A 140,577-nucleotide genomic window follows, 5' to 3' on the forward strand; every position below is an offset into this window, starting at 1 on the left:
AGGACAGAGCCTCCCTGAGACGCTCCAATGACCACACCGGGCGCTGTCAGTACACCTTCACCGTGGACAACCCTGCCGAGGCGAGCTGCCCCGGGGCCAGCGGAGGACCAGATATGGAGGGGGTGAAATCTCGTCTCACCCTGCTGGAGGCCCTGGTCAGCAGGCTGCTGGGGGGCAAGGGAGCAGGGGGAGAGGGTCCGGGGGCTGGGGGAGACAAGACCATCCAGGAAGCATACTCCCAGGCCATGAGAGATAAGAGCCAGCTGCAGGGGGACAAGGAGCAGCTGAACAGGCAGCTGCAGGGGCTCCAGAGGAGGGTGGACGAACTGAGTGCGGAGGCTGAGACACTGCGACAGAGACCCTGCCACAAGCACCAAGCCACTGGAGCAGGACTCCCACTTCACAAGCTCAACCAGAGACCAGCCAGCGGTGAGTCTCTACTGTCTCACATCATCACTTATAACCCACCCCTGAACTGTGTGAAAATGCATTATTATATATACTTTTAGAGAAAAGAGTTCCTAAAGGGTTCCTCAGCTGTCCCCATAGGAGCCCTTTTTGGTTCCTGATAGAACCATCTGTAGAAAGCATTCTACATGGAACCAAAAAGTGTTCTTCAAAAGGTTATCATATGGGGACAGCTGAAGAACCCTTTAAGTTTCTAGATAGCACCTTTTTTTCTAGGAGTGTATGTGAGTTAGGAACTGTGGATGGTGAGTGTTTGTTTATCTGATCTGGTCAAATTCAAAGTGTTATAATGTAAACTGAGTGGAGTACAGGTCAGGTTTCAGAATGCACTGCTTGGTTGCGTTAGCGGAATGGTATTTACCACACGGATGCTCCTTTTACAACTCTGTCACTTGTGCGTGTTGCATGTTGGTTTAAGTGTCTGTGATCCTTTGGGGAATGTAATAACTTAAATAGGGGGCTGCGCTGCATGTCAAATGACTGGAGCACATATCAAGATGCCTTCATGTTGTCAGTGTTTCATCTTTGAATGTGTTCAGGATTATTGATGCTGTATGTTTTGAGTTATTTATGACTTCAGCCACCAAATAAACCATTGAATAAAATGTTATTTCTCTCTCTCTCTTCCTCTCAGACTCTCTCTATCAGGAGATGAAGGCAGAGGTGACTGAGGTCCCAGCATCACGTCTCATTCAAGACGCTGGGCAGAACCACACAGGTCGTTTTTGGGATTGTTTTTGTTTTTTGGAACAAAACATTTAGAGTACAGATTATTGTATGGGACAATATACAAAAAAAATTGAGAAAGACATTTTTTATTGAGTAAATATATTTATTGGTTTCTTTTCATTGTGAAAAGAGATATGGAAAATGTAATGAATTGAATGTTATTTGTTGATGTAAAAATCAAAATGTACAGATTTTAAGGTTGGATTAGGGGTGGGGTCGACAGAAATTCTGGCAAAACAATGGGGTCCTGTAGAAAAAGTTTGAAAACTACTGCTCTAACTTGTATCTACCTCCCCCTGGTGGCTTCTTAAAGTCACTACACACCAACTACACTGAACAAAAATATAAATTTTATTTATTTATTTATTATTTTTTTATTTCACCTTTATTTAACCAGGTAGGCTAGTTGAGAACAAGTTCTCATTTGCAACTGCGACCTGGCCAAGATAAAGCATAGCAGTGTGAACAGACAACAACACAGAGTTACACATGGAGTAAACAATAAACAAGTCAATAACATGGTAGAAAAAAGAGAATCTATATACAATGTGTGCAAAAGGCATGAGGTAGGCAATAAATCGAATAATTACAATTTAGCAGATTAACACTGGAGTGATAAATCATCAGATGATCGTGTGCAAGAAGAGATACTGGTGTGCAAAAGAGCAGAAAAGTAAATAAATAAAAGCAGTATGGGGGTGAGGTAGGTAAATTGGGTGGGTAGTTTACAGATGGACTATGTACAGCTGCAGCGATCGGTTAGCTGCTCGGATAGCAGATTTTTAAAGTTGTTGAGGGAGATAAAAGTCTCCAACTTCAGAGATTTTTGCAATTCGTTCCAGTCGCAGGCAGCAGAGAACTGGAAGGAAAGGCGTCCAAATGAGGTTTTGGCTTTAGGGATGATCAGTGAGATACACCTGCTGGAGCGCGTGCTACGGGTGGGTGTAGCCATCGTGACCAGTGAACTGAGATAAGGTGGCACTTTACCTAGCATAGCCTTGTAGATGACCTGGAGCCAGTGGGTCTGACGACGAACATGTAGCGAGGGCCAGCCGACTAGGGCATACAGGTCGCAGTGGTGGGTCGTATAAGGTGCTTTAGTAACAAAACGGATGGCATTGTGATAAACTGCATCCAGTTTGCTGAGTAGAGTATTGGAAGCTATTTTGTAGATGACATCGCCGAAGTCGAAGATCGGTAGGATAGTCAGTTTTACTAGGGTAAGTTTGGCGGCGTGAGTGAAGGAGGCTTTGTTGCGGAATAGAAAGCCGACTCTAGATTTGATTTTGGATTCGAGATGTTTGATATGAGTCTGGAAGGAGAGTTTGCAGTCTAGCCAGACACCTAGGTACTTATAGATGTCCACATATTCTAGGTCGGAACCGTCCAGGGTGGTGATGCTAGTCGGGCGTGCGGGTGCAGGCAGCGAACGGTTGAAAAGCATGCATTTGGTTTTACTAGCGTTTAAGAGCAGTTGGAGGCCACGGAAGGAGTGTTGTATGGCATTGAAGCTCGTTTAGAGGTTAGATAGCACAGTGTCCAGGGAAGGGCCGGAAGTATACAGAATGGTGTCGTCTGCGTAGAGGTGGATCAGGGAATCGCCCGCAGCAAGAGCAACATCATTGATGTATACAGAGAAAAGAGTCGGCCCGAGAATTGAACCCTGTGGTACCCCCATAGAGACTGCCAGAGGACCGGACAACATGCCCTCCGATTTGACACACTGAACTCTGTCTGCAAAGTAGTTGGTGAACCAGGCAAGGCAGTCATTAGAAAAACCGAGGCAACATGCAACAATATCAAAGATTTTACTGTTACAGTTCATATGAGGAAATCAGTCTATTTAAATAAATGTATTAGGCCCTAATCTATGGATTTCACATGACTGGGAATACAGATATGCATCTGTTGGTCACAGATACAGTATCTTCAACAAATTGGGCCTCACAATGGGCCTCAGGATCTCATCACGGTATTTATGTGCATTCAAATAGCCATCGATAAAATGCAATTGTGTTCATTGTCCATAGCCTACCCATACCATAACCCCACCGCCACCATGGAACACTCTGTTCACAATGTTGACATCAACAAACCACTCGCCCGCCCACACAACACCATACACGTTTTCTACGGTTGTGAGGCCGGTCGGACATACTGCTAAATTCTCTAAAACTGCATGCTCCCTCAAAACTTGAGACATCTGTGGCATTGCGTTGTGTGACAAAACTGCACATTTTGGAGTGGCCTTTTATTGTCCCCAGCAAAAGGTGCACCTGTTTAATGATCATGCTGTTTAATCAGCTTCTTGATATGCCACACCGGTCAGGTGGATGGATTATCTTAGCAAATGATAAATGCTCACTAACAGGGATGTAAACAAATATGTGCACAAAATTTGAGAGAAATAAGCTTTTGTGAGTATGGAAAATTTCTGGGATCGTTTATTTCAGCTCATTAAACATGGGACTAACAGTTTACATGTTGTGCTTATATTTTTGTTTAGTGTATAATGTATATGCACGTCACCTCTAAAAACTAAAATAAATGAGAGATGACCATAAAGGTAGTGATCGTGATAATGAAATTTGAGAAAAATGTACTGTATATTTCACAAAGCACATATTCCAATTTACTTGACATAATTCCCTTGTGGAGACAAAGATTGAATTTAATGTAACTACCCTCTATCTGTGTCCAGGCTGTGGTGAGCTGGTGTCTGTGGGAGAGCCCGTCCTGCACCGAAAGGCTGACAGCATCACAGGGAAGTACGGGGTGTGGCTGCAGGACCCTGAGCCCATGGCCTCTCCATACGGAAACAAGACGGTGTGGCGCATCGACACAGTGGGCACGGACGTCCGCCAGCTTTTCGCCTATGAGGACATGGAGCAGTTTGCCAAGGGCTTCCCCATGAAGGTTATGGTGCTGCCAGAGCCCGTGGAGAGCACAGGGGCCACCCTGTACCGCGGCTCCCTCTACTACCAGCGCCGACGCAGCCGCACCCTGCTCCGCTACGACCTTGCCTACGAGAGCCTGGCGGCACGCCTGGACCTCCCCCACGCTGGCTTCCACGGCCAGCACCCCTACTCCTGGGGCGGCTACACAGACATTGACCTGGCGGTGGACGAGCAGGGCCTGTGGGCCATCTACAGCACCAGCAAGGCCAAGGGAGCCATCGTGGTGTCCCAGCTGGACTCTGAGAGCCTGGAGGTGAAGAGGAGCTGGGAGACCAACATCAGGAAGAACACAGTGGCTAACTCCTTCATGATCTGCGGTCGGCTCTACACGGTGGCCAGCTACACCGCCCCAGACACCACCGTCAACCACGTGTTCGACACGGCCACCGGCCAGGGCCGAGGCATGGCGGTGCCCTTTAAGAACCACTACCGCTACAACAGCATGGTGGACTACAACCACGCCCAGAGGAAGCTCTACGCCTGGGACAACTTCCACATGATCACCTACAATGTCAGCTTGGGGAGACCCAGCAGAAGCAGCCAATAAGAGGAGGCTGGGGATGATGGACTGGTGGGGCGTGAACTCATACGCTGTTACTAGAATATTATCAACCAACAACATTACTAACAGCTTTATAATCAGATCACAGCGAGGCCTGTTGCTACTCTGTCTACTACAATGCATTTTTTTCTACAAATGTAAATAAGTGAATGAATGAATGAATCTTACAATAAAATGAATGGCAGGAGATTCACTAAGGTGGAACTCCATGTAAACAGTCTGAGATATTGCTCTTCCTGTATTATATACGATGTATTTTACTTATTTTAATATAAAAATGTACTGTACTGTCCATGTTGAGTCTAAATTCAAGTTGTATCTTCACTATTGTGTATTATATGTGCTCCAATTACCATTTGTATGTCATTTGATCAATAAATATTAAAATGACAGATGTCCCTAAAGAGCTGATCAGTCTGCATTTGTTCAGTCCAGTGGCACGCCCCCCTCAGAGAGAGACACAGCTGCATGTGAGCTCTCACATTTTTCAACATGTTTTTTATAAAAGGATAGATTTGGAATTAGATAAACTTGGATTTTTCGGCAGGTACATATGCAGGATGATACCCTCCACAGCATTGCCTTCGCTCCAGATCAAAACTCCAAACTGACAACCTAATTTTGACCAAAATTAACGATAGAGATTACTGCTTCCAAGGTTTTTATTTTTCCAAGCTATACGGAGGGTGCTCTAGCAAACAAACAGCAGAGACCTGAGGACACCATCCAACCTGGAAATGAGTGAGTAGTGTTTGATCTGATGCTATTTTGAAAGCCAAGAATAAAAAGAAAAAATGGAAAAAATTAAACATAAAGTACATTACAATGATATATTTGACTTTCTGGGGACTGAATGCTGAGTTAAGGCTGTCAGGCTTGCAAGGACAGACCAGATACAACTTCAATTAGCACCAAGGTGTGAAGTAAAAGGTGCCGAGACCTTTGGGTCCAACAAGTGGCAGGAGTCTTTGAAGCGTCCTCTGAAGCCCCCTCCTGCTGTTCAGAGATCAGTCACTGGCATTTTCTACAAGAAATCTGCCTCCATAAATAAAAGCTTCTCCCGAGTGGGTGTGACACCTACTCCCATTGCCTGCTGCACTGCTGCTTGGATTCCACCTGCCGATCTGTTCATCGTCTGCCCTGGCCTGTCTCACCCTCTCTCCCAAGATTTTGCTTGCCTCCAGCACTCATGCACTGTTGGGGCGAGTGACTCTGAACTTACAATGGCTAGCCCCAAGTCGTTATATATATATTTTTTTTTCTTGTGCATTTTGCTACTTGCCTCATAACTCCTGCATACTTTGTTGACTACAAACTTTCTTTACCCAACCGTGGGACAGACTATGTTTGTTCCCACACTCGGGACTCTGACTCTCTATTGGTTACTCAGACTTTTGGCCTCCCGTCCTATTCTAACCACCTCTCGCCGGCATTGTATTCATGTTACCTGATGAAATTGCTACAATATGATCTTGTTGTCATCTGATGCACATTCAGATGTCATAAATCAGCACTGCAGAGCTCTCCCTGTCCTCTGCAGTGCCTTGATTGTATTACTGCTGATGATATCTGGAAATGTGCATGTACATTCTGGCCCATCTACTGTTGCTAGCCCTAATTCTGACTTGTGCTCTGATACCTGCTTCACTGATTTCTGCTCTCGTAAAAGCCTGGGTTTTCTGCACATTAACACTAGAAGCTTATTACCTAAAATGGATCAATTGAAAGTGTGGGTTCACAGCTCCAATCCAGATGTGTTGGTCATTACTGAGACGTGGTTAAGGAAGAGTGTTTTGAATACTGATGTTAACCTTTCTGGTTAAAACCTTTTTCGGCAAGACAGATCTTACAAAGGTGGGGGTGGCAATCTTCACCAAGGATCACATTCAGTGCTCGGTTGTCTCCACCAAGTCTGTCCCCAAACAATTTGATTTGCTGGTTTTAAGCATTAAACTTTCAAATAGCTCTTTGTTGACTGTTGCTAGGTGGTATCGTCCTCCATCAGCACCGGCCTGTACCCTACCTGCCCTTAGCGCTCTCCTGGCCCCTTACACTAAATCAGAATTTGTGCTGCTTGGGGACCTAAACTGGGACATGCTTAAACCACCTGACCAAGTCCTAAAGCAATGGGACTCCCTAAATCTTTCTCAGATTATTATGACTCTAAACACCCAGAAAAGGCTACTCTCCTCGATGTTATCCTCACAAATAATCCTGATAGGTATCAGTCTGATGTTTTCTGTAATGACCTTAGTGATCACTGTTTTACAGCCTGTGTTCGTAATGGCTGCTCAGTGAAACGACCTGTCCTGATTTGTCATAGACTCTTGCTAAAAACTTCAATGAGCAAGCCTTCCTTCTTGAACTGGCCTCCGTAAAATGGTATAGAATCAGCTTGATCCCCTCTGTCAAAGATGATTGGACCTTATTTTTTTATATTTTCAGTGGTATTGTTAACAAACAGGCCCCCATAAAGAAAATTAGAATTAAAAACAGGTTCAGCCCCTGGTTCGACCGTGATTGTCACATTCTGACCATAGTTCTTTTGATTTTCTTTGTTAGTTGGTCAAGGCGTGAGTTGGGTGGGTAATCTATGTTTTCTATTTCTGTGTTGGTTTTCTGTGTTTGGCCTGATATGGTTCTCAATCAGTGGCAGCTGTCAATCGTTGTCCCTGATTGGGAACCATATTTAGGTAGCCTGTTTTCTGTTGGGTTTTGTGGGTGGTTGTCTTCAGTCTTTGTGTGTCTGCACCAGATAGGACTGTTTCGGTTTTCACTTTGTTGGTTTTTTGTATTTTGAGTTGTTCACTTCATTAAATAAGATGAACAATTACCACGCTGCACATTGGTCCTCTGATCCTTCAAACTTCTCCTCCTCAGACAAGGAGGAAGACGACAGTCGTTACAGTGATCTTGCAGAGTTACTCCACCTCAAGAATTCCATTTGGCGAAAGGCTCAGCACACGCATACTGTCACGCCCTGGCCTTAGTTATCTTTGTTTTCTTTATTATTTTAGTTAGGCCAGGGTGTGACATGGGATGTTTGTGTGTTTTTGTCTAGTCGAGGGTGTTTGTAGTGTCTAGGGGGTTTTGGTAGAGTTTATGGGGTTGTGTTCAGTGTAGGTGTCTAGGTATGTCTATGGTTGCCTGAGTGGTTCTCAATCAGAGACAGCTGTCTATCGTTGTCTCTGATTGGGAGCCATATTTAAGGCAGCCATAGGCAGTAGACAGGTTGTGGGTAATTGTCTATGTCTAAACGTTAGTAGCGTGTGTCTGCACTTTTGTTTTGTAGCTTCTTTGTTGTTTTTGTTAGTTTGTAAAAGTGTTTCGTTTCGTGTTCATCTTCTCTCAATAAAAAGGAAGATGTATTCGTATCACGCTGCGCCTTGGTCCTCTCTTTCACCTCAAGACGATCGTGACACATACTCATGCTGACTGGCTATTGTTTAGGCAAATGAGAAATAAGTGCACTCAGGCAATCCGGAAGGCCAAAGTTAGTTACTTTAAAGAGCAGTTCTCTCTCTGTGGGTCTAACCCCAAGAAGTTCTGGAAAAAGGTTAAAGACCTGGAGAAAAAACCCTCACAGCTGCCCATGTCCCTTAAAGTTGATGATGTGGTTGTTACTGACAAGGAGCACATGGCTGAGCTCTTTAATCACCACTTCATTTAGTCAGGATTCCTATTTGACTCAGCCATGCCTCCTCGCCCATCCAATATTTCCTCATCTCTCACCCCTTCTAATGTGACTATCCCCGATGCTTCTCCCTCTTTTTCCCCTGCCCCGCTACAAAGTTTCTCCCTGCAGGCAGTCACTAAGTCTGAGGTGACTTAGTGACTTGACCCCAAAAACCCATCTGGGTCAGATGGTTTAGACTGTCTTCTTTAAGGTTGCTGCCCCTATCATCGCCAAGCCCATCTCCAACCTTTTAACCTGTCTCTCCTCTCTGGGGAGGTTCCCATTGCTTTGAAGGCAGCCACGGGTTCGTCCTTTATTTAAAGGGGGAGATCATCAAGCTGATCCTAACTGTTATAGACCTATTTCTATTTTTCCCTGTTAATCAAAAGTGGCCTTCTTGATGTCTATAGTATTCTTTTGGGTATGCAATCTGGTTTCCGCTCAGGTTATGGATGTGTCACTGCAACCTTAAAGGTCCTCAATGATGTCACCATTGCCCTTGGTTCTAAGCAATATTGTGCTGCTATTTTTATTGACTTGGCCAAAGCTTTTGATACGGTAGACCATTCCATTATTGTGGGCCGGGTAAGGATTATTGGTGTCTCTGATGGGTCTTTGGGCTGGTTTGCTAACTACCTCTCTCAAAGAGTGCAGTGTATAAAGTCAGAAAATCTTCTGTCTCAGCCACTGCCTGTCACCAAGGGAGTATACACGCACTTCTCAATTTACATCAACAACACAGCTCAGACAGTAGGAAGCTCTCTCATCCATTTATATGCAGATGATACAGTCTTATACTCAGCTGTGCCCTCCCTGGATTTTGTGTTAAATGCTCTACAACAAAGCTTTCTTAGTGTCCAACAAGCTTTCTCTACCCTTAACCTTGTTCTGAATACCTCCAAAACAAAGGTCATGTGGTTTGGTAAGAAGAATGCCCCACTTCCCACAGGTGTTTTTAGTTCCTCTGAGGGTTTAGAGCTTGAGGTAGTCACCTCATACAAGTACTTGGGAGTATGGCTAGACGGTGCACTGTCCTTCTCTCAGCACACATCAAAGCTGCAGGCTAAAGTTAAATCTAGACTTGGTTTCCTTTATCGTAATCGCTCCTCTTTCACCCCAGCTGCCAAACTAACCCTGGTTCAGATGACCATCCTACCCATGCTAGATTACGGTAACATAATTTATAGATCGGCAGGTAAGGGTGCTCTCAAGCGGCTAGATTTTCTTTACCATTCGGCCATCAGATTTGCCATCAATGGTCCTTATAGGACACATCACTGCACTCTATACTCCTTATCACTGTATACCTGTCGCAAGACCCACTGGTTGATGCTTATTTATAAAACCCTCTTAGGCCTCACTCCCCCCTATCTGAGATATCTACTGCAGCCCTGATCCTCCACATACAACACCCAGTCACATTCTGTTAAAGGTCCCCAAAGCACACACATCCCTGTGTCGCTCCTCTATTCAGTTCGCTGCAGCTAGCGACTGGAATGAGCTGCAACAAACACTCAAACTGGACAGTTTTATCTCAATCTCTTCATTCAAAGGCTCAATCATGGACACTCTTACTGACAGTTGTGGCTGCTTTGTGGGATGTATTGTTGTCTCTACCTTCTTGCCCTTTGTGCTGTTGTCTGTGCTCAATGTTTGTACCATGTTTTGTGCTGCTACCATGTTGTGTTGTCATGTGTTGCTGCCTTGCTATGTTGTTGTCTTAGGTCTCTCTTTATGTAGTGTTGTGTTGTCTCTGTTGTTGTGATGTGTGTTTTGTCCTATATTTCTTTTGCATTTATTTATTTATTTTAATCCCAGGCCCCCATCCCCGCAGGAGGCCTTTTACGTTTTGGGTAAGCCGTCATTGTAAATAAGAATTTGTTCTTAACTGGCTTGCTTAGTTAAATAAAGGTTCAATACAAAATAAATTAAAAAAATTCAATTACATTTGAACAATTTGCACTGAGGATTTTCATGACCACACATCCAATTCTAAAACTTGAGGATATAACTGCATGTTGAAAAAGCCACCCAAAGCCTTAACATGCACAGTGAACTACAGAATAAGCCACAGTACACAAAGAGCAAAGCATTTCAGGAGACGATGCAGGTTTGTTTTTAATCGGTCATGTGGTGCCATCTGCTGGCCAGTAGTTGACATGTCTAGTATTATTTCAATGAGTTCTAAGAAATTCGCTATGTAGCCTGGAATCTACATTGAGCCATATTCAGTGTGGATTCCAGGCTAACAGCTATGTGCCTATAGAATAGTCCGTAGGTCTATAGTTTAGGTGCTGATTACTTCATCAACCTAGCCTGGAATCGATGTGCTTCATCAACACATTGCCACTTCATCAACATAGCAACCGGAGCATTTGGACCGAGCTAGCTAGTCTCTAATTCTGACCTCCATAATGGCTTGAACCAAGTGTTATGTAAACTGTTAACCCCTAGGGACATTTCTGTTGAGGGGGGGGGGGGGGGGGGGTTCTACAGAATGTTGGTATGGGTGGGCAGGTGAGGGTAGGTATTGCTAGGGTGTTACCACCGTGTGTGTGTGGCAACACTGTAAGGAGACTAATAATGACACTCGGCAGCAGCAGGTTCTACAGAATGTTGGTATGGGTGGGCAGGTGAGGGTAGGTATTGCTAGGGTGTTACCACCGTGTGTGTGTGGCAACACTGAAAGGAGACTAATAATGACACTCGGCAGCAGCTGCTGTGCACACTAATGGAAACTTTGCTTGGGGTGGGTATGGTACCATTTCACCCCCACACAGACAGAAACATACACGACAATAGGGCAATACCACACTGTATATGGAATGGGTCTCTTAACCAGGAACCATGCATGAATTTTTATGTCTCATTCTCACTGTTTTAACAAAAGAATTTCACTTCCTCTCTGAAATAAACTTTGTTGTTCGATACTTCCCTTCGTTTTATCCTATTTCAGTGTGAAAGTCATAGGTTGGCAACGTCTTGACTGTGTCAGTGTCTAACACTGTCTGTCACTTACCAGTAGAAACTGTGACACACAATTAAAACAATATATCGTTAATTCTTGCAAACCCATCAAAAAATATGTATATTTTCAAACGACAATAGCTATGGGGCTATGTAAAGTAAATATACAGAAAAATAAATATACCGCTCCATAGAATCGGTGACAAAATGCACTATTAGGCTTTACATTTTCATACACTGTAACCGAATGCCACTTGGCAATTCGTAGAACAGATCGAAAAACTGTAAATGCATTGCGTACCACAACAAAAATATATAAGGAGAAAATTGTGGCGAGGGGGGGGGGCGTCACCACCAGCTGGGCCAGCAGGAAGTGGGCACACATGGCAGCCAGCGTGGCATGGCCAGATGGCTAACGGCTTGACTACACTAGCACACTGTAAATGGATACGTGCGGTTTAGGCCGCTCAGAGTAGCTCGCTTGTGAGTGTGCTGGAAGCATATGGCAGGCAGCATGTTCGATTTTGCGTCAAGAATTCATCATAGCAAGTTTGTATGAAGGTTTGGTTATTAAATGGGTAAATACTTTAATACATTCTCCTTTTCATGAATTTATTCACAGGTACATTTTAAGATGCTCTAAAACTCTCTGGTGACAAATAAACGTTTATTCCCTGTTTCCAATCGTCCACATGGCTGGGATAACCTATTCAAGTAAGTTAAGTAAATAACGTTACAATACGAAAATGTAAAAACAAACATGTATTATTAGCTAACTAGCTACAGTGCAGGCTAACTCAAATTAGCTACTAATCTAGCTAGCTAACGTTAGCTATCTAGCCAACGTATAGATATCTAAGTGAATTAAATATCACCCGCTAACGTTACCTAACTTCGTATTAGCTAGCTATCTTGATGTATTTATCACTGTAAAAAAAACACTCCAAATGCATTGGTAGGTAGGTAGGTAGCTAGCAGCCATGGAGAAGGGTGAAAGGATAGCAGCTCCAACTGTCAACGTGAGAGATTAGGCAATTCTGGATAGGGTATGGACTTTTGTAGTTCCAGTCCCAATGAGTGAGGACAGTGATAATAGTAACATAATATTCAGTGCAGTCTAATTTTAGTATAATGAAGTCTGTTTCTTGTGAGGTTTTCTGTGCTCAGATACAGAAGCCTGTCTGCAGATGAAGAGGTCCCAATGACGAGCAGTGGTTCTCAGTCCTGGTCCTGGGAACACAAAGGGGTGCACATTTCTGTTTCAGCCTTAGCACTACACAGCTAACTCAAATGATCAACTCCTCAAGCTTCAAGTGGTATTTATTTATTCATTTGTGATGCTATCCTTGATATGATCCTGCTATTGTCACATGCTACACATGCATCTATCTATCCAATGTTATCATGATTTGTTATGAGGGATATTATACTTTAGTAATCCACAATGACCTGGTGATGTGAAAGTCTAATAATGACATTATCTTCCATATTCCTACAGATACCTTGTAACATGGACATTATTTCAAAACGATTGCCTACATGTAACAGTATAACTTTAGACCGTCCCCTCGCCCGGCGCGAACCAGGGACCCTCTGCACACATCAACAACTGACACCCACGAAGCGTCGTTACCCATCGCTCTACAAAAGCCGCGGCCCTTGCAGAGCAAGGGGAAACCCTACTTCAAGTCTCAGAGCAAGTGACGTAACCGATTGAAACGCTATTAGCGCGTACCCGCTAACTAGCTAGCCATTTCACATCCGTTACACTCACCCCCCTTTCGACCTCCTCCTTTTCCGCAGCAACCAGTGATCCGGGTCAACAGCATCCATGTAACAGTATAACTTTAGACCGTCCCCTCGCCCGACAACGGGCGCGAACCAGGGACCCTCTGCACACATCAACAACGGTCGCCCACGAAGCATCGTTACCCATCGCTCCACAAAGGCCACGGCCCTTGCAGAGCAAGGGGAAACCCTACTTCAAGTCTCAGAGCAAGTGACATAACCGATTGAAACGCTATTAGCGCGTACCAGCTAACTAGCTAGCCATTTCACATCCGTTACATAGTTACCATGTAGGGCACTGCAAGGTTGGGTGACCAGGGCCATCTGGGACTGCCTCCTGGGGGAATTCAGGTGTGTGAAGGCTACCTGTGTCCTGCATAACATAATGGACAAGAGGACCAGGAGGGGATCTGCAACTCGCCGCCATAGGAGAAGTCTGCTGCTCTTCAGGATGTTTCAAGGATGAGGTCCAACAACGCAGCAAGAGGCGAGAGATCTTCACCTCCTACTTCTTCGAAGAGTGTGCTGTTCCCTGGCAACACCATAGACTACACTATGAACAAACAAAGGCTATTTTAAGAGCCATCCACATTGCAATAAGAGTATTCTTCGATTTACTTAGCTATGTCAACTGCAGTTATTCAATTCCCAGTTTCTCCCTTTAATTTCTACTTCTCAGGTGAGGGTGTGATGTCTGTACGAAAACAAAACGGGCTATTTTACGTCTCCCATATTGAAAACATGTAGAACAATTAGACGCCCTATAACCGACACATACACACTTATGTATCAATCTGATTCATGGGTTGTGCAGTAAGCAGGCTCAGGTGTATAACTGTGGCTCCTTCCACATTCAAAGAATAGGCAAGAGGGCCAACCATGGAGAATAGTAAGACGCTTCATTATTTCTTTAACTGCGCTATATTGTTTGTCCTCGTAAGTCTGCATGTTTTTCCAGCATACATTACTCTGCAGCCATTTAGTGTGGACACCAGGTGAGGCCACACACACAGTCCTGTTGAACACTGTCTCTTTAACTACCTTATTCTCTCTAACAGTCTCTCCTTCACTTCATCCATTTCTCCCTAAGTACTCTAGGTTATATCAGCATCTGAACTGGCTACATAGAGCATGATCAGAGGTGAGAGGTCACTTGGTCGAGTCAACAGGAAGTATTATTAAAGAGATGCTTTACATTGAAATACAGATAGAGATGTAGTAGTCCCAGAGTTAATGATCCAAGGTCAGTTTTGCATTTTCCCTCCCAATGATTAGGATGACTGTTAGAATATATATATATATTTTTTTTAAAGGCTTAAACATGCTACCTCCTGTCTCTTGTCTGCATGTATGTTTTGATGTGAGAGAATGCTAACCACCCGGTCCCATCACCACCTCACCTGCTCTTAAGATAACCAGCTTTGGGCTTCCAGTCGGCCTGATGGTTATGAGACACTATGTTATTGTGATGTACCGAGAGATTATTAGGGTAGCACTGTGATTCATTAATCGTATACTGTCTTCCCTGCTCCTCTGTTCTTACCTCTTTCCCTTTGTCTTTTACAGCTCTCTCGCTACCTCTTTCCTCCTGTTTTTATAATGCACAACAGATCTGCATTGAAGTACAGATTGAACTTGTATTTATAATATTACAATTATATTTATAATGCATGTATTATGTATTTATAACATTTGGATAATTAACTTCTTTCAATAAAGCATTTCACATTCTCTACTGGTTGAAATTAAGTCTCATTTGATGAAATAGTCCACGAAGAAGGTAAAGAACATGTTGGAGCGGTTCTGGGCGGGAGACCTCTGACAGTGGAACAAAGTATTTCCCAATCCGGACCAGACCCAGGTCCAGGAGTAGAGCTGATGATAAGGGGAGGGGGAAGAGAGAAACAGTGAGCAAGGAAGAGTTGTTCAGTCAACAGGATGTTTCAAGTGTCATGGTCAAATATTGGCCCATACAAGGTTCTAAAGAGTGTTAACAAGCAATTGATAGAAGGCCATCAATTGCCCATCCTGGGAACTCTTCCACTAGGAAAATATGACAAACCCTTAATAACTTTAATCAACAACCCAAATGCAGTGCTATGTAAACGCATTGATACCGTTATAATCGTGAACAGACGCTTCTGTATTTCCTTTGGCTCTGCAGAGGTGACACTGTCAGCAGGTTAAAGGCAGGGAACTTTCCATGGGCCCTGGTATTTGGCAAAGGCCCACCGCCATGCCAGCTACTACAGACCGTCTCGATGATGGAGCCACGATTAAAAGGGATACTGCTCTTTGCCTACCATAGAACGCAAAATGAATTGGCGGATATGAATGTAATATCAGACACTTTCGTGAATTGATTAACTGTTTGCCAATTATGCAGCTCTGTGTGACATTGTCCACACCATTAACCTAATGCAGCTTTAAAGGGTTGGTTTCACTGCGGCGTGAACAGTACAAGGTGCTGATGAACCAGGGCACGGATTGGCCAGTGATCACCAGCCTCACCAGGTGCAGAATTCTGCCACGGGAGGAGTCCTCAAAGACGCACACCTCTAGCCGCTTGGAGAGCCACAGGTTGCTGGCTAATAACTAGTATGTCCCCGGGGCTCGGCCCACCCAGTCTCTGGAGTGAGACTCTGGGCTAGAGCGTTCTAATCATCTGTAAAAGCACACTGGATAGGTATATAGAACATGCGAAAAAATGACCATAACAAGCGTTCTAATCACCTGTAAATGCGGACTGGACAGGTGTAAAGAACACGTGTAAAATGTACTATTGACACTTGAAAAAAGCAAGTGAAAAATAATAACGCGTCCAAGTCACCTGTAAACGCTTTTTATAAATAGTTTTTGTATTTTTATCACCTATAAACGAACACTGGACAAGTGAAAAAAATAACATTTGACACTTGAAAAATGATAATTATAAGTGGTTAAAACCTGTTCCGGGTTAGACGATTTGAACCTGCTGTCATCAGTATGCTGCTACTGGAGCGCGCGGGTCTTCATTGCGACCATGCCAGGACTACTGCTAGGAGATGAGTTTCCTAATTTTGAGGCCGAAACCACTAACGGCAAAATTAAATTCCACGATTTTTTGGGTGACTCGTAAGTAATTTTAAAGGCTGATATGTCATTAAATATGCCATCGATTGAAATCACGTGTTGGCATTTTGGAAGATACTACCTGAGATTCTTGTTTTCCGTTATATAATTGATGTTCTCTTTTCGATTTCACTATATCATTTGCATTCAATAAGGCACCTGTTTCTAAAGACATTAGCCCTGAATCATTCACTTGTAAAAATAAAGGTTTAGTATAGTTTGGCAAAGGTCGTAAGGTTGATTATACTGATAGCTGTCATGTCCTACTGTACTTTCAAACTGTTGGTGTGAATTTTAATCTGATACCTAACGTTATTGGGTATAGCGAGGATGCGTTGGCATCTATTTTTTTCGTAGATATAATAATAAACAGCTATTCTCCCCCTATTTGAATAATATTTAGACATGTATCTTTACTCATGGTCTGTGGTTTTATTTGATCTAGGCCAGTTGGTTGTGTCAGTCTAACTAGGTTGAGACGTCAGAAAAAAACTGCTTGCTTGCAGCTCAAATCATTTGTTCTCTAAACCCACTCAATGAAAACGCTGACAACACTGAAATGTCAGTTGCTGCAACAAGACAAGATCTCTGTGGGCACACTTAAGGCCGCCTATATTTTTATTCTTGGTTCTTTTCATGATCAAATAAATCTTTAGGCTGCTTGGCATAATCGGGTTTAATATCAACATGTTTTATTAAATTGTATTAAACATTTCATTATTTCTTACCCTGATCTATTAAACATTTCATTATTTCTTACCCTAAAAAAACAATAGTGCTCAAATAATGTATGCAATGCAAAGACAAACTGTATTAAAAATCCAGTATTTTACAATTGTCTCAACAAGCAGCCAGGGCCAGGCGTGTACTGATGCATAGAATGGAAGTGTTTTGAGTACAGCACCAAAATAGTAGGGTGGTTAAGCTGATAAATCGTTAACTTTTTGATAAAAGCACCACATTTGGCAGAAATGCAGATTTATGTACCCTGAAAATGTGATGGACAGAGGAAGATATGGAGAGATTAGTAGGGGCCTAGCATAGGAATGTCAGCCTTTCTGCCCCGCTGCTCCTGTGTTTCTGTTTTAGTGGAGCGGCTAAGCTGTAAAATTTGACTCAATCGTTCACTTTGTGATAAAAGCACCATATTTGGTACAGAGGTAGATTTAGGTACCTTGAAAAGATTTAGATATGGAGCCACCCCAGATTTGGCCCTTGGGGCTGTGGTTGCCATCTTACAAAATGCCCCACGACTGTAACATGAGTTTACAATTCAGAAGGACTGTTTGAGGTAAAGGCACCAAATTTGCCACAGAGCTAGATTTATGGACCCTGCAAAGATTTAGATATGGAGTCACCACAGATTTGGCCCCTGGGAGCTGTGGCAGCCATTTTGCTAAATTACTACAGACTGACCCACTATTTCACAAACGTTTAATCTACAGTGCATTCAGAAAGTATTCAGACCACTTTACTTTTTCCACATTTTGTTACTTTACAGCCTTATTCTAAAATGGATTAAATCGTTTTTTCCCCCCTCATCAATCTACACACAATACCCCATAATGACAAAGCAAAAGCAGGTTATTAGACATTTTTGCAAATGTATAAAAATAAACTGAAATATCACATTTACTGAAGTATTCAGATCCTTTACTCAGTACTTTGTTGTAGCACCTTTGGCAGCGATTACAGTCTCGATTATTCTTGGGTATGACGCTACAAGCTTGGCACACCTGTAATTGGGGAGTTTCTTCCATTCTTCTCTGCAGATCCTCTCAAGCCCTGTCAGGTTGGATGGAGAGCGTCGCTGCACAACTAAACTCGGCAAAAAAATAAACGTCCTCTCGCGGTCAACTGCGTTTATTTTCAGCAAACTTAACATGTGTAAATATTTGTATGAACATAACAAGATTCAACAACTGAGACATAAACTGAACAAGTTTCATAGACATGTGACTAACAGAAATGAAATAATGTGTCCCTGAACAAAGTGGGGGTCAAAAAACTAACAGTCAGTATCTGGTGTGGCCACCAGCTGCATTAAGTACTGCAGTGCATCTCCTCCTCATGGACTGCACCAGATTTGCCATTTCTTGATGTGAGATGTTACCCCACTCTTCCACCAAGGCACCTGCAAGTTCCCGGACATTTCTGGGGGGAATGGCCCTAGCCCTCACCCTCCGATCCAACAGGTCCCAGACGTGCTCAATGGGATTGAGATCCGGGCTCTTCGCTGGCCATTGCAGAACACTGACATTCCTTTCTTGCAGGAAATCATTCACAGAAAGAGCAGTATGTCTGGTGGCATTGTCATGCTGGAGGTCCATGTCAGGATGAGCCTGCAGGAAGGGTACCACATGAGGGAGGAGGATGTCTTCCCTGTAACGCACAGCATTGAGATTGCCTGCAATGACAACAAGCTCAGTCCGATGATGCTGTGACACACCGCCCCAGACCATGACGGACCCTCCACCTCCAAATCGATCCCGCTCCAGAGTACAGGTCTTAGTGTAACGCTCATTCCTTCGACGATAAACGCAAATCCGACCATCACTCCTAGTGAGACAAAACCGTGACTCGTCAGTGAAGAGCACTTTTTGCCAGTCCTATCTGGTCCAGCGACGGTGGGTTTGTGCCCATAGGCGACCTTGTTGCCGGTGATGTCTGGTGAGGACCTGCCTTACAACAGGCCTACAAGCCCTCAGTCCAGCCTCTCTCAGCCTATTGCAGACAGTCTGAGCACTGATGGAGGGATTGTGCTTTCCTGGTGTAACTCGGGCAGTTGTTGTTGCCATCCTGTACCTGTGTACTGGATGTACCGATCCTGTGCAGTTGTCGTTGCCATCCTGTACCTGTCCCGCAGGTGTGATGTTCGGATGTACCAATCCTGTGCAGGTGTTGTTACACGTGGTCTGCCACTGCGAGGACGATCAGCTGTCCATCCTGTCTCCCTGTAGCGTTGTCTTAGGCGTCTCACAGTACGGACATTGCAATTTATTGCCCTGGCCACATATGTAGTCCTCATGCCTCCTTGCAGCATGCCTAAGGCACGTTCACGCAGATGAGCAGGGTCCCTGGGCATCTTTCTTTTGGTGTTTTTCAGAGTCAGTAGAAAGGCTTCTTTAGTGTCCTAAGTTTTCATAACTGTGACCTTAATTGCCTACCGTCTGTAAGCTGTTAGTGTCTTAACGACCGTTCCACAGGGGCATGTTCATTAATTGTTTATGGTTCATTGAACAAGCATGGGAAACAGTGTTTAAACCCTTTACAATGAAGATCTGTGAAGTTATTTGGATTTATAGTTATAGTTTATATTCAGGTCTCTCCAGAGATGTTCAATCGGGTTGAAGTCCAGGCTCTGTCTGGGCCACTCTAGGACATTCAGAGACTCCTGCGTTGTCTTGGCTGTGTGCTTAGGGTTTTTGTCCTGTTGGGAGGTGAACCTTCGCCCCAGTCTGAGGTCCTGCGCCCTCTGGGGCAGGTTTTCATCAAGGATCTCTCTGTACTTTGCTCCGTATATCTTTCCCTCAATCCTGACTAGTCTCCCGGTCCCTGCAGCTGCAAAACATTCCCATAGCATGATTCTGCCACCACCATCCTCCAGATGCTTTGCATTCAGGCCAAAAAGTTCAATCTTGGTTTCATCAGACCAGAGAATCTTGTTTCTCATGGTCTGATAGTCCTTTAGGCAACTCTGAGCAGGCTGTCATGTTTCTTTTAATGAGGAGTGGCTTCCGTCTGGCCACTCTACCATAAAGGCCTGATTGGTGGAGTGCTGCAGAGATGGTTGTCCTTCTGGAAGATTCTCCCATTTCCACAGAGGAACTCTTGAGCGCTGTCATACAGACAATCAGGTTCTTGGTCACCTCTCTGACCCAGGCCCTTCTCCCCCGATTGCTCAGTTTGGCCGGACGGCCAGCTCTAGGAAGACTCTTGGTGGTTCCAAAGGCCATCATCCCAGCCTCTTCATTGTTGACGTTGAGACTGGTGTTTTGCGGGTACTATTTAAGGAAGCTGCCAGTTGAGGACTTGTGAGGAGTCTGTTTCTCAAACTAGACATTCTAATGTACTTGTCCTCTTGCTCAGTTGTGCACCGGGGCCTCCCACTCCTCTTTCTATGCTGCTTAGAGACAGTTTGCACTGTTCTGTGAAGGGAGTAGTACACAGCATTGTACGAGATCTTCAGTTTCTTGGCAATTTCTCGCATGGAATAGCCTTCATTTCTCAGAACAAGAATAGACTAACAAGTTTCAGAAGAAAGGTCTTTGTTTCTGAACATTTTGTGTCTGTAATCGAACCCACAAATGCTGATGCTCCAGATACTCAACTAGTCTAAAGAAGGCCAGTTTTATTGCTTCTTAAATCAGGACAACAGTTTTCTGCTGTGGTAACATAATTGCAAAAGGGTTTTCTAATGATCAATTAGTCTTTTAAAATGATAAACTTAGATTAGCTAGCACAACGTGCCATTGGAACACAGGAGTGATGGTTGCTGATATTGGGCCTCTGTACGCCTATGTAGATATTCCATAAAAACCAGCCATTTCCAGCTACAATAGTCATATACAACATTAACAATGTCTACACTGTATTTCTGATCAATTTGATGTTATTTTAATGGACAAAAAATGTGCTTTTCTTTCAAAACCAAGGACATATCTAAGTGACCCCAAAATTTTGAACGGTAGTGTATGTAAATAAGCTATTTCTGTTTTGTATTTTTAATAAATGTGAAAATATTTCCCCAAAAATGTTTTCGCTTTGTCATTATGCAGTATTGTGTGTAGATTGATGAGGGGGGAAATTTATTTAGTCAATTTTAGAAAAAGGCTGTAACATAACAAAATGTGGAAAAAGAGAAGTCGTCTGAATACTTTCCAAATGCACTGTATAAAAGTCATGGCTTATACTTCTTTGACTTTTGTAAAAGTCATGGCCTATACTTATTGGCCTGAATCGGTTTAAAATGTTTAACACAGTACAATATAATGAGTACATAGGGAAATACAGCAGTTATCTTTTGTAGGAAAAATAATATTTCTGAGACTGTGTATCGGAGGTGAGTTAGAACGCTCTATAGATGAGGTAGCCCTGCCTGCGACAATCAGCTTCGGTCCAGAACAGAATATTATTTTGGTCTACTGGTTAAGACGTTGGGTTCCTGAGAAAATGGCTACTAAAGCTACTTTGCAATGCAAGGAGCAAATACACTAACTTCAGCTGTACCTGGGAAAATATCCCCAACCATTCAGTTGGAATAGTTCACAATTGCTGTGGAAAACAAATCTCTCAAGCTGTAATATATTTATTTCAACCAATTTCATGATCAGAAGTATGACCCACTAGTTTTTCTACTTGCATTTGAATATGTTCTGCTATTTCAACAAAGTAAAGGCTATGCCACAGTTGGGTATGCCATGGACTTCTGGTGGTGACTGAGGCAGCATCGGGTAAATGTGTCCTTACTGCTCCCTAAGGGACCTCTAACAGTGAAGGGACCTCTAACAGTGATGGCTCCCTATCTAAATATTTTCAGGATATATAAATTGAACTGCCAAATTTGGTGTTTATCAACATCAACAAAAATGACTTAGTAACCACAATATTGTGTTACCAACAGTGGCCATTTTGTAAGATACCTGCCATGGCTCCCAGGGGCCAAATATGTGGTGGCTCCATATCTTAATCTTTTCAGAGTCAATAAATCTAGCACCGTGACTAATTTGTTGCCTTTTCGTCAAAGCAGTACTTCTGAATTGTAACATAGTGTTACAGTCGAGGGCCATTTTGAGAAAGGGCTGCCACGTCCCTCAGGACGCAAATATGTGGTGACTCCATATCTAAATCTTTACAAGGTACCTAAATCTACCTCTGTACCAAATGTGGTGCGTTTATCACAAAGTGAACGATTGAGTCATATTTTACAGCTTAGCTGCTCCACTAAAACAGAAACACAGGAGCAGGGAGACAGAAAGGCTGACATTCCTATGCTAGGCCCCTACTAATCTCTCCATCTCTCTGTATCTTCCTCTCTCTCCCTCTGTCCATCACTCCCCACCTCTCTCTGTAGCTGGGGTATCCTGTTCTCCCACCCCCGTGACTACACCCCTGTCTGCACCACAGAGCTGGCCCGAGCAGCCAAACTCAGCGGCGAGTTCAGCAGGCGCAACGTGAAGATGATCGCCCTGTCCATTGACAGTCTGGAGGATCACCGTGGCTGGACCAAGGTATAGGCTGTTCCCAAATGGCACCCTATTCCCTTTATAATGCACTACTTTTGACCAGGTCAAAAGGGAATAGGGTGCCATTTGGGACACCAAGTTTTGAGTGTGTAAAACAATGACCAGTGTTTAGTAATGGACGGCTGTGCTGTGGTCCTGTAGGACATCTTGGCCTACAACGATGAGGAGTCTGGCTGTGCGTTCCCCTTCCCCATCATAGCAGACAATCAGAGGGAGCTGGCAGTGGCCCTGGGCATGCTGGACCCAGATGAGAAGGACAAGGACGGCATGCCCCTCACTGCCCGCTGTGTGAGTGTCAAAACATGCATGCACACACACCTACACAGGTACAGACAAACAAAAGACACACACTCTCAGCCACATTTTCTCTCGCTTTCTTCCTGTCAGTATCTCTCTCTACCGTTTCTCAGTTTCCGGTAAGTCATTGCCCACCATGAGATCGTCCTCTTTCTGGTGCTCTATTTTCCATAAACATTACTTATTCATGCTGATGCAAACAGCCTACCTTCACTGGCTAGTATGAGTTAACTACCCCTCCCCCCAAGCCCTACCACCCCGTCTGGCAAAAACACTCACTACCTCAGCCCCTTGCTGCATGATGTAATCTTTTTATATGAATCAGTGAGGGTGATATCACTGCATGATGGCTGCCTGTTCGTGAACACAGCCCTTATCTGCTACACTCTCTCACTCTGTCACACACACACTTTCTCTCAAACAGTGTGACATGTTTTTATGTCTCAGGTTTTTGTGATTGGCCAAGACAAGAAGCTGAAGCTGTCCCTGCTCTACCCTGCCACAACGGGGCGTAACTTTGATGAGATCCTGAGAGTGGTCGACTCCCTGCAGCTCACAGCAAAGAACCGGGTGGCCACCCCTGCTGATTGGCAGGTCAGTCAGCCAATCCCTGTCAAGCTCTATAGCCTGACAGTAGAATTTGCAGCATCCTTCAGGAAGTATTATCAGTCAAATATAAATGGAAGCTTGAGTTACCCAATAGACAATCAGTTAACATCATCATTCATCACACAACTATTTTTTATTGTTCTCCAAACACTTAGCATCTATTGTCAGTCCAATATCAATTGGCATGCCACTTATGCCCATTTCTATTTTCTCTGCTAACTCCCCTTCTCATTCCCTCTCTCTGTCTAGCCTGGTGAGCGCGTGATGGTTCCTCCAAACATCCCTGAGGAGGAGGCAGCAGCCATGTTCCCTGCAGGGGTCTACACCAAAGAGCTACCTTCAGAAAGGAAGTACCTGCGCTACACACCTCAGCCATGAGGGGCAGCAGAGGATCACACCTATAGTCACACAGCCTCCCATACAACCACAGAGGGAGATGATGAGGACAATGAAAGGGATTGCCATTCTCCTTACGATGGTGGAGTGCTGATCATATCACAGATTGACTGGTAGCATTTTGCTGATAATATGGTGTCAGGACGTGTTCATGTTGCATTTGTTGTAGTACTCGCATGTTCAAAGACACATAGCTGACAACTCAATTTATTGAGTTGAATGTGCAGTTGTCAGGTTTAAGATGTATTAAATACTTTGGACAGGTGTGCTGCCTTACTTCTAATAGTGAAACGATTAATAAAATGCCTTCAACAGCAACACAGCCTTTAGTTTCACTTCAGTGTTACTTATTGCAGTCAATAAAGCAACCGTAACCCGACACCTACCAACCTTGTACGGAGGATCAGATCTCATGGTGTAACGGCTAAGGTGTTGGGTTCGAGTCCCGGTTGGGGCTAACCCTGAATTTGCTAAAATAAGTCTCAGCCCACCGCCACGAGAGACTATATGTGACATAGCTGGACAGAAATAAATCAAATACAGGTCTGGTTGGTGCAGGATGTTCTGCCATTGGGTCTGGACGTGAACCAGTCCTGTTAACTCAGCTGTGTGGGATTTGAGCATTCCTCTGTGTCACCAGGGCAACAGAGGAGATTATGGTCTTTGATCCTGTACAGCACAGGGAACAACACATTCCTCTACGGCCAATTTGGACAGCAGGAGACAGAGAGGTTAGAGATGAGATGTGATAAGAGGAGATCAGAGAAATAATGTTTCTGATAGAGAGATCAAAGAGAGGACATGAGATAGGGATTATTGATAGCAAATAGGCCTAGGTGTGAAAAAGTGACATTGGGCACAATTTCAAATTCTTATAAACTTGCATAATATTTCAAGATGACTGTTTTATTGCTTTTCACAGGCTGACTTTCTGTCAGTGCCTTTTGAACTCTTCAGTGTCCTGTGGATGGTACTGTAGGTCATATTAGATTTTCAGGCCAGGACTTCACATCTTAAAAACTGGAAAATTGCATTCATTTCCTACATCTTCCCCCATGCGTCAACACAAGATGGATAGTGTTACCACCATTTTGCATTTGATAAATCACGTTCGAGTTCAGACTCTTTTCTCCTAATAGGTATATTGGGTATCTGGGTCCAGCTGATTTTTGGAATCAAACTCATTTGGGGTGTCTGATATCATAGTCGTATCCACAGTCTCTACTTGATATTGCATTCAGTGTAATCCAACCTCGGTGTTGGGATTACTGTCTGCTATTTCAACAGGTTAGACAGTGGCACCTCTTGGTTCTCAGTCAGTCATTCATAAGGGCCATGTACTCCCTCTGGTGGACATGGAGGCGCAGGAACACAGAGTGCTTCTTCCTGTAAAAGCTAAGAGAGAGAACACAGTTCCTCTAGTCAGATACTAGAACATTATAAAAACATTATTAGAATGACATCATTAGAACAAAATTATAAACTGACCTGATAAAAAATATACTTTCATATATCAGTAGTGATGTTTCCAACATTAATGTTAATTCATCATTGCACCCAGCACATGCCTCCAGCACAACCCACAGATGTTTTACCAATGAAACCCAACACTGATGCAGGCCAGTCTCTCTTCTCACCTCCAGAGCTCGTGGTCAGGCTGAACAACTTTTCCCACTTTGGCCATTTTCTCCATCGCCTCCTAAAACATGCATTCATAAACCAAGCAGTGATCAATAAATCATACACATTGAGTTTTGATCTGGAGAGCTGAGGTCGAGAACAGCCCATGACCTGGTTTGAAAAGGGAAGGCTCAACTGTCTATGAAGTTTGTGACATACAGTACATAGGCAGTACAATTCTCCTTTCCTGGCCTTATAGTTATCCTTCTGTATAAGCTCTATAGTTCACACTGCCCTGTCATCCCTAGTCCGTCATCCCTAGCTCAAATCCTCAGACAGCAACAACTGCATGAGCAGTTATGACTCCAAAGGTGCGACCCAGTCCAAACAATAATGGGTGGGCCACTACCCGGTGTTCAGAGGTATGCTGCTGAATGCCACAGAGCAACACCCCCAGAGCCCTCTCTTTAGATAGCTATCTAGCCACCTCCATGTCATCTCACCAGACTTTGCACAAGTCTCCTCCTTGAGACACAGCAAGGGAATCTATGCATTTCTCCTTTACCTTAGTTTCTCTCCAGTAGATGGTAGTATGGAGTCAGGAATGAGCTGCTATGATGTTGAACTAAATATTCTACTGCTGTGTTTATTGTGTATGTGTGTGTTCTGCACTCACCAGTATGGAGCTATAATCATGGGAAGCACAGGCACCTAGGACTGCTGCTCCCACCAACACAGCCTCTGTCTGGGCAGGAAGCACCAAGGGCAACCCTGAGGAGACAACACGCAGTATTGTTACATCCCTTTATAAGCACTCTCTCAAGATATTTTACTAATAAGGAATTAATAGGGGTGTTTAACTCACTCTCTTCATAATGAGAAATATACATTTCTAAATAATCATTCAGAAGCTCAACTGAAATAATCTAGGTCAGTTTTCATGGGGTGTGTTTCTCAAGTTCAGGTTAGGTACAACTTCCCGTTTCACACGTTTTACAGCTGCTGGACACAAACTAGATCACCCTCCATCACCCACCTGTGGCATTGGCGTGAATCTGCACATAAAGAGGATTCTTACTCAACCCCCCACACAGGAAGAGGGTTGTGATGTCATGTCCTGCCTGTGTCATGGCCTCTAGGATATGCTGGGTGCCCAGCTGAAAGGAGAGAGGCAGGGGGGGATTGTTGCGATATAAAACCAATCAATTAATCTAATTAGTTTATAAAGCCCCTTTTACAACTTACAGGGAGGACGTACTCCTCTGGCTATCATAACCACACACAATCATTTAGGATAGGATAATCTAGGTACATATTTCAAGTAATGTGTGACATGTTTATATTAAATTGTAGTATTCAAGCTTTTTGGGGTTTCAGAAAAGCGCTATGGATTATTAGTTGTGAAACTCACAGCCAGTGCCTGTACAGTAGCAAGGTAAAGCAGGGCCAGGTCATCCAGGGTCTGGGACAATGGCAGCCCAACCACCTATACACACACAGAGCACCTTCAGTACCACTTAGAAAAGCTTTGTTGGGCATTCATAAAGGATTCATAAGATCTAAATAGATGCTTCACAAATCATTTATAAGCAAAGTCATACAGGTCTGTCATTTTGACACTTTGGCTTAAAAGCCTTCATTGGCTTTTATATCGTGTGATGACATTTGTTTCTGAATGATTTCTGAGCTCAGAGGGTCAGAGCCCTAGCCTGGTCCCAGATCGGTTTGTGCTGTCTTCAAATCAAATACCAATGAAATAAAAAGTATTTGTCAACGGGTGTAGTCTTTACCGTGAAATACTTGCTTACAAGCCCTTCCCAACGACGCAGTTTAAAAAAAAATATTATACAATTTTTTTTCACAAGAATGAAGCTATCTATATACAGGTATTACCAGTACCAGATCAATGTGTAGGGGTTCCAGGTATTACCAGTACCAGATCAATGTGTAGGGGTTCCAGGTATTACCAGTACCAGATCAATGTGTAGGGGTTCCAGGTATTACCAGTACCAGATCAATGTGTAGGGGTTCCAGGTATTACCAGTACCAGATCAATGTGTAGGGGTTCCAGGTATTACCAGTACCAGATCAATGTGTAGGGGTTCCAGGTATTACCAGTACCAGATCAATGTGTAGGGGTTCCAGGTATTACCAGTACCAGATCAATGTGTAGGGGTTCCAGGTATTACCAGTACCAGATCAATGTGTAGGGGTTCCGGGTATTTGAGGTAAATATGTACATAAAAGGCAGGGTGACTAGGCATCAGAATAGATAATAATAATAGTAAAAATAAAGACTAGAGTAGTGGCAGCATATGATGTGTGTGAAAGTGTGTATGTGTTGCCAACTCCTATTTTCATTGTCCTTGCCCAATGATGATAAGACTAGGCAAGATAGCATAAACAGATCTGGGAGCAGTATATCAGAGCCCTTAGCCAGAGGTGGTCTCTCCTCACCGCGCCCCTCAGAGTGGGGTCTGCCAGGGGGGAGCGGTTGCCATGAAAGTCTGGCCAGACGTGGAGGCTGGAGGCCAGCAGCTCTACGGGAGCCCCCAGGTCTTTAGCCATGGAGGACAGGTGTCTGTTCAGGTAACTGTAGATATGCTCCCCACTGCAGGGAAATATAGGTGATATGTTACACTTTTTGAAACCTACTTTGTATTATGTTGCTGATTGACAGTTCTTTGTGTAGAAAGGTGGTTTCTCATTGGGAATTTATTTTGTAAAGTGTATCAAGTAATTGACTTCAATAGTAAATCAATAATTTTCTCACAACAGAAGACGGCACAAAAATGTAAAAATGTTTACGAGCGAGAAAAACTGGTTTTCCCATTGCCCAAGAAGTTTGTCAATTGACATGCCAGGACAGGTGATAACAGACAGTTACACTGTGCTCTTAGTAGGTTAGTGTGTTCATATGGATTCTGATCATTCTGGGCCTACATATCTGGATAGAGTATGCGGTTCATATTAAGTGTGTATTCTGTACTATTCCATGTGAAATGTATGTTGTTGTTTCAATGGATATGATTTTGCTGTAAATAGCTGACCCTTTCACCGCCTGCTCCTGTAGCTGGGGGTAGGCTACATGACCTTTCACCACATGGTCAATCTGAGGTAGGAGAAAAAAAGATACATTATGGTTTTGTGGATCTGGTTTGAGCAACCCTAGTCATCGAGGCTTACTGTGTCAGACAGTTCTCAGTGTATAATGCATATGTAGCAGATTACTTCAGGTCACAGTTCACACATGGACAAAGTCACAATTACAGGGTTGAGGCAAAGCTGGTTTTCTTTCTCTCCTTCTGAGCAGGAGACTGAGACACCAGGTGTATGGGTTCTTGGGCCAATCGGTGACATGAATTGATCAATTAACTACTGGGTAGAGAAGAAAAAGCAGCAGTTCTGCAGGGCCATAGACCAGTAGTTGAATAGGCTTGGTCTAGTAGAGTAGAACCCAGGGGAGCAGAGCTGAACTGACCAGTCTTCCAGTAGCACTCTGTCCTCCCTCGTTGAGCCACAACTCAGGCACCATGCCGGACAGATACGGTCCCCACACACCCGGTACAAACAGGGGCCCCTGGCTGATCTGAACACATGGGGACAGAATAACACATAGAGGCTTCAACACAGCATCAGGCCCCCTCACCTCCCCCTACTAGAGCTAGATGTTAAAGCTCATGACACTAGACTCCAGCTGAAGGATTCAAGAGGTTGCAGCAGGTCAGGGTCTACCCCTCATGATTAGTCACCAGGAAGGACTACTGACGAATGGCATTGCAATACTATTCGCCATGCTAGATAAACATACTTGGCTAAGATGCAACCTGGGTTGTTGGTTGGATTCCTGCATGGGCCCCACATACTTAATATGTCTGTCACTGTCAATGTTCTGTAAGTCACTTTAGATCAAATTTGCTAAGTGGCACATATTATATTATATGACAACAAGAGCTGTTTAAGTCTAACCAACTCACCGCCATGTGACAGGAAGATGTTCCACAGATCATGGCCATGCGTGACGTGATTGGCTGGTCCTCACAGGGCAGGGAGAACCCCCTCACGTCTGCACCAATCACACCTGGAACCACAAAACACACCATATTCTCATTATTTACATGGTTAAAAATGTGGGTAGGTCATGTACCAAGAACATTTGTACAATTACATTTCTGTCAAGTACAGTATGTTGTGGAAAAAATGTATTTCTCATTCCCCTGCCTACTTGACATTTCCACTACGTTTTGACCTTTTGCAAAGTTCACTGAGAATACCCAAAACACATGTATAAAAATAAAATAAAAAAATGATTCTAAGTTGTTCCTGCCATAACCTGCCCGTTGGAAGCTGTGCACAAGGCTTCTACTTATTCTCTTTTTATCACTAAGAACACATTGGTTTGACAAGCAGAATAAAACATCCTTTATGATTCCAAAACATGGGTTTTATAATAGTCAATGGGGAGAACTGGGCCACAAAATGGAGGATTGTTAAATCAGTATCTTCACTCTTTGAAGTGGGTCTGTAACCTCCATGGTGGAATATAGTGTTGACATTTACTGCTGGGATAATGTTTGCCAAGCTGGTTCTAGTTTTAAATGTTGGAGGAGGTGGGGAAGAGGAGGCACACAGAGGTGAAGGAGCAGAGTGCATGTACATGTCTGACATGTACAAAAGTTTAGAACAGCACGGAGTGCTTTAAACTTTCACGTTTGACCCCATGCAATTGTAATCAGCAGAGGTCCCAGCAGGAGTCAAAAGTCGAAGTTCATGAGCAGTTTAACTGCCTAAACGAAACCAGATGACCATGGTCTGGTTAGGTGACTCATCCAGGTGATGATAATAAACTCAAACAAACTGAGCTGCTCATAAAAACATCTTCAGTTGTAATCTATATTTTTATTATATTCTCATCTATAAATTGTTAGCGGCTATATGAAGCACCAGTGGTATTCGCAAAAACTATTTTGTGACTACAAATAAAAAAACAGGAGGCCCTTGGAATGAGTGTCTACCTAGGCCTCCAGCGTGGGCATCGATGAGGGAGGCTCCCACTGCGGTGCCCGTGTCCAGCCCCAGTTCGGCTGCAGCTTCTTGGGTAAGGCCTTCTCCCACTGGGCTCCCTGGACAGCAGGTCACACTGCCTAGGTGGGTGTGGAGAAACACACATTGGCTGCAGAGAACAACCACAGGTAGGTACTCCCATTGAGAAACCAAAACCAACCAGTGCTGAGTTTGGTATTTCTTATTTATCTTTAATTTATCCAGGAAAACTCCCTTGATGTTGAAAACCGGTTCACTCTGCTCACCTATTTTGGAATGGTCGTTTTCCAGTAAGTCCTCCAAACCAATGGCTGTCCAGAAGCTGGTGTCCCATTTTTCTGTGGGGCAATAGGTCCACTTACAGACCACAGTACATAAGGACCTGAAGGATAAGGGAGAATCTGTCTGATACACACACTGGGACTGGTCAAGATACACAAACACGCACACACATAAACCCCTCCTACCCCTCTCTCCTTCTGTTCTAAAGCTTACCTGGCCAGAGAAGCTGTGGCTTTCCAGGACAGGAAGTCAGGGAGGTCCAGAAAGTGGGCAGCGTCCCTCCAGCATGTCGCTCTCAGGTTCTGACCAAAGAATTATGGGTAGGGGGGAAATTACATAAAAACAGGGCAATAAACCTCAGCACTAGCCAATCAGCGGTGTCCAACAATAAAACTGTCTGTTGACTTATAGTGGGTGACCTCTAACCTCTTTCAGCCAGAGCAGCTTGGGGGGCTGCATCTCCGGTGACATTACCCCTCCCACCCTGCTCAGGACCCTATGGCCAGTGCTGGTGATGCGTGCAGCCTGCTCTGCAGCGCGATGGTCCATCCACATCACCACGTTCCTCTCAGCCTCACCTACACACAGGGTAACAGAGAGGGGAGGAGACATTTTGACAAATACGTAGTTGAAACGTTGGACTCAATAACACTGTGAGCATTCAACAGTGTTAGAGTATTCTATCTATTTTTAATAATTCTCTCACTCACCATCCTGGTTGACAGCTACAGGCTGAAAGTTCTGGTCCAGGACCACTAGGGAACAGGTGGCATCAAAACCTACCCCTCTGACCTGATTCCTCTGCACTCCCTGGGTCACTTTCTGTCATAGGAATATGGTGTTGGTTACATGTTGATGTTTATGTTTTGTATTGCTGCTAAATATGAGAAAACATTGCAAAACTGCAAAAAGTATTCAAAAAGGTCTTAGAGTTAGACATCATACTAATCTACGCCAATAATCAAAGAAATTCCAAGAGAATACATTACTTTGCAGAGCACTTTAGTCACACCTGAACACAGTCTCTAACACCTACCCGGACTGTGCTACAGCACTTAGCCCAAATGTCAGTGGATGACTGGACATAATGGTCTGAGTGAGGTTTCCAGATGGTGACCATCTCCTCTGCAGTGGTCTTTACTTGGCCCTCCCTGGTGACTAGAGCAGCCCTCACACTGGCTGTCCCCACGTCCACCCCCACATAGTACCACTCTACAGAGTCCGACCCAGCCATGTAAAACACCTGCAGGACAGAGAGAGCGGAATCATTAAAAATAGATCACTGGTGAAGAAGGTTTTTATGACATGTCTAGGGATCTGTTTTTAGACATGCATATAGGTTATGGTCTAAAAGATTAAATCAAAACATACAAACCTATTGTGTTTCTCTAAAAAATATATATAAGAAATAGTCAAGGTATGTTACTTTCTAAATGTAATCCGTTACAGTTACATGTCCAAAATTGTAATCAGTAATGTAACTTTCGGATTACCCAAAATCAGTAACGTAATCTAATTACATTCCGTTACTTTTAGATTACTTTCCCCTTAAGAGGCATTAGAAGACAAAAATGTATGTTACCAATTGAACGACATCTATTGCAGGATAAATCAATGTTAAAGTTTACATAGCTGGCCATTTATGGACGTTAAATTTTACTTTATGGGTTGGTTATGTAGGCTTCTTCTAACCCATCGCTTTCTACTACATATAATAATACGATTAAATTATATCTTTACATTAAAAAACCAAAGTCTATCAGAATTCGAGTCATCCCAATAAATGTTATATCCCTTGATCTTCAAGAATAGGACTTGCACACTTAAACAGCATGGCTACCACAGCATTCTGCAGCGATATGCCATTCCATCTAGTTTGCGCTTAGTGGGACTATCAGTTGTTTTTCAACAGGACAATGACCAAACACACCTCCAAGCTGTGTAAGGGCTATTTGACCAAGAAGGAGAGTGATGGAGTGCTGCATCAGATGACCTGGCTTCCACAATCACCTTACCTCAACCCAATTGCGATGGTTTGTGATGAGTTGGACCGCAGAATGAAGGAAATGCAGCCAACAACTACTCTGCATATGTGGGAATTCCTTCAAGACTGTTGTAAAAGAATTCTAGGTGAAGCTGGTTGAGAGAATGCCAAGCGTGTTCAAAGCTGTCATCAAGGTAAAAGGTGGCTACTTTGAAGAATCTAAAATATATTTTGATTTGTTAACACTTTTTTGGTTACTACATGATTCCATATGCGTTATTTCATAGTCTTGATGGCTTCACTATTATTCTACAATGTAGAAAATTGTAAAAACAAAGAAAAACTCTTTAATGAGTAGTTGTGTCCAATCTTTTGACTGGTACTGTATATATATATATATATAACTTATGAGTCCAAAATTGGATGTAGCAAAGTACAGATTGCCCCTTAAGTCTATAAAAAGTGTGCGAGTTCGAGCACGTGTCCATTAGGCTTATGTTTTTTGTTTATCAGCATGAATTAGATTGAGCAATAAAAGCTCCATTTATATTCCATAGGCTGGGATCCCCACTATGCAGCTGTTGCATGAGCGCATTTTTCACAGTCTGTCCACTGGCTTCAAAAACGATGATTGATAGGCAGCTTAAACTTCTTGAATTGAACCATTATTGGGTTCAAATACACATTTAGATTTGTGAACAGCCATCCACAACAACCATAATCCGTAAGGCGCAAATAGCTAAATGAGCGAGCAGGATTCACATCAATGCACTGTGTAGATATCAATAATAAGTGGCATCCGTATCGCCGTAGACTACACCACTGCTGTCATCCTTCCCTGCAAGCGTTTATTCAAGTTGGATCATCTTTGGATGCCGACAGCAGTCGCACCATTGGAAGACATAACTTGGACTGTAGCCTACAAAAACCTATTCCTGCTCTTTTCCCGCGATCCATCAAACACATTTGGTGTGTCATCATAGTAGTCTCTGACTTCTGGTCAGACTCGCTCAACTGGAACAAATTAAAATTTTCGCCTTTTTTCAATGGTGTTTTGAATGTCATTGGAAAACAGAGAAGTGTCAGATTTTTTTTTCGCAAACATGCTTTCTGAATTTAAATGTAATCCTCGAAGTAATCCTCGTTTTTCAAAAGTATCTGTAACCCAATTACAATATTTTTGCTGGTAACGTAACGGATTATAGTTACCGTTTTTGTAATCCTTTACATGTAACGGATTACATGTAATTCGTTACTTCCCAACCCTGGAAATAGTGTACTACGCATAAAACAGTATAGATAGCTATTCACTAGCAACGGGATCATGTCGCTTTCCTGTTGATAGAGTGTGAAAGTACTAAAAGCATTGCACTATGCGTGAGTGATCGTTGAAGTGATACAATGTTGCTTTTACATTTTTTTGAATCAATTTGTTATATATAATTCCGGTCTCGGTTCAGTCTGCTACATTTGATAATTCATGGTGTAAAAAGCGACTCGCTAAACATTTGATTTAAACAGGGTCAACCCGACACGAAACTTTAACAACTTGCTCGATACATTACCTGACCTCCAAGATCACAATTTATGTCGATATCTTCCACGAAATCACTCTTTGATGATTAGCGAAATGTACTTTGATTTCCAACGGAACGCGTTAGTGTCCAAAAATGGTAAGTCGTTGTGGTCTCGCATAGCAGGCCAGGCAGCGGGGGATCTCTTTGGTTTGTTCAACTGAGAGTTTGTAACACTGGCAGCTCGTCATTGTACACACAAAAATCAGAATTTACACTAGCCCACTAAATCAGATTTACAATTTTAGTTTAATTTCTAAAGTGAGGATATCATGAAACCCCTATTTTATTAGAGAGGGAGAATAGATGAAGGAGAAGACAGAGAAACAGAGCAGCAGGACAGGAAGAAACAGATGGTCCTTAACAAACACTGTAGACATGTTTAACACACACACGGGTTAGTGAGTAATCTAACTTTCCTCTATTTATGATCAACGCATGCTAAGTGAACTCTCCACATTTTGGTCTGGGCAGAGCACAGACAGGAAGGTTGTTTTCATGTACTGAGGGTCCATCGCTACAACAAAGGACAGCTTGTAGCAGCTGGGCCGGGTTCTAAACTAAACTCTTGATTAGAAACCTCCATGCAGTGGAAGCAGCTGGCTGAGCCAGGGGAGGAATGTGGTGTTATCTAGAGGTTACCCATCAGGCCACTGGACAGGAAACAAGGACAGAGAAACAGGAAGTATGGCCGGGTCAGCGGTAGGTTGATAGGAAAATTCCCCGCTACAGTTATAAACACAGGTGCGTGCTGGGGGAAATGTGTAAACCTCTTTTATCTTCTATACGGAGCTGCTGCTGAGGGACTGCTGTGAAACTAGCCTCAAGTACTACTTGCTTCATAGAGAGAATGCATGAGTGTGTGAGAGAGAGAAAGAGAGAGCATGCGCACATGTTTTTGTTTTTTGGCCTGTGTTCATCTGGTGTGTCCCTGTGACTGTGTACATGCTTGTGGGATTGGAACGTTGTCATTGAACCCATTTGTTGTTAGTATCATTATTGTGACAGGAGGAACAGACTTTCCTAAATATTCCAATCTGGAATTCCAAGTGAAGGTGTCAAATACCTTCAAATGGTGGTGGTTGTTGTGCCGTCAAGGCAACCTGAGGGCAAGCATGTCACTTCAGGGTTAACCTCAGTTTGTGGCCTGTGGCTGAGGTCTGTCCACTTATTTATAGTCAGGGTTAAATAGAATGTGTTGAATATTGCAAGGAGTGAGCAGACAGAGTTAAAGCTCACGGCAAGGCCCGAGCAGAGACACAATACCAGCACTATCAGTCAGACAGTTTGCTTGAGACTGAGGAGCACCTCTTTGAAGCCCATTGAGCTCTACTGGAACTCATATTGCACATGAAAGTCATAAATATAATAAACCATAGACTACATCTATTTGGGGAAATATATAATGAAAAATAAAGTTACAGAGTTGGCTCCACTTTACATTCAGGAATGGTAATACCTAGGCTATGTAGTTGCATGGTAGTAACCGTGTAATTACAGTGTAGGAAGGAACACATTGTTGCTACAGTTGCTTATTTGTTATACCTATACTCTGTACTCTAAACACCCCTTAAAATGTGAGGCACAATGTTCTATTTGATATTCACTTGAACATCATCATTCCCCTTCATAACCAAGGCATAAAGTATCACCTGAAAAACAAAACAGACCCCCTGCCCACCATCACTCTGTCACACGCACCAGAAGTATATCACATTTCCATGCTTTCACCCACAAAGTCAAAGAGCAAAAGAAAGAAAGCAAATATTGTGAAAACTGATTTTAAAAGGTAATCTGGTCAACCTGACTGAGATTGGGTAACAAAATAAAGCGGGTAAGAAGATATTCAAAAACAAAACGTAATCCCAGAAGACAACGTTCCTTTTACTGCATTACCTAATCCCATCAGCCTTTGCGGGAGGCGGGAATATGGCTAGTTGTCAACGCAACGTGCATGTCATTAAAAAAGTAACGCCCATCACATCATCTCAAACCAATAGGAAGCCTGATACATGACATCATTGTTATTTTCAGTATAGCAGCAGCTTAGAAGTGGATAAAGTTCGTCTCCACGTTGGAAGTGGTAGAAACTACATTGTGTCGAGTCAGACACAATATCTGCTTAGAGAAGAAAAACCTTATTTCAATAGGCGAATCGAATATTTTTTAAATCCTAATTGAAACAAAGACGCCTATCGATTGAGGAAGTAAAGTTATTTTGTTTGTTTGATACTATTATTTTATAAAGTCTCAAGAAAAGTTTCCACATCGGACATCAGGAGTTGTCCTCCGAGTTGAAATTCGAAAACTACTTGTCCGAAGACTGTAAAAAGATTGGGGACATCAGATTGCAATTTATCACTCCATATTGTTTATTGTAATTTCGACCTTTGATGTTTGGATTTTTATTCCAGCAATTATATTCGCGATAAAGACCCGTCAATTGATGCCCACCAAGATGGAAGCTACATTATATGACGAATCTGTAAATGGTCAGCAAGGCGCAGTGGGCGGATATCATGCGTTTAACCCGAAAACCCTGAAGCAGAGCATGACACTGAACCTCAACGACCCTAAAATGTTTAAACCTCATCTGCGGGCGAAAGCTATCGACATCCTGACATCCCCTGATGTGGGATTATTAAAACTGGCTTCCCCTGAATTGGAAAGGCTTATCATCCAGTCCTGCAATGGGCTGACGACTCCGACCCCAACTCAGTTCCTCTGTCCCAAGAACATCACCGACGAGCAAGAGGGTTTTGCCGAGGGATTCGTAAAGGCGCTCGCGGAGCTTCATTATCAACAGCATATGCCCAATGGCAGCTCAGACGCTCAAGCCAATGCTGCCAACGACATGGCACCCTCATCTACTGTGTCGGACAGTCCTATACCCTACAGCTGCACCGTGCGCCCCGAGCCACCTGAATACACAAACTTGGGCACTTTCAGTCGGGCTGTCAGCTCTGCGTCGGCACTTAACGGCGACAGACTCTCCTCCGCTAGTTACACGGCCGTCCCGTCCCAAACCCACATCGAGCCCCAGCGACCACCCCAGCATCCACGGCTACATCATGCTCGGCTACAGTCATTCAAAGAGGAGCCCCAGACGGTGCCCGAGATGAGCGGCGATACCCCTCCGCTGTCTCCTATCAACATGGAGAGCCAGGAGCGGATAAAAGCCGAGAGAAAGCGCTTGAGAAACAGGGTGGCCGCGTCCAAATGCCGGAAAAGGAAACTGGAGAGAATCTCGAGGCTGGAGGACAGGGTCAAAAACCTGAAGACCCAACACACAGAGTTGGTCTCCTCTGCCAACGTGCTCCGGGACGAACTGGCACTGCTCAAACAGAAGGTCATGGACCACGTTAACAGCGGGTGCCAACTCATATTAACGCAGCAGCTCCAGGCGTTCTGAACGGCCAAAGACTGCGCTTTGAGCGAGAGACATTTCCTTATGGGACCAAACGCAGCTCCTAGAGGCGTGATACATTACTTCGTCTTTGCGCCTGACAGAGTGGGGACAATATAAACTTATTCGTGGAATAATTAGGCTAGTGGTGGCCAAGGCCAACAAACAGTGCCAGTGCCTGTTGCCCTATAAATTGTCTAGTATGTAAATAGTCCAAGTCTAGCACTGAGTTTTCTCACCAGCAACAAGTTGTACAATGTAACACTATATGAGACATTGCATTATTGACACACCTTGTGAAAGGACTGACTCACAGGTGTGTGTAGGCTAGGCTACTAGGACTGATACAACTTCCTTACTTTCTTAACATTTACACATTAATACCATTTTGTGAAAGGGGTATAACAAATGTTAGATCTGAATTATTATCATAACTGTTTTTATGCCTTTAATGCGAAATGTATGTATAAACGACAAATATGTGGAATAAAACTTCTTATTAAGGATATTGTCGCGGTTATAATTATTCAGAAGGGGGTTTTCAATGTCGTTTAATTGACAGGGAAATAGCTCAATAGTTCAGCCTAGGATGAACAGTGAATTAATTCAATGTTTGTTGACAGTGAAATATGGACAGACAGACCATTGAGTCACTTCTGTGTAGTGTAATCGCTTGGTAGTGGACCGTACTCTTCGACAAACGATTGGACAACATCGTGTCGGAAATGAGCAGCAAGCAAGCCATATATGGCAAGAGAGCTCTGTGAGCAGCTACCTTGTCTATGACGGATGGGTGTTGTAAACACTCTTTTCACGGCACTTTGATACCCAAGTTACTTTTTCGTTGCAGGTTAGGAGAATTAACGTAGCAGGTTATGGTTAGGAAAAGAGGTAGGATTCGCGAAAGTGTGCCTAAAATACGGTGTCCTGTTGAAAATGTTGGTCGGTAGTAGACCTAGTAGTCGTACCAAAGATGGTGGATAAATTAAGATGGTTCACGCAGGCCGTTAACCATTGGAAAAAAAATGGAGCATTAGTAATTGCATTTTTTTGTAGGCAGAAACTCCGCTATGGTTCGTTGAACAAAGCCAACGGGAAAAGTGAGTTTTTGGATAAACGCTTAAAATAAGGTGTGGGGTAAACACAGGTTTAGGGGGGCTTATACATTTTGTTCTATGAGATCTTCATCAGCTAACGTCGCTTTTTTACACTTTGAAGCTTTTATGTAAGACCAAACCCACAACGCACATAAAGGCTTCATAGTTCATAAAGGTCATGTTAACCGACTAACTATTCTTTCCCCATTAATTTTGCCCAAGGCTGAACAACCAGAGGTAAATCATTAGTTTTTTAGGTCTACAAGCTCTATAGCAGCGGGGTGCCCTACTTAAGTTAATTGAACCGAAAAAAACAAGAGTGGGGTGTCGCACTTCCTCTTCAGTCTCTGGTGGTGTTTTACGGAGCTCAAGTGCACATGAGTAATGAGGGGGAACATTCTACACACCTATTCCCAAAGATGACATTTCTATTCCACCATAGAAATAGATACGTTAAACTATTTCATTGATAGTAATCTATTTTAATTGAAGATTAAAAATGAGCAAATTATGAACATATATTAGGAAAACAATTATTCAATAAAACTTTTGTTAACAGAAGTGTAATATTTTTTATTTCATTTTGCCATTTTTTACTGATATTAAAAACGATTGGTGAAAAAAATACAAAATCATATATACATATTTGCATACATACTGTGATGCATGCATCGCTGTGACAAAATACAGTAAACAAGGACCCAAGTGTAGTTCAGGCATAATTCTGCAAGAGCATGTCAATATCAAAATAAAAAGGGGCCGCAATATTTGTTCACAGAGGTGTGGGAAATACAACAAAAGTAACACTGACAAATTAACTGACAAAATAACAAACTCACCCAAAGGTCAGAAATGCTCCCTAACTTGTTAACAGTGCATTTAAAAAACGGTCAGAGGTTATGGGAGAGATATAGCTCTGTGTGTGTAGACATGTTAGTGCCTTAACAAGCCATGTCTGTGACAATACCACAACACTGGGACTTCCTTTCTGTCTCTACATTACAGCACAGATCTGTGAGTCTTCCACACCGATATGCATCCAAGGCTGGGTTTACACTCCACCAAGCGTTCTAAAACGTTATTGACACTAGTGTAAAGTTGTGTTGCATGGTGAATTGGTTGCAAAGCCCCCCTAGTGGAGTGTTAATCCAGTCTTAGAGATCATCCTCTCCCTCTGCTTCAAGGCAGGGTATAGGGCCCACATAGGTGCCTCAACACTGTGTTCATCTCTCCATTTGTCTCTCCCCTACCCAACCACGACCTGTCTGCGTGTCCACCTGACCGTCTGTGTGTGTCTCAGCTGACAAGCAGGCCGTCCTTCCCTGCGTGGCGTTGGCGGTGCACACGGTCCTGCTCCAGCTCCTCGTGACTTGGGTGCCACAGCCGGGACAGGATACGCTCCATGTTCAGGGCATACATGGTGTGAGAGGGCATCACACCCCGGTGGACCTACATCAAAGAAAAACATTAGCAATAAAGTAGTTTCAGTTTATTTTTTATTTCACATTCATTTACATAAATACCTTCTGTTCAGCTTTGCCTTTTGATTAAACAGAATAATGAGTTTGTTGAATGCAAGTGAAAAGGAAATCAATTAAAATGTCAATGTTTTTGGTTATAGGTATATCATGTGATGGTACAGCCAATTGAAGCTGCAATCTCCGCACCTGTAAAGCTTCCAAGAGATCAAACATGCTGATAGGAGGGAGGGGCGCAGGGAGACTGTCACCGGAACAGGCCAATAGGAGAGCAGCCTGCTGCTCAGTATTGTCTGGTGACACCTGAGGGGGTGGGCCCGCCGGGAGAGACGCACTGGGAGGTGGGCTGGGGGACGAGGAGAAAGACAGCGGGTCAGTACGGATAGAGTCAAGAGCGTGACAAGAGCATAAAGGTCATCTATTAGTAAAGGGGAATGCTGCCTGGCCCCAACACCGCAAAGGAGTTCTCTCTAGGAATAATAAGAAAACTTTACAGAATGGTGCAAAAAGTACGCACTACGTTGCCCTTTTTGCACCTTGTCATTTGTAAATTTAAAATATAGCTATTTGACGGACCTATATCCAGTGATCCTTTTTGCAGGGTGTTGTACTGACAGCTCTCCTGCCTCACCTAACTGTTACTACTGCTGCTTCATGCACATACAGCACAATATGCTGTTTGAACAACCATTTAGCTAGCTACTACTGATGTTTATAAACGGCCCTTCAAGTTGACCCTGGAAGTTTACTTGGAACAGAACAATTGGTTACACTTTATTCTACAGTCGGCTGCTTACCAGGATGTAATTTTCTAATAATAGCATTGTAATTACGTTTCAGTTTCTTTGCGATTCATTGACACAAATAGTTAGATATTTAATTGAACATTCTTCTAGTTGATGTGAGGTAGATGACAGTGGAGAGCTGCAGACAGTTGACCTCTGACTTCCTTACCATTCAGTTATGATTTGGTAGGCAGCCAGGCTGTTCTTCAAGTAGGGCTGTGGGGTGACATGACTGCCGAAGGCGTAGGGGAAGTGTCCGTCACGCAGCCGGTAGGCCTTCCTCCTGGACACCACGGCAGTCAGCACATCCTTCAGGTGGTTCTGTGGTAGTGGAGGGACAACAGGTTACTTACTGTAGTAGAGCCGCACACTCTAGGACAGGGGTGTCAAACATACGGCCCGCGGGCCGGAACCGGCCCCCAAGGAGGTTCGATCAGGCCCGCAGGATAATTTGAAAGTGGAAAAAATGCATAAAAGACATGGAATTAATATTTTTAATTCGCTGCAATTCATGGATTATCCGCTAAGGGGCGCACTCTTTCCATCAGAGTAGAAGACAAGCCGCATCACTGAGACAGACTGAAAACAGCAGACGGTATCAATGCGCCATCTGCTGCTTGTTACGACGTTGTTAATACCTTGGTCTCTACCTCTCCGCTACACCCTCATTAGCCAAAATGTCGTTATCCAAACGGAGAAAAGTAGATAAGGAGTGTAGAATTTTCAAAGAAAAATGGACCACGTCCTATTTATTTACAGAGATGCACGGAAAACCTCCGTGCTTGGTGTGTTTGCAACAAGTTTCGGTATTGAAGGAATATAATATTCGACGCCACTACGAGACTCATCACAGCGAAAAATATGACGGCTTGCAAGGACAACTGAGAAGAGATAAGATTAACGAATTGCTGGCGGGTCTGAGGAAACAGCAGTCAACTTTCATCCAGAGCCGAGAAGTCAGTGAAGCAGCGGTAAAAGCCAGCTACCTAGTTGCTAGGTAGGTCTGGACAGATTTTATCAGTATCTACTACCAGGGTACCCCAAATTAACAGCCCTGGCTGCTAAAATTTTGTGCATGTTTGGGACAACCTACCTTTATGAACAAATTTTCTCAGTGATGAATATCAATAAAACAAAAATGCGTTCAAGGCTCACAAACAAGCACTTAAATGACATTCTGAAAGTGACAGCTAGTCAGGACATGACACCTGGTGTTGATGCACTTGTACAGGCCAAAAGATGCCAAGTTTCAGGAACAAATACAAGTCCAGACTAGACTAACACCTTTAAAATGCTGCCTTAGATACTGTTTGCATTGAAAGAATACAGCTCTGTGAAGATGAATCCTTACTGTGGTGATTTAAAAAATGTGCACTTTAATGTTAGTCAGCAGCTTCAAAACAAAAGTTGTGTGATGGAATTCTACTGTTCATACAACTCCATAAATTTTCAGTATGTATTGTATGTGTATGTATGTTTCATGTATGAAGTTTACAGATTTACAGGACAGGCGAACACTTTCTTCATTACACATTTAAAATCACTCTCCTTAGTTTGTAAGGTGTACGCAGGGATTACATTTAGATTTTATATGCGTATGTGTAAGTGGTTTAAAAATTCCTTTCTTTAAAAGTCTCATTTAATCTTAAAGTGCATTACTATATTTTTCAGTACCAATTAAAGTTTTGTGCCTTTGTACAATCAGTGGGATCAGTTGCAATGCATATTTGTGAATGATAAAAGTAAATTGCACATTTTTCTAAGGAAATATGAGGTGTTTCATGAAATGTTTTGTAAAAGGATAGTTCATTAAATTTCAATATTTTCCTAATGTTCTTGTGCTTCTTTACACCAAAACAAAGGAAAGACATGATATTTTGGTTATTTATAGCAGAGTATGGTATAATTTTAATGGTCCGGCCCACTTGACATCTCCCTAGGCCGTATGTGGCCCACGATGCGAAATGAGTTTGACACCCCTGCTCTAGGAGCTCAGATGCAAAAATATTTAATTACCAACGTTTCGACAGGCAAGCTGTCTTCATCAGGGTACAATCACAGACACTGCGGGATGACTCGTTTATATATAGTGTCAAGACACACAGGTGTCTGTAATCATGGCCAACAGTGGCCTAATATCATTGGTTAATTACTCATATTAAAACGGCATAGAATGAGCAACATACAATTAATACAAATGGATAGCATACGATCATAGACACACTAAAGACCACACAAGCCTACAAACAACCACAATGGCAAAGTCACAACAATCACAACAATCACAAGAATGCGCCAGACGAGAACGCATCTACATATAGTCACTCTTAGTGATTATGTGCGTCAAGGCATTATTCCACGGGGACTCAGGTGGCAAAAAGAACCATCATTGGGACAGCGCACAGATGATTTCTGTGAGCGCTGGTGTGCCATCCTGAACAAATGCTCTATTGATTTAATGACATTAATTGTTGACCAGTTGAAAAAGGATTTTAGTGAAATGGATAACACGATTAAAGACAAACGCACAGCTCTACAAATAGCTGTTAATGATGATGGCATATTCAATGAACTGATGAAAACTAACCAAGCGCTCCAGGACAAGTTGTCTACAGAAATAAAGGAACTTAAAATCAAGAAATTCAACCAAGACAAAAAAGACAAGGCCGAGGATAAAGTCTACTTCTGGAGAAACCCTGACAAGGGAGGTCCTGCTCCTCCTCTCCATGGCAGGCGCAGGAGGGATGCCGCTTACTTCGATCCACCCGTCTGATCAACACTCTACAACCAGCGCCTCATCGGCTTCCAGTGGTCGTTTTTTATTCAACGAGAGACTGGACGGACGGAAGGGCGGAGGTGGCCGCAGGCACGCACATGGACGAGATGCCGCACCCGACGGGGTAAGAAGAAACGACTATCAGAGGCAGAGGAGACCGTTCACACGGTCCCAGAACCCACGGGACTGAGTGTTTTCAATTTATCAAGCAAGATATTGAGCCCTGCCCATGTCTCTTTGCTTAATAAAGGGTTATCTTTTGTGCCTACGACCCAGTGCAACGACTTTGATGTTAAGGTAGACATGTTTAAGTTTTTTAGAAACATCCGTTTAAGGGAATACTTTAGCTCCCCTGATCCTGATATTTCTATTGAACCTGTATATTGCTCACCTGCACATACTCTGACTCCTTTTAGAGGCAAGAGTTATTTTATACCTCCTACCAATCGCAATCACTCTATCGAGACATATTGTAGACTTGTTGAAAAAGATGTTGCGCAACTCCTTAAGAACAAACAGGAGTCCAAATCTTTCCACAATTTACATAAGGATGAAAAACACGCGTTGCTTGATTTACAATCCGATACCTCAGTCCTTATTCGTCCTGCTGACAAGGGTGGGTCGGTTGTACTTATGGATAGGGCAGCTTATGTAAATGAGTGTCACAGACAGCTGCTTGATAACACCTTTTACAAGAAACTCAGAAGTGATCCCACTTCTCAATTTCAGAATACTATCTTAACTGTCCTAGATGGGTATTTAGGTTGTGGTCAGATAACCAAAAAAGAACATGACTTTTTGGCTATTCAACACCCAAAATTTGCCACTTTTTATACTTTGCCGAAATTACATAAGAATGTTACTAAACCTCCAGGGCGCCCTATTGTAGCGGGCATTGATGCAGTAACGGCCCCTCTTTCTACTTTTGTTGATTTTTTTATTAGACCACTCGCAGAACAGCTCCCCTCCTTTGTAAAGGACACCAGCAGTATGATCTCTATCATAGAATCTCTTGATCCTCTCCCTGAGAACACATTGTTAGTTACTTTTGATGTTGAGTCGTTATACACTAATATTCCTCACGAGGGCGGTATTGAAGCTATGGAACATTTTCTTCTGCAACGTGACCCCAATAAACTACCTTCCAGTGAATGCATTATAACATTGGCTGAAATAGTACTTACACACAACTATTTCATGTTTCTAAATGATTTCTTTATTCAGACGAAGGGTACTGCTATGGGATCCCCCATGGCTCCTAACTATGCTAATTTGTATGTTGGTTACATGGAGAAACAGTCTATTTTCAATCCTCTCAAAAATGTTTTCTTGCCTAACATCATTATTTGGAAACGGTATATTGATGATATTTTTGTTCTATGGAGGGGTGATGTAAAACAGCTCCAGGCGTTCCATGATTTTCTTAACTCCTGTTCTGAACATTTGAGATTTACTATGCAATCTGATACACGTCAAATCAGTTTTCTTGATCTTCTGATCTTGTGTGAAAATAATGTTCTATACACTGATCTTTACAGGAAACCTACTGATCGTAACAGTTTGTTGAGGGCTGACAGTTGTCACCCACTTCCCTTGAAAAATAGTTTGCCCTACAGCCAATTCTGTCGAATCAAAAGAATTTGCAAAAAACAATCAGATTTCGACAGAAATATGGCTGAGACGCAAAGAAAGTTCAAGGAGAGGGGGTACAAAAATGATCAGATTAATAATGCCATTGAGAAAATTCAAAACAAAACGAGACATGACCTTTTTCAAGGGCAGTCTCGCAAAAAGACGCATTCTTGCATTTTAACTACCCGCTATTCAAAGCGCTCTGAACAAATTAAGGGAATCGTTCACAAACATTGGCATATTCTTAAATCCGATGATAACACATTACAGAGACTTTCTGACCTTCCCTTGGTCGTATTTTCGCGGGGCAGAAATCTCCGAGACCAATTGGTACACTCTGATTTAACCCCCCAAGATATTCCTGAACAACGTCTATTTGCGCCCCTATTGGATGGTAATTATAAGTGTAATGGCTGTGCCCAATGCAATGGCACTTATAAATGCAGATCCTTTAAACATCCACAAACAGGGACATCGATCCCAATCAAAGGTGTTATTACGTGCTCCACTAAGGCAGTTATTTATCTCATAACTTGTCCTTGTGGTAAAAATTGTGGGTAAAACAAAGCGTGAATTAAAAGTACGTATCTCAGAGCATCGTAGCACCATTAGGTGCAAAAACTTGACCTACCCAGTTGCGGCCCACTTTTTGGAGGCAGGCCACTCGATTTCATCTTTGCGTTATATTGGCATCGAACATGTCACCCTCCCTAGGAGAGGGGGTGACCTTGATAATTTATTGTTAAGACGAGAGGCTGCTTGGATATTTAATTTAAAGACCTTTGCTCCCTTCGGTCTTAATGTGGACTTTGATCTGAAGCCATTCTTGTGATTGTTGTGATTGTTGTGACTTTGCCATTGTGGTTGTTTGTAGGCTTGTGTGGTCTTTAGTGTGTCTATGATCGTATGCTATCCATTTGTATTAATTGTATGTTGCTCATTCTATGCCGTTTTAATATGAGTAATTAACCAATGATATTAGGCCACTGTTGGCCATGATTACAGACACCTGTGTGTCTTGACACTATATATAAACGAGTCATCCCGCAGTGTCTGTGATTGTACCCTGATGAAGACAGCTTGCCTGTCGAAACGTTGGTAATTAAATATTTTTGCATCTGAGCTCCTAGAGTGTGCGGCTCTCCTTTATTTTCTAGTTTTCTACTCCGCTAGCCAGCACCTCGCCTACATAGGTGTGCGTTTCTTTTTTCTTCTAGATTACTTACTGTAGTAACCTAAAGAATCCTGAGTGGACTGCTGATGTTTGAGGGGGTACAAAGGGGGAAGACAAAGCATGTATCAAAGCATAAAATAATCTGTCCTAGGTTCAATCCCAATACACACCCCCCCTCAGTTTTGCACGATCCTGCGAGACCCATCGAGTCAGAGTGGTATCCAAATTCAACTTTGAGCGAGGCGTAGTGGCTTTTCAGCCCTCCAGTTGGCCTTCCAAACAAAGCGAAGAGAGATGCAGACTTCCTATCGAGTCAGACAGAGGTTCCCAAAACTCCCAAGAAGCTCACAAGGCTGGAGTTGCTTCCAAAACTCCCCCCCCAAAAAATACTTGGATGGAAGCAAATGTAAGTAATTATAACTTCATAACAAATCATGCAAAAAAAGGTAGTTAAGAGGAATATATTAGTTAATGTAGAAAAACAATTATGCATATTTTTGTCAGTTAACTTATGAAAATTGCTATTTATCAAGCTACAGTGCATTCGGAATGTATTCAGACCCCTTCCCTTTTTCCAAATTGTTACATTACAGCCTTATTCTAAAATGGGTTAAATAAAATATTTCTCAATCTACACACAATACCACATAATGACAAAGCAAAAACAGGTTAAGAAATATTTGCTAATTTAATAAAAACTGAAATACCTTATTTAAATAAGTATTCAGACCCTTTGCTATGAGACTCGAAATTGAGCTCAGGTTTATCCTGTTTCAACTGATCATCCTTGAGATGTTTCTACAACTTGTTTGGAGTCCACCTATGGTAAATTCAATTGATTGGACATGATTTGCAAAAGGCACACACCTGTCTATACAAGGTCCCACAGTTGACAGTGCATGTCAGAGAAAAACCATTCCATGAGCTTTGAGACAGGATTGTGTCAATGCACAGATCTGAGGAAGGGTACCAAAACATATCTGCATCATTGAAGATCCCCAAGAACACAGAGGCATTCTATAATGGAAGCAGTTTGGAACCACCAAGACTCTTCCTAGATCTGTCCGCACTGCCAAACTGAGCAATCGGTGGGAGAAGGGCCTTGGTCAGGGAGGTGACCAAGAACCCAATGGTCTCTCTGACCGAGCTCTAGAGTTCCTCTGTGGAGATGTGAGAACCTTCCAGAAGGACAACCATCTCTGCAGCATTCCACCAATCAGGCCTTTATAGTTGAGTGGCCAGTCGGAAGGCACTCCTCAGTAAAAGGCACATGACGGGGCGGCAGGTAGCCTAGTGGTTAGAGCGTTGGACCAGTAACCGAAAGGTTGCTAGATCGAATCGCCGAGCTGACAAAGTAAAAATCTGCCGTTGTGCCCCTGAGCAAGACATTTAACCCACTGTTCCTAGGCCGTCATTGTAAATAAGAATTTGTTCTTAACTGACTTGCCTAGTTAAATAAAATAAAAATTAAATGACAGCCCGCTTGGAGTTTGCCAAAAGGCACCTAAAAGACTCTCAGACCATGAGAAGCAAGATTCTCTGGCCTGATGAAACCAAAATTGAACTCTTTGGCCTGAATGCCAAGCGTCACGTCTGGAGGAAATCTCACACCATCCCTACGGTGTTTTTCAGCGGCAGGGACTGTGGGACTAGTCAGGATCGAGGGAAAGATGAACGGAGCAAAGTACAGAGAGCTCCTTGATGAAAAGCGCTATGGAGCAAGTTGGGACCTCAGACTGGCGCCTTCCAACAGGACAATGACCCTAAGCACACAGCCAAGACAAGGGGTGGCTTCGGGACAAGTCTCTCAATGTCCTTGAGTGGCCCAGCCAAAGCCCAGACTTGAACCCGACTGAACATCTCTGGAGACCTGAAAATAGCTGTACAGTGACACCCCCCCATCCAACCTGACAGAGCTTGAGGGGATCTGCAGGGAAGAATAGGAGCAACTATAGCTAGCTATATGGTGTTTGACATGTGTATGAATGTAATTCATGGTGTTTAATGCGTTAGGGACTCCTGAGCAAACCAGGTTGTCACCTTGTGAAATCCGGTGGATGTAAAGAATCTAGCTTAAGCATTTACCCCAAATTTAATAAACAATTTTTGTAAGCTTGCCTTCGTCATTAAAAAAAATTAAAAATCAAATTCAAATCATTGATCTTCCTCGTAGTAACGTTGGAGATTGACGATATTTGTCATGCAATGTAGCTGAAGTAACGTAGCTAACTCTTTTCTTACTTATGTGTAGTGCAGGATGAAAAATATATATATATATATTCTATGGATGTGAAGCTTTGTACAAAATCTCTATATGGACACAAATGTTTGGTATAAATATTAATTCAAAACAGTAGTTTTAATTACTTCCACTGGTTAACCATTAATCCCCAAGAAATTACAGAAAATGACAGTGAAGAAAATGCGACTGTTACTTGTCAAACTGTTATTATGGAATTAAAGTCCTACTTCAGTACTACTCCACATTGAACCAAAGCCAGAAGATATGTACATTAGGGCACATTGTTTTGCAGTACTTTCATTTGTTGCTCATATGGTAAGAACATATGCTGCATGAGAAATGTAAAAATAAAAAAAGCTACTTATTTATTTTATTTAACCAGGCAAGTCAGTTAACTGCCCATGAACAACTATCTTGCTCAGGGGCAAAATTACAGATTTTAACCTTGTCAGCTCAGGGATTCGATCCAGCAACCTTTTGGTTACTGACCCAATGCTCTAACCACTAGGCTACCTGTCGCCAGGCATTGTGATAAACAAGGCTCGACGTCAATGAATTGCGTGGTAAACAATCCTTTGGCGGTTTCTGCTGTGTGCCAATGATGTAGAGATGTCCCATTTCCTAGTGTTATGATATCTCTCCCTACCACTAGTTGCTCCATTTGAGGGATACTCCCCCACCGAGGGACACTCAAACGATGGGGACGGTTAAGGGAGGGGGGAAATTGGGATAAAGCCCTAGACTGAAAACATGAACTCTACAACCCTTCTCATATCTTGTACCAGTATCGCGCACACATACCTCCACAGCGTGGATCATGGTGCTGACAGCGTCCTCCATGACGTTGTCCAGGCCCAGCTCGAAGGCGGTGACCATCATGCGGGCCTCCAGCTGGCCACGGGTGGGCAGCAGCAAGGTATGGGCACTAAGTTTCAGTTCGTCCTCCTCACCCCCCGCCTCCCGCGGGCTAAAGGGCTGGGCTGCACTCAGAGGGTTCTGGGGCTGGAAACGATGCTGAAGATGCAACGGGTCACACACACAGCAATATACTTCAACAGAAAAATGATCTAAACCATATATTATTGCCACCTCCCATTATGCAAGGGCAACAATATTCTTTATAAACACTACGGAAGAAAATTAGGAAGTATGATCACATTTGTTACACGTGTGTTATGGATTCCGACAAACAAAACAAGTTTACCCATATCAATCCCATTCCTGCTTATCTCCACTGGCTACCTGTTCCTCAAAGAATTTAATATAAAATAATCCTCCTTGTCTACAAAGCCCTAAATGACATCAGACCCACCTACCTGTCTGACCTACATTCCCTCTATGAACTTCCACGCACCCTACGTTCTAGCAACACCAAACTACTCCTAGGACCATGCCCCTAGGACCAGGCTCCACACAATGGGTGACTGTGGCCTTTCCTCCCACGCACCACTCCTATGGAACTTCCAGATAATCTTAGGGCTGTTTAGGGGGGTGGGTATAATTTGTAGAACGTTCCAACAGGAATCTGTTCCAAAAACTTCGTAAATAACCAGGTTGCCAACAAATAACGCATATAAAGTTGTATAGCGGCAGAATATGATACCGGGTAGGGAGTGGGCTAATTAATTAATTTTTTTTCACTCACCATGTTTATTCTGAAAAATGTATGTCCTCACTCTGGTAGCCTATTGACAAACATTAAGAATAAGCTACGTGATGAGTTGATGCCTATTCGGCAGCTATTTAGCTAACGTTAGGTGAATTGATCATGCTACTTTGTATGCATTTGTTGGCAACCTTGTACTTCAAAGTTTTTGGAACAGATTCCTGTTGGAACATTCCACAAATTATACCCACACATTCAGACTGCTTTTAAAGCAAGCCTTAAGACTAATCTCTATCGGCTGGCCTACCGTTCTTCCTAGACTGATTGTTGCTTTCATTAGAGATATATCTATCTATTTCCCCCCTATTCTATTTTATGCACTGAGATTATACTTGATAATGAAAAACACTTTACAAAATTAATAAATTATTATTAACAACTCACATCAAATTTCTGTCTGGAGGAGAACTTCTTCTTTCCTTTGGCGGGCTTGCCAGGCTTGGAGGCTGGGCCACCTGCCCATTGCAAAGATCCAGCACCCTCTGGAAAAGAGAAGGAGGTTGCAGTCAGGTTTGTGGTCAAGGAACAAACCTAGAGTGTTGGACTAGTTACGAAAGGTTGCAAGATCAAATCCCTGAGTTAACACGGGCTGTTCCTAGGCCGTCAATTAAAACAATTTGTTTTTAACTGACTTGCCTAGTTAACTAAAGGTAAAATAAAAAAATACAGATGTGACGAAACTGTATCAATTAAGATATTGATACATTCTACATTGGAAAACCTACCTGGTGTGGAGATGATGATCTGACAGCGAGTGAGAATGGCCAGGAGAAAGTCATTGTGGACATGAACTGAGAGGGGGGGAAATTGGGAGAGTTAGCTTTGAAATGGTTTCTTTTTTTGCATTGAACTGTAGCTCTGGGCCATGCACGTGTGTCAGGTCGTTGTGCAGATCGGACGCATGGCCAGTGGCGGTAAATAAAGTGCTCACAATACATATTTTGGATTAACGAAACGACAGCTCGCTAATTCAGAGAAAAGTTCATCAGCACTCTAGTAACATCTTGACTTTGGTGAGTAACAAAAGTATAATGAAGCCAGTCACTAAAAATGAGGTTAATGGAAAGATGAAGGGCTCCACGGACCAGCTAGGTCCAACACATAGAAACAGATAATGTCGAATAATATCTGCACTAACCGTTGTCTTGTGCCAAAAGGCGACGAGCCTCGATGTCAAACTCTTCCTTGCTTATCTTCTGTTTGAACCACAGTTTCAAGTTCGCCCAGTAACTTTAAAAGATATACAATTGAGGAAATAAACATTCAGTAAGCTAGCTAACGTTAAGGTTACACTGGTCACTGCATAGCCGTTTGCAGACAGTTAACGTTAGCTAGCTTTGCTATCTATTCGTTTAAACCAACTTGCGAAATAGGAAAGTAAAACAAACATACCGTGTAAGGACAACATAAACCAACGGTAGCATACTTACTGTTTGACATTATCACCAATTGCTTCTGTTAAATTTTTCTTAGCAATTTCAAGCTCACTAGCATGGGCTGCCATAACGACTATAATTGTGTGACGCACTCAGGTTCGTATAATGCCGCAATCAAAGTAACTCGGAAATCTGTAACTTCAGTGCGTTGAAAACAACTGGGAACTCGGGAAAAACGATCTCCGACTGTTGAAAATAAATGTAAACAGTCATGGAGTTCGAAATTTCAACCCCAGAACTCTGGCCTCTCTCTAGTGTTCCGACCTGAAGATCACAGAAGTCATGATTTGACCACGTATTTTTCCCAATTCCCAGTTGTTTTGAACGCGGCATTACTAACCCTGTGACGTACTTATTCCGGTCATGCGCTGCATCTTCTTCTTCTATACTCGGAAGTGTGTGCATTAGCTAAAAGTGTAACAGTACCACCTATGAACTTGGAATATAAGCAAACACACGTGCAATTAGCCTTTTTTGCCAGCAGAGAGCACACGTGCCTCAGGAGATAGTGCTGTGTATTAATTATATCCCTCCGTGGCTGTGTATGTATCAACTGGACTAGACAATCTGGACCCTCACTTTCTAAGATTATCTGCCGAAATTGTTGTAACCCCTATTACTATCCTGTTCACCCTCTCTTTCGTATCGTCTGAGATTCCCAAAGATTGGAAAGCTGGCGCGGTCATCCCCTTCTTCAAAGGGGGTGACACTCTAGACCCAAACTGCTACAGACCTATATCTATCCTACCCTGTCTTTCTAAGGTCTTCGAAAGCCAAATTAACAAACAGATTACCGACCATTTCGAATCCCACCGTACCTTCTCCGCTATGCAATCTGGTTTCAGAGCTGGTCATGGGTGCACTTCAGCCACGCTCAATGTCCTAAACGACATCATAACCGCCATCGATAAGAGACATTACTGCGCAGCCGTATTCATCGACCTGGCCAAGGCTTTCGACTCTTGTCAATCACCACATTCTTATTGGCAGACTCAACAGCATAGGTTTCTCAAATGATTGCCTCGCCTGGTTTACCAACTACTTCCCTGATAGAGTTCAGTGTGTCAAATCGGAGGGCCTGTTGTCCGGTCCTCTGCCAGTCTCTATGGGGGTGCCACAGGGTTCAATCCTCGGACCGACTCTCTTCTCTGTATATATCAATGATGTTGCTCTTGCTGCTGGTGATTCTCTGATACACCTCTACGCAGACGACACCATTCTGTATACTTCTGGCTCTTCTTTGGACACTGTGTTAACTAACCTCCAGACAAGCTTCAATGCCATACAACTCTCTTTCTGTGGCCTCCAACTGCTCTTAAATGCAAGTAAAACTAAATGCATGCTCTTCAACCGATCACTGCCCGCACCTGCTCGCCCGTCCAGCATCACTACTCTGGACTAGAGGTCGACCGATTATGATTTTTCAACGCCGATACGGATTATTGGAGGACCAAAAAAGACGATACCGATTAATCGTCCGATTAAAAAAATAAAAATAAATGTATTTGTAATAATGACAATTACCACAATACTGAATGAACACTTATTTTAACTTAATATAATAAATACATCAATAAAATCAATTTAGCCTCAAATAAATAATGAAACATGTTCAATTTGGTTTAAATAATGCAAAAACAAAGTGTTGGAGAAGAAAGTAAAAGTGCAATATGTGCCATGTAAGAAAGCTAGCGTTTAAGTTCCTTGCTCAGAACATGAGAACATATGAAAGCTGGTGGTTCCCTTTTTTTATTTTTTATTTTTTTATTTCACCTTTAACATGAGTTTTCAATATTCCCAGGTAAGATGTTTTAGGTTGTAGTTATTATAGGAATTATAGGACTATTTCTCTCTATACGATTTGTATTTCATATACCTTTGACTATTGGATGTTCTTATAGGCACTTTATTATTGCCAGTGTAACAGTATAGCTTCCATCCCTCTCCTCGCCGCTACCTGGGCTCGAACCAGGAACACATCGACAACAGCAACCCTCGAAGCAGCGTTACCCAAGCAGAGCAAGGGGAACAACTACTCCAAGTCTCAGAGCGAGTGACGTTTGAAACGCTATTAGCGCGCACCCCGCTAACTAGCTAGCCATTTCACATCGGTTACACCAGCCTAATCTCGGGAGTTGATAGGCTTGAATTCATAAACAGCAGAGCTGCTGGCAAAACGCACGAAAGTGCTGTTTGAATGAATGCTTACGAGCCTGCTGGGGCCCACCATCGCTCAATCAGACTGCTCTATCAAATCATAGACTTAATTATAACATAATAACACACAGAAATACGAGCCTTAGGTCATTAATATGGTCGAATCCGGAAACTATCATCTCGAAAACAAAACATTTATTCTTTCAGTGAAATACGGAACCGTTCCGTATTCTATCTAATGGGTGGCATCCATCAGTCTAAATATTCCTGTTACATTGCACAACCTTCAATGTTATGTCATAATTACGTAAAATTCTGGCAAATTAGTTCGCAATGGGCCAAAACTGTTGCATATACCCTGACTCTGCGTGCAATGAACGCAAGAGAAGTGACACAATTTCACCTGGTTAATATTGCCTGCTAACCTGGATTTCTTTTAGCTAAATATGCAGGTTTAAAAACAAGGCAGTTAACCCACCGTTCCTACGCTGTCATTGAAAATAAGAATGTGTTCTTAACTGACTTGCCTAGTTAAATAAAGGTGTAAAAAAATAATCGGCAAAATCGGCGTCCAAAATGACAGATTTCCGATTGTTATGAAGACTTGAAATTGGCCCTAATTAATCGGCCATTCCGATTTAATCGGTCGACCTCTACTCTGGACGGCTCTGACTTAGAATACGTGGACAACTACAAATACCTAGGTGTCTTCCAGACTCACATTAAGCATCTCCAATCCAAAATTAAATCTAGAATCGGCTTCCTATATCGCAACAAAGCATCCTTCACTCATGCTGCCAAACATACCCTCGTAAAACTGACCATCCTACCGATCCTCGACTTCGGTGATGTCATCTATAAAATAGCCTCCAACACTCTACTCAATAAACTGGATGCAGTCTATCACCGTGACATCCGTTTTGTCACCAAAGCCCCATACACTACCCACCATTGCGACCTGTACGCTCTCGTTTGTTGGCCCTCGCTTCATACTCATCGTCAAACCCACTGGCTACAGGTTATCTACAAGTCTCTGCTAGGTAAAGCCCCGCCTTATCTCAGCTCACTGGTCACCATAGCAGCACCCACTCATAGCACGCGTTCCAGCAGGTATATCTCACTGGTCACCCCCAAAGCCAATTCCTCCTTTGGTCGTCTTTCCTTCCAGTTCTCTGCTGCCAATGACTGGAACGAACTGCAAAAATCTCTGAAGCTGGAAACACTTATCTCCCTCACTAGCTTTAAGCACCAGCTGTCAGAGCAGCTCACAGATTACTGCACCTGTATATAGCCCATCTATAATTTAGCCCAAACAACTACCTCTTCCCCTACTGTATTTATTTATTTTGCTCCTTTGCACGCCATTATTTCTATTTCTACTTTACACATTCTTCCACTGCAAATCTACCATTCCAGTGTTTTACTTGCTATATTGTATTTACCTCGCCACCATGGCCTTATTTTGCCTTTACCTACCTTATCTTACCTAATTTTCTCACATTGTATATAGACTTATTTTTCAACTGTATTATTGACTGTATGTTTTGTTTATTCCATGTGTAACTCTGTGTTGTTGTATGTGTCGAATTGCTATGCTTTATCTTGGCCAGGTCGCAGTTGCAAATGAGAACTTGTTCTCAACTGGCCTACCTGGTTAAATAAAGGTGAAATAAATAAATAAAAGATATGATTTAGGTTTTACAGTCCAACATTGAACATAGCTATAGGTGCAATTTAGTGTATTATGTACAAAAGTTGCCTTTGGAAAGACTATCTTTTCACCACAAAAAAATATGAAAATCTCAAGACAACGAGACATGATTAATACCCATTCTTGCACTCATAGAAGATCACTCAGTTTGGCTTTCACTTGCTGTTTCTTGGACATTAAAAACATTTATAATTATTTAAAACCTTTCCTTGTGGTTGATCCATACTTGTATAGACTGGAGGAAAGGGGTCTATAAAGAAGCAAAATAAAATTCAGATGTACCTCTGGATCACTAGCCTACAGTATCACATCTAGGCTGTATCACATCCTGCCGTGATTGGGAGTCCCATAACATCCTGCCGTGATTGGGAGTCCCATAGGGCGGTGCACAAGGCCGTCATTGTAAATAAGAATTTGTTCTTAACTGACTTGTCTAGTTAATTAAAGGTTAAATAAAAATATAAAATACAATTTAAAAAAAATACAGTGTCTAAATCCAACAGAGCAACACAACACAATAGGGCAATAAAAACAATTTCATTGACTATAATTCCTGACTTTACTTTTTTATTGAGGACTATGGCACAATAATAAAATATAATCTGTGAATGTGATTTGTAACAGGTTCCTGAAAGAGGTTTGAGGGGTGAAGAAAGCATGAAATCAATTGCTAGCCTGTATCACAACCTGCCGTGATTGGGAGTCCCATTGGGCGGCGCACAATTGGCCCAGCATCGTCCGGGTTTGGCCGGACTAGGCCGTCATTGTAAATAATAATTTGTTCTTAACTGACTTGCCTAGTTAAATAAAAAAATATATATAATACATAAATGCTACATGCTTCGTGTGTGTCCTTCACTTTCATAAGGGACCTTTTCTCCAGAGTTAAGTCCTCCTACATTCTGATATAATTTATTTAGAGACCTCTTTTTATATTCAAACGACCACCTTTGAGAGAAACTAAAACATATAAACACACACCGCAGTCAAGAAAGTTTTCTAGTCCCCCATCCCAATATCTTCCAAGTGATACCTTCTCCCACACTACAAAATGATTTCCTCCCTTGGGATTTACGTCCCAAACATTTTGTCTAAAGACGTCTTTGTCTGCTAAGACCTCCACATAAATAAACACAGCTGCCAATAGCCCTATGATTCTTTTAAGAGGACTTCTAGGACCAGTGTTTTTGACAGAGATGGAGTATGTATGAGTGAGAAATGTTCAAAGAGCTTTGCTAAAATAAAATTGATTGAGAGTTGTTAATAACAAGTGTGTGTATGGCGTATATGGGAAAGTTTCCTAGTTTAACCACAGATTGAATGTTTATGCCTGACTGAGAGAGAGTTTGTGTGAGTGAGACATATTCCATGCTCTAAGCTGCGATGGCAAGAGTGAGTATGTGTGTGTGATCCTGAGTGGGTGTCATCACCACATACCAATTCCAGGCACCCAGGCTTAGTGTATTTTGCTCTTTTCTTTTTTTCTTTCATTAGCAATTGGAACCTTATAATAGGAGGAGTTCTCTTATTCTTTAGGAGCACTATGACAGAGGTAGTAGGCAGGACAACCTACCACTCCAGAGGGAAAAACTCACCATCCCCCCAGGCTAGCTCAAACTTTCTGGACCAGCCTCCATCCTACTGTGAGTGTGTGAGTGTGTGTGTGTGTGAATGCCACAGATATTCACTAACCAGTTTGTGAGGCCAGAGAGAGAGAGGGACAGAGACCAGTACTAAGGAGAAGGCAGGAGACTGAAGAGCATGCTGCTATACAGGAGCCACAACTGAGACTGAGACATCGGCCCCCACAAGCCTCTAACAAGCACCAGCGGAAGAAGCAAACAACGTTGAGACGCACAGGCTGTCTTCACACATAGCTACAGGTGTGTACACACTTTTCTTTTCATGTGGCCTATCCTGTCCTGTCTGTCTTTTCTTAAACTTTGTTCAACAGATGCCTCAATGGAAAATTCCAGTTCCGGTATTGTTCAGACCAGAGATAGTTTGTAGATCTTATCTGTCATCGCCATGGGTACGTGGTTGTTTATTTTCTGTGATTGCCAAATTGGGGTCTATTATATTTAAGTAATTTATTTTGTAGAAATGTCATTACAAATGGCTTGTACTTTTAATAGAAGCCTCCCAGAACTGGCACCATTCACCACAATTAATTGTTAATTTATTTATTGTAATACACTCGTGTTCTCATTTATTTTCTGTTTATTACCTCTTTAGTAGCTGCTATTAAAGGTGTATTAACTGTTATTAATGGTTTATTAACTTACAAGCGTCAGCCATTAGACAGACACTAGGTAGGGAAAAAAAGTCTGAGCAAACATCCCCCCTGGGCCTGCCAGTGAATGGACAGACACACTTGAGTCACAACAGAACAGCCAGTGACCCGCTGGCACTGGAGGGCATTCACCCAAAGACTGGCACTGTCCTCTGCTAGCCTACTGTACTGTAGGACAGTCACCGCAAGTTTGACCTGTCTGGATGCAAACCGCCCCATTAATATTGATGAGCTATTCGTCTGGCTCTGCCTGAGTAGGAAAATGTACTTTGGATACTTTTTTTTATAAGTCAATTAAAAATGTAATGCTCTGACTGTGGCTGACTTGATGAAGACCAGCAGGCCTAGGGTGTTAGCGACAGACACATATAGCAGTAATAACACACTATTAGATGAATAGTCCTGTGATTCTCATACTGAGCCTTTTGTGTAAACATTGTCACTTATCTGCGACCTGAGTCTGAGTCTGTAATTGGGGTTTGGGACTAACTTTTAAGAAGGGTCAATCACCGAAGCCAAATTATTGAGAGTGATCATGAATGAGTGTTTTTACTAAAAGAAGGAGAGAGACAGAGAGAGCTGATGGCTTATGCTCAAGAACCAAGTCTCAAATTCTAATATCACTTTCTAAATCTCTCCTCCAACTTTCCTTAAAACTATTCTTCATCTGTTAGTCTGTATTTGGGTGTTTTTGATTTGATTTGTCTGAAAGCCTGACACAAAGGAAATTTATGGATTTCCAGTGCTGTACTGGTAATGATAAATAACTAAATCAATAGTACATAAATAAAGAAAATGTTATGTTGTCTACTGCTCAAAGTCAGGCAGCAAAACAATGTTTCTCTCTCTTGATAGTGACAAAGGGAACAATTTTGTCACCACAACCATTTTGGTTTAGGTAATGCTGCCACCATCCTCCCATTAAGTATTGTTGGAACGGGACCCTTCAATGCAGCTTAGAATATTTCATGAAAGACCGCAGGCAGAAATGATTGAGTGCCCCCACTTCTTTTTCCATCCAAGAGACGGTGAGTCCTTGCTTCCTCAGTATGTTTGAATCCAGGGGATTTGTTTTGATGGGTAGCCTATTGATGTGAAGTAGGTCATAATGTGCGCCTGTCAAAAATGTTGGATGGTTGAGGGTTATTTAACCTTTTTGGCCCACATCCTCTGCATACGCCATTCTAGTTGTGGTTTGGCCGAAGTGCAACATCAGTCTAACGTTTGGCCCGCTGTTAGCAATCTGAATGCCCGGAGGCAAGCCAAGCTATCTATTGAAAAGGAGGGGTTTTTTACTTAACATGCATTTTTTAACAGCACCCCTCCCTGCTCTCCATTCTTTGTGCTGTCAAGACCAATAAGTTCAAAATGTGAGGCTCACCTCTTAAAATAGATTCCCAGAAAACATTACTCATAAACCAGGAGATTCATGCTCACAGTCTCACACATCCAGCTCTTTAATTCTGTACCAAATTCAGCCGGTGCCAAATGTCTCCATATTTAGGCCAGCCAGGAGAAATAGAATGAGAGTCAAATGGGTCAGTCTGAAACAATCATTGTCCTCCAACTGGTGCCAAAGAGGTGCACAGGTCTTTCCGAGACTTTTTTATTTTATTTAGAATTGGGGCTACATGTTTGCCTTCCTTTAATGCCAAACAAAAATTCTCTACTTGGTTTTCAGACTTTTTTATGGAAGAGTCCAGACTTTTTCTAACTGTATCCCTCCACATAATAATAATACAAAGGTTTTCTATAGCCCTTTTCTCAAATCTAAAGATACAACCTGGAAGCTTTTGGAGAAGCTTAATTAAGCAGGGGAGATGAGAACAGGAGCTAACCAAACACACCCAGAGATGGTTAGGCTCAGTAGCATGAAGGAACACCCAAGAGTAAATGAACTGAAGCCAGAATTGGAGCTGTGATAACATATTTCTGCATGCCTGCTCTGCAGTGCACACACCACTGCTAAGAATTCAACCACATATTGCCCCGCTTTCCCGTCTGTTTTAGGTGCAACAGTGACACAGCCGTCAGCTGCAGAGGAGCAGAAGAAGAGAAGAGTAACCAAGAGACTGACCATGGGGCCCAGAGCTTTATGCCTGTTTGTCCTGCTTGGGCTGTCTGTCTTGGGCAGCAGTGAGGGCCTCAGATCCCCCATCCTGACCCGGAGACGAAGGGCCCCAGAGGACACAGGAGAACCACCCAAAAAGTGCTCGTACACCTTCCTGGTTCCTGAGCAGAAGATCACAGGGCCCATCTGCGCCAGCCGGGGCCTACACACGGACAAGGATCGCGTGACCCGCCTAGACGTGGCGGCAGTGAGAGACCTGCTCTCCAAACAGAGACAGGAGATGGACAACCTGAAGCTGGTGGTAGATGTGGACGGGGACATGGTAAACGAGATGAAGCTGCTGAGGAAGGAGAGCAGGAACATGAACTCCAGGGTGACCCAGCTTTACATGCAGCTGCTTCATGAGATCATCAGGAAGAGAGACAACTCTCTGGAGCTGGCTCAGCTGGAGGGACGCATTCTCAACGCCACAGCAGAGTCCCTACGTCTGGCAGCCCGCTACCGAGACCTGGAGGTCCGATACGCCACGCTCTCCGCCATGGTCAACAACCAGTCGGTTCTGATTGGTGCCCTGGAGGAGCGCTGTCTACAGGTGTACGGCCGGCGGCAGGATCAGCCTCCTCAGGGCCCACCGCTGGTACAGGTAGTGCCGGAGAACATACCGGTTAGCATCCCAAGGTTCACCAACGAGATCCAGAGGGACCATAGCCGGGCGTTCCCCAGAGACAGGGGCTCCCGAGTGGGGCCGGCACCCACAGGAGGCACCCTGGAGCTCCGGACGGCTCCGCAGGGCAACTTCAGCGCAGAGGGTGGGTGGGTTGATTGATTGAGTCATTTGATAGGTTGGGTGGTTGGTGGGATGTGTGGTGGGGTGGGTGGTTGGTACCAAGGGTAAAACAGGTATTTCTAAATTAACCTCACAACCTCAGACCAATGGGTGTATGAATGGAATAACAGCAGGTTCATTTTCTTCTTAGACTGAGTATTTATTATGAAACATTTGCATATCAGCTGGAACTAGGTTTAGCTGGAACTAGGTTCACCTGGAACTAGGTTTGGTGCTGCTCACCAGAAAGAAAGACCTCGATGGAAATAAAAATGTTGTCTTGTCTGAAATCAGAAGAAAGAAAGGAAAAGCCTGTGCGATTCTACTCATCAAACAAAATTCCTGACACATTTAGAATAATAAAGCATGTGTGACTTGAAGGCAGCTCTGTATGAAAGCGAACCCTCTCCAGGACTGCTCCCTCTCATGCTAAGCATGGACAGAAGCCAGGCTGGAATGACATGGTTTCCTTCCCCTAACCACAAAGTAGCAGCACTTCTGGTTTACTTCACCACTGCTTGCTCAGGCTAATACAGACTAATACAGTAGCTACCCACCTCTATAAACTAGGAAAAGATTCATCTCACATTATACAATTTACCCACTGGGCAAAAACTGGTTAAATCAACATCGTTTCCACGTAAATTCAAGGTGATGTTGAATCAACGTGGAAAACTGATTGGATTTGCAAAAAGTCATCAATGTAAAGGAACTTAGTATTTTTTTCCACCCAAAGTTGAACCTAAATCCTGATGAAATGATTTGACTGATTTCACGTTGAATTCACGTTAATTGACAACTCCACCAAATGTAAATCAGAACTAGACGTTGAAATGACATCTGCGCCCAGTGAGTCACTGATTTTAACTGTCCACATCTTCTCTAAGACAAATGTAAGAGGTAAACTAGAATAATCAATTGGTTCCAAACAAACTCACTGGTTTAGCTGCTTACATTTGGTTGGTGATTAAAAGTCTGTAACAGCTACATCCCTCCATCACTCCCTCTGTTCCTTCATCTCTTCCCCGTTCCTCCATCTCTGCCTCCATCTCTCCCTTCATCCCTCCATCCATCCTGCCCCAGGTCCTTTCAGGGACTGTCTTCAGGCGCAGGAGGCTGGCCATAGCACCAGTGGTATGTACCTGCTGAAACCTGACGAGGCAGAGAGGCCCATGCAGGTGTGGTGTGAGCAGGGCCTGGACAATGGAGGCTGGACTGTCATCCAGAGCAGGAGGGATGGCTCCGTCAACTTCTTCAGGAACTGGGACGCCTACAAGGTGACAATGACAAAGACACCTCTGCCTGTCCAATCGCCTCTTACAAAACCTTTAAGCCAGAGACAACAATGGTGCCGTTATATGACCTATCCAAAGGAACTGGTCTGGTCTGGTGTCTCGGGATCCTTTCCAAGGCCTGGTCCCCTCGTGTTTTCACTTATAATATAATGTGTGTTTCAGCATATTCATGCTGAAGAGATTAAGTTTGAGATTGCCACTATGAAACATAGGAAGGCCCAGCAGGAAGGTATGTTCCACTGCTCAATCTCCAACATTGACGTTCCAAACCACCATAGCTCTGCTAGCTACATCCATCCAGTACATCTTAAGGATGAACTGTATCTGCGTTGGCCTTGCTTCTTGCTTGATGATTTAATTCAGCGTTCCATATAGCTCTGCCAGGCTAGCTAGCGTAGGTTTAACTGGAACTTAATAACTCTCCTCAACATAGATGAGTGGTTGTGAATCAATCTTCAACCACCAATCCACCACATATAAACACATATGCGTGCATACACACGCGAACACACACACACAGCACCAGTGGAGGCCCAGGACAATCATAATTCCCGGCTGTACTACTTAATTCGCAATCAGAAACCAAATCAGACCACAGCCATTTAGTGTGAAGTGCTCTGAGGAGAACAGCCAGATACAGATTGGTCATGGTTTTTCAGCACACACAGGGGGACAGTGTCATCACCATTAGCAGGGATTCCAACTATTGTTTGGGGTTGAAATATGAACAATGAAAGCACCCATTTCTAAGATTGATGCTTATTATTTTCCCGTATAGATTCCACAATGTCTTTAGTTTCATCTGTATAGCCACTTTTAATTACAGTACAGTAATTCAATGCGAATATCAAATTATTGTTTGTCTTATATATTATTTTGTCCAAAGAAGATTAATACTAACTTGCAGGAGAATCAAAAAGTAAATTAGATGATTGGCCGAGATTACTGGTCTTGTCTTCCAAAAGTACTTTTTGACAAAAGTTGATTTAGTGTTCCTTATTTTAACATTCCTCTTTTTAAACCACTCTGACTACAAAACCAATGACTCATTTTTTTATCTCTGTCCCCTCCTTTCTCAGAATGGATTTGGTAACATAGACGGTGAGTACTGGCTGGGGTTGCTTGGGATCTACAACTTAGGGAAGCAGTCTGCCTACAGACTTCTAGTGGAGCTGGAGGACTGGGTGGGGAAGAAGGTGTATGCTGAATACAGCAGCTTTCACCTGGAGCCTGAGAGCGAGGGCTACCGCCTGAGGCTGGGCACCTATCAGGGAAACGCTGGTGACTCACTCAGCAGCCACAACGGCAAGCAGTTCACCACACTGGACCAAGACAAGGACGCATTCTCAGGTGGGTCAATCAATCAAATGATACACTGTTGGCTAAACACGTAAGACATCCAGTAGGTCCTTAAGAACGCATATGAGCAAACTCAATGGGTATCTTTTAATGGACTATTTATATTCTCTCGATGCAGGTAACTGTGCACACTTCCATAAGGGAGGCTGGTGGTACAACTCCTGTGGCCAGGCCAATCTGAACGGTGTTTGGTACTCCGGTGGGGTCTACCGCAGCAAGTTTCAGGACGGAATCTTCTGGGCGGACTACGGCGGAGGATTCTACTCTATGAAGGGAGTCCGCATGATGGTCAGACCCATAGACTGAGACTAGAGAGGGAGAACCATGACCATCCTAACCCTCAACCAACACATGTACAGTACTGCCTATCTCAAACCCACTCACAGACATTGACTACAAACATTGTGTGACCTCATTGTGTGAGGTGGCATAGTATTTCACATGTGAAGCTAATTTGCAGGCAGACGACAGGTTTATCCTGCAGGCCAAGAGACCCTCAGCACTTCCTTTAGAAACTACTAATATCCAGGCATCACTGGCAGCACTAGAATTAGAGCAAGGAGTACCAGACATATCAGTTACAATGGAGAAGAAATCAAAACAACTGACCTATGGTATGGCATTGATACTGTATATCCATTCTAGAGGTAAAATGTTGCCTATTTTAGAGGTGTGTAAATATCTTTACTTGTAATAACGTCTTAAGAAAGCATTCAATCTACTTTGTTCCAACTTCTCCATCTTCTGATGCTTTTATGATTTATGTACCGTAAGATATTTTTTATATGTTTGAAATAAACCAGGCGCCAAGGTGAAGCTGTAACTCATCCAACAGAAAACATTGGGTTTTCTATTCACTATATTTGTGCATCATGCATCATGTATTGCGCTTTCACAGCTGACTTATGTACTCCAGGCTGTGTGGATGTTTTTCTAATTTTACTGTTGATCAAAACAAGTATTAATGGAAAAAAAGAAAAGTAATTATGGTTTATTTTGTGTGGTTTTGGAGACTTAAAAAATGCAGACGAAGCAGAGAGTTAGTGAGAGGCATTGGAACAGCCAGCGAGAAACGCATTGCTGAAAGCCATACAGGACAGAGAGAAGGGAAGAAGAGAAGGTGAGGGGGAGGGAAGGTTGGGGGAGAGGGAAAGAGAAAGAAAAGTGGAAGAGAGGGGGAGGGGGGAACTGGAATGGAATCTGTCCAAATTTCCAAGTGGTCTTTTTTTCCTTTACAGAGAAATGTACATTCTTTCCATACAAAAGTGCTTGGGCTATATGTTTTTGAATATATTTCATTGAAAAAGTCACGACTCCCTGTGGTCTGTAATCACCGGTAGAACAGGCTGTATCTGGAGGGAAACCGATCCCAGAAAAGGAGACCAGCGGGTTCCTCTGACTGATTGGTCTGCAACACACGGCACACTACATACACATCCATATCACAAAACTTGAAAGTCAATGGGAATGAATGAAAGGGACTGATTCATGACTGAATTTGTTTTATTATCATGAGTTTTGATGCTGCCTGAACAGCCCATTATCAGCCTGAAAATGTCATCCAAATGCCACAGTAGCTGACGTTTTTCTCAATACATTGCATTCAATAGGAAAAGATGAGTGTCACAGGGTTGACGTTTTTCTCAATACATTGCAGTCATTGGGAAAACATGAGTGCCACAGGGTTTACAATTATGTCAATACATTGCATTCAATGAAAAAGATGAGTGTCACAGGGTTGTCGTTTATGTCAATATATTGGAGTCAATGGCGAAAGATAAGTGTCAACCAATTCAATCTGATGTCAATAAATTGCAGTCAATGGGAAAAGGTGTCACAGTGTTGACACGTATGTCAATACATTGCAGTCAATGGGAAAAAAATAAGTGTCACAAGGTTGATGCCTAAATGAATACATCATGTTCAATGGGGAAAGATTAGCATCACAATATGTATGCATAGAGAAAGGCATCACAGACATGACACCCTCCTCTCTCTCTCCCTCCCTCATCTCTTTCTCAGACAGACATATCCACTCACAGACAGAGAGAGAAAGAGAGACAGACAGACAGGCAGGACAGACAGACAAACTCTAAACTCAACCGTAAACCTATCCATAGCTTCATGTCCATATCCCGGCTCAACCCAAATCTAGCCATAACTCTAGCCCTCCACATCTTGGCTCAGAGATGTGGACAAGAAGTTAGGGTTAGGGTTATGGCGAGGGTTAGGTTTGAGCCAAGATGTGGAAAAGAAGCGAGGGTTAGGGTTAAGGGTAGGTTTAGTATAAGCTAGAGTTAGAGATGAAGCGAGGGTTAGGGTTGAGGCTAGATTTAGTATAAGCTAGAGTTAGAGATGAAGCGAGGGTTAGGGTTGAGGCTAGATTTAGTATAAGCTAGAGTTAGAGATGAAGAGAGGGTTAGGGCTAGGTTTAGTATAAACTGGAGTTAGATATGAAGCAAGGGTTAGGGTTAGGGCTAGGATCAGTATAAACTAGAGTTAGAGATGAGGTTAGGGTTAGGTTTAGTATAAGCTAGAGTTAGAGATGAAGCGAGGGTTAGGGTTGAGGCTAGGTTTAGTATAAACTAGAGTTAGAGATGAAGAGAGGGTTAGGGCTAGGTTTAGTATAGACTGGAGTTAGATATGAAGCAAGGGTTAGGGCTAGGATCAGTATAAACTAGAGTTAGAGATGAGGTGAGGGTTAGGGTTAGGTTTAGTATAAGCTAGAGTTAGAGATGAAGCAAGGGTTAGGGTTAGGGTTGAGGCTAGGTTTAGTATAAGCTAGAGTTAGAAATGAAGCGAGGGTTAGGGCTAGGTTTAGTATAAGCTGGAGTTAGAGATGAAGCAAGGGTTAGGGCTAGGTTTAATATAAGCTAGAGCTAGAGATTAAGCGAGGGTTACGGTTAGGGCTAGGATCAGTATAAACTAGAGTTAGAGATGAAGCGAGGGTTAGGGTTAGGTTTAGTATAAGCTAGAGTTAGAGATGAAGCTAGGGTTAGGGTTGAGGCTAGGGTTAGTATATGCTAGAGTTAGAGATGAAGCGAGGGTTAGGTTTAGGGCTAGGTTTAGTATAAGCTAGAGTTAGAGATCAAGCAAGGGATGGGGTTGAGGCTAGGTTTAGTATAAGCTAGAGATAAAGAAGGAGCAAGCATTAGGGCTAGGTTTAGTATAAGCTAGAGTTAGAGATCAAGCAAGGGATGGGGTTGAGGCTAGGTTTAGTATAAGCTAGAGATAAAGAAGGAGCAAGCATTAGGGCTAGGTTTAGTATAAGCTAGAGTTAGAGATGAAGCGAGTGTTAGGGTTAGGGCTAGGTTGAGTTTAACATAGAGTTAGAGATGAAGCGAGAGTTAGGGTTAGGTTTAGTATAAGCTAGGTTTAGTATAAACTAGAGTTAGAGATGAAGTGAGGGTTAGGGTTAGGGCTAGTATAAGCTAGAGTTAGAGATGAAGCGAGGGTTAGGGTTGAGGCTAGGTTTAGTGTAAACTAGAGTTACAGATGAAGCGAGGGTTAGGGTTAGGGCCTCAACCCTTGACATAACCCTGGCCTTCATCCAATGAACAATTAATACATCCCCCCACTATATGGTAGAAAAGTAGGCCCCACTTGAAGCCCGACCTTTACTTAATGTGCTTTCGAGGCTACAAACAGAATTTACTCATGGGATCGTTCAACAGACACTCCCAATGAATGCAAGCCTACATCTGACCAGGTGAAATTAACTCTTCACAGTGAAAACTTGGTCTCACAGAGAACAAGGCTGTTCTTCTATAGAAAAGCATTACCTACAGCCCTCACATAACCATGATGCCCCCACGATTGAGCTAGCTAACCGTCTTTGCACACAACCAATCATGACCTTATAGAGATGTCCTGTGTTTAGGTTCAGCTTCCTGTGTCTTAATTAATCTTCAACATTGTCCTTTATTCTCTTCCTGCAGTTACACAAAAACACTGTCTTCCATCCTCTAGAACGTTCTATTCTTAATGTAAAGATTTGCATTGTTAAAGAAGGTCCATAGGGGCCATACATTCAATTTTACAGAAAGTAACTTAATTGGGGTCATATGTGCGGTTTCAAAGGTTTAAAAAGGTTTAATCTTCCCAAATTGTAGATAATTTGTGACCGCGGGACCCGGCCTATGAACTTTGAAGTTAATAGACCCAAAAGCATTTTTGACCTCCATTGAACACAATGATCTTGCAGTTCTAGAAACTAAGAGCCTTGTTATGATTTCACTTGAAACTGTCTGTATCTGCCTGCAAGTCTGTCTGCATGTCTGTGGTTGTTTGTCAGAGTATGTCTGTCTGTTTGTGGGAGTGAGTGAGGGAGAGAGAGAGAGAGAGAGATGAGAGAGAGCGAATGGCGGGGGGAGGAGAGAGAGAAAAGGGGGAGAGTAAGGAAGGGGGAAAAAGGGGGGAGAGATAGAGGGGTGAAGGAGGGATGGGAAGGGAGTGGAGGGAGAGAGAGAGGGGATAGAGAGAGTAGAGGAGGGGGAGGCAGGGAAAGAAGGAGGTAGAGAGAATGGAGGGGGGAAGGAGAGAGAGAGGGGGGAGAGTGAGGGAAGGGGAGAGAGAGGGGGAGAGGGTGAAGGAGAGACGAGGAGAGAGGAGGGAGAGGGAGATGAGAGGAGGTGGAGGAAGGTAAAGGAGGGGGAGAGAGCAATGGAGAGAGAGAGACAGAGAGGGTGAAAGAGGGGGAAAGGGGGTGAAAGAAGAGAATGAGGGGGATAAAAAAGAGAGTGGGAGAGAGACAGACAAGAGATCAACCCTGTGACACTAATATTTTCCAATTGACTCCAATGTATTGAGAAAAACATCAGCCCTGTGGCACATCTATTCACATTGACTGCAATGTACTTAGAAAACCATCAAACCCATGACACACATATTTTCCCATTGATTGCATTGTATTGAGAAAAACATCAGTTACTGTGACCTTTTTGCTAAAACATGCCAGGATGACATTTTCCTTTGATATCATGTTGGTCTCAAGAATCATTGATACATAGTATATATAACTACACTGCTCAAAAAAATAAAGGGAACACTAAAATAACACATCCTAGATCTGAATGAATGAAATATTCTTATTAAATACTTTTTTCTTTACATAGTTGAATGTGCTGACAACAAAATCACACAAAAATGATAAATGGAAATCAAAATGATCAACCCATGGAGGTCTGGATTTGGAGTCACACTCAAAATTAAAGTGGAAAACCACACTACAGGCTGATCCAACTTTGATGTAATGTCCTTAAAACAAGTCAAAATGAGGCTCAGTAGTGTGTGTGGCCTCCACGTGCCTGTATGACCTCCCTACAACGCCTGGGCATGCTCCTGATGAGGTGGCGGATGGTCTCCTGAGGGATCTCCTCCCAGACCTGGACTAAAGCATCCGCCAACTCCTGGACAGTCTGTGGTGCAACGTGGCGTTGGTGGATGGAGCGAGACATGATGTCCCAGATGTGCTCAATTGGATTCAGGTCTGGGGAACGGGCGGGCCAGTCCATAGCATCAATGCCTTCCTCTTGCAGGAACTGCTGACACACTCCAGCCACATGAGGTCTAGCATTGTCTTGCATTAGGAGGAACCCAGGGCCAACCGCACCAGCATATGATCTCACAAGGGGTCTGAGGATCTCATCTCGGTACCTAATGGCAGTCAGGCTACCTCTGGCGAGCACATGGAGGGCTGTGCGGCCCCCCAAAGAAATGCCACCCCACACCATGACTGACCCACCGCCAAACCGGTCATGCTGGAGGATGTTGCTGGCAGCAGAACGTTCTCCACGGCGTCTCCAGACTCTGTCACGTCTGTCACATGTGCTCATGTGCTCAGTGTGAACCTGCTTTCATCTGTGAAGAGCACAGGGCGCCAGTGGCGAATTTGCCAGTCTTGGTGTTCTCTGGCAAATGCCAAACGTCCTGCACGGTGTTGGGCTGTAAGCACAACCCCCACCTGTGGACCACGGGTCCTCATACCACCCTCATGGAGTCTGTTTCTGACCGTTTGAGCACACACATGCACATTTGTGGCCTGCTGGAGGTCATTTTGCAGGGCTCTGGCAGTGCTCCACCTGCTCCTCCTTGCACAAAGGCGGAGGTAGCGGTCCTGCTGCTGGGTTGTTGCCCTCCTACGGCCTCCTCCACGTCTCCTGATGTACTGGCCTGTCTCCTGGTAGCGCCTCCATGCTCTGGACACTACGCTGACAGACACAGCAAACCTTCTTGCCACAGCTCGCATTGATGTGCCATCCTGGATGAGCTGCACTACCTGAGCCACTTGTGTGGGTTGTAGACTCCGTCTCATGCTACCACTAGAGTGAAAGCACCGCCAGCATTCAAAAGTGACCAAAACATCAGCCAGGAAGCATAGGAACTGAGAAGGGGTCTGTGGTCACCACCTGCAGAACCACTCCTTTATTGGGGGTGTCTTGCTAATTGCCTATAATTTCCACCTTTTGTCTATTCCATTTGCACAACAGCATGTGAAATTTATTGTCAATCAGTGTTGCTTCCTAAGTGGACAGTTTGATTTCACAGAAGTGTGATTGACTTGGAGTTACATTGTGTTGTTTAAGTGTTCCCTTTATTTTTTTGAGCAGTGTACTATACACTACAGCCAGAGACTAAACAGCACACGCCCAATCATCAGGGTTTAATATAAAAGTGACATAAGGAAACCAGTTGGAATAAACCAAACATAACTCTTTTTACTGTTTTACAGGCTTGTTTATAAAACTGAGCCAATTAAACATGTTCACACACACTAACTATTGCAACAATTACTGAGACCTTAAAAGCCTATTGGAACAGTTGACTTTGGACACTTTGCTTGTAATGGGCAAACTTTAACAATTCAGCAGCTTAACTAGGGTGATAACTAGGGAGAGGACGGCTAAGAGAGGTCATCCAAGGTCATTCTCTTTACGTGAGAAAAGGAAAGATGTCAGAGGTCTATATGTATACGCCGATTGAGAATTAATATGATCTAGTGTACATTCATTAGTATGAGACTTTCTGTCCCTCAACTGATTTGCATGGCTTGAGTCTTTTTGTGGGCCGTGTGCTATGTTATGGTACAGTGGGGAAGAGAGAAAGAGTTTTCCACCGGAGGCCTGAGGTACATTCTTTACAGATTCTCTAATATTTGCATTGGATGGCGCTGGGGCCTCTCTTAAAGGTGTGTAACTATGTATGAAGGAGGGTGGTGGAGAGAGATGGACCGACCACATAGAGCTCTTTCTGCAGCTGTTAAAATGCTCAGATTCCCCTGCCTACACTACTATTAAAATCACTGTATTACATTTGTGTGTGTGTGTGTGTGTGTGTGTGTGTGTGTGTGTGTGTGTGTGTGTGTGTGTGTGTGTGTGTGTGTGTGTGTGTGTGTGTGTGTGTGTGTGTGTGTGTGTGTGTGTGTGTGTGTGTGTGTGTGTGTGTGTGTGTATGCTCACGTACGCCATTTATGTAAAACACACGCAGTGGATCCACCCTGAGTCTTCCCGTCACTCTGTCTGCACTATAAACCCTCAAACTTTACATAGTCAGTTAGCCACACACCTGCCGCCCTTCGACAAGAGAGCCACCAATGCAGGAGCTGGAAGGGAGAAGGTGAGATCTTTGGCCCCAGTGAGGAGACCACACTCAGGCACTGGCCACAGCCTGGCTCTGGGGACGGCTGGTGGTCCTCTGTGGGATCATCAGGGGTGAAAGGAGTCTTTGACCACCATGACGGTGCTAAACTCGGAAGACTTTCGGAAAAAATGTGTGGAACCTTCAACCACCAGGTTCCTGGTGACGACAATTGCTCAGAGAGACATACACTGTTGGGAATCTCCATAGAGGTCCATTTATCTATCCCTACCAACGCAGTTCTCAAACGTGTCACAACACACCCACAACCAGCTAATGATATTAACCAGGGATGCAAAACCATACAGATGGGAAGAAAATAACCCTGAATAAAAATAGAACCATTTAGCTAATAGAGCTCATGTCTGTCTGGAGTCTGAACTGAGCCAGTTGAGATAAGTAACTCCTCCACTAAGACATAACGTTTTTAGATTGATAGTCAACCAGTGAGAGCTGTAAAGTCTCACTGGATCAAAGGCAGCTGGAGGAGTTTGCCTCTCTTATTCAAATAACTCTAAAACGTGGTATGATATTTCAGTGAGACGTGAAACACAGGAGCCTTTGCCAAGGCTTAATGACATTTATTTTAATAGCACACAAGAGCAAATCTGAGCACAGAAAACGAATCCAAGGATAACAAATAAAAGCGAGACTTGAGCCATGAAAAGAGCTGTCTTAAATCTTAAAATCACGTTTCGGCTGCAGTTTAGCAGGTATTTAGTCTATTAGACGTCTATTAGCTGTCCTTCAGAGGATGTCAGTTGTCAGCAAGAGCTTTCCACAGTCCCTATGTACTTAAACATAGGTATTGTGTTTGCTCCCTCATCAACCAAAGTGTGACATGCATTTGTAGATGATTCTAGATTCTAGATAGATAAATCATTTTTCTCTCTTTTTGCCAATCCCCACCCACCAAACCATTACTTTTATGGAGCCAGCTTTGTCACTCCCAAGTGGCTTATCTGTCTGCCTGCCCCACATTTGACTACTTAATGTGTGACATAATAGGGAGGACTCAAATTTGGGGCAAGATGTCTGTTTGGTCCCTGGTAATAGACCCAATACTGCCCTCCTGCTCAGAGCTCAGCTGATTTTATGGCCTAGTTAAGTTTGGAAAACAACAGTGGGGGCCTTATGGGCCAGCCCTGGCCTGGAGAGGAAAACTCATGAGCTAATGTGCTGAATTAGGGGTTAGGCTACTGCTGCTGCTGCTGCTGGAGCTGAAAGTAAAGGGAACAGTACCAAAGGGTTTAAGGGGAGCCATAGAAAAATATAATTGTATTATTTTATGAGAAGTGATATTATAGTAAACTGACATCTCCACCCAGTGCATATACTCATCCAACCACCTTGGAACACTTAAATCTAAATGATTTGATATAATATTCTAAACCCAACACAATTAAAGGATGCGGGAGAGTATTTCTAGATGTAATATTGTTCATTTAAAATCTTCAACAAAGAGACAGTTATTGAAGTTATGTATTGGGATCAACTGAGCATCTTTTAGCAAAGTCATGAAGGGGAATCAACAGTAGTTTACCGGTAATATTTTCCCGAGGCCAGTGGCCCCTCCTTGTGGCAAAACTAGTTACTAATCCCTTCTTCAAAAATGTCAAAGATTGATACAAACTAAGTTAAATGTGCTAAAATGTCAAAGATACAATTATTGTGCATTTCATTATCGACTGCAAATCAAATGCCATTTAATCGATCATGATGTATCATAGAACATTGTAGGGGAATAGCACCTGCTTGAAAGAGAAGTTGCCATTGGATGACGTTTGACTTCTGCCGACCAATTACAAAGTGATATTACAGTACGACGGCTCGTGGATCAAATATTTCTATGGGTTCGACATCGTGGAGCTCTGGAGTTACACACCGTTAACTATCGATCAAGTGCTGTCGCTGTATCAACATTCAACAGTAATTTGACTAGCAGTAGACACTGTACTTTGTAGCTTTATTTTACCAATGTCAACTGACGGAAAAAGAACGGAATATACATGTGCATATCCACGACAGGTGATAGTCTTGCAATTTGAATCACAATACTTGTTCGGAAAGTCATTTGATATTGCAAAGTGATGGGAAATATTTGTATTTAAAAAAAAATGGTGAGTGAGTTATTAGGCTACCCCCTTCCTTTTCGTATTGCCTTGCTGTCTCTGTCAAATAGTAAAATAGCAAGAGCCTTGCTTTTGTTCACCTTGGTTGGTCAAGAGATCTGTAGGATTAGAGGGTGATTTAAAGGGACTATCTAATGCGCCATTACGCTATTCTGGTTAAATTTAGAAACAAGCCATGTCGCAATCGCATATCCTACTGTGTCAATCACAGTGTCAGTGGCTCTGAACGTACTCTCGTTGTTTCGACATGAGAAAGCCATAACTAAGTACTTGTTGAAAATATATATATATATTTACACATTTTACAAGTTTTTAGTTATCAAATATTGATTGAGTAAAAGGTTTATTCTGAAAACTATTTAGGTTACAAAACACTTCAAACAGAGTGACAGATTCAGGTACCTGAAAGCCTAATCATTTTTCATCCATTTATCATTGCTGTATGGAAATGAAACATACCAAGTATCCATTCATGTCAAATGTGGTTGCATCAGGTGCAATGTCATGCACTGCAGAACCAAAGCCAGCTGTGTTTGACTGCAGGCTGAGGAGTCCTGTCCCTTGGCCCTGTCTGAGCTGTGTCTGGCCCAGGTGTGTCTCAGCCTGGACTCCCTCTGCAGTACGCACCCAGACGGCTCCCTGAGGCTCAGCTGGGCCCCACTGCTCCCACAGGAAATGGCTGATCAGCTACTGCACAAGATGGCTGCCCAGGGTGAGTAGGGAGGGAGGGCGCCAGAGAATGTTCAACAACAAAACACACACAAATGGAATTAAATAAATGTAATGGTTAACAAACCTATGGGTTTAAAAAAGGGAATTTCTATTCAATGGGTTGATTTTACGTAATTTTTTAAAACAAGATATTGTTGTGTCAACCTTCTGGTCATCACTGTTCTCATCCACATTTCAGCCTTACCTCACGTTTTCACTTCTTCTTTTTTCATCCCCTAGGTACACTAAACGACAGAACAGTCGGTATCTTCCGCAGCTGTGAACAACTCCGTCTGCGCAGAGCTTGTGTCCGCTCCTCCCCCCTCTCTGCAGAGGCCTTCCGTCTGGCCCTCTGCCCTCACCGGCTGCAGGAGCTGGATGCATCCGGGGTCCCTGGGGGCCTCACTGGTGCCCATATCCTCTCAGGCCTGGCCTCCAACCCGGAGTGCAGAGCCAGCCTGCAGAGGCTCACACTGAGCAGGTTCCAGTTGGGCTGGACGTCCCTGGAGATGGAGGAAGAGCAGGTGGGCTTCAGCTCTCTGCAGGGCCTGAGGACACTCAACCTGGCCAACACAGACCTCACAGACCCCTTCCTGGAGGACATCTGTACTCTGCCACAGCTAGAGGTCCTGGACATCTCCAGCACCCCCGTCACGGAGCTGAGCGCCCTGCTGGGTTGCCGGCTTACCCTGAGATCCCTGACTGCCCACGGGCTGAGGCAGCTGGACATGTCACCCGCCAGGGTGATCTCCATCCTTAGCCAGCTACACGCCCTCAGGCACCTGGACCTCTCTGACGACCGCTTCGCCTCTGCACCGCCATCCGCAGAGAACGACGAAGGGGCGGAGGGGGATGAAGCAGTGAGGCTGCTTCTGGAGGGGGGTTCTGGGATTCTCCCAGCACTTGTGTCTCTGGATGTGTCTGGAAGGAAGAAGGTGACTGAAGGGGCGGTCACGGCCTTCGTCGAGGGGAGGAGAGGGCTTTTGTTCCTGGGGCTTCTGGCTACTGGGGCTGGCTCCTGTGATGTTCTGTCTGGGAAGGACAACTTAAAGGTGAGGTGACCGCCTGGGGGGGATTTTATTGTTCATTACAAAAAATGCCTCCTACTTCATGTTGTCATTTACTTGCTTTGGTGGATCTGAGACAGCTGTGAAGGTGTAAGCAGTAGTTTCAGCTATGACCTATCGAGGCCTATCAGAAAATGTGCAGAAGAAGGAGGAATAAGTGACTGACGAATAATCTTCTTGTGTTTGTCTTTTAGGTGACCGGCGAGGCCAATGAGAAGCAGATCTGTGAATCTCTGAGGAGGTACAGAGAGAGAGAGTGTTTCACACGCGAGGCCCTGGTCCATCTCTACCAGCTGACTAACGACATGTACGACCAGACCAGACCAGACATCCTGAAGGTAACGGTCGGAATATGTCAGTATATAAATGGCTGAAATTGTGGTTGTTGACATAAGCATTTATACAAAAAGCTTATGTACTGCTTATACATGTGTTATGTATGGGTCATGAATGTGTTATGAAGTCCTTATGTAGGTACCCTTCTCTCCTTCCTGTAGCTGGTGTTGGGAGGGATGCAGAGCTACTCAGAATCTCTCCATGTCCAGCTGGTGGCCTCAGCCTGCGTCTTCAACCTGACCAATCAGGACATGGCTGTGGGCATGCCCCACCCCCTGCTCAGCGCAGTTGTGCATCAGGTGCTGGAAGCCATGAGAAGCTTCCCCAGCCACCAACAGGTATGTGCCAATACACACACACACACACTAACATGCACTACATGACCAAAAGTATGTGGAGACCTGCTTGTCGAACATCTCATTCCAAAATCATGGGCATTAATATGGAGTTGGTACCCCCCTTTGCTGCTTTAACAGCCTTCACTCATCTGGGAAGACTTTCTACTAGATGTTGAAACATTGCTGTGGGGACTTGCTTCCATTCAGCCAAAAGAGCATTAGTGAGGTTGGGTACTGATGTTGGATGATTAGGCCTGGCTTGCAGTCAGTGTTCCAATTCATCTCAAAGGTGTTCGATGGGGTTGATGTCAGGACTATATGCGGCCAGTCATTTATATATGGACCTTTCTTTGTGCATGGGGTTTTGTCATGATCTATGAGCTGAATAACTGTATTACCTCAAGGCCAGCCCCCTAGCAATTTGAGTTCCAGTCGATGAGCTTCAGCCTCTCTCCATTTGAGTAACCGCTAGCATGATGCACACACAGCAGAGGGAGAGAGCAATGACGTGGTGCACATATCTGCACATATGTGATGTAGTACACAATTTTCGGGGACCACTTTTGGCTTGTGAGCGCTACTTTAAGAACTACTGGCTAAAAAGTATACAAAAGTACAGGAGAATCCATGTAAGGGACAGGTCTATAAGGGACAATTCTAAACATTCTAAACCACCACTGAAATCCTTTAGGCTTACTCATGATGCTGAAATCAACCAAACACAGCAACGTGAATGAAGCTGTGCATATCTCCAACCATTAGAAAATTAATTTAAAAAAAAACAACTAATAAATAACAAATACTGGGCTAATCTTAAAGCATAAACACAAATGATCACACAAAGTTGGCTACTCTCTCTCCTGTACCCATAAAAAAAATCTAGGCCAAATACAATATAAAGTAATACTCTACTGTGTACCGGACGGCAGTAAGGATTGCCACCGAGCTCACATCAAATCAAATCAAATTTTATTTGTCACATACACATGGTTAGCAGATGTTAATGCGAGTGTAGCGAAATGCTTGTGCTTCTAGTTCCGACAATGCAGTAATAACCAACAAGTAATCTAACCTAACAATTCCACAACTACTACCTTATACACACAAGTGTAAAGGGATAAAGAATATCTACATAAAGATATATGAATGAGTGATGGTACAGAACGGCATAGGCAAGATGCAGTAGATGGTATAGAGTACAGTATATACATATGAGATGGGTAATGTAGGGTATGTAAACATAAAGTGGTATAGTTTAAAGTGGCTAGTGATACATGTACTACATAAAGATGGCAAGATGCAGTAGATGATATAGAGTACAGTATATACATATACATATGAGATGAGTAATGTAGGGTATGTAAACATTATATTAAGTGGCATTGTTTAAAGTGGCTAGTGGTACATTTTAACATAATTTCCATCAATTCACACTATTAAAGTGGCTGGAGTTGAGTCAGTATGTTGGCAGCGGCCACTAAATGTTAGTGGTGGCTGTTTAACAGTCTGATGGCCTTGAGATAGAAGCTGTTTTTCAGTCTCTCGGTCCCTGCTTTGATGCACCTGTACTGACCTCGCCTTCTGGATGATAGCTGGGTGAACAGGCAGTGGCTCGGGTGGTTGTTGTCCTTGATGATCTTTATGGCCTTCCTGTGACATCGGTGGTGTAGGTGTCCTGGAGGGCAGGTAGTTTGCCCCCGGTGATGCGTTGTGCAGACCTCACTACACTCTGGAGATCCTTACGGTTGTGGGTGGAGCAGTTGCCGTACCAGGCGGTGATACAGCCCGACAGGATGCTCTCGATTGTGCATCTGTAGAAGTTTGTGAGTGCTTTTGGTGACGAGCCGAGCTTCTTCAGCCTCCTGAGGTTCAAGAGGCGCTGCTGGGCCTTCTTCACAACGCTGTCTGTGTGGGTGGACCAATTCAGTTTGTCCGTGATGTGTACACCGAGGAACTTAACTTTCCACCTTCTCCACTACTGTCCCGTCGATGTGGATAGGGGTGGTGCTCCCTCTGCTGTTTCCTGAAGTCCACAATCATCTCCTTTGTTTTGTTGACGTTGAGTGTGAGGTTATTTTCCTGACACCACACTCCGAGGGCCCTCACCTCCTCCCTGTAGGCCGTCTCGTCGTTGTTGGTAATCAAGCCTACCACTGTAGTGTCGTCCGCAAACTTGATGATTGAGTTGGAGGCGTGCATGGCCACGCAGTCGTGGGTGAACAGGGAGTACAGGAGAGGGCTCAGAACGCACCCTTGTGGGGCCCCAGTGTTGAGGATCAGCGGGGTGGAGATGTTGTTACCTACCCTCACCACCCGGGGGCGGCCCGTCAGGAAGTCCAGGACCCAGTTGCACAGGGCGGGGTCGAGACCCAGGGTCTCGAGCTTGATGACGAGTTTGGAGGGTACTATGGTGTTAAATGCTGAGCTGTAGTCGATGAACAGCATTCTCACATAGGTATTCCTCTTGTCCAGATGGGTTAGGGCAGTGTGCAGTGTGGTTGCGATTGCGTCGTCTGTGGACCTATTGGGTCGGTAAGCAAATTGGAGTGGGTCTAGGGTGTCAGGTAGGGTGGAGGTGATATGGTCCTTGACTAGTCTCTCAAAGCACTTCATGATGACGGAAGTGAGTGCTACGGGGCGGTAGTCGTTTAGCTCAGTTACCTTAGCTTTCTTGGGAACAGGAACAATGGTGACCATCTTGAAGCATGTGGGAACAGCAGACTGGGATAAGGATTGATTGAATATGTCCTTAAACACACCAGCCAGCTGGTCTGCGCATGCTCTGAGGACGCGGCTGGGAATGCCGTCTGGGCCTGCAGCCTTGCGAGGGTTAACACGTTTAAATGTTTTACTCACCTCGGCTGCAGTGAAGGAGAGCCCGCAGGTTTTGGTAGCGGGCCGTGTCAGTGGCACTGTATTGTCCTCAAAGCGAGCAAAAAAGTTATTTAGCCTGTCTGGGAGCAAGACATCCTGGTCCGCGACGGGGCTGGTTTTCTTTTTGTAATCCGTGATTGACTGTAGACCCTGCCACATACCTCTTGTGTCTGAGCTGTTGAATTGCGACTCTACTTTGTCTCTATACTGGGACTTAGCTTGTTTGATTGCCTTGCGGAGAGAATAGCTACACTGTTTGTATTCGGTCATGTTTCTGGTCACCTTGCCCTGGTTAAAAGCAGTGTTTCACGCTTTCAGTTTCACGCGAATGCTGCCATCAATCCACTCAACCAGGAGTACCCTATCAGCTCTGACTTTTTTTACCAGGTAAGTTGACTTGAGAACACATTCTCATTTACAGCAATGACATGGGGAACAGTTATAGGAGGGGAGATGAATGAGCCAATTGTAAACTTGGGATGATTAGGTGACTGTGATGGTATGAGAGCCAGATTGGGAATTTAGCCAGGACACCGGGGTTAACACACCTACTCTTACAATAAGTGCCATGGGATCTTTTAGTGACCACAAAGAGTCAGGACACCCGTTTAACGTCCCATCCAAAAGACAACACCCTACACAGGGCAATGTCCCCCAACACTGCCCTGGGGCATTGGGATATTTTTTTAGACCAGACAAATGGGTGCTGCTGGCCCTCCAACACCACTTCCAGCAGCATCTGGTCTCCCATCCAGGACCAACCCTGCTTAGCTTCAGAAGCAAGCCAGCAGTGGGATGCAGGGTGATATGCTGCTGGCCATCAGGCCACGATACAGATTTTATGTACAGAAAACCTGCCAGAGCCCAGAAATCATTTGTCCCCACCAGTATCAGACAGTTAAACAAATAACTCTGCTCAACGACCCCCCCCCCCCTCCCCACTCATTTATTTGAACTGTATGAAATGTTCCTTATCCAATGGACTGTACAGTGCATTCAAAAAGTCTACAGAGCCCTTGACTTTTTCCAAATGTTGTTACGTTACAGCCTTATTTAAACAATTTTAGAATAGTTTTTTCCCCTCAACAATCTACACACCATACCCCATAATGACAAAGCAAAAACTGTTTTTTAGAGATTTTAGCGAATTTATTCAAAATGAAAAACTTATCACATTTATGGTGTATTGTGTGTCGATTGAGGAAACAATTTCATTAAATCCATTTTAGAATATGGCAATAACGTCACAAAATGTGGAAAAGGTCAAGGGGTCTAAATACTTTCCATCTAAATACTTTCCGAATGCACTCGTCCCCACTAGTTGTTTCGTGTTGTATTGCTTGTGATTTACATTGTTGTGTAGTTACAGGTTTGGGTTTTCCATTTATGTTTTGAGGTTGGTCTTTTAGCACGTATAGCTTGTTAGCACGTAGGGTGCAACAATTGGTGTCACTTCGGTAGTCAGTATGTATTATTCCTGGGCTGGTTGCCTTCTCAATAGTGGGAAGGTGTTTCACCTGTACTGGCCCAGATGCTATTTAAGAGTGACTGGCCCAGTTCTCCAGTTGTCTTGATAGATGCGGAGGGTTATAACCTTTAGTTGGCTCGCTCTATTTAGATTTCTAGACAAGCAAATACTTTATCTGATTTTGTATTGCTCCACCTTTTTGGTTTGCTTCCTGTCTGTCTTTAAGTTTGGTGTGGGCTTTTCTTTTGTTTGCCTCTTAGTGGTCAAATTTAGTGGGCACTCACGGGGGGTCTTTTAGGCTCCAGTTGTTGTTACTACAGTAGTCAACTTCAGTGGACGAACCCCTCCTAAAACCCCACCTGTTTTGTTTTGGTTGTTGTCAGTGACTCTTTGTTAGCTCCCCCTTCAGTTTGAGCAACATTATTTGGTTTTCTAGCTGGGGAACATAACAAAATGGGGGCTCATCCGGGACCTTGTTTCCCATGAGTATGTGCTGTGCCCAGATATTTGAGTGTTCAAAATACACTTTTGTGGTAGAGTTTCTACCCAGAGGAGTTATAAGATTGGTGGAATCATTTTGATAGTTACATAATCACACAGGCTTGTAAAATAAACATAAAGCCATGGACTTTAAGCTGGAAGCATTTGTGGAAAACCTTACATGGGAGATGCTAGATAAATGTACAAAGCCGAATCTGACAGTCCAAAAGCAGTAGTCAGAGTTTATCGGTACTGCTTTGGTGGAGGAAATCCTCTCGGAGAGAGAGGCTGATTAAAAGGGTGCTACGGGTAGTAGAGTACGTCCCGTAGAGGTGCAACTAAGGGCAAAGTTGGAGCAAAAATTTGAGCTTGAACAACAGAAATTAGAGTTGGAGTATAGGGAAAGACAAAATGAGCGTGCAGTCAAACAACAAGAATGAGAACGTGCAACCAGACTAGAACAAGAACAACATGCACATGCCATTTGATTAAAAGAGATGGAGCTGGCAGCGCGACAAAGGGAGATCGATCTGGAAGCACTCCAAATCCAGTCAAACAATTCTGCACCCTCAACAGAGTTTGATCGTGGTCGAAAGAGCCGACTTGTACCGCCTTTCAACAAAAAGGAGGTGGATGTGTATTTGACTCTTTTTGAGCAGATTGCCACATCCCTAAAATGGCTGTGAGATATTTGGTCACTGCTCCTCCAATGTGTTATTTTGGGAAAAGCAAGTGTACGCCGCTTTATTTCTTGACCAGAGTTCAGATTATGACACTGTTAAAGCTGCTTTCCTTCGGGCTTACAAGTTGGTAACAGAGGCATACAGACAACAGTTCTGTAAATTAGTAAAGACAGAATCACAAAGCCATGTTGAGTTTGCAAGGGAAGAAGCATGTCTTTTTGATTATCAAATCAAATTGTATTTGTCACATGCCCCGAATATAGCAGGTGTTGACCTTACCTTGAAATGTCCGAACTGAATTTGGTAAAAGGGCTTTTATGTACTCTGCGCCAATGTCTTGGAACGCCTTACAAAATACTTTTAAACTGGAAGAACTTGTCCCGATTTGGTATTTTTAAATCACTGATGAATGATCTTGAGACTGATTCCCTGATCTGTCAATGTTTTTAATTTGCTGTTTTTGATTTTGTTATACTCTTGTGAATTCTATGGTTTTTACTAGATTACTTGGTGTCACGTTCCTGACCTGTTTTCTCTTGTTTTGTATGTCTTTATTGGTCAGGGCGTGAGTGTTGGGTGGGTAGTCTATGTTTTGTATTTCTAGGTTGGGTTTTGTGTTCGGCCTGGTATGATTCTCAATTAGAGACAGGTGTGTATCGTTTGTCTCTAATTGAGAGTCATACTAAGGCAGCCAGGGTTTCACTGGGGTTTTGTGGGTGTTTGTTCCTGTGTCCACACATGGACAGTTGAAGGTTAGTCACGTTTGTTGTTTTGTAGTTTTGTAGTGTCTTGTTTGCTGTTTTCATTAAAAGATGGCTTATTTCCCTCAATCCGCATCTTGGGCCTATCCATGCTCCTCCTCGTTTGAGGAGGAGAACAACATTGACTGCCTTTACAGAAACACCCACCATAACAGGACCAAGCGGATTGAGGAGAGAGAAAAGGAACTAAAGCACTGGACACAGGAGGAATGGTCTTGGGAGATCATGGACGGAAAGGGACCCTGGGGAAGAGTTGGAGAGAATCGCCGCTCTCGGGAGGAGAGGAAGGCAGCCACAGCCCAGGAGCGCTGGTATGAGGAGGCAGCACATAGGAGAGGCTGGAAGCCCGAGAGGCTCACCCAAAAATTTCTTGGGGGGGGGGGGGGGGGGTAAAGGGGAGTGTGGTGAAGCCGGGTTGGATACCTGAGCCAACTCCCCGGGCTTGCCGTGGAGTAAAAGGGCGTCGTACTGGTCAGACACCGTGTTATGCGGTAAAGCGCACGGTGTCCCCAGTACGCGTGCTTAGCCCAGTGCGGGCTATTCCACCTTGCCGCACTGGGAGGGCTAGGTTGGGCATCGAGCCGAGTGCCATGAAGCCGGCCCAACGTATCTGGTCTCCAGTACGTCTCCTCGGGCCGGCGTACATGGTACCAGCCTTACAGGTGGTGTCCCCGGTTCGCCTGCATAGCCCAGTGCGGGCTATTCCACCTCGCCGCACTGGCAGGGCTACGGGGACCATTCAACCTGGTAAGGTTGGGGAGGCTCGGTGCTCAAGAGCACGTGTCCTCCTTCACGGTCCGGTATATCCGGCACCACCTTCCCACCCCAGCTCAGTACCACCAGTGCCTACACCACGCACCAGGCTTCCAGTGCATCTCCAGAGCCCTGTTCCTCTTCCACGCACTCTCCCTATGGTGCGTGTCTCCAGCCCGGTACCTCCAGTTCCGGTACCACGCACCAGGCCTAGAGTGCGCCACGAGAGTCCAGTGTGCCCAGTTCCTGTTCCCCGCACTCGCCCTGAGGTGCGTGCCCTCAGCCCGGTACCTCCAGTTCCGGTACCACGCACCAGGCATATAGTGCGTCTCAGTCAGCCAGAGCCGTCCTGCCATGACCAGCCGGAGCCGTCCTGCCATGACCAGCCGGAGCCGTCCTGCCATGACCAGCCGGAGCCGTCCTGCCATGACCAGCCGGAGCCGTCCTGCCATGACCTGCCGGAGCCGTCCTGCCATGACCTGCCGGAGCCGTCCTGCCAGGACCTGCCGGAGCCGTCCAGCCAGGACCTGCCGGAGCCGTCCAGCCAGGACCTGCCGGAGCCGTCCAGCCAGGACCTGCCGGAGCCGTCCAGCCAGGACCTGCCGGAGCCGTCCAGCCAGGACCTGCCGGAGCCGTCCAGCCAGGACCTGCCGGAGCCGTCCAGCCAGGACCTGCCGGAGCCGTCCAGCCAGGACCTGCCGGAGCCGTCCAGCCAGGACCTGCCGGAGCCGTCCAGCCAGGACCTGCCGGAGCCGTCCAGCCAGGACCTGCCGGAGCCGTCCAGCCAGGACCTGCCGGAGCCGTCCAGCCAGGACCTGCCGGAGCCGTCCAGCCAGGACCTGCCGGAGCCGTCCAGCCAGGACCTGCCGGAGCCGTCCAGCCAGGACCTGCCGGAGCCGTCCAGCCAGGACCTGCCGGAGTCCCTACGCCCGGACCTGCCGGAGTCCCTACGCCCGGACCTGCCGGAGTCCCTACGCCCGGACCTGCCGGAGTCCCTACGCCCGGACCTGCCGGAGTCCCTACGCCCGGACCTGCCGGAGTCCCTACGCCCGGACCTGCCGGAGTCCCTACGCCCGGACCTGCCGGAGTCCCTACGCCCGGACCTGCCGGAGTCCCTACGCCCGGACCTGCCGGAGTCCCTCAGCCCGGACCTGCCGGAGTCCCTCAGCCCGGACCTGCCGGAGTCCCTCAGCCCGGACCTGCCGGAGTCCCTCAGCCCGGACCTGCCGGAGTCCCTCAGCCCGGACCTGCCGGAGTCCCTCAGCCCGGACCTGCCGGAGTCCCTCAGCCCGGACCTGCCGGAGTCCCTCAGCCAGGACCTGCCGGAGTCCCTCAGCCAGGACCTGCCGGAGTCCCTCAGCCAGGACCTGCCGGAGTCCCTCAGCCAGGACCTGCCGGAGTCCCTCAGCCAGGACCTGCCGGAGTCCCTCAGCCAGGACCTGCCGGAGTCCCTCAGCCAGGACCTGCCGGAGTCCCTCAGCCAGGACCTGCCGGAGTCCCTCAGCCAGGACCTGCCGGAGTCCCTCAGCCAGGACCTGCCGGAGTCCCTCAGCCAGGACCTGCCGGAGTCCCTCAGCCAGGACCTGCCGGAGTCCCTCAGCCAGGACCTGCCGGAGTCCCTCAGCCAGGACCTGCCGGAGTCCCTCAGCCAGGACCTGCCGCCCCTTATCCCGGTGCTGCCCCTTATCCCGGTGCTGCCCCTTCATTTAGGTGGTGTTAGTGGGAGGGTGGTCATTGGGAGGGGGATAAAGAAGCGGGGATTGATTATGGTGGGGTGGGGACCTCGCCCTCAGCCTGAGCCACCACTGTGGACAGACGCCCACCCAGACCCTCCCCTAGACTTTGTGCTGGTGCGCCCGGAGTTCGCACCTTAAGGGGGGGGTTCTGTCACGTTCCTGACCTGTTTTCTCTTGTTTTGTATGTCTTTATTGGTCAGGGCGTGAGTGTTGGGTGGGTAGTCTATGTTTTGTATTTCTAGGTTGGGTTTTGTGTTCGGCCTGGTATGATTCTCAATTAGAGACAGGTGTGTATCGTTTGTCTCTAATTGAGAGTCATACTAAGGCAGCCAGGGTTTCACTGGGGTTTTGTGGGTGTTTGTTCCTGTGTCCACACATGGACAGTTGAAGGTTAGTCACGTTTGTTGTTTTGTAGTTTTGTAGTGTCTTGTTTGCTGTTTTCATTAAAAGATGGCTTATTTCCCTCAATCCGCATCTTGGTCCTATCCATGCTCCTCCTCGTTTGAGGAGGAGAACAACATTGACTGCCTTTACACTTGGAGTTTTTCACGTTGTTTGTCTGTAATTTTTGTAATGACTTGGTGCTGCCTATCTTGGCCAGGACGCTCTTGACAAGAGATTTTAAATCTCAATGAGCCCTTCCTGGTTAAATAAAATAAAATAAATGCTTACTTACAAGCCCTTAACCAACAATGCAGTTTTAAGAAAATAGAGTTAAGGAAATATTTACTAAATAAACTAAAGTAAAAAAATATAAGTAAAGTTACACAATAAAATAACAATAATTAGGCTATATACAGGGGGTACCAGTAATGAGTCAATGTGAGGGGGTACAGGTTAGTCGAGGTAATTTGTACATATAGGTAGGGGTAAAGTGACTATGCATAGATAATAAACAGCAAGTAAATTCTTCAACATAGAAATGCTACCAAAAAGAGTTTACTGAAACTTGTTACAAATGACAGTCACCTATGATTCACCAAATTATATTTTGAAAGAGGAAGCAAAGTAATTTAAGCATATGTTTTCGTTTCATTCTCCTCCATCTCCTCTAACCGAAGCTAATTGTTTGGATTTTTTTTCTATAAATAATGTAAAATGAACAGCCATACAGAAAGACACATGTGAAATTACAGAGGAGGAACTTCTTGATGTAATTAAAGCCTTTAAGTCCAGGAAAACTCCAGCGCTGGATGGCATACCAATTTTTTTATATACTCAGAGGACCGTTATTAGCATGTTTTAACCACTCCTATGTAAATGGTAGATTATCAGACACTCAACAAGGTCTGATTCCATTATTACTGAAACAGGATACAAGTGGGAAATATAAAGAATTGGAGTCCCTTAAACCTCATTGTTGTGATGCAAACATTCTAGCAAAATGTATAGCGCATAGAATTAAAAAGGTATTGTCTGACATTATTCATTCTAATCAGACAGGTTTTTTACATGGACAATACATTGGAGATAATATAAGGCAAGTACTGGAAACAATAGAACACAATGAAAAATCTGGGAAACCAGGCCTGCTATTCATAGCAGACTTTAGAAAAGGCTTCTGATAAAGTACAACTGGAGTTTATGTATAAATGCCTGGAACATATACATTTTGGAGAGTCTCTTTATAAAATGGGTTAAAATAATGTATAGTAACCCTAGGTGTAAAATAGTAATTAATGGCTACTTCTCAGAAAGTTTTAAACTGTCAAGAGGAGGAAAGCAAGGTTATCCACTATCGGCATATCTATTTATTATGACCATCGAAAAGTTAGCTATTAAAATCAGATCCAACAATAATATCAAGGGATTAGAAGTACAGGGCTTAAAAACTAAGGTGTCATTGTACACTGATGATTCATGTTTTCTTTTAAATCCACAACTTGGATCCCTCCACAGCCAGATCATTTTTCTAACCTCTCTGGATTACAACCAAATTATGATGTGTACTATATTACGTATTGTATCACAATTTTTTTTTTTACTTTACCATGTAGTTTACCAATAAAATGGTCTGATGGTGATGTGGATATACTTGGTATACATATCCTGAAAGAAAGAAATGATCTCAGTCCAATACATTTTTATAGAAAGTTAGCAAAAATAGTTCTTGCTACCATGGAAAGGTAAATACCTTTCTATTTGTGGAAAAATCACCCTGATTAACTCTTTAGTCATATCCCAGTTTACCTATTTACTTAAGGTCTTGCTTACACCTAGCGAACAGTTTTTTTTATTATATGAGAAAAAAATATACAATTTTATTTGGACTGGCAAGTGAGACAAAATTGAACGGGCCTATATATATAATGAATATGAATTTGGAGGGCAGAAATTACTAAATATAAAAGCATTAGACCTCACACTATAGGTTTCAGTCATACAAAAGTTATACTTAAATCCAAACTGGTGTTCTAGTAGATCTTAGATTAATAAAAATGTCTCACCCTATGTTCAAGAAATGCCTTTTCCCCTTTATTCAGATTACAACCTGTCACTTTCAGTTATTTGAAAAGGAAATCATCTCCACATATCACTATTTTTAAAACAAGCCATAGAAAGTTGGTTGCAATTTCAATTTAATCCACCAGAAAAGACAGAACAAGTAACACAACAAATATTGTGGTTAAACTCAAATATACTAATTGATTAAAAAAAACATTATTTTTTTATATATTTTTTAAGTATAATCTTCGTAAATGATATCATAAATACCACTGGTGGAGTTATGTCATACATACAGCTAACTTAAATATATGGAAATGTCTGCTCTACCCAAAATTACAACCAACTAATTTCAGCATTATCGCAAAAATGGAAGAGGAAAGTGTAAGGGGGAAAAAGTAAGGAACTCGTCTGTCGCACATGCATTAAAGACCATAATTGGTTAAATAAAATTGTGATTAACAAAAATGTATACCAGTTTCATTTAAGGACCAAAACATTGACAGCTGTGCCATATAGATTGCAAACTAGTTGGGAAGAGATTTTTGACGTAACCATTCTATGGCACATGGTTTATAAACTGATACGCAAAATGACGCCGGATTCAAAACTTATAATTTTTTATTTAAATTATTACGCAGAATTCTTGCAACCAACAGAATTGTTTTTATGTGGGGGATACAACCTTCCCAGCTCTGCAGATTTTGCTGCGAAGAGGCAGAATCATTAGATAATTTGTTTTGGTACTGTCCATATGTAGCTTGTTTTTGGTCACAGGTCCAAGAATGGCTGAAGAATTGCAATATTTACCTGGAGCTAACCCTGCAGATAGACTATGACTTTTCAGATTGCCAAGAAGTGCTATCGGCAGTGGTGGGAAAAGTACACAATTGTGATACTTGTGTAAAAGTATAGATACCTTCATAAAAAAATTACTCAAGTACAAGTCACCCAGAAAAATACTACTTGAGTAAAAGTCTAAGTATTAGGTTTTAAATCTACTTAAGTATCAAAAGTAAATGTAATTGCTAAAATATACTTAAGTATCAAAAGTAAAAGTATGAATCATTTCAAATTCCATATAAAACAAATGGCTTTTTTTTTTTTTTTAAACAAACGGATAGCCAGTGGCACACTCCAACCCTCACACATAATTTACAAACTACGCATTTGTGTTTAGTGAGTCTGCCAGATCAGAAGCAGTAGGGATGATCAGGCATGTTCTCTTGATAAGTGTGTAAAATGTAACAAGTACTTTTGGGTGTCAGGGAAAATGTATGGAGTAAAAAATACATTATTTCCTTCAGGAATGTAGTGAAATAAAAGTACAAGTTCTCAAAAATATAAATAGTAAAGTACAGATACCACAAAAAACGACTTAAGTAGTACTTTAAAGTAGTTTTACTTAAGTACTTTACACCACTGTCATTCGATCAATAATATAATAATAATTTTTGCAAAAATTTTTATTTTCAATTTACAGTCTGTAGAAAGAATGGGAATAGAAGGTTCAGAACTTTTGTGAAATATCCCAGCACAGTTGAAAAATATGTGGCAAATAGAAATCCAATATGAATGGTGTTAAGAGATAGATGGGAGGGGTTGAATGGAGCTGAAGGTTGGGAATAATAACAACAAGATAACTAAAACATACTGGGCCCGTAAAACGTATATAGGTTAAGAACTTTTTTGAAAGAGCACAGTTTGAAAGATATGGCAAATAAAAATCAAACCGAATGGACATCATAAATGTATGGGAGAGGTTGAAGGCAGAGGAAGGACAAGAGATAAAAACAAACAAAATAAAACTATTGTAAAATAGACTGTCCATAACATTTATATAGTATGTATACGCTGGAAATACAGGCCTAAGCGTTGTTGTTCACTAGATTGCTCAAACTGGGGTAGGGGTGGTAGGGTTGGAGGGTAATAAAGGAAATTTATTAAAAAAGATTTTTTCAACCACTCCACAAATTTCTTGTTAACAAACTAGAGTTTTGGCAAGTCGGTTAGGACATCTACGTTGTGCATGACACAAGTCATTTTACCAACAATTGTTTACAGACAGATTATTTAACTTATATTTTACTGTATCACAATTCCAGTGGGTCAGAAGTTTACATACACTAAGTTGACTGTGCCTTTAAACAGCTTGGAAAATTCCAGAAAATGATGTCATGGCTTTAGAAGCTTCTGATAGGCTAATTGACATAATTTGAGTCAATTGGAGGTGTACCTGTGGATGTATTTCAAGGCCTACCTTCAAACTCAGTGCCTCTTTGCTTGACATCATGGGAAAATCAAAAGAAATCAGCCAAGACTTCAGAAAAATAATTGTAGACCTCCACGAGTCTGGGTCAGCCTTGGGAGCAATTTCCAAACGCCTGAAGGTACCACATTCATCTGTACAAACAATAGTATGCAGTATAAACACCATGGGACCACGCAGCCGTCATACTGCTCAGGAAGGAGACGCGTTCTGTCTCCTAGAGATTAATATACTTTGGTGCGAAAAGTGCAAATCAATCCCAGAACAGCAAAGGACCTTGTGAAGATGCTGGAGGAAACAGGTACAAAAGTATCTATATCCACAGTAAAACGAGTCCTATATCGACATAACCTGAAAGGCCGCTCAGCAAGGAAGAAGCCACTGCTCCAAAACCTCCATAAAAAAGCCAGACTACGGTTTGCAACTGCACATGGCGACAAGGATCGTACTTTTTGGAGAAATGTCCTCTGGTCTGATGAAACAAAAATAGAACTGTTTGGCCATAATGATCATCGTTATGTTTGGAGGATAAAGGGGGAGGCTTGCAAGCGTAAGAACACCATCCCAACCGTGACGCACAGGGGTGGCAGCATCATGTTGTGGGGGGTGCTTTGCTGCAGGAGGGACTGGTGCACTTCAAATTATGTGGATATATTGAAGCAACATCTCAAGACATCAGTCAGGAAGTTTGGTTGCAAATTGGTCTTCCAAATGGACAATGACCCCAAGCATACTTCAAAGTTGTGGCAAATGGAAAGGACAACAAAGTCAAGGTATTGGAGTGGCCATTACAAAGCCCTGACCTCAGTCCTATAGAACATTTGTGGGCAGAACTGAAAAAGTGTGTGAAATGAAGGAGGCCTTCAAACCTGACTCAGTTACACCAGCTCTGTCAGGAGGAATGGGCCAAAATTCAATCAACTTATTGTGGGAAGCTTGTGGAAGGCTACCTGAAACATTTGACCCAAGTTAAACAATTTAAAGGCAATGCTACCAAATACTAATTGAGTGTATGTAAACTTCTGACCCACTGGGAATGTGATGAAAGAAGAATAAAAGTTTAAATAAATTATTCTCTCTACTATTATTCAGACATTTCACATTCTTAAAATAAAGTGGTGATCCTAACTGACCTAAGACAGGGAATTTTTACTAGGATTAAATGTCAGGAGTTGTGAAAAACTGAGTTTAAATGTATTTGGCTAAGGTGTATGTAAATTTCCGACTTCAACTGTACATATACACATGTATATATTTGAAAGAAATATATACACTAACGTTCAAAAGTTTGGGCTCACTTAGAAATGTCCTTGTTTTTGAAAGAAAAGCACTTTTTTGTCCATTAAAATAACAACAAATTGATCAGAAATACAGTGTAGACATTGTTCATGTTGTAAATGACTATTGTAGCTGAAAACGGCAGTTTTTAATGGAATATCTACGTAGACGTTCAGAGGCCATTATCAGCAACCATCACTCCTGTGTTCCAATGGCACGTTGAGTTAGCTAATCCAAGTTTATAATTTTAAAAGGCTAATTGATCATTAGAAAACCCTTTTGCAATTATGTTAGCACAGCTGAAAACTGTTGTGCTGGCTCCAGGTCATCTATAAGTCTTTGCTAAAGCTCCGCCTTATCTCAGCTCACTGGTCACCATAACAACACCCACCCGTAACACACGCTCCAGCAGGTATATCTCACTGGTCATCACCCAAAGCCAACACCTCCTTTGGCCGCCTATCCTTCCAGTTCTCTGCTGCCAATGACTGGAACGAATTGCAAAAATCGATGAAGTTGGAGACTTATATCTCCCTCACTAACTTTAAGCATCAGCTATCTGAGCAGCTCACCGATCGCTGCAGCTGTACATAGCCCATCTGTAAATAGCCCATCCAACTACCTACCTCAACCCCAAATTGTTTTTATTTACTTTTTTTTTGCTCTTTTGCACACCAGTATTTCTACCTGCACATCATCATCTGTACATCTATCACTCGTGTTAATTGGCAAAATTTTAATTACTTCGCTACTATGGCCTATTTATTGCCTTACCTCTTTACTCCATTTGCACACACTGTATATAGATTTTTCTATTGTTATTGACTGTACTTTTATTTATCACAAGTGTAACTCTGTGTTGTTTTTTTGTCACACTGCTTTGCTTTATCTTGGCCAGGTCGCAGTTGTAAATGAGAACTTGTTCTCAACTGGCCTACCTGGTTAAATAAAGGTGAAATAGAAAGTGCCATTGGAACACAGGAGTGATGGTTGCTGATAATGGACCTCTGTACGCTATGTAGATATTCCATTAAAAAATCTGCTGTTTCCAGCTACAATAGTCATTTACAACATTAACAATGTCTACACTGTATTTATGATCAATTTGATGTTATTTTAATGGGCAAAAAAAATGTGTTTTTCTTTCAAAAACAAGGACATTTCTAAGTGACCCCAAACTTTTGAACAGTAGTGTATTTACACTACCGTTCAAAGTTTGAGGTCACTTAGAAATGTTCTATATTAAATGAGTTGCAAAATGAATAGTACATATAGTCAAGACGTTGACAAGATTATAAATAATGATTTCTAATTGAAATAATAATAATTGTGTCCTTCAAACTTTGCTTTTGTCAAATAATCCTCCATTTGCAGCAATTCTAGCCTTGCAGACCTTTGGCATTCTAATTGTCAATTTGTTGAGGTAATCTGAAGAGATTTCACCCCATGCTTCCTGAAGCACCTCACACAAGTTGGATTGGCTTGATGGGCACTTCTTACGTGCCATACGATCAAGCTGCTCCCACAACCGCTCCTTAGGGTTAAGATTTGGTGACTGTTCTGGCCACTCCATTATAGACAGAATACCAGCTGACTGCTTCTTCCCTAAATAGTTCTTGCATAGTTTGGAGCTGTGCTTTGGGTCATTGTCCTGTTGTAGGAGGAAATTGGCTCCAATTAAGCGCTGTCCACAGGGTATGGCATGGCGTTGCAAAATGGAGCGATAGCCTTCCTTCTTCAAGATCCCTTTTACCCTGTACAGATCTCCCACTTTACCACAACCAAAGCACCCCCAGACCATCACATTGCCTCCACCATGCTTGACAGATGGCGTCAAGCACTCCTCCAGTATCTTTTAATTTTTTCTGCGTCTCACAAATGTTCTTTGTGATCCGAACACCTCAAACTTAGATTTGTCTGTCCATAACACTTTTTTTCCAATCTTCCTCTGTCCAGTGTCTGTTCTTTTTCCTATCTTCATTTCTTTTTATTGGCCAGTCAAAGATATGGCTTTTTCTTTGCAACTCTGGCTAGAAGGCCAGCATCCCGGAGTCGCCTTCACTGTTGACGTTGAGACTGGTGTTTTGTGGGTACTATTTAATGTAGCTGCCAGTTGAGGAATTGTGAGGCGTCTGTTTCTCAAACTAGACACTCTAATGTACTTGTCTTCTTGCTCAGTTGTGCACCGGGGCCTCCCACTCCTCTTTCTATTCCGGTTAGAGACTGTTTGTGCTGTTCTGTGGAGGGAGTGGTACACGGCGTTGTACGAGATCTTCAGTTTCTTGGCAATTTCTCGCATGGAATAGCCTTCATTTCTCAGAATAAGAATACACTGACGAGAATATTAAAGCTGATCTACCCCCTAAAAAAATACAATTAAATAAAGAGGGGGGGTAGGTGTCAATGCAAATAGTCTGGTTGGCTATTTGATTAATTGTTCAGCAGTCTTATGGCTTGGGGGTAGAATCTGTTAAGGATTATTTTGGACCTAGACTTGGAGCGCCGGTACCGTTTGCCGTGCAGTAGCAGAGAGAACTTGGGTGACTGGAGTCTTTGACAATTTTTTGGGCCTTCCTCTGACGCCGGCTAGTATATAGGTCCTGGATGGCAGGAAGCTTGGACCCAGTGATGTATTGGACTGTACGCACTACCCTGTGTAGCGCCTTGCGGTCAGAGGCCGAGCAGTTGCCATACCAGGCGTTGATGCAACCGGTCTCGATGCTCTTGATGGTGCAGCTGTCAAACTTTTTGAGGATCTGGGGACCCATGTCAAATATTTTCAGTCTCCTGAGGGGGAAAAGGCATTGTCGTGCCCTCCACAACTTTCTTGGTGTGTTTGGACCATGATAGTTTGTTGGTGATGTGGACACCAAGGAACTTGAAACTCTCGACCCGCTACACTACATCAATGTCGCTGTGAATGGGGGCATGTTCAGCCCTCCTTTCCTGTAGTCCACGATCATCTCCTGTGTCTTGTTCACGTTGAGGGAGAAGTTGTTTTCCTGGCACCACACTGCCAGGTCTCTGACCTCCTACCTATAGGTTGTCTCATCGTTGTTGGTGATCAGGCCTACCACCGTTGTGTCATCAGCAAACCTAATGATGATGTTTGAGTCGTGCTAGGCCATGCAGTTGTGGGTGAACAGGGAGTACAGGAGGGGACTAAGCAAGCACTCCTGAGGGGCCCCTGTGTTGAGGATCAGTGTGGCAGATGTGTTGTTGCCTACCCTTACCACCTGGGTGCTGCCCGTCAGGAAGTCCAGGATCCAGTGACAGAGGAAGGTGTTTAGTCCCAGGGTCCTTAGCTTAGTGATGAGCTTTGTGGGCCCAATGGTGTTGAAGGCCCTATGGTGTTGAAGGCTGGGCTGTAGTCAATGAACAGCATTCTCACATAAGTGTTCCTTTTGTCCAGGTGGGAAAGGGCAGTGTGGAGTGTGATTGGGATTGCGTCATCTGTGGATCTGTTGGGGCGGTATGCGAATTGGAGTGGGTCTAGGGTTTCCGGGATAATGGTGTTGATGTGAGCCATAACCAGCCTTTTAAAGCACTTCATGGCTACCGACGTGAGTGCTACAGGGCGGTAGTCATTTAGGCAGGTTACCTTAGTGTTCTTGGGCACAGGGACTATGGTGGTCTGCTCGATACATGTAGGTATTACAGACTCGGTCACGGAGAGGTTGAAAATGACAGTGAAGACACTTGCCAGTTGGTCCGCAAATGCTCTGAGTACACGTCCTGGTAATTCACCTGGCCCCGCGGCCTTGTGAATGTTGACCTGTTTAAAGGTCTTGCTCACATTGGCTACAAAGAGCGTGATCACACAGTCGTCCTGAACAGCTGGTGCTCTCATGCATGGTTCAGGGTTGCTTGCCTCGAAGTGAGCATAAAAGGCATTAGACACGTCTAGGAGACTTGCGTCACTGGGCAGCTTGCAACTGGGTTTCCCTTAATAGTTTGCAAGCCCTGCCACATTCGACGAGCGTCCGAAGCGGTGTAGTAGGATTCAATCTTAGTCCTTATTGGCACTTTGCCTGTTTTATGGTTCATCTGAGGGCATAGCGGGATTTCTTATAAGCGTCCGGATTAGTGTCCCGCTCCTTGAAAGTGCCAGCTCTAGCCTTTAGCTCAGTGCAGATGTTACCGGTAATCCAAGGCTTCTGGTTGGGATATGTACGTACCCTCACTTTGGGGGTGACGTCATCGATTCACTTATTGATGAAGCCAGTGACTGAGGTGGTATACTCCTCAATGTCATTGGATGAATCCCGGAACATATTTCAGTCTGTGTTAGCAAAACAGTCCTGTAGCGTAGCATCCATGTCATCTGACCACTTCCAAATTGAGCGAGTCACTGGTACTTCCTGCTTTAGTTTTTTGTTTGTAAGCAGGAATCAGGAGGATAGAATTATGGTCAGATTTTCCAAATGGAGGGCGAGGGAGAGCTTTGTACGCGTCTCTGTTTGTCAAGTTAAGCTGGTCTAGAGTTTTTTTTCCCTGTGGTTGCATATGTGATATGCTGGTAGAATTTGCCTGCATTAAAGTCCCCAGCCATTAGGAGCAGCATTTCTTGATGAGCATTTTCTTGTTTGCTTATGGCCTTATACAGCTCGTTTAGGGCGGTCTTAGTGCCAGTGTCGGTTTGTAGTGGTAAATAGACGGCTACGAAAAATATAGATGAAAACTCTCTTGGTAGATAGTGTAGTCTACAGCTTATCATGAGGTACTCTACCTCAGGCGAGAAATACCTCGAGACTACCTTAATATTAGACATCGCGCACCAGCTGTTATTGACAAATAGACACGCACCCCCACCCCTCGTCTTGCCGATGCATGGAAAAACCCAGCCAACTGTATATTATCCGTGTTGTCGTTCAACCACAACTCTGTGAAACATAAGATATTATAGTTTTTAATGTCCTGTTGGTAGGATAGTATCGAACCGAGCTCATCCAGTTTATTCTCCAGTGATTGAGCGTTGGCTAATAGAACGGATGGTAGAGCCGGGTCACCCACCCGCCGACGAATTCTCACAAGGCACCATGATCTCCGCCCCCTGTATTTCCTTCTTTTCTTAATGTGAATGACGTGGATTTGGGCCTTGTCTGAGACCAACATTATATCCTTCGCGTCCGACTCATTAAAGAATAATCTTTGTCCAGTGTAAGGTGAGTAATCGCTGTTCTGATATCCAGAAGCTCTTTTCGGTCATAATAGATGGTAGCATCAACATTATGTACAAAATAAGTTACAAACAATGCGAAAAAAACACACAAAATAGCACATTTGGTTAGAAGCCTGTAAAACGGCAGCCATCCCCTCTGGCTCCATTAATCAACAGTGTTTGGTGTGGTTGTCAAGAGGTAAAGGACCTTGAGGATTTAAAGACACTCATACAGTGATTCCTTCTTTGAAAGTTGCGAGCTTACACTGCAGGACTTAGAGGTTCCCAGCGTCACGGCTTCATTGCTCCAGACCACCGCAAGGGGGAGTTAGAGCACTCATTATACATTTGGTCTCAATGTTTTTATATGACCAATCATGTAGAGTGGTTCCAATGACGAAGTTGATGCGAGCCACCCGTCCCTGGTGACTTCCTTTAGCAAAGGTGGCTGACAAAACATTACGGTGGAAGCAAATGTAAGTCATTATAACGAGTCATGCAAAAGGTATACAATTGAGAGGAATATGTTAATTAATGAAGAGATCAAACGATTGTGCATATTTTTTCGGCATAAAGTTAATTTACGAAAATTGCTATTTAGCAAGTTAGCTGACTAGCTAACATTAGCCAGCTAGCTAGCTAGTGTTATGACATGAGTATGAAATTGTAATTTGTGTTATTGTTTTAGGTGCTCCTGAGAAAACCAGCAAACCAGGCCAGTCTTGTGAAACAGTGGATGTAAATGATCTAGCTAGCTAAAGCATTTACTGCAAATTGAATGTACTATTGTGTTAGCTTGCCTTGCTTATATTTTCCATGCAATGCAGCTGAAGTAACATAGCTAGTTAACTATTTATTTGCCTATTGTGGTGGAGGATAAAAATAACTGTATGCCTATGGATGTGTAGCTAGCTACAGTATGTAGCCGATCTCTGTATGAACCCTGAAACGTTTGGTATGAATATTAATTCAGAACCTATGAACCTCATCTATCATAATTGTTGTATTGACTTCAAGTCTGAATGGCATTAATAAAGCTATGGATTGAGTAGAATATTATAACTTTATTGTGCCAAGGATGCAAGTCCTATATACATATACTGTAGTTATTACCACGCATGAGATCCCCACATTGTAGCCTGTACACTGAATATACTCTTCCTTGGCAAATTAATGTGCGGTTCAGGTATAAATCTCTGACATTCTTATTCAGTCATATCCAATACTAGGTGTATCAAACTCCATTCTTTGAATGATGCTGTGTCTGCATGTATGTATTACAATTATACACTTAAACAGTGTTTACCGCTCCTGCTCCTGGGACATCAATGATTACACATTGTAACTATGCAATAGACTAGAAAAATTATATAAGTAAAGGCTGATTTGTAATTCATATATACAGAAAAAAAACAGTACACTACACGCCTCGTGCATATCTAACTCCATCTGCATTAATCTGAGGACACAGGATAGGTGTAGTAATTCAATGAGATACTTACTTTCAACCAGTGGATAATGTGAAACGCTTTATTGAAAGTTCATTAGCCAGGTGTTATAAATACATAATATATGCATTATAAATATTATAATTGTAATATTATAAATACAAGTTAAATCTGTACTTCAATGCACATATGGTGTGCATTATAAATAAAGAGGCACAAAGAGGAGGTGTGGAGAGAGGTGTAGAGAGCGGTGTAGAAGACAGGAAAGATGTAAAACAGAGGAGCAGGGAAGACCGCATATGATTAATGAATTACAGTGCTACCCTAATGTTCTCTCAGTTGATCACAATTACATAGTGTCTCTAGTGGTGTCTCCTAACCAGCCTTGGGCTCCCAGTCGGCCCGGAGGTTATCTTAAGAGCGGGTGAGGTGGAGATGATGGGACTGGCTTCCTCTCACATCAAAACATACCTGCAGACGAGAGACAGATGGATAGAGAGAGAGCATGATTAAGCCTTGTTTCTTTTATTCTAACACTGTCAGTCATTATAATCATCAGGAGGTGAAATGCAAAACTGACCTTGGATCATTACCTGTGGGACTACTACATCTCTATCTGTATTTCAATGTAAAGCATCTCTTTAATAATACTTCCCGTTGACCTGACCAAGTGACCTCTCAACTATGATCACGCTGTGCCCTCTGTCAGCAAGTTCAGATGCGGGAGGGGTTCACCAACACAGCTGATATAACTCTGTGTGTGTAGTCTCACCTGGTGTCCACACTAAGTGGCTACAGAGTACTTTATGCTGAAAAACAGACATGAGGACAAACAATAGAAGATAATGGCATTATTAGATATTTACATTACCAGATCACAAATGAATACATAAGTACCACTTGAAGCTTGATGATGACTTGATCATTTGAATCAGTTGTGTAGTGCTAAGGCAACAGCTGCTGAGGTGTCAGGTTCACCTCTGTACTTAAAGGAATAAAATGCAAATTAATTACTTAAAAATCATACAATGTAATTTTCTGGATTTTTGTTTTAGATTCCGTCTCTCACAGTTGAAGTGTACCTATGATAAAAATGACAGACCTCTGCCTGCTTTGTAAGTAGGAAAACCTGCAAAATCGGCAGTGTATCAAATACTTGTTCTCCCCACTGTATGACCGTTCAATCTAAAGCAGCAGATGTCATTTTCAGGATACGTCAATATAGCAAAGAAAGCTTAACACCAGACTGGTATTGTGGTTGTTCATTATGTGATGGGAAATATGCAATATGCATACAAAATAGTATACATACCTTCCTTGAAAATCCATCTATACCACCAAAGATGACAATGTTGTATCTTGAAAAAAAAGCATTGGAATTAAAAGTGAAATGTTTAACCTATTAACCTGCTTCATTATTTATGTATCACCAGTTGATGAAGAACAACTCCAATTTCATACATCATTGAACATTTGTCTATGAATAAGTAAGAATAGAAAAGTAAAAAACTTCTTAGATTTGATGGAGACATTTTACATCTACGTACCTTAACAATTTATGATTTGTATCAATGTGGACGGGGGAGCAGGAACTGAGTATTTTTGCGGAGCAATGCAACGAAGCTGAATCATTCTGGCAATGATACCTGCACCATCTACACACTGCAAAGACTCCCTAACTCTTCGCCATTGTACACGATGGCCCATGGCTTGGAAACTTCCTTTGACCATTCTAAAGCCCGCATTGGGCATCCTTGCCTTAACTTCTCTAGGGTAGGGGGCAGCATTCGGAATTTTGGATGAAAAGCATACCCAAATTAAACTGCCAGCTACTCATCCCCAGAAGATAAGATATGCATATTATTAGTATATTTGGATAGAAAACACACTGAAGATTCTAAAACTGTTTGAATCATGTCTGTGAGTATAACATAACTTATTTAGCATGTGAAACCCAGAGGACAAGCCATTCAGTTTTTTTTTTTTGTGGTCACTCTCTTTTCAATGAGATTTTGTGTAACAGTCCTGACCTGTTTTATGTTGTTTTTGTATGTGTTTTAGGTCAGGGCATGTGTTTTGGGTGGGCAGTCTATGTTATCTGTTTCTATGTTGGTTTTGGTTGCCTGGTATGGCTCTTAATTAGAGGCAGGTGTTTTGCGTTCTCCTCTAATTAAGAGTCATATTTAGGTAGGGTGTTCTCACTGTTTGTTTGTGGGTGATTGTCTCCTGTGTCTGTGTCGATGTTACACCATACGGGAATGTTTTGGTTTGTTCGTGCGTTTATGTAGTCTGTTCCTGTGTCAGCGTGCTTCGTGTATTTGTAAGTTCGTTTGTTCAGGTCTGTCTACATCGTTTTGTTATTTTGTTAGTTATATCAAGTATAGTTCGTTTTCGTCTTTGTCTGTTTTGTTTATTTAATAAATCATCATGTATTCACAACCCGCTGCGCCTTGGCTTGATCACTACTCCACCTCTTCTTATGAAGAGAGAGAGGAACGCCGTTACAGAATCACCCACCATTCCAGAGCCAAGCAGCGGAGTAATTGGAGTAAGGGACAGGAAAAGAAGGAGCAATGGACATGGGACGATATATTGGACGGAAAGGGTTGCTACACATGGGAGGAGATCCTGGCTGGTAGGGATCACCTCCCATGGGAACAGCTGGAGGCACTGAGGAGAGCAGAGGCTACCGGAAAGAGGAACCGGAGCTATGAGGGAACGCGTCTGGCACGGAAGCCCAAAAAGCCCGTAAGTAACTCCCAAAAATTTCTTGGGGGGGGGGGGGGGCTAAGAGGTAGTGGGCCAAGGGCAGGTAGGAGACCTGCGCCCACTTCCCAGGCTTACCGTGGAGAGCGGGAGTACGGGCAGGCGCCGTGTTACGCAGTAGAGCGCACGGTGTCTCCTGTACGAGTGCATAGCCCAGTGCGGGTTATTCCACCTCCCCGCACTGGTAGGGCTAGATTGGGTATTGAGCCAGGTGTCATGAGGCCGGCTCAACGCGTCTGGTCTCCAGTGCGTCTCCTCGGGCCGGCATACATGGCACCGGCCTTACGCATGGTTTCCCCGGTTCGCCTACATAGGCCGGTGCGGGTTATTCCACCTCCCCGCACTGGTCGGGCGACCGGGAGCATTCAACCAGGTAAGGTTGGGCAGGCTCAATGCTCAAGAGTGCCAGTACGCCTCCACGGTCCGGTATTTCCGGCGCCACCTCCCCGCCCCAGCCTAGTACCTACAGTGCCTATACTACGCACTAGGCTACCAGTGCGTCTCCTGAGCCCAGTTCCTCCTCCACGCACTCTCTCTCTGTAGTGCGTGTATCCAGTTCGGTGCCTCCAGTTCCGGCACCACGCACTAAGCCTCCTGTGCGTCTCCAGAGCCCTGAACACACTGTATCTTCTCCCCCTACTAATCCTGATGTGCTTGTCCTCAGCCCGGTGTCACCAGTGCCGGTACCTCGCATCAGGGATAGAGTAGGCTTTGAGAGTACAGTGTGCCCTGTCCCTGCTCCCCGCACTAGTAGGAAGGTGCTTATCCTTAGCACGGTGCCTCCAGTTCCGGCACCACGCACCAGGTCTACAGTGCGCCGTATCCGGCCAGAGCCATCCGTCTCCCCAGCGCCATCTGAGCCATCCGTCTCCCCAGCGCCATCTGAGCCATCCGTCTCCCCAGCGCCATCTGAGCCATTCGTCTTCCCAGCGCCGTCTGAGCCATCCGTCTGCCATGAGCCTGCAAAGTCGCCCGTCTGCCATGAGCCTGCAAAGCCGCCCGTCTGCCATGAGCCTACAGAGCCGTCCGCCAGACAGGAGCCGCTAGAGCCGTCCGCCAGACAGGAGCCGCTAGAGCCGTCCGCCAGACAGGAGCCGCTAGAGCCGTCCGCCAGACAGGATCCGCCAGAGCCGTCCGCCAGACAGGATCCGCCAGAGCCGCCAACCAGACAGGATCTGCCAGAGCCGCCAACCAGACAGGATCTGCCAGAGCCGCCAACCAGACAGGATCTGCCAGAGCCGCCAACCAGACAGGATCTGCCAGAGCCGCCAACCAGACAGGATCTGCCAGAGCCGCCAACCAGACAGGATCTGCCAGAGCCGCCAACCAGCCATGAGCTGCCAGAGCCGCCAGCGAGCCATGAGCAGCCAGAGCCGTCAGAGAGCCATGAGCGTCGAGAGCCGTCAGCCCGCCATGAGCGTCGAGAGCCGTCAGCCCGCCGTGAGCGTCGAGAGCCGTCAGCCCGCCGTGAGCGTCGAGAGCCGTCAGCCCGCCGTGAGCGTCGAGAGCCGTCAGCCCGCCGTGAGCGTCGAGAGCCGTCAGCCCGCCGTGAGCGTCGAGAGCCGTCAGCCCGCCGTGAGCGTCGAGAGCCGTCAGCCTGCCGTGAGCGTCGAGAGCCGTCAGCCTGCCATGAGCGTCGAGAGCCGTCAGCCTGCATAGACCTGCCAGAGTCCCTCAGCCAGGATCTGCCAGAGTATATCAGCCGGGACCTGCCCCTTGTCCCGGTGTTGCCCCTTATCCCGGTGCTGCCCCTTGTCCCGGTGCTGCCCCTTGTCCCGGTGCTGCCCCTTGTCCCGGTGCTGCCCCTTGTCCCGGTGCTGCCCCTTGTCCCGGTGCTGCCCCTTATCCCGGTGCTGCCCCTTATCCCGGTGCTGCCCCTTATCCCGGTGCTGCCCCTTGTCCCGGTGCTGCCCCTTGTCCCGGTGCTGCCCCTTGTCCCGGTGCTGCCCCTTGTCCCGGTGCTGCCCCTTGTCCCGGTGCTGCCCCTTGTTCCGGTGCTGCCCCTTGTCCCGGTGCTGCCCCTTCTCCTGGTGCTGGCCGTTTATTTAGGGGATGTGAGTTTTAGGGTGGTCATTGGGAGGGGTAGACAGAAGCGGGGGGTGACTATGGTGGTGTGGGGACAGCGTCCAGAGCCGGAACCACCACCGTGGTCAACTGCCCACCCAGACCCTCCCCTGGACTTTGTGCTGGTGCGCCCGGCGTTCGCACCTTGAGGGGGGGGTTCTGTAACAGTCCTGACCTGTTTTATGTTGTTTTTGTATGTGTTTTAGGTCAGGGCATGTGTTTTGGGTGGGCAGTCTATGTTATCTGTTTCTATGTTGGTTTTGGTTGCCTGGTATGGCTCTTAATTAGAGGCAGGTGTTTTGCGTTCTCCTCTAATTAAGAGTCATATTTAGGTAGGGTGTTCTCACTGTTTGTTTGTGGGTGATTGTCTCCTGTGTCTGTGTCGATGTTACACCATACGGGAATGTTTCGGTTTGTTCGTGCGTTTATGTAGTCTGTTCCTGTGTCAGCGTGCTTCGTGTATTTGTAAGTTCGTTTGTTCAGGTCTGTCTACATCGTTTTGTTATTTTGTTAGTTATATCAAGTATAGTTCGTTTTCGTTTTTGTCTGTTTTGTTTATTTAATAAATCATCATGTATTCACAACCCGCTGCGCCTTGGCTTGATCACTACTCCACCTCTTCTTATGAAGAGAGAGAGGAACGCCGTTACATTTTGTTTGGGTAACCAGATTTCTAAGGGACCTGCTTGCAGTTCCTACCGCTTCCACTGTATGTCAACAGTTTTGAGAAATTGGTTGAGGTTAATCCTTTGTGTAATGAAGAAGTACGGCCATCTTGAAGTAGAGTCACTCGAAGTGTCCTGTTTGTTAGAGGCGCGAGACCAGAAAGCTAGCTATAGCTGGTTTTAATCCTGTATTGAACACAGATCATCCCGTCTTCAATTTTATTGATTATTAACGTTAAAAAATACCTAAAGTTGTATTACAAAAGTAGCTAGAAATTTTTTGGCAAAGTATACAGGTAACCTTTCAGATATTTTGTAGTCACGTTTGAGCAAGTTGGAACCGGTGTTTTTCTGGATCAAACGCGCCAAATAAATTGACATTTTGGATATATATCGACGGAATTAATCGAACAAAAGAACCATTTGTGATATTTATGGGTGTAACGGCTGTCGTCGTTGGAAGAAGGTGAGGACCAAGGTGCAGCGTGGTAAGTGTCCATAACGTTTATTTTAAAACATAAACTGAACACTATGAAATACAAAACAATAAATGTGAACATGAACGAAACCGAAACAGTACCATGTGGCAACAAACACTCACACAGAAACAAACACCCACAAAACCCAACAAAAAACAGGCTACCTAAATATGGCTCCCAATCAGAGACAATGACAAACACCTGCCTCTGATTGAGAACCATATCAGGCCAAACGAAAACCCCATATAGAAACAGAAAACATAGAACCCACCCAACTCAAGTCCTGACCAACACTAAAACAAAGAAAATACAAAAGAACTAGGGTCAGAACTTGACTGCACCCCCCCCCCCCCCCCCCCAAGGTGCGGACTCCGGCCGCTAAACCTGAACCTATAGGGGAGGGTCTAGGTGGGCTTGGGTCTAGGTGGACCCCACTCCACCCTAGTCTTAGTCCGCTTCTGTGACCTCCTAGGAACGGCGACCCACGCCGCCAACCTAGGACTGGCACCCCTACTAAAGGGCGCCACTGGACTGATGGGCGCCTCTGGACTGAGTGACAGCTCCGGACTGAGGGGCAGCTCAGGACTGAGGGGCAGCTCCGGACTGAAAGGCTTCTCCGGACTGGCGGGCGGCTCTGGCAGCTCCTGACTGGCGGGCGGCTCTGGCGGCTCCTGACTGGCGGGCGGCTCTGGCGGCTCCTGACCGGTGGGCGGCTCTGGCGGCTCCTGACTGGCGGGCGGCTCTGGCGGCTCCTGACTGACGGCTCTAGCGGCTCCTGACTGACGGACGGCTCTAGCGGCTCCTGACTGACGGACGGCTCTAGCGGCTCAGGACAGACGGGCGGCTCAGGCGGCACTGGACAGACGGGCGGCTCTGGCCTGCTGAGGCGCACAGTAGGCCTGGTGCGGGGTGCCGGAACTGGTGGTACCGGACTGGGAACATGCACCTCTGGCCGAGTGCGGGGAGCAGGAACAGGAGGCCGCTGGTGCGAGGGGCTGCCACAGGAGAGCTGGTACGTGGGGCTGCCACAGGAGAGCTGGTGCGCTGAGCTGGCACAGGACGTGCAGGGCTAAGGAGGCGCACAGGAGGCCTGGTGCGTGGGGCTGGCACAGTCTTCACCAGACGGCTAGCACGCACCTCAGGACGAGTATGGAGAGGTGGCTCAGGTGACATCAAATCCCCGACACGCTCCGTCGGGCGGATGTCGTGCCTCATGCACCAAACCAGCACCTCCCTCATAACTCTCTCCTCCAATCTCCCCATTAACTCCTTCACTGTCTCTGCTTCGCTCACCTCCAATACCGCCCTGACCGGCTCGGGTTCCATCCTTGGCTCCTTACGGTAAGCAGGGGGAGTTGGCTCAGGTCTGACTCCTGATTCTGTCCCCCCCCCCAATACATTTTTGGGGCTGCCTCTCGGGCTTCCAGCCGCGCTGCCGAGCTAGCTCCTCATAATGCCGCCTCTCGGCTTTCACTGCCTCCAGCTCTGCCTTGCGGCGACGATATTCACCCGCTGTTCCCATGGTCCCTTGCCGTCTAATATTTCCTCCCAAGTCCATTTCTCCAGGTATCGCTGTCGCCCCTGTTGCTGCTGCCTGTTACCACGCTGCTTGGTCCGGTTTTGGTGGGTGTTTCTGTAACGGCTGTCGTCGGTGGAAGAAGGTGAGGACCAAGGTGCAGCGTGGTAAGTGTCCATAACGTTTATTTTAAAACATAAACTGAACACTATGAAATACAAAACAATAAATGTGAACATGAACGAAACCGAAACAGTACCGTGTGGCAACGGAGAACCATATCAGGCCAAACGAAAACCCCACATAGAAACAGAAAACATAGAACCCACCCAACTCACGTCCTGACCAACACTAAAACAAAGAAAATACAAAAGAACTAGGGTCAGAACGTGACAATAGGACATATTGGAGTGCCAACAACAGAAGCTCGTCAAAGGTAAGGCATGAATTATATTTTTATTTCTGTGTTTTGTGTCGCGCCTGCAGGGTTGAAATATGCTTCTCTGTCTTTGTTTACTATTGTGCTATCCTCAGATAATAGCATTGTTTGCTTTTGCCGAAAAGCCTATTTGAATTCTGACATGTTGGCTGGATTCACAACCAGTGTAGCTTTAATTTGGTATCTTTCATGTGTGATTTAATGAAAGTTAGATTTTTATAGTAATTTTCATAGTAATTAATTTGAATTTGGCACTCTGCATTTTCTCAGGCTTTTTGCCAAGTGAGACAGTAGCGTCCCGCCTAAACTCAGATTTTTGGATATAAATATGAACTTTACCGAACAAAACATACATGTATTGTGTAACATGAAGTCCTATGAGTGTCATCTGATGAAGATCATCAAAGGTTAGTGATTCATTTTATCTCTATTTCTGCTTTTTGTTACTCCTCTCTTTGGCTGGAAAAATGGCTGTCTTTTTCCGTGACTTGGCTCATACCTAACATAATCGTTTGGTGTGCTTTCGTCGTAAAACCTTTTTGAAATCGGACACTTTGGCTGGATTTACAACAAGTGTATATTTAAAATGGTGTAAAATACTTGTATGTTTGAGGAATTTAAATTATGGGATTTCTGTTGTTTTGAATTTGGCGCACTGCAGTTTCACTGGCTGTTGATGAGGTGGGACGCTACCGTCCCACATACCCTAGAGAAGTTAATGGCCCTGACTTTCTGGTCTAACTCTTCATCTGACATATCAGAATAGCATTCCCTGACAGACATATTGTGTTCTTTCATCCTTCTGTAAATAAAAGCTTAACGTTACACTGTCATGAAATATGATTAAATATCGACTATGAAACAAATAGGACATGGCCTGCTTATGCGTTGCCATGAAAGGAAGTTAGATGAATTCAACTGAAAATGGCGAGAACAGGCGTTTGTAGCTAAATGTTTTTGGTTAGCTTGAGCATAATAATTGCATGATTTATCATTCTACGGTATGTATGTATCTATGTAATATAGTAGAATGTTATGAACCGACACTGAACCGTAGGAGCTAACTACGAGCTACAGTGGGGCAAAAAAGTATTTAGTCAGCCACCAATTGTGCAAGTTCTCCCACTTAAAAAGATGAGAGAGGCCTGTAATTTTCATCATAGGTAAACTTCAACTATGACAGACAAAATGAGAAAAAAAAATCCAGAAAATCACATTGTAGGATTTTTAATGAATTTATTTGCAAATTATGGTGGAAAATAATTTGAATTATTTCAGCAGGGTTCTGATGGATTGTGTTGGTCCTTTGCCCGAACCAAAGAGTTTCTGTTAACCATTATGTGCACTGTCACTCGTTTCCCTGAGGCTGTTGAAAGTCACGAAAATTACTACGGATATTGCAGGAGTTTGGAGTTTGGTGACAACTTGGTGATTGTCTTTCAAGGGTGGGCAGTCGATTGTGTTTTGCATTTAGCCAGTGTGTAGCCCTGGCTCACAGTTTATTTTGATCTTTTGGAGATGAGTTTTGTTTGGTTGCGCTCATTCGAAGGGGATGAGAGATATAGAAACGTATGTGATTTTACCCGTTTCTCAACTTGTGAGTTTTAGTATTCTGTCTGTAATAAAAACCTTTTGTGAGGAAAACCTCATTCTGATTGGCTGGGCCTGGCTCCTCAGTGGGTGGACCTGGCTGCCAAGTGGGTGGGCCTATGCCTACCCATGGCTGCACCCCTGCCCAGTCATGTGAAATCCATAAATTAGGGCCTAATTTATTTATTTCAATTGACTGATTTCCTTATATGAACTGTAACTCTGTTGCATGTTGCGTTTATATTTTTGTTCAGTATATTTATTTGTTTATGCATTATGTGGTGATGTTTTGCTGATGAGTTTCCTGAAAGGGACACAATAAATTATTATTATAACCACAGCCTGTGCTTCCCTCTTTCCAGTTACAGAAGAACTGCCTGCTGGTGCTCTGCAGTGACACCATCCTTCAGGACGTCCCTTTTGACAGGTCAGTCTGTCCATAGCCTGGTGAATTGAAATCAATCTAAATCAACTAAATCGAAACCTTGAGTTATGTGTACAGATCTTAAGTTAGGGTTAAGTCCTAGGTGTTATAGGATCTCACTGCTGTGTCCCTATCAGGTTCGAAGCAGCCAAGCTGGTGATGAACTGGCTCAGCGGTCACGTGGACCGGACCCTGCAGCGGATGGCCGTGGCCGTCATTTCCATACTAGTGGCCAAAGTAGGTCCCCACCCTTCTTTAAATGCATTATTTCCTCAACCTTAACATCTCCATACAAGTAGGCAAAGTAGTTCACCCCATACCCCCCATGGACCTGCATTTTTGACTGGGAATAGGGTTGATGTACTGGACTCCATGGGCAGTTGGCCGTGGCTAAGATCATTTGTTGAAGCAGTTTGTCTCTCTGCAGTTGTCCACAGAGCAGACCACACAGCTGGGGGCTGATATATTTATTATGAAGGTAAGAAATCCGTCCCTCCATTTTCCTCTCCCCCTCGCTTCACCTTTATCTCTCTCCCCCTCACTTCACCTTTATCTCTCTCCCCCTCACCTCTCCTTTATCTCTCTCCCCCTCACCTCTCCTTTATCTCTCTTCCCCTCAACTCACCTTTATCTCTCCCCCCTCACCTCTCCTTTATCTCCCTCCCCCTCTCCTTTATCTCTCTCCCCCTCTCCTTTATCTCTCTCCTCCTCTCCTTTATCTCTCTCCCCCTCTCCTTTATCTCTCTCCCCCTCTCCTTTATCTCTCTCCTTTATCTCTCTCCCCCTCACCTTTATCTCTCTCCCCCTTACCTCATCTCATCACCCCTCACCTCATCTCACCCCCCCTCACCTCATCTCACCCCCTCACCTCATCTCACCCTCCCTCACCTCATTTCACCCCCTCCCTCACCTCATCTCACCCCCCCACCTCACCTCATCTCACCCCCCCCACCTAATTTTCCCTCTTCCTCCCCTCATCTCACCCTCTTCCCCCCTCACCTCACACTCTCCCCCCACCTCATCTCACCCTCCCCCCTCACCTGATCTCACCCTCTTCCCCCCACCTCATCTCACACTCTTCCCCCCCACCTCTTCTCACCCCCTCACCTCATCTCACCCCCCACCTCACCTCATCTCACCCCCCACCTCATTTTACCCTCTTCCTCCCCTTATCTCACCCTCACCTGATCTCAATCTCTTCCCCCCTCACCTCACCTCACCCTCCCCCCCACCTCATCTCACCCTCCCCCCTCACCTGATCTCACCCTCTTCCCCCCCTCACCTCACCCTCTCTCCCCCTAACCTCATCTCACCCTTTCTCTCCCTCCTCACCTCTCCTCTCTCTCTCCCCTTCACCTAACCCCTCTTCCTCTCTCCCTCACCTCTATCTCTCCTCCTCTCTCCTTCTCACCTCTCTCTTTCTCTCTCTCTCCCTCCCCTGACTCCTCTCTCTTTATTCCTCTCTTCCCCCTCACCTCTCTCTCACCCTCTCTATCTCTCTGTCTCCCCTCTAACAGCAGCTGCTGGGTATAGTGCAACAGAAAGCCATGGCAGGAGTAGTGGACTCCACTCTGAAGTTTGCCCTGAGTGCTCTGTGGAACCTGACTGATGAGACACCCACTGCCTCACGACACTTCATCCAGTGTCAGGGCCTGGAGCTGTATGAGGAGGTGCTGGAGGTAGGAGAAGCGCACACACACACACACACACACACACACACACACACACACACACACACACACACACACACATTTATAGTTGAAATAGTGGAACCATTCAATGAATTGTCCTCTCCCTCTTGCCTTGCAGACCTACTATTCTGAATCGTCTATACAGCAGAAAGTTCTAGGTCTTCTGGTAGGTCTTTCTGTTTCAACATGTTGCAGTTGTTTGTTTGTGTATGTCAGTGCTCTGATTTTCTACATTATCATTGTGCATATTATTTACATGTGTTACCCTTTGGGTTGTATGCTCAAGTCATAATTGCACAGAGAAAATGCATGTTTCTGTAATCAAATCAACTTCTGTTTTGTTTGAGCCAGTAAAGATTAACAAGGGACAGACACAACCACATCATAAAAACTGGAAGCATTTATCTGTTGATTGTCCAAGGTGTTCTGTCTCCCTCCACCCTGCGCCTGGGTTCATTAGGGCACACTATAGACAAACATTTGAAAGCATGTGTAATAGGATCAGATAGTACATCTCTATTTTACTCTGTTTGGGAGCGTTTTCTTCTGTTTCATTCCTACTGAACACTACTCAGGGCCAGTATTTATGAAGCATTTCAGAGTGAGAGTGCTGATGTAGGATCAGTTTAGTGTTTTAGATCATAATGAATATGATTATATGGACAGGGGGACCTGCTCCTAGTTCAGCACTCCTACTCTGAGTCGCTTGATGAATATGGTTCCTGGTCTCTCTGTGGTCCAGAACAACATAGCAGAGGTGGAGGAGCTGCAGGCAGACATGATGCAGGAGGACCTGTTGGAGCATGTAGTGACCCTGCTCCAGGGGCCCCAGGTGGAGGTGGGGGTCAGCTACTTTGCTGGGGGCATCCTGGCCCACCTCACCTCCAGACAGGATGCATGGACCCTAGACCAGGGGCTCCGACAAACCATACTGGAACAGCTGGTACAGTGTGTGTGTGGTGTGTGTGGTGTGTGTGGTGTGTGTGCATATCAGTGTTTTCTTAAGTGTTTTCTTTACTCCAATTACCTGTCTTTACTTTCTACAGCATGCTGCCATACTGACCTGGGCCCTCCCTGAGCGTGAGATGGTGTCCTACAGGTAAGACTGACTGCCTGTCTGTCTGTCTGTCTGAGCTACTCAGAGAAGCCATATATATCATATATCTGATCAGCGTCTTCATCTCTCTCTGTTCCTCTCTCTCTTTCTCTCTCTTTTCCTCTCTCTCTCTCTCTCTCTGTTCCTCTCTCGCGCTCTCTCTGTTCCTCTCTCTCTCTCTGTTCCTCTCTCTCTCTCTATGTTCCTTTCTCTCTCTATGTTCCTCTCTCTCTCTGTGTTCCTCTCTCTCTCTGTGTTCCTCTCTCTGTTCCTCTCTCTCTGTTCCTCTCTCGCTCTCTCTCTCTCTCTCTCTCTCTGTTCCTCTATCTCTCCCCCTATCTCTCTCTCTGTTCCTCTCTCTTTGTTCCTCTCTCTCTCTGTTCCTCTCTCTCTCTCTCCCTCTCTCTGTTCCACTCTCTCTCTGTTCCTCTCTCTCTCTCTCTCTCTCTCTCTGTTTTTCTCTTTCTTTCTTTCTTTCTCTCTCTCTCTCTCTCTCTCTTTCTCTTTGTTCCTCTCTCTCTCTGTTCCTCTCTCTCTCTCTCTCTCTTTGTTCCTCTCTCTCTCTTTGTTCCTCTCTCTCTCTATGTTCCTCTCTCTCTCTCTCTCTCTCTCTCTCTCTCTCTCTTCCTTTCTCTCTCTCTATGTTCCTTTCTCTCTCTATGTTCCTCTCTCTCTCTCTCTCTCTCTCTCTCTCTCTCTCTCTCTCTCTCTCTCAATTTTCTTTATTGGCATGACGTAACAATGTACATATTGCCAAAGCTTACCTTGGATATTTACAATATTAAGATGATAAGAATCAAAATTGTCAACGTGACAACAGTAACAACAATAACCAAGGATCAAAATAACCATACATTGAACAATAACAATAAGCAGACAGTAGAGTACATGTGCAGGTTGATTGGTCTGTCAGACACGGTCCCTCAATTTATGGCAGGCAGCAATGTAGTGCGCTGCCAACCCACAGCTCTCTGCGTCCTCCCCCAACAGGACGGGTAGCCTATTCTCATCAGAGAGGTCTTTGAAACCTTGAATAAGGGTTTCAAATGTGGGGAAATTACACTCTCTAATTGTTTTATATTTTTTACATTTAGTCAGGAAATGCAGCTCCGTCTCAGGTTCTGCTGAGGTGCAGTGGTTGTATAGCCTTTCCTCTACAGGGAGCCAGGTTTTCCTGTGTCTACCCTTCTCAATGGCAAGGTTGTGCTCACTGAGCCTGTACTTTGTCAAGGTTTTTGATCAGTAACCATGGTCAAATAGTTAGCCACGGTGTACTGTCGATATAGGGCCAGATAGCACTGCATTTTGCGTTGTGCTTGTGTTTCCCAATAAGCAATGTAGTTTTGTTTTGACTGTGTTGTAATTTGGTTTATTCTGATTGATTGGATGTTCTGGTCCTGAAGTTTCAGTGTGTTAGTAGAACAGGTTTGTGAACTCAGCCCCAGGACCAGCTGGATGAGGGGACTCTTTTCTTTGCTCAGCTCTTGGCATTGCAAGGCTTAGTAATGATATGAGAGGGGGTCACTGTATTTTAGATGTTTCCAAAGCTTATTTGCTCTTTTTTGAGTTTTTATTATTAGTGGATATTGGCCTAATTCTTCCCTGCATGCATTGTTTGTAGTTTTCCTCTGGACATGTAGGAGAATCTTACAGAACTCTGCATGCAGGGTTTCAATGGGGTGTTTGTCCCATTTGGTGAAATCTTGTTTTGCAAGTGGACCTCACACCTCGCTGCCATAAAGTGAAATTGTTTCAATGACACATTCAATTAGTTTTAGCCAAATTTGAATAGGTATTTGAATTAGTTTTTTAATGGCGTAGAATGCCCTGCGTGCTTTCTCTCTCAGTTCATTCACTGCCTCATTAAGGTGTCCAGTTGAGCTTATTTTTAAACCTAAGTAATTGTAGTGTGTGCAGTACTCTATATATTGTGTACCAATTGAGAACTTTGGTCTAATTCCCTGAGATCTGGATCTTCTCTGGAAAATCATTATTTTAGTCTTTTTGGGGTTTACTGCCAGGGCCCAGGTCTGGCAGTACTGCTCTAGCAGGTTCAGGCTCTGCTGTAGGCCATGTACTGTGGGTGACAGCAGGCATAGGTACTCTGCGAAGAGTAGGCATTTAACCTCTGAATTGTGTAGACTAACACCAGGGGCTGAGGATTTCTCTAGAATAGTGGCCAATTCGTTGATGTAAATATTGAAGAGTGCAGGGCTCAGATTGCAACCCTGGCGAAGGCCCTGCCCCTGGTTAAAGAATTCTGTTATTTTCTTGCCAATTTTAATGCTGCACGTATTGCCAGTATACATTGATTTAATTATGTAATATATTTTACCCCCTACACCACTTTCAATAACTTGTAGAACAGTCCTGTATGCCAAATATAATCAAATGCTTTTTGAAGTCGATAAAGCAAGCGTATATTTTGGTATTATTTTGGTGGACATGTTTATCTATCAGGGTGTGTAAGGTGTAAATATGATCAGTCGTGCGATGTTTTGGTATAAATCCAATTTGGATTTTACTCCATCTCTCTCTTCCTCTCTCTCCCTCTGTTCCTCTCTCTCTGTTTCTCTCTCTCTGTTTCTCTCTCTCCCTCTGTTCCTCTCTCTCTCTGTTCCTCTCTCTCTCTCTCTCTGTTCCTCTCTCTCTCTCTCTCTCTGTTCATCTCTCTGTTCCTCTCTCTCAATTCAATTCAATTTGCTTTATTGGCATGACGTAACAATGTACATATTGCCAAAGCTTATTTACAATATAAAAATGAGAATCAAAATTGTCAACGTGACAACAGTAACAACAATAACCAAGGATCTAAATAACCATACATTGAACAATAACAATAAACATTCAGTAGAGTCATGTGCAGGTTGATTGGTCTGTCAGACACGGTTCCTCATCTTATGGCAGGCAGCAATGTAGTGCGCTGCCAACCCACAGCTCTCTGCGTCCTCCCCCAACAGGACGGGTAGCCTACTCTCATTAGAGAGGTCTTTGAAACCTTGAATAAGAGTTTCAAATTTGGGAAAATGACACTCTCGAATTGTTTTATATTTTGTGCAGTGGTCTCTCTCTCTCTCTCTTTCTCTCTCTGTTCATCTCTCGGTTTCTCTCTCTCTCTCTCTCTCTCTCTCTCTCTCTCTCTCTCTCTCTCTCTCTCTCTCTCTCTCTCTCTCTCTCTCTCTCTCTCTCTCTCTCTCTCTCTCTCTCTCTCTCTCTCTCTCTCTCTCTCTCTCTCTCTCTCTCTCTCTCTCTCTCTCTCTCTCTCTCTCTCTCTCTCTCTCTCTCTCTGTTCATCTCTCTCTCTCTCTCTGTTCATCTCTCTTTCTCTCTCTGTTCATCTCTCTTTCTCTCCCTTACTTATTTCCCTTCCTCCCTCAGGTCGTTCCGGCCGTTCTTCTCCCTGCTTCAGACCTCTCAGCCTGCTGGAGTGCAGCTATGGGCTGTCTGGGCTATGCGTCTCGTCTGCACTCAGAACGGTGAGGGAGTGTGTGTGTCATTTACAGTACATGGTATCATTTGGTGAACTATTTCAATAACTTGAAGATAGCTGTAAGATACTGGGCTGTAGGTACATGCATAGTCCTTTGATCACATAGAATGTGTGTGGCCGGAGGAGGTGTTCTCTCACTAGTTTGTCTATATTATTGAGGTGCTTTAAATGCATTGTATATAATGTGTGATTATATTTTATTCCAGGTGTGCAGTACTGCCATATGCTCCAGGTGGAGGGGGCAGTGGAATTCCTGAAGATCTTGTCCTCTGACCTTGACACCCACAGCAACGTCAGAGGGATGGCAGAGAGCATCCTGGTAATGGTGGAGCGCCACCAGCCCACCAGCAGTCCCCTGAGAACACAGACAGAAAAGGGACATCATGGGAGTTCATGATGGATCTGTGACCCTTGACCCCTTAGTCACAGGTGGGAGGAGGATTTTTATTTTATTTTCTTAATTGGGTATTAGGAAAGGGTGTGTTTAAATATAAATTGGATATCTGGCATCTCTCTTTCTGTGTACAGTCTACTATATGTATTTTATAGTAGTTGCATTGGTGGGAATTAGGAAAATAAATATACATGAATATATTTGTTTAAATGCTCAGAAAGACACTTTTTGACATCAGACTCCTCAATACCTAGCTGTAGAAATAAGTTTTCAACAACACCATTCTAAAAGATCACTGGAGTTGTTCTAGAAGTAAGTGACCTGGATAACTGCATAGTTGCTGCTTTTAAAAAGAATAGCAGAGCTATTTTTAGTCGAGATAATTAAAACAACTTTCAAAGAGACTAGAATAATCAGCTCTCCTAATTAAACAGGAATGTAACAACAAACTGTTGTACTGTGTGTTTGGAGTTTAAAATCCTATCTCTGTCACCAGAGGGCTCTGAGGTGCTGCGTTGCTGAGTCTATACCGATTGATGTATATAAACCCTGGATTGCTGATACAACATTTGCGTAACAAGTCACATAATGAGATGCATGAACTCATTCTGTGTGCAATAATAGTGTTTAAGATGATTTTTGAATGACTACATCATCTCTGTGCCCCACACATACAAATATCTGTAAGGTCCCTCAGTCGAGGAGTGAATTTCAAACACAGATTCAACCACAAAGACCAGGGAGATTTTCAACCACAAAGACCAGGGAGATTTTCAACCACAAAGACCAGGGAGGTTTTCAACCACAAAGACCAGGGAGGTTTTCAACAACAAAGACCAGGGAGATTTTCCAATGCCTCTCAAAGAAGGGCACCTATTGGTAAAAATTTAAAAAGCAGACATTGAATCTACCTTTGAGCATGGTGAAGTTATTAATTACACTTTGGATGATATATCAATACACCCAGTCACCACAAAGATACAGGCGTCCTTCCTAACTCAGTTTCCGGAGAGGAAGGAAACCGCTCAGGGATTTCACCATGAGGCCAATGGTGACTTTAAAACAGTTTAATGGCTGTGATAGGAGAAAACTGAGGATGGATCAACAACATTGTAGTTACTCCACAATATCAACCTCAATGGCAGAGTGAAAAGAAGGAAGCTTGTACAGAATAAATATATTCCAAAACATGCATCCTATTTGCAATAAGGCAGTAAAGTAAAACTGAAAAAAAATTGAAAAGAAATTAACTTTATGTCCTAAATAAAAAGCATTATGTCTGGGGCAAATCCAACACAACACATTACCTAGGATAGGATAAAGTAATCCTTCTAACCCCCCCCCCCCCCTTAAAAGATTTAGATGCACTATTGTAAAGTGGCTGTTCCACTGGATATAAGGTGAATGCACCAATTTGTAAGTCGCTCTGGATAAGAGCGTCTGCTAAATGACTTAAATGTCAAATGTAATCACTGAGTACCATTATTCATATTTTGAAGCATGGTGGTGGCTGCATCATGTTATGGGTATGCTTGTCATTGGCAAGGACTATGGAGTTTTTTTAGGATGAAAATAAATGGAATAGAGCTAAGCACAGGCAAAATCCGAGAGGAAAACCTGGTTCAGTTTGCTCTCCAACAGACACTTGGAGACAAATTCACCTTTCAGCATGACAAGAACCTAAAACACAAGGCAAAATATACACAGGAGTTTCTTACCAAGACGACATTGAATGTTCCTGTGTGGCCTAGTTAAAGTTTTGACTTGAAAAGCTATGGCAAGACTTGAAGAGGGCTGTCTAGCAATGAACAACAACCAACTTGAGAGATCTTGAAGAATTAAAAAAAGAATAATGTGCAAATATTGTACAATCCAGGTGTGCAAAGCTCTTAAATACTTACCCAGAAAGCATCACAGCTGTAATTTCCGCCAATTTCCGCTTATCGAATCAAGAAATATTAGTTTTATTTTTCATACATTATGCAGAAATGTTAGAATTTTTCTTCCACTTTGACAGAGTATTTTGTATAGATCATTGACACAAATTACTATTACATCTATTTTAATCCCACTTTGTAACACAACAAAATGTGGAAGAAGTCAAGGGGTGTGAATACTTTCTGAAGGCGCTGTATGTATTGGCGATTGAGGAGGCTTTGGAGCCACCGGTTGGCCATATTGGCACTCCCCAGTAGGAGCAGTCCTCCATAGGAATGTTTCAAGGACAAAATGTAATGTTTTTAAGTATTTTTTTGTTGTCGTGAAGACACATTAGTAATCTCAAATTTTTACTTTCAGGAAAATGTTTTTATACGTGTATATACTGTATATATATATAATATTTATCTCACATAATATAATTTACTAGTATGCATTAAGGTGTCTGTAGTAGAGTAAATGTGGCAAAAACTAATGTAGACATTAAAGGATTTCTATCTAGTGTATATATAAATCATTGGTCTATATCGGTCTCCACTCACCTGTCAGAGGATGTGGCTGCCTCTGCCCCCTATTCGCAGTCGGTGTTCCAATTCATCCCAAAGGTGTTCGATGGGGTTGAGGTCAGGGCTCTGTGCAGGCCAATCAAGTTCTTCTACACCGATCTCGACAAGCCATTTCTGTAAGGACCTTGTCATGCTGAAACAGGAAAGGGCCTTCCCCAAACAAAGTTGGGAGCAAAGAATCTTCTAGAATGTCATTGTATGCTGTAGCCTTAATATTTCCCTTCACTGAAACTAAGAGGCCTAGTCCGAACCATGAAAAACAGCCCCGGGCCATTATTCCTCCTCCACCTAACTTTACAGTTGGCAGTATGCATTGGGGTAGGTAGCATTCTCCTGGCATCCGCCAAACCCAGATTCATCTTTCGGACTGCCAAAAGCTTGAATCATCACTCCAGAGAACATGTTTCCACTGCTCATGGTGGTCTTAGGCTTGTGTGTGGCTGCTCGGCCATGGAATCCCATTTCAAGAAGCTCCAAACGAACAGTTCTTGTGCTGATGTTCCAATTCCAGAGGCAGTTTCGAACTCGGTAGTGAGTGTTACAAACTAGGACAGACCATTTTTACTCACTTCAGCACTCGGCGGTCCCGTTCTGTGAGCTTGTGTGGCCTACCACTTAGCGGCTGAGCCGCTGTTGCTCCTAGACGTTTCCACTTCACAATAACAGCACTTACAGTTGACCGGGGCAGCTCTAGCAGGGCAGAAATCTGACGAACTAACTTGTTGGAAAGGTGGCATCCTATGACGATGCCACGTTTAAAGTCACTGAGCTCTTCAGTAAGGCCATTCTATTGCCATTGTTTGTCTATGGAGATTGTGTGGCTGTGTGCTCGATGTTACACCTGTCAACAATGTGTGGCTGAAATAGCGAAATCCACTCATTTGAAGGGGTGTCCACAAACATTTGTATATATAGTGTACCTTGAAATATGACCCTCTGGAGTGGTGTACTATAGTCAACTTGCCAGAGGTCATTGGAACTCTGGGGGACAGTCTTGGGGGGGTCAAAGGTCACGTCCCCCTGGAGTGTGACATTACAGAGAAGTTCAAGTCGCGAGAAGGGTGTGAAAAAAAAGTTTATACAGACTTAGGGTAACACAGAACTTGTTGTGGATTTGGTTATTGTGATTTGATCCCTTTTCCACTAATAATACTATCTTGCCACAAGGCTAATCTGAAAACAAGACTCCCTAAATGTTATCAGCATATTTAATGTGCTACCCGGGCGGAAAAAATCCTGGACCATTGTTACTCTAACTTCTGTGATGCATACAAAGCCCTGCCCCGCCCTCCTTTCGGAAAATCTGACCACAACTCCATTTTCTTGCTCCCATCCTATAGACAGAAACTAAAACAGGAAATGCCTGTGCTCAGGTCTGTTCAACGCTGGTTCGACCAATCTGATTCCAAGCTTCAAGATTGCTTCGATCACGTGGACTGGGATATGTTCCGCATAGCATCGGACAATAACATTGATGAATACGCTGATTCGGTGAGCGAGTTTATTAGCAAGTGCATCGGTGATGTTGTACCCACAGCAACTACTAAAACCTTCCCCAAACTGTGGATTGATGGCAGCATTCGTGCAAAACTGAAAGCGCGAACCACTGCTTTTAATCAGGGCAAGGCGACTGGAAACATGACCGAATACAAACAGTGTAGCTATTCTTTCCACAAGGGAATCAACAAGCTAAGCATCAGTATAGAGACAAAGTAGAGTCTTAATTCAACGGCTCAGACACGAGAGGTATGTGGCAGGGTCCACAGTTAATCACGGACTACAAAAAGAAAACCAGCCCCGTCGCGGACCAGGATGTCCTGTTCCCAGACAAACTAAACAACTTCTTTGCTCGCTTTGAGGACAATACAGTGCCAACGACACGGCCCGCTACAGCATTTAGACGCGTTAACCCTCGCAAGGCTGCCGGCCCAGACGGCATCCCTAGCCGCGTCCTCAGAGCAAGTGGCTGGAGTTGAGTCAGTATGTTGGCAGCGGCCACTAAATGTTAGTGGTGGCTGTTTAACAGTCTGATGGCCTTGAGATAGAAGCTGTTTTTCAGTCTCTCGGTCCCTGCTTTGATGCACCTGTACTGACCTCGCCTTCTGGATGATAGCGGGGTGAACAGGCAGTGGCTCGGGTGGTTGTTCTTGATGATCTTTATGGCCTTCCCGAGACATCGGGTGGTGTAGGTGTCCTGGAGGGCAGGTAGTTTGCCCCCGGTGATGCGTTGTGCAGACCTCACTACCCTCTAAAGAGCCTTACGGTTGTAGGCGGAGCAGTTGCCGTACCAGGCGGTGATACACCCCGACAGGATGCTCTCGATTGTGCATCTGTAGAAGTTTGTGAGTGCTTTTGGTGACAAGCCGAATTTCTTCAGCCTCCTGAGGTTGAAGAGGCGCTGCTGCGCCTTCTTCACAACGCTGTCTGTGTGGGTGGACCAATTCAGTTTGTCCGTGATGTGTACACCGAGGAACTTAAAACTTACTACCCTCTCCACTACTGTCCCGTCGATGTGGATAGGGGGGTGCTCCCTCTGCTGTTTCCTGAAGTCCACAATCATCTCCTTTGTTTTGTTGACGTTGAGTGTGAGGTTATTTTCCTGACACCACACTCCGAGGGCCCTCACCTCCTCCCTGTAGGCCGTCTCGTTGTTGTTGGTAATCAAGCCTACCACTGTAGTGTCGTCCGCAAACTTGATGATTGAGTTGGAGGCGTGCATGGCCACGCAGTCGTGGGTGAACAGGGAGTACAGGAGAGGGCTCAGAACGCACCCTTGTGGGGCCCCAGTGTTTAGGATCAGCGGGGTGGAGATGTTGTTACCTACCCTCACCACCTGGGGCGGCCCGTCAGGAAGTCCAGTATCCAGTTGCACAGGGCGGGGTCGAGACCCAGGGTCTCGAGCTTGATGACAAGTTTGGAGGGTACTATGGTGTTAAATGCTGAGCTGTAGTCGATGAACAGCATTCTCACATAGGTATTCCTCTTGTCCAGATGGGTTAGGGCAGTGTGCAGTGTGGTTGCGATTGCGTCGTCTGTGGACCTATTGGGTCGGTAAGCAAATTGGAGTGGGTCTAGGGTGTCAGGTAGGGTGGAGGTGATATGGTCCTTGACTAGTCTCTCAAAGCACTTCATGATGACGGAAGTGAGTGCTACAGGACGGTAGTCGTTTAGCTCAGTTACCTTAGCTTTCTTGGGAACAGGAACAATGGTGGCCCTCTTGAAGCATGTGGGAACAGCAGACTGGGATAAGGATTGATTGAATATGTCCGTAAACACACCAGCCAGCTGGTCTGCGCATGCTCTGGGGACGCGGCTGGGAATGCCGTCTGGGCCTGCAGCCTTGCGAGGGTTAACACGTTTAAATGTTTTACTTACCTCGGCTGCAGTGAAGGAGAGCCCGCAGGTTTTGGTAGCGGGCCGTGTCAGTGGCACTGTATTGTCCTCAATGCGAGCAAAAAAGTTATTTAGTCTGTCTGGGAGCAAGACATCCTGATCCGCGACGGGGCTGGTTTTCTTTTTGTAATCCGTGATTGACTGTAGACCCTGCCACATACCTCTTGTGTCTGAGCTGTTGAATTGCGACTCTACTTTGTCTCTATACTGGCACTTAGCTTGTTTGATTGCTTTGCGGAGGGAATAGCTACACTGTTTGTATTCGTTCAGGTTTCCGGTCACCTTGCCCTGGTTGAAAGCAGTGGTTCGCGCTTTCAGTTTCACGCGAATGCTGCCATCAATCCACGGTTTCTGGTTTGGGAATGTTTTAATTGTTGCTGTGGGTATTACGTCGCAGATGCACTTTCTAATGAACTCGCTCACCGACTCAGCGTATTCGTCAATGTTGTTGTTGGACGCAATGCGGAACATATCCCAATCCACGTGATCAAAGCAGTCTTGAAGCATGGAATCAGATTGGTCGGACCAGCGTTGAACAGACCTGAGCGCTGGAGCTTCTTGTTTTAGTTTCTGTTTGTAGGCTGGAAGCAACAAAATTGAGTCGTGGTCAGCTTTTCCGAAAAGAGGGGGAGGGCCTTATATGCGTCGCTGAAGTTAGAATAACAATGATCCAGGGTTTTACCAGCCCTGGTAGCACAATCAATATGCTGATAGAATTTAGGGAGTTTTGTTTTCAGATTAGCCTTGTTAAAATCCCCAGCTACGATGAATGCAGCCTAAGGGTGTGTGGTTTCCAGTTTACATAGAGTCAGATAAAGTTCGTTCAGGGCCATCGATGTGTCTGCTTGGGAATATATACGGCTGTGATTATAATCGTAATCGAAGAGAATTCCCTTGGTAGATAATGCGGTCGACATTTGATTGTGAGGAATTCTAAGTCAGGTGAACAGAATGACTTGAGTTCCTGTAAGTTGTTATGATCACACCATGTCTCGTTAATCATAAGGCATACCCCCCCCCCCCCCCGCCCCTCTTCTTACCAGAAAGATGTTTGTTTCTGTCGGCGCGATGCGTGAAGAAACCAGCTGGCTGCACCGACTCCGTTAGCGTCTCTCGAGTGAGCCATGTTTCCGTGAAGCAAAGAACGTTACAGTCTCTGATGTCTCTCTGGAATGCTACCCTTGCTCGGATTTCATCAACCTTTTTGTCAAGAGACTGGACATTGGCGAGTAGTATGCTAGGGAGTGGAGCGCGATGTGCCCGTCTCCGAAGCCTGACCAGGAGACTGCTTCGTTTGCCCCTTTTACGGCGTCATTGTTTAGGGTCGCCGGCTGGGATCAGATCCATTGTACTGGGTGGAAGGCAAAACACAGGATCCGCTTCGGGAGAGTCATATTCCTGGTCGTAATGATAGTGAGTTAACGTTGCTCTTATATTCAGTAGTTCCTCCCGACTGTATGTAATGAAACCTAAGATTAACCTGGGGTACCAATGTAAGAAATAACACGTAAAAAAACAAAATACTGCATAGTTTCCTAGGAACGCGAAGCGAGGCGGCCATCTCTGTCGGCGCCGGAAGTATTCTGCAGTTATACTGCACTAATAGCTGCAGTTATTATGCCCACTGATAGCTGTTAGCCTGTACATTATGCCCACTGATAGCTGATAGCCTGTACATTATGCCCACTGATAGCTGATAGCCTGTACATTATGCCCACTGATAGCTAATAGCCTGTTGTGATCAATATTAAAGTGATACCTGAGACTGAGACAGATGGAAGGAGAGAGAGAGACTCATAAAAAGAAAAGCAGAGTTTTCCGACAGTTGAAAAAGCAGGGTCCGTGGCCCCCAGTCAGAAATATCACGAAAAGCAAGAGGAATAAATAGAGTGAGTGATAAAGGAGAGAGACTGATTGGAGATAAGGAAGTGGAACAGACAAAGTGAGGAAAAATAAATGATAGACTCCACAAATATGTTTTAGGCCCTCACCCGCACACACAAATACCACAAAGGAAATTGCAGATTGCCTGTCTGTCTGTTCCAGACTGAAATATAATTGTCCTTCTCACTCCTCTGTGGGAGCTTAGCGTGAGTAAGCATCTTGTTATCTCACTCTCCCAGCCAACCCCATTGGATTAACATAATTTTGGACCAGTCTGAACACCCAGAATACTCTATCCAATATTTCATAATACTCTACATTGAAAGACAGAGAAGGATATATCTGTGTGTTTGTATGTGTGTGTTTACACCATTAGGTCAACAACATGTGACTTATTTTAGTGTTAATGAAACAGCCAGGATGATGTTGCAGGCTAGCTCAGTGCTGCCCGCTCTCATTGAGTAACTCAAGGCCGAACAGGGTACCGCATGCAGCCATTAGCAAGTAATTATCCTCATAACTTCTTCTGTGTGTGATTTTATAATAATCGGTTCAAAGACATACATCTGGTGTATTAGAAGCAATTATTAGTACTATTATTGTCTTCAAATTTGTATTTATTTACACAAAGATTGCCATTTTTCCATTCATTATCATGGGGATCCTGTTTTCTGCTAACAATGCCTGCAGTACCGTGGTCGGCCTTGAACTTCCGTTGTTTCAATGAGAGTTGGCAGTTGTTCACAAGACAAAGCAAGAAGCCTCCACAGGCTGTTCTGTGATGCACAAAAGGACACCACATCTCCGATCCAATTACTTGTATTGCTGTGGAAGGGTACAGAGTTGGCAGGCCCCCTGAGCCTGTTGAGCAGTTATACCACAGAGGAACCAACTGCGTCTGGCCTGCCCTACTACATCAATCAATCATACTGTACATCAGTCGTTAATTTGATTAATCAACCTGTGCTTTTTCAGATTCACATGGTTTTGTGCTGTCAGAATAAATGGGCTAGTTCGTGACAGACACAACCACATCAGAAAGGTACAAAACAGGTACAGAACACTCATTATATATCGTTGTATATGTTTACAATTGTAAGCATAAGAGATGTTCACTTAATATAAGTTACAGTATTTGTCTTCTGTCCCGACCCCAGCTTACAGTAAATCTATAGTGTTGCTTTTGATTCTATCCAAGGACTTGTTATGAAGAAATAATGAAAAAGTCGGCACCCAGTTCTTAATTGGGGTGTGTGTGTGCGGATGTGTTTGTGTGCGTGTGTATTGGAGGGGGGGGGGGGGGGGGGGGGCATATGTATAGGCAAGGCAGTGAATCTAACTCTTGGCCCTTGCTGGTTCCATATAAGAACACAAACACATGGGTACATGATGTCATTCCGCCTGCCATTCCGCCGTAACCCACGTGACTAGCCAGCTCAGAGAAACAGCTGTGACTGTGTCTAACTCTAACAGCCTGCTCCTTCCTGGATCACATGCTGCTCAACCTCTCACCCACCCAATCAATGAAGCCACAAACAAGACCTGTGTTTTATGTGTGCGCAATATTCAGTGATCAACATAAATGGACCTCTAAGCTATCTTGGAAGAGTCACAGTACCCTGTCCAGTGAATGACGAAGATGGTGTGTAGCTGGATTGGGTCATAGAGTGTGTGCGTTTGTGGGTGCTTGCGTCGGTTACTGGATCCAATCCCCGAGCTGACAAGTTAAAAAATCTGTTGTTTTGCCCATGAACAAGGCAGTTAACCCACTGTTCCCCGGTAGGCCGTCATTGTAAATAAGAATTTGTTCTTAACTGACTTTCCTAGTTAAATAAAGGTAAAAAGTAAAGAAAAATGTCCATGAGTACCCTCCAACCTCCTAGATAGACTAACAATATGTTAATGTCTGTTGGCATACAGTGGGTGATCATTTCAAATAAATGCATAAAGCTAGGGAGATAGTTTCTCACCCCCCCCCCCCCCCTCAAAAGAAACACACATTCCTGAGTCTCCTATTTGAGGGTTACAGTACTATGTTAATACCACCAACATATCTCCTTGTTCAGACTCGCCTGGTGTTGACTAGAGAGAGACATAAACAGTGTCACTATAAAAGGTCAGATAACTGTAGTAACATCTCTGCTTTGATCAGGAAACCAACCCAACAGCCAACACTACCTCTAGTATTCCTAGAGAACATGCTCCCAGTCGCTTAGATGTATCAGAACAGAAATTCTGAATTCTGTCTACACATTAATGAAGTGCATTCATCTTGAGGGGCACCTTGAACCCCAGTTTATCTCTCTAACACCCATGTGCGCCACATCCTAGTGTGTGTGTGTGTGTGTGTTTACTCCCTTTCTCCTTCCCTCCTTCCTTCTCACACAACCTCTCCAGCTGATCAACCCATTGTGTGTAATGGATATGTACTCTTACAGCCCCTCAAAGCCACTGTAATCCCGCCACAAACCTCTCCTTAGAGCAGCTGCTGTTGTTGGGATGAATGGAGAGACTCACCTCTATTAAGTTTATAACATTCGAGTCAGGATTAACGTCATAGTGCAGCCAGAGGACCAACAGGACAGTGAGTAAGTGTTGATCCACCTGATCTGAATAGCATTTCGCTTTAAAAGAAGCCAATGCTAACGTCGTGGGATATAGAATGATGGATGGGCAGTAGTATTCTAAAGGGGTTGGGTCAGATGAAAGCAACTGTCCCAGAGTAGGACTAGTACTGTGCTTCATAATAATCATTACGCTTCACAGTAGAAGTGTTTTGTGTTATTGCTGTAGAATTGTTCTATAATTCACTAGGTACAGTAAGGTTTTTGGTGCATTCAGTGCATGAAGAGACAGGTGAGGTGGACGAGACTCTGCATCCTAGTAAACACGGACAGCAGGAAGGCTGGAAATCAATTATCATGTCTTGTGTTTACCTGGCCCCACTGAGAGGCCGGTCAGAATAGCTCCAACAGCCAGCTGGGTTAAAGCCAAGCCCCTCAGCAGACAGGGCTCTACTTAGAAAGGATCTCTTGGCTAATAGTAGAGGGGAGTCAAACTCCCAATACACACACACAGGCTACCAAAGTGAGCACACACACACAGGACCAGAGAATTGAATCCTATTATTATAGTATATTAAAGGCCCAATGCAGCTGTTTTTATCTCAATATTAAGTCATTTCTGGGTAAAGGTTAAGTACCTTACTGTAATAGTATTCCATTAAAATGGTCAAAAAGAAACAAAAATAGCTTTTTAGCAAAAAACTATTTCTCAAGCAAGAATTTTGCCATAACTGTCTGGGAGTGGTCTGATTGAGGGGCCTAATTGGCGGAACCTAATGGGAGAGACATGTAACCTGGTTTGGAAGTCACTTTGTTATTGGTCTATAACTTAACCACCTGGTGATGTCACCAAGCAAGCCAAAACTCAATCCATGTAAAACCTGCTGATTTAGAAGGTCCTATTTAGATTGTATTTTCAACCATCAACTATCAGTAAATAACACTGATCACATTTTGTCACACTTTTACAAAGTTAGATTCATCAGCTGTTGTACAATATGATACAAAACACTGTGCACTGGGACTTTAAGGAACTATGACCATTCAACTCTCAATCACCATGAAAATCAGGCACATTTCTGCGTTGTCTCTCTTCTGTATTTTATTAATCCCAGTGTGCTCTGCTTTGTAGTTTCTTCTCAACCTCTGTCATTTTATGACATCAAAGGTTTTGTAGTTCTGTAGGTTCCGAGGCACAGTCGGTATGGAGGTTGTGGGACAGGGTGGAGTCATACCACCATGTGACCAGTGTTTTTCAAATCCCCATTACCTCGTGGGTTGGCATGGTGACCCCCTGCGCCCCCCGTGCCAGGTCCTGCGTGCTGTTCAACCTCGTCATCTGGGTCCATCTGCTCGCTCTTCTTCTTGACATAGCGTTCGTACAGTACCATGACCACGCCGATTGCCCACGCCGACATCGTTCCTGCCGCGAAGATAACGAAGCCGATGGCGAGGAAGAACAGGTAGTCCCAGGAACCCAGGCCCTGGTGGCACCGCGACCGCAGCTGCAGCCCCAGCTCACCCAGACGCTGCCCCTGCAGATCAGGAGGACCACGGCACACCGTCTGGCCCTCATCTGGAAGAGAACACAGCACAGGTGGGGGTTAACTACAGTACTCTCATAAGTCCTGACCTTATTACTAATGAGTGTGTTTGTTTTTTGTTACCATGTTTTTCTTTCTGCTTGCATTTTGTATTTATATTTCGATGTGTCTATTTTCTGTCATTTCTGTAATTCAGGGCTTATCTGTAGAAGAGAATTTGGTCTCAGTATGACTCCCATATAAAATAAAGGTTAAATAAAAATATATAAAAAGTCACACTAGTATTTGTATTGGGGATACAGTAGGAGCCTATCACCAGTTGTAATGATTAGAGCTCTAGAGTTTTTCTTGACCATGTCACCTGACCAGTAAAAACTCTGTGTCCTAGTTATATTAGTGAAGACCGTTTTGGTCACACTTTATTTGGATAGTCCCATATAGATGATATATAGATAGTTTGTTGATAGTATGACCATCTGTTGATAAGCAACTGCTTGCTACGGTTAGGGTTAAGTTTAGGGTTGGGATAAGGGTTAAGGTTAGGGCACAGGAGCACGGGCTCGTGGTAATGGCTGGAGTGGAATGAGTGGAACGGTATCGAATACATCAAACACATGGTTTTCATGTGTTTGATGCCATTCAATTTGCTCCGTTCCAGACATTATTTTGAGCCATCCTCCCCTCATCAGCCTCCTGTGGTTAGTAGATAGTTCAAATGTTAACAGTTATTGAACTTCTACTTGGAACAATCCAAAAAGTGTTACCATCCTAGTAGATATTACAATTAGTACTGAGCCCATACAGTATTACCAACATAAGAACAACTTACTGCTACTATTATTATCAATCCCCAACCAACAACTTCAGCATTACTATTGAGCAGTACTTTGTTTTTCTATATAAAGCTGATGTGGCAAATATTCTTAATCAGATGCATTTGCGTTAGTCGGTACTCTGCATACACATAATAATGATGGACATGTTATTTGAAGTGTTGAAGTGCGTAGGTAAGCCACCCAGGGAAGGTGATATCAATATTATATTTCATCAAATAGGGAGTTGTGGCCTGTTGAATAATTCAAACACATTACATGATATCGTTTTACATAATCTTCATGAGAGCTAGATAACACACACTCCCTCCTGAAATATCTTTCAATTTCGAGCAAAAAAATATAAATTAAATATAATGTAAGAAAACAGCACATGCTAAATAGTTTTGTTTCCCTTATCAGAAAATAACATAATAGGAGCTGCTGTCTGTTATTGGTGTGTTGTTGATATTACATTACACCAAATCCGAAGCTTTTGAATAATTCAAGCACATTTCAAACCCTACTGGATTTCACTGGGTAATTCTGTCTTTTGTGCCTGACTCGTACAGTAATCAGATAGAAGGGATTTTCTTCTGCTAGGCTGCATGCCTCCAGCAGGCTCCTGGATCATGACTAAGACCCTCACTCACTCAGAAATCATGAATGTCAATAGACGAGGGGATTTTTGTTTTGGTTGTCAGAACCAGGAACTCCTGTGCTGTAGCATCAAAGACCAGACAGCTTACTTCTACTCTGCTGCGGAAGAGGAATAGACTACTGTAAATGGGTTTTGGGGAGCAAATCATTTGATACAGTATTATGGTCTAATCATAGATGCTAAAGAATCAAAGATGATCATACTGTGTGTATGGCCGCCTTGATATCATCCAGAAGCCTTGGTTTGTTAGGGGTCATATTCTGAAGAAAAATGCCTGAAATGTGATTGCAATAACCAGAGTGTTGGAGAACTTCAACGGACATTAATTTGCTTTTGTTTTCGCAGCTTTTTGTGTTTGGGGATCTCTCGGGATCAGCTCAAAAGGCTTTTACTGTTTCTGCCTGGCTGACTGGCTGTGCTCTGCTCTGTATTCTGTGTTTCATGCCAGCAGACTTTGTTCACGCACTATTTACACTGGCATATTTTTCACCACAGAATTGGCAGGTTTTGACCATATATTGTGCATGGATGGACTTGAGGAAATTGAGACATACTTTTGTATACAGTTGAAGTCGGAAGTTTACATACACATTAGCCAAATACATTTAAACTCAGTTTTTCACAATTCCTGACATTTAATCCTAGTAAAAATTCCCTGTCTTAGGTCAGTTAGGATCACCACTTTATTTTAAGAATGTGAAATGTCAGAATAATAGTAGAGAGAATGATTCATTTCAGCTTTTATTTATTTCATCACATTCCCAGTGGGTCAGAAGTTCACATACACTCAATTAGTATTTGGTAGCATTGCCTTTAAATTGTATAACTATTGTTTAACTTGGGTCAAACGTTTCAGTTAGCCTACCACAAGCTTCCCACAATAAGTTGGGTGAATTTTGGCCCATTCCTCCTGACAGAGCTGGTGTAACTGAGTCAGGTTTGAAGGTCTCCTTGCTCGCACATGCCTTTTCAGTTCTGCCCACACATTTTCTATAGGATTGAGGTCAGGGCTTTGTGATGGGCACTACAATACCTTGAATTTGTTGTCCTTAAGCCATTTGCCACAACTTTGGAAGTATGCTTGGGGTCATTGTCCATTTGGAAGACCCATTTGCGGCCAAGCTTTAACTTCCTGACTAATGTCTTGAGATGTTGTTTCAATATATACACATAACTTTCCACCCTCATGATGCCATCTATTTTGTGAAGTGCACCAGTCCCTCCTGCAGCAAAGCACCCCCACAACATGTTGCTGCCACCCCCGTGCTTCACGGTTGGGATGGTGTTCTTCGGCTTGCAAGCCTCCCCCTTTTTCCTCTAAACATAACGATGGTCATTATTGCCAAACAGTTATATATTTTTTTCATTAGAGCAGAGGAGATTTCTCCAAAAAGTACGATCTTTGTCCCCATGTGCAGTTGCAAACCGTAGTCTGGCTTTTTTATGGCGGTTTTGGAGCAGTGGCTTCTTCCTTGCTGAGCGGCCTTTCAGGTTATGTCGATATAGGACTCGTTTTACTGTGGATATAGATACTTTTGTACCTGTTTCCTCCAGCATCTTCACAAGGTCCTTTGCTGTTGTTCTGAGATTGATTTGCGCTTTTAGCACCAAAGTACGTTCATCTCTAGGAGACAGAACGCGTCTCCTTCCTGAGCGGTATGACGGCTGCGTGGTCCCATGGTGTTTATACTTGCGTACTATTGTTTGTACAGGTGAACGTGGTACCTTCAGGCGTTTGGAAATTGCTCCCAAGGATGAACCAGACTTGTGGAGGTCTACAAAAAAATTTCTAGGTCTTGGCTGCTTTATTTTGATTTTCCCATGATGTCAAGCAAAGAGGCACTGAGTTTGAAGGTAGGCCTTGAAATACATCCACAAGTACACCTCCAATTGACTCAAATTATGTCAATTAGCCTATCAGAAGCTTCTAAAGCCATGACATAATTTTCTGGAATTTACCAAGCTGGTTAAAGGCACAGTCAACTTAGTGTATGTAATTATAAGTGAAATAATCTGTCTGTAAACAATTGTTGGGAAAATTACTTGTGTCATGCACAAAGTAGATGTCCTAACCGACTTGCCAAAACTATAGTTTGTTAACAAGAAATTTGTGGAGTGGTTGAAAAACGAGTTTCAATGACTCCAACCTAAGTATATGTAAACTTCCGACTTAAACTGTATATCGTTTATGTGGACACCCCTTGAAATTGGCTATTTCAGCCACACCTGTTGCTGAAAGGTGTATAAAATCGAGCACACAGCCACACAATCTCCATAGACAAACATTCGCAATAGTATGGCCTTACTGAAGAGCTCAGTGACTTTCAACGTGGCACCATTATAGGATGCCACCTTTCCAACAAGTCAGTTTGTCAAATTTCGGCCCTGTTAGAGCTGCCTCGTTCAAATGTAAGCGCTGGTATTGTGAAGTAGAAACATCTAGGAGCAGCAACGTCTCAGCTGCGAAGTGGTAGGCCACACAAGCTTACCGAACGGAACTGCAGAGTACTGAAGTGTGCAGCGCGTAAAAATCGTCTGTCCTCGGATGCATCACTCCCTATTGAGTTCCAAACTGCCTCTGGAAGCAACATCAGCACAATAACTGTTCGGCGGAAGCTTATTGAAATGGTTTACCATGGCCGAGCAGCCGCACACAAGTCTAAGATCACCATGTGCAATGCCAAGCATTGGCTGGAGTTGTGTAAAGCTCACCGCCATTGGACTCTAGAGTAGTGGAAACGCGATCTCTGGAGTGATGAATCACGCTTCACCATCTGGCAGTCTGACGGATGAATCTGGGTTTGGCGGATGCCAGGAGAACGCTACCTGCCCCAATGCATAGTGCCAACTGTAAAGTTTGGAGAAGGAGGAATAATGGTCTGGGGCTGTTTTTCATGGTTCGGGCTAGGCCCCTTAGTTCCAATGAAGGGAAATCTTAACATTACGGTATACAATGACATTCTAGATGATTCTATGCTTCCAACTTTGTGGCAACAGTTTGGGGAACTCCCTTTCCTGTTTCAGCATGACAATGCCTCCGTGCACAAAGTGAGGTCCATACAGAAATGTTTGTTCTTGAAATCGGTGTGGAAGAGCTTGACTGGCCTGCACAGAGCCCTGACCTTTGGGATGAATTGCAATGCCGACTGCGAGCCAGGCCTAATCGCCCAACATCAGTGGCCGACCTCACTAATGCTCTTGTTGCTGAATGGAAGCAAGTCCCCGCAGCAATGTTCCAACATCTAGTGGAAAGCCTTCCCAGAAGAGTGGAGGCTGTTATAGCAGCAAACGGGGGACCAACTCCATATTAAGGCCCATGATTTTGGAATGAGATGTTCGACGAACAGGTGTCCACATACTTTTAGTGTATGTTGTACTAGTCTAATCTATTGAGATTTGAGTACAAATCTGATTGGAGCTGCAGAGGATTATACGGTGTACTGGAAGATACAGATCAAATAACAGTAATGTAATGTTTAATAGTAGGAAGAGATATTTTTGATTAATATCAAATTAATTCTTAATTAGTGTTCCATTGTAGAAATTCACACACAGTATTCTCTTGATTTGTCTTAGCCTACATCAGTCGCAGCTGACCCTGTGCTCTCTGTCTGGTGATATGAATAAAAGCAGGGGAGAGGCAGAACTGAACCCAGTAAATAAGCATCACTAACGATAGAGTAAAGGTCCTATGCTCAATCCTACGTCTGCGTCAGCAGAATTTACGGTGATACAGCCTCTGCAGAAGTCAGGGCATTCATACTTCTTGCTCTCCACGGAGCAGCGCAGAGATATTATGAAGGAAGTTGTCAAGGAAGTGAGTTTGGGTTTATACAGGACCTCTCGCCCCCACCTACCGTCAACCAATTATGGCAATGCGGAGATTTACGGAGCCCTCCGCATTGTTACAAAATTTGGGAGGCGCACAGCAATGCAGTACTGAGCTCAATTTGGCCTCTGCATGCCTCCGGAGGATCCGCAATTGCGTCACACCCTCCATATGGCGCCTCCGACCACATTTTCAGATCAAGCACAAATGGACTTTTAGGGATGACGGATATAGGATAATGACAGATATGGGCCTGGATCTTCTGTTGTCTCCAAAGACATTCCATTTTGTCTTCAGATGCCCTGAGAGTTTGGAAACTAATTTAGCAGCACAGATGTGGGGAGTTTTCATGAAAGAGATACACACCACAATACACTTCAATACTTCTCTGATCTCACCTCAGACCTCCTGACACCACTATAGTAGCACTCCTTTTAATAATACAACACACCACCCTCTTCTCAGTGAACTACTTCTACTTCTCTCCCTCTACTTAGCTAGAGCCCTCTCTCTCCCCAAGGCATGGAAGCCGCCGGTGCCTCCCCCTCAGGGTCCGACATCAAAGGAGAGGGTTCTTCTCCCCGTCCCAGCCCCACACCACGCTGTTGCTGGATTTTTTTTGCAGACACTCTTATCCAAAGCGACTTTCAGGAGGAATTAGGGTTAAGTGCATTGCTCAAGGGCACATGTATCTCACCTAATCAGCTAAGGGATTTGAAACAGCAACCTTTTGGTTACTGGCCCAACGCTCTAGGCTACCTGCCACCCTAAAATACCCCTTCCTTATGTAACTGCTAACTACAGGCAGTATGCTAATCTTTAGGAGGTGAGACAGCAGTGGAGAATCTGTTCTTTCTGTGGGTTTTTCTTCCCTTCCTTCTATCAATGCATTATTTCTAAACTGCTGAGCCGACAGACAGACAGTGCCTCTCAGAACAGGTGAGCTCCAGACGAGCTCTTTGCGTTAAACACTGCAGTCTGGAATGTGTGTGTGTATTCTCCCTTGCTGCAAGCTTTCGCTTGAAGGGACACTCCAAATTAAAGCAGACAAAGGCAATAAGCAGCATGAAAATAGGATAGCTCTTACAGGACTAGTTTAGGATTCTGCCTGAGCTGCAGGGGAGAGGATGATGAGCTGGTGTGTGCGCATGTGTGTGCGGGGGATTCCCATTAGTAAGTGTATCATGGTTTTAGTAATACGACTGGCTCTTGCTCAGTGAGGTGCACTATAAATAGCTGCTCTTTTGTGTATAGACACATCCCAAAAATGCAGCAGAAGACTCCAAACTGAACAAATCCAAAATCAAATATTCGTTGTCTTCAAACCCCTTGACTTTTTCCAACATTTTTTCCTCATCAATCTACACACAATACCCCATAATGACTAAGCAAAAACTGATTTTTAAAAAACATTTCTGCACGTTTATAATTTTTTTTTAACAAAAATAAGTTATTTATGTAATTATTCAGACCCTTTGCTATGAGACTTGAAATTGAGCTCAGGTGCATCCTGTTTCCATTGTTTCTACAACTTAATTGGAGTCCACCTGTGGTAAATTCAATTGATTGGACATGATTTAGAAAGGAACACACCTGTCTATACAAGGTCCCACAGTTGACAGTGCATGTCAGAGCAAAAACTAAGCCATGTGGTCGAAGGAATTGTCTGTAGAGCTCCGAGACAGGATTGTGTTGAGGCACAGCTCTGGGGAAGGGTACCAAAACATTTCTGCAGCATTGAAGGTCCCCAAGAACACAGTGGCCTCTATCATTCTTAAATGGAAGAAGTTTGTAACCACCAAGACTCTTCCTAGAGCTAGCCGCTCGGCCAAACTGAGCATCAGGGGAGAAGGACCTTGGTCAGGGAGGTGACCAAGAACCCGATGGTCACTCTGACAGAGCTCCAGAGTTCCTCTGTGGAGATGGGAGAAGCTTCCAGAAGGACAACCATCTCTGCAGCACTCCACCCATCAGGATTTATGGTAGAGTGGCCAGACGGAAACTACACCTCAGTAAAAGGCACATGACAGCCCGCTTGGCATTTGCCAAAAGGCACTGAAAGGACTCAGACAATGGGAAACAAAATTCTCTGGTCTGATGAAACCAAGATTGAAATCTTTAGCCTCAATGCCAAGCGTCATGTCTGGAGGAAACCTGGCACCATCCCTACGGTGAAGCATGGTGGTGGCAGCATCATGCTGTGGGGATGTTTTTCGGTGGCAGGGACTGGGAGACTAGTCAGGATCAATGGAAAGATGAACGGAGCAAAGTACAGAGAGATCCTTGATGAAAACCTGCTCAGGACCTCAGACTGGGGTGAAGGTTCACCTTCCAACAGGACAATGACCCTAAGCACACAGCCAAGACAACGCAGGAGTGGAATCGGGACAAGTCTCTGAATGTCCTTGCGTGGCCCAGCCAGAGCCTGGACTTGAACCAGATCTGGAGAGAATTGAAAGTAGCTGTGCAGCGACGCTCCCCATCCAACCTAACAGAGCTTGAGAGAAGAATTGGAGAAACTCCCCAAATACAGGTGTGCCAAGCTTGTAGCGTCATACCCAAGAAGACTCGAGGCTGTAATCGCTGCCACAGATGCTTCAACGAAGTCCTGAGTAAAGGATCTGAATACTTATGTAAATGTGATATTTCAGTTTTATTTTTTGCTAAAATTTCTACAAACCTGTTTTTACATTGTCATTATGGGTATTGTGTGTAGATTGATGAGAAGAAAAAAAATGCTATCCATTTTAGAATAAGGCTGTAATGTAACAACATGTGGGAAAGGTCAAGGGGTCTGTCAACATACGAGAATGTAACAAAAATAATCGACCCTTATTCCAAACAGAATTTTGTTGCATTATGTAACCGGCTGGATTTGAACCAAGGTCTATTGCACACCACAAGACTGTTAGTCCACTGAGCTAAAGGCTATCTAAAGGCCTAGGCAGCTAACCAAAATCTTTAGGTCTCAGGCAAGGTTACTGATCACATGAGTGTGGTTCCCCGAGCCACCTTCATTACATAGGCATATAGTTTGTTGATTAAAGTGGAAACGGTTGGTGGAGCATGTGCAGGTGAACACGGGGAGATGAGATTCACTGGTCATTTGACATCTAGACACTGGGGTTTTTTGGATTAAGCCTTCATTGCATGAGTGAATAAAGGATTAAGAGAAAGGCTCCTCAGAATGTGTCTCATTTCAGTCCTGTGTTATCAGATCATATGCAATTGCTGTTATGGTTATTAGCCTCCACTGTCACCTGTTAACTCAATTAGCTCGACTAACCGGTGCCCCCGTACCGGTACCCCTGCATATAGCCTCGCTATTGTTATTTTACTGCTGCTCTTTAATGATTTGTTATTTGTATTTCTTATTCTTTTGTAGGTTTTCTTTTTCCTTTTTTAACTGCATTGTTGGTTAAGGGCTTGTAAATAAGCATTTCACTGTAAGGTGTGTTCGGCGCATGTGACAAATAAATTTGATTTGATTAAGACACCCTAAGCCCTGTGATGCAGGCAACTGCACACAAGTTTTCATTAAGTTTATTGTACTGCTGCTGTCATTAACACGGTGGCGTGTATTCCTGGATGCCAAGAAAAAAACTACAAAAATACCAAATGTATCATTCCTCTCTCTGTGCGTTCCAAATTTCCTTCATTTTGCAAGAGGCTGGATGTATCTCACTGGAGAAAGCATCAGAGCGAAGGAAACAGCGCCGCTCTGTCTCAGTATGTGTAGCGCACCTATCTGATGCTGTCTGGTCAGAAAGAGTATGACATTGTTTCTGCACGTAGCATTGAATGCAGCGAGGATTTGGCTTCCCTTGATAAAAAAAATGAATAAAATAATAGCCAATCAGTGTTGAGCTAAACTGAGTGAGCTCTGCTATGAATGGTCCTGGCGCACCAAAAAAAAAAAAGTGTCAAGGGAAGCCAGTTTTGATTTGACTTCAGACCAATCACATCACAGGCCAAATGTCAATACTGAAAAACATTAATTGTTGCATCTAGTTCGGTTGTCCTCAGGGGGCTAGCTAGCTAGCTTTCCTAAATTAACCATGGATGTAGATGGGGATTTGGACTTGTGGTTTTACTTAATTCTCCATACTGGCCAATGATTATAAAAACGATTCTGATCCAACCATAAAATAATACATTGTGCCCCTGGCCTGAGGGCATGGAAGATCAACATTTTGCAAGATGTAGTATGCTAATGTTAACTATCTTGTCACGTTCGTTTGTAGAGACGGACCAAAACGCAGCGCGATAGGAGTTCCACAAACTTTATTATTAGTGAAACTTAACAAGACAAAACAATAAAACGAACAAACTACTCTGTGACTACAGAGGTGCTATGTGCACTAACTCAAAACAATATCCCATAACATGCAGGTGGAAAAGTGCTACTTAGGTATGATCCCCAATTAGACAACGATAGCCAGCTGCCTCTAATTGGGAATCATACCAAAACACCAACATAGAAAAAACAAACTAGAACCCCACATAGAAAATATAAACTAGACTAAACCCCTAGTCACGCCCTGACCTACTCTACCATAGAAAATAGAGGCTTTCTATGGTTAGGACGTGACAGTACCCCAGGAAGGCTCCTGCCTTGGAGCTGGACTGGACGCCGTGCTCAGGCTGGGCATCGGCGCCGGGATAAGCTCCGGCCATGGAGCTGGAGGTTCCGGACCGTCGCAGGAGGTTCCGGACCGTGGACCGTCGCAGGAGGTTCCGGACCGTGGACCGTCGCAGGAGGTTCCAGACCGGGGACAGTCGCAGGAGGTACAGTCGCCGGAAGCTCCGGACCGGGGACCGTCGCCGGAAGCTCCGGACCGGGGACCGTCGCCGGAAGCTCCGGACCGGGGACCGTCGCCGGAAGCTCCGGACCGGGGACCGTCGCCGGAAGCTCCGGACCGGGGACCGTCGCCGGAAGCTCCGGACCGGGGACCGTCGCCGGAAGCTCCGGACCGGGGACCGTCGCCGGAAGCTCTGGACTGGGGAGGCGCACTGGAGGCCTAATGCGTGGGGCCGGCACAGGTGGCCCCGGACTGGTGACACGCACTTCAGGGCGAGTGCGAGCAGCAGGCACAGGACGTACCGGACTGGGAAGGCGCACTTGAGGAGGAGGCACAGGACGTACTGGGCTGTGAAGGCGCACTGGAGACCTGGTGCATATAGCCGACATCAATAGTACCGGAACTTTAACACACTTCGCACGGTGAGTACGAGAAGTTGGCACAGAACGTACCGGGTTGTGAAGGCGCACTAGAGACTTGGTGCGTAGAGCTGGCACATATGGTGCCGGGCTGAGAAAGCGCTTTTCAACGTGTCTGCACTGCAGCATACTCCTTTCCACAACCTCTCTCCTGAATCTCTCATTACCTTCCTCCATCGACTCCCACACAGGCTCTGGCTCACTCCCCGCTTCCGCCGACCACCCCTTGTGCCACCCCCCAAAAAGAAAATCTTGGCGTTGTCCTTGGGCCTTCTGTGGCCGCGAACCCCGGCGTCGTCGCTGTCCTCCTTTCTCTCCCTGCGTCTGCTTCCACGGAAGGCTTTTGTCTCCAGCCATAATTTCCTCCCAAGTCCAGAATGTCTTCTCCTCCTGGGCACGCTGCTTGGTCCTGTTTTGATGAGATATTCTGTCACGTTCATTTGTAGAGACGGACCAAACCGCAGCGCGATAGGAGTTCCACATACTTTATTACTAGTGAAACTTAATAAAACAAAACAATAAACGAACAAACCGTGACTACAGAGGTGCTATGTGCACTAACTCAAAACAATATCCCATAACATGCAGGTGGAAAAGTGCTACTTAAGTATGATCCCCAATTAGACAATGATAGCCAGCTGCCTCTAATTGGGAATCATACCAAAACACCAACATAGAAAAAACAACCTAGAACCCCACATAGAAAATATAAACTAGACTAAACCCCTAGTCACGCCCTGACCTACTCTACCATAGAAAATAAAAGCTTTCTATGGTCAGGACGTGACATATCTGGCCTGGCTTATCATTGCCCATGAAAGGAAGTTAGGCTAGCGAGTAAGTATTTCAGCCAGGTAGCCTAGGAATATGACAACAAAAACGAAAAGCATGTAATGTATGACAGTCATAGACCATTTTGGCAACATGAAAGAGGAGAATGGCATTGGCGTTTCTTTACAAGTAGGGTGAGTCAACATGTGTGTTCTACTTGCACACACACACAAATCAGTTCCATGGACAGCCACATCATATTTAGCTAATGTTGATTGAACTAAATCGTTTTTGGTATCTTTTAGTTGTCACTGTATTAGACTAAGCATGGGTGATTAGATGATGTTGAAATGTGGAAGTTGGAATGGTGCTGGAATAGTCGAGGCAGCCCCTGTTTTCTTTGCGACTTGCGGTAACTCTCAGTGTTTCCAAATCAATAGTTGTTTAATAGTCCGAAAATGTCGGAAACATTACTTTGCTTGACCATGCTGTAGGTCATATACTGTTTGTTGCATGCAATATGTTTTGTGGACTTGTGCTCCGGTTTTGTAATGAAACAAATGTAAAGGTGTGGTTGAATTTATTCTGCCACTGTGTCTTCTTATTGTCTCAGCTTTAAGCATATATATCACGGTGTCAAGGCATATGAACTAATTGTTTATAGAGCAAACAACGCAATTATCACAACACATAGGTAGAAATATGGCTTTTTTTCCTGGATTGGCTTCCCCTGTGATTTTACCCACACACCACTACTGCATAAACAATATTCATATCAGTCTTTCCACATATTCTATTTGAAATGACATTCCTAAATGTCTTAATTGTGTTAGTGTATTAGATCTCATAAATGAACCATGTAGTTGACCTATGTTATATGAAGTGCATGTGGTTGGGAAAGTGAAATACTTTCCGTGAGCATTTCAGGAGCGTGTGAACATGGAAATATTCATTGAGAGAGGCCTGGGAAGTGCAGAGCTGGAGAGAATGGCGGTCCTCTACTGCTATTGGTCCAGCCCCCCATACAGACTTTGTAAATCCATATTGTATATCAATGTGTATGATGTTGGTATGATTAGTACGGCATATCACAGAATATAATCACAGTACAGTAGAAGCTATGTCTTATGGGCCGGCACATCTAACACAACCCTCAAAAAAATGAGAAAGGTAAGACAAAATCACCAAACTTACACAAACCATATAGAAAGAGGAATTATCTGGATTTATATCTGAAGGTGCAGCTAGTTTTACCTTGAAACTTGAATGCCTCGATGTGAACCCAGAGACAGAGGTCCTCGTTATCGCAGTCGCAGCTCCAGGAATTCCCGCTGAGGCCGACCGAGCGCAGGATGGGCAGCGCGATGAGAGAACTGATGTTGAGCACCGTCAGGTTGTTCCGGCTCACGTCCAGCACCTGCAGCGCCGAGTTCTTTGCGAAAGCGTCCGGGTGAATATCCGACAGGCCGGGGTTGTCCGTCATTCTCAGCATCACGAGGCTAGAGAGCGGACCGAACGTCCTGTCCTCTATCCGCGTTAAGGTGTTGAAAGACAAGTCCAGGTAAGCAAGCTTCCCCAGGTTCCCGAATGTGGACATAGAAATCTCCGTCAGGGAATTGTTGCTACAGTCCAAGTACACCAAGTCCGACAGGTAGTTGAGCTGCAACGGCGGCAGCTCCACGATGCGATTGTTGGAGATGATGAGCTGCCGCGTGGCCAGCGGCAGGTCAGTGGGGAAGGCGGTGAGGTGCTGCCCGGCGCACTGGACCACCAGCTGGTCATCGCATATGCATCGTGCCGGGCATCCCGCTGTCAGAGCTGGGGATGGGGCCACCCCCATTACTAGGATCAGCAGAATGATGAGCCGCAAGGATTGCGCGCTGGGCTGCGGAGCAAGACGCATGACACTAGTGAGGACTTCATCAATTACGTTTGGACAAACTACGCCACATTATTCATTGATAGCCTATGTCCTCTGCCAGTTAAGGCCTATCAGTTAGCCTAACGTAAATGCTATTAACTATTTAGAATTATTAAATTATAGTTACCTGATAATGAGGTTTGACGTTGGTCACTTGTCCTTGCAAGTTTGTGCAGTTCATTCCGAGAGTCGCCTCACGTTTTGGTTCCCGTGCGTATCCATTATAGTGGAACTGATGGACTCCAGACGCCCAAGCGCCCTCTCAGTTCCAATTCTCTGTAATTGGATTTGGTCGATAAGAGTGTTTCTTCTACTATCAATTATTTTTGTGTAACAACTGCCATTTGAACGTAATATGCAGGAGAGTTCGTTCGCGCGTTGTAGCCTAGTGTTATAATAGTATTTGGTCTCCTCCAAGTGTGGTGGTCTGACTGCCCTCTCTGAAACTGAGCCGCGAATGAGAATGTGGGCGGTATGGTGATCTCTCACTGCTCACGCGTTGGATCGAGTGTGTGAGGAGAGAGAGGACGGAGCTAAAGAAAGCCTAAACAACTGGAGTCAAGCAGTCACACAAGCTAGGAGAGGTTACCTAATTCTACCAATGTACCCAAATCGTTATGGAAATAGAATGCCCAGGGTATATCCAATTGTGACACTATAATGGCCCAACAGAACACTATCTCAATGTATTTATTTATCAATGAAATTAAATTACCTAGTGCCTGTCATATGTGTCTATTTTAGTGTGTGTGTGTCTAGTGTCATATTCCAGTCTAGCCAGATGCAGGGTCACAAACTTAGAGTGCCAGTCTGCTTGGGCATGGAGCCACATGCCACTATTTCAATATTATTGTTATATAACCTACGACATTGACATGGCAAGAGCCAGTTCACACAACTTTTCTCCCACATGCGCACATACACATGGATTTCCCATTGCATCTCTCTCTCACTGTATTCATGTGTAGGTGTTGAAGTGCTGATTCAGATTCAGCAGCATGGTGGGAAGACAGATGTGATACTGGAGAGGGATTATAATAATAACTAATTCAACATCTATAGCGCTTTTCATTACAAAAATCATCTCTAAGCATTTGACAGAAAAAATGCCAGTCGGAAGAGATAATAACGTCAGGGACAGTGCATGAAATCAAGCCTTCATCCACAATTATGTCCCTGCTTCAAAAAAAAACAAAGAAGCATAACCAATCTGAGAGCATTTATTCACACTTTTCATAATGGGATATAGTCATGATCCTTTCTCTGAGACCAAAGTCTCAAAGCTTCTGCCATTCAGAAAGTGTACTTATGGCTGCTGTTTACTAAAGATATAGTGCCATCTAGTGATGTAGTATTGTTAAAATATTGCAAAACAGGATTCTCTTCCCTATGACCGGCACTTGGAATGTAAATTGAATGTTGGGCCTATCAATTGTTTACATTTGATATTGAGAAGAATTAGTATGACAATGTGCCAGACTGAAACAAAAACCAAATGGATGAAAACAAATGTAACTGGAAAAAAATCACACCAGTGAAATTAACACTTATCTTAACACAAATGAATTAACA

At 44.1% G+C, this 140,577-nt stretch overlaps 8 protein-coding genes across 10 annotated transcripts in view; 5 read left to right on the forward strand and 3 right to left on the reverse strand.

Moving 5' to 3' along the window:
• The window catches only part of LOC129814572 (myocilin-like), a 5,717-nt gene extending 662 nt beyond the window's left edge, over positions 1–5,055 (forward strand). Inside the window, exons 1-3 of the mRNA XM_055867748.1 lie at positions 1–429; positions 1,103–1,186; positions 3,899–5,055. The exon at positions 1–429 is cut by the window's left edge and continues 662 nt beyond it. Coding sequence (XP_055723723.1) covers positions 1–429; positions 1,103–1,186; positions 3,899–4,701 — 1,316 coding nt within the window. The 3' untranslated portion in view covers positions 4,702–5,055. The remainder of the gene's footprint in view (positions 430–1,102; positions 1,187–3,898) is intronic.
• Positions 5,056–16,106: 11,051 nt separating this feature from the next.
• On the forward strand, positions 16,107–24,123 carry LOC129813788 (peroxiredoxin-6-like). The gene is made up of 5 exons (XM_055866323.1): positions 16,107–16,261; positions 22,332–22,488; positions 22,645–22,791; positions 23,248–23,394; positions 23,659–24,123. Exons 1-5 carry the CDS (start codon positions 16,170–16,172, stop codon positions 23,785–23,787), a joined length of 672 nt encoding a protein of 223 aa, XP_055722298.1. The 5' UTR covers positions 16,107–16,169; the 3' UTR covers positions 23,788–24,123.
• fggy (FGGY carbohydrate kinase domain containing) lies at positions 23,524–34,438 on the reverse strand. 2 transcript variants are annotated; one of them, XM_055866321.1, is made up of 16 exons: positions 34,300–34,436; positions 31,787–31,993; positions 31,461–31,572; positions 31,177–31,328; positions 30,964–31,052; positions 30,735–30,850; positions 30,441–30,569; positions 29,403–29,506; positions 28,907–29,014; positions 28,476–28,537; positions 27,883–28,036; positions 26,837–26,911; positions 26,462–26,582; positions 26,102–26,196; positions 25,443–25,504; positions 24,691–25,200 (listed from the first exon to the last, which is right to left on the reverse strand). In XM_055866321.1, exons 2-16 carry the CDS (start codon positions 31,982–31,984, stop codon positions 25,122–25,124), a joined length of 1,656 nt encoding a protein of 551 aa, XP_055722296.1. In that variant the 5' UTR covers positions 31,985–31,993; positions 34,300–34,436; the 3' UTR covers positions 24,691–25,121. The 2 variants fall into 2 exon arrangements, with proteins under 2 accessions (XP_055722297.1, XP_055722296.1); XM_055866322.1 differs by lacking the exon at positions 26,837–26,911 and having other exon boundaries at positions 23,524–25,200; positions 34,300–34,438.
• Positions 34,439–36,351: 1,913 nt separating this feature from the next.
• LOC129813791 (transcription factor Jun-like) lies at positions 36,352–38,220 on the forward strand. Its single transcript, XM_055866325.1, has one exon. The coding sequence runs from the start codon at positions 36,755–36,757 to the stop codon at positions 37,718–37,720; it is 966 nt and encodes a 321-aa protein (XP_055722300.1). The 5' UTR covers positions 36,352–36,754; the 3' UTR covers positions 37,721–38,220.
• Positions 38,221–39,358: 1,138 nt separating this feature from the next.
• tada1 (transcriptional adaptor 1) lies at positions 39,359–52,359 on the reverse strand. The gene is made up of 8 exons (XM_055866324.1): positions 51,995–52,359; positions 51,703–51,794; positions 51,290–51,355; positions 50,949–51,046; positions 49,700–49,912; positions 41,244–41,395; positions 40,479–40,635; positions 39,359–40,260 (listed from the first exon to the last, which is right to left on the reverse strand). Exons 1-8 carry the CDS (start codon positions 52,066–52,068, stop codon positions 40,108–40,110), a joined length of 1,005 nt encoding a protein of 334 aa, XP_055722299.1. The 5' UTR covers positions 52,069–52,359; the 3' UTR covers positions 39,359–40,107.
• Positions 52,360–57,361: 5,002 nt separating this feature from the next.
• Positions 57,362–64,826, forward strand: LOC129813792 (angiopoietin-related protein 1-like). The gene is made up of 5 exons (XM_055866326.1): positions 57,362–57,751; positions 60,172–61,041; positions 62,142–62,335; positions 63,433–63,703; positions 63,831–64,826. Exons 2-5 carry the CDS (start codon positions 60,240–60,242, stop codon positions 64,016–64,018), a joined length of 1,455 nt encoding a protein of 484 aa, XP_055722301.1. The 5' UTR covers positions 57,362–57,751; positions 60,172–60,239; the 3' UTR covers positions 64,019–64,826.
• An 8,356-nt stretch (positions 64,827–73,182) lies between these two features.
• Positions 73,183–114,101, forward strand: LOC129813793 (protein zyg-11 homolog). 2 transcript variants are annotated; one of them, XM_055866329.1, is made up of 14 exons: positions 73,183–73,467; positions 74,023–74,191; positions 74,431–75,242; positions 75,452–75,595; positions 75,755–75,931; positions 107,169–107,233; positions 107,368–107,467; positions 107,658–107,708; positions 108,748–108,909; positions 109,040–109,087; positions 109,664–109,864; positions 109,968–110,020; positions 113,396–113,493; positions 113,714–114,101. In XM_055866329.1, the coding sequence occupies exons 1-14, from the start codon at positions 73,465–73,467 to the stop codon at positions 113,902–113,904; spliced, it is 2,274 nt and encodes a 757-aa protein (XP_055722304.1). In that variant the 5' UTR covers positions 73,183–73,464; the 3' UTR covers positions 113,905–114,101. The 2 variants fall into 2 exon arrangements, with proteins under 2 accessions (XP_055722304.1, XP_055722303.1); XM_055866328.1 differs by having other exon boundaries at positions 73,183–73,375.
• An 8,877-nt stretch (positions 114,102–122,978) lies between these two features.
• LOC129813794 (leucine-rich repeat-containing protein 52-like) lies at positions 122,979–139,520 on the reverse strand. Its single transcript, XM_055866330.1, has 3 exons — positions 139,133–139,520; positions 138,339–138,969; positions 122,979–125,822 (listed from the first exon to the last, which is right to left on the reverse strand). Exons 1-3 carry the CDS (start codon positions 139,184–139,186, stop codon positions 125,476–125,478), a joined length of 1,032 nt encoding a protein of 343 aa, XP_055722305.1. The 5' UTR covers positions 139,187–139,520; the 3' UTR covers positions 122,979–125,475.
• Between the last annotated feature and the right edge of the window lie 1,057 nt (positions 139,521–140,577).

This window comes from Salvelinus fontinalis, chromosome 17 (genome assembly GCF_029448725.1).
Source record: "Salvelinus fontinalis isolate EN_2023a chromosome 17, ASM2944872v1, whole genome shotgun sequence".
In the NCBI taxonomy this organism is placed as follows: Eukaryota; Metazoa; Chordata; class Actinopteri; order Salmoniformes; family Salmonidae; genus Salvelinus; species Salvelinus fontinalis.

Coding starts and splice junctions, on each gene's coding strand:
- LOC129813788 (XM_055866323.1), top strand. CDS start 16,170: ATGCCAGGACTACTGCTAGGAGATGAGTTTCCTAATTTTGAGGCCGAA. Junction 22,489..22,644: donor ATCACCGTGGCTGGACCAAG/GTATAGGCTGTT, acceptor GTGGTCCTGTAG/GACATCTTGGCCTACAACGA. Junction 23,395..23,658: donor CCACCCCTGCTGATTGGCAG/GTCAGTCAGCCA, acceptor CTCTCTGTCTAG/CCTGGTGAGCGCGTGATGGT.
- LOC129813793 (XM_055866328.1), top strand. CDS start 73,325: ATGTCAACTGACGGAAAAAGAACGGAATATACATGTGCATATCCACGA. Junction 73,376..74,022: donor CATGTGCATATCCACGACAG/GTGATAGTCTTG, acceptor GTTTGACTGCAG/GCTGAGGAGTCCTGTCCCTT. Junction 107,468..107,657: donor TTTCCATACTAGTGGCCAAA/GTAGGTCCCCAC, acceptor GTCTCTCTGCAG/TTGTCCACAGAGCAGACCAC.
- LOC129813791 (XM_055866325.1), top strand. CDS start 36,755: ATGCCCACCAAGATGGAAGCTACATTATATGACGAATCTGTAAATGGT.
- tada1 (XM_055866324.1), bottom strand. CDS start 52,068: ATGGCAGCCCATGCTAGTGAGCTTGAAATTGCTAAGAAAAATTTAACA. Junction 49,913..50,948: donor CCTCCAGACAGAAATTTGAT/GTGAGTTGTTAA, acceptor TTGCATCTTCAG/CATCGTTTCCAGCCCCAGAA. Junction 41,396..49,699: donor CCATGATCCACGCTGTGGAG/GTATGTGTGCGC, acceptor CCACTACCACAG/AACCACCTGAAGGATGTGCT.
- fggy (XM_055866321.1), bottom strand. CDS start 31,984: ATGGCTGGGTCGGACTCTGTAGAGTGGTACTATGTGGGGGTGGACGTG. Junction 28,037..28,475: donor CAGGAGCAGGCGGTGAAAGG/GTCAGCTATTTA, acceptor ATTTCCCTGCAG/TGGGGAGCATATCTACAGTT. Junction 26,197..26,461: donor GATTCACGCCAATGCCACAG/GTGGGTGATGGA, acceptor TTGTCTCCTCAG/GGTTGCCCTTGGTGCTTCCT.
- LOC129813792 (XM_055866326.1), top strand. CDS start 60,240: ATGGGGCCCAGAGCTTTATGCCTGTTTGTCCTGCTTGGGCTGTCTGTC. Junction 61,042..62,141: donor GGGCAACTTCAGCGCAGAGG/GTGGGTGGGTTG, acceptor ATCCTGCCCCAG/GTCCTTTCAGGGACTGTCTT. Junction 63,704..63,830: donor AGACAAGGACGCATTCTCAG/GTGGGTCAATCA, acceptor CTCTCGATGCAG/GTAACTGTGCACACTTCCAT.
- LOC129813794 (XM_055866330.1), bottom strand. CDS start 139,186: ATGAACTGCACAAACTTGCAAGGACAAGTGACCAACGTCAAACCTCAT. Junction 138,970..139,132: donor ACGTCAAACCTCATTATCAG/GTAACTATAATT, acceptor CTTGCTCCGCAG/CCCAGCGCGCAATCCTTGCG. Junction 125,823..138,338: donor CGAGGCATTCAAGTTTCAAG/GTAAAACTAGCT, acceptor GTTCTCTTCCAG/ATGAGGGCCAGACGGTGTGC.